This window comes from Myodes glareolus, chromosome 21, assembly GCF_982192425.1.
Source record: "Myodes glareolus chromosome 21, mMyoGla1.1, whole genome shotgun sequence".
Classification (NCBI taxonomy): domain Eukaryota; kingdom Metazoa; phylum Chordata; class Mammalia; order Rodentia; family Cricetidae; genus Myodes; species Myodes glareolus.
The window spans coordinates 9907288-10037159 of NC_142046.1; the positions used below are offsets into that span (position 1 = coordinate 9907288).

At 47.0% G+C, this 129872-nt stretch overlaps 1 protein-coding gene and 1 pseudogene across 12 annotated transcripts; one reads left to right on the forward strand and one right to left on the reverse strand.

The window, feature by feature from the left end:
* Positions 1–16902: 16902 nt before the first annotated feature.
* Positions 16903–18110, reverse strand: LOC125399012 (cytochrome c oxidase subunit FA4 pseudogene; annotated as a pseudogene).
* An 8892-nt stretch (positions 18111–27002) lies between these two features.
* On the forward strand, positions 27003–107734 carry Ggta1 (glycoprotein alpha-galactosyltransferase 1 (inactive)). 12 transcript variants are annotated; one of them, XM_048432247.3, is made up of 8 exons: positions 27008–27144; positions 74145–74240; positions 86087–86175; positions 92326–92361; positions 94589–94654; positions 95647–95748; positions 101092–101229; positions 105275–107734. In XM_048432247.3, exons 3-8 carry the CDS (start codon positions 86096–86098, stop codon positions 105966–105968), a joined length of 1116 nt encoding a protein of 371 aa, XP_048288204.1. In that variant the 5' UTR covers positions 27008–27144; positions 74145–74240; positions 86087–86095; the 3' UTR covers positions 105969–107734. The 12 variants fall into 12 exon arrangements, with proteins under 12 accessions (XP_048288207.1, XP_048288204.1, XP_085537441.1 ...); XM_048432248.3 differs by lacking the exon at positions 27008–27144 and adding an exon at positions 28122–28272; XM_048432246.3 differs by lacking the exon at positions 27008–27144 and adding an exon at positions 59619–59716.
* Positions 107735–129872: the final 22138 nt, after the last annotated feature.

Here is a 129872-nt window from a genome sequence, read left to right on the forward strand (position 1 = left end):
GTCTGTATCTAACTGAACACTACGTTTGCTTTACATACATGTTGAGCTCCCCCAGTTTGTTCCAATGACAGCACCCATGTGTATCAGTGCACAGGAGTTCCGGAATTCTCCCAGACCAGAATTTAGGCAAGTCCTCATAAGACAATGACTAAGTATGAGTAAGGCAAGATTTTTTTTCGATCATTGCAAAACCATTGACATATGTCTTAGTTGGTATTCTATTGTTATGAATAGACACCATGACCAAAGCAACTCATGAGAGAAAGTATTTCTTTGGGGGTCACTTATAGTTTCAGAAGTTTCCATTCTGAAACTTCTGAAACTAAGTACTAACATTAGCATGGTAGGGAGCATGGCAAGCATGGTGCTTGTGAAAGACTTGAGAGTTCTATATCTGGAACTTCAGGCAGCAGGAAAAAGACAGATTCTGGGCCTGTCATGGGCTTCTGAAACCTCAAAACCTACCCCCATTGACACACTTCCTCCAACAAGGCCACACTATCTAATCCTTTCAAATAGTGCTACTCCCTTGTGACCAAACATTCAAATCTTTCAGTCTATAGGGGTCGTTTCTATTCAAACTACTGCATTCTACGCCCTGGCCACAATAGGTTTATCACATCATAATGCAAAAATGCATCGAATCCAACTCCAAAATTCCCCGTAATCTATAACAGTCTCAACACTGTTTAAAAGTCCAACTTCAAAGTCTCTTCTGAAGGAGGAGGCCGCTTGTTGATTCCTGGCTGTCCAGACTCCCGAAATAATCACATAGAAACTGTATTATTTAAATCACCGCTTGGCCCATTTTTTAGCTTCTTATTGGCTAACTCTCACATATTAATTTAACCTATTTCTATTAATCTGTGTATTGCCATGTGGCTGTGGCTTACCGGCTAAAGTTCCAGCATCTGTCTCCAGCAGGACTACATGGCGTCTCTCTGATTCCATCCTTCTTTCTCCCAGCATTCAGCTTAGTTTTCTACACCTAGCAAAGTTTTGCCCTGCTATAGGTCTAAAGCAGTTTCTTTTATTCATTAATGGTAATCACAGCACACAGAAGAGAATCCCACATCACTCTTCTGAGAATCAAGGCAATGTCTTAGTTACAACTCTCCATAAAATCAAAATAAAAAAGCAATTCATGTGGAGTATTCACCAGAGAAGACTGTTTGGACATAGTTTAAACCAAGACAACCTTTACTGTCAATCTATAACGCAACTACACTGGGTGTTCAGGATCCCAGTGAAGCCCTAAGCCTTAATCAGGGTGTGCTTTAAGCACAAAAAAAAAAAAACAAAACATGTTCTGGGTTGACATACTTCCATGAACAAGAACAGTTAGCCAGGTGAGGAACTACGGAAGCCAAAAACCCAAGGCTAGTGCACTTAGAGACTTTCCCAGAACTAGGGGCTTTGATGGATTAGGTCTTTGGTTTCATTGTTGTTAAGTGGTGCTGTCTGTGTGCTGAGTTTTACAGCCTGAATGTCACTTCCATCATGGAGTCAGTTATGTGAAGGCTTGGGGATCTATGCTAAGGTCTGGGATCCTGTTACAGATCACATATTTCCAACATACAGCGGCACAGAAGTGAGGAAATACTGAACCAGAGCAAGAATGAAAACTCTCAGCTCTTTCTCCAGCACCGTCTACCTGCATGCTTCCATGCTTCCCTCGTATCAATGGACGACACCTCTAAAACTGTAGGCAGGGGAAACTCCAAATTCTGCATGTCATGTCTGATGTCAAAGTGCTCTTCAGAACTCTAGCTTCTTGCAGGTTTGTTGACTGCAACATGCTTCTCTCTCTTGGGCTGGTTCCATACCCTGTTATCAACTGTCCTTGGTAGATATCCTGCAACACTGGCATCTTCAACATCATGGGTGTCTCCAGTGCAATCCACGCTTCATTTTCACCACGTATACAATGGCCTCTCTTGACCTCCATGCAGGGACACCCTTGACACATGCCTTGCCTCAACAGCTTTTCTTAGCTGCACAACCCCTGTCTTGTATCCACAACCCCTGTCTTGTACCCTTGACTCTAAAACCAGACCATATGGCTGAACCTGTCAAGTTCTTCTACTTGCTGGGACTGGGACATGCCCCCTCTTCAATTACATCTACAGCAGTTTTCTGTTGTTTATGGTTTCCTTTACTGCTTAAACTTTTCTTTAATTCCTTTTCACAAGTTAGCTGGGTGGGGTCTTGCCCGGAAGTCACCCCTCCCTTTTATTCCATTTAGCGTCAGGCTTTTCTTTAAATATTTATCTCCTTGAGCTCTGGACTTAGTTCCATTACATTTCCTGGTGCTATCTTTTTTTCCCCTCAAACTGTATATTTTCTATTTTTCTTTGTCCACTTGTTCCTTTTCATTGTAGATCTACATAAGAGTGACCACTAGTAACTGAATCACTCGTCACTAGTAACTGCCAGTACTAAGCTGTCTTGAAATCTCCTCTGCCAAGACCATAATCTACAACTCTTTGATTTAACCTCAGGCAGATTTTTTGGATGGACAAGGGCAAAAAGCAGCTACATTCTTTGTCAAAATATCACAATAAGAGTCTCTAGGCCACTTAGGAATATTTTCCCTTCAGAAACTTCTTGATCTGGGTCCTCCCAGACCAAGTTGTCCTCGGTGCTGTCATCCAGACTCCTATAGTGTGGCACATTAAGCCCTGCTTAACGTGTTCAACTGCTTTCCTAATCCAAAATCTGTATTCCTCCAACAAGCAACATGATCAAGCTGTCACAGCAACACCCTACTTCTTGGTACCAACTTCTGTCTTAGTCAGTGCTCTACTGCTGTGAAGAGACACCGTGACCATGGCAATTCTTACAAAAGAAAACATTTAATTGGGGCTTACTTACAGTTTCAGGGGTTTAGTCCATTATCAACATGACAGGAAGCATGGAAGCATGCAGGCAGACATGGTGGTGGAGAAAGAGCTGAGAGTTCTACATCTGGATCCACATGTAGCAGGAAGAGAGAAACTTTGGGTTTAGCATGGGCTTCTGAAACCTCAAGCAAAGCCCACTCCCAGTGACACAGGTCCTCCAACACAGTCATACCTCCTAATCTTTTCAAATAATGCCACTCTCTGGTAACCAAGTATCCAAATCTATGAGCCTCTGGGGGCCATTCTTACTTAAACTACTATAGCATATCAGGTTTAAACACTCTGAGTTTATAACAGTCAAAGCACTGTGCCCCGAGGTATAATTCTAATGCTGTATCCCAATGTTTGGCTTAGGATGTAGTAGCCATTCACACTTTTCAATATTTCTGTCTTAGTTACTTTTCTATTGTAATGATCTGTCCTGTACCTTTAAGAGACAAGCCCCACCCACTCCCCCCATCTGCTGAGGCAGGCAGATCTTCCTTCCTGCTTGCAGCCCTAGTCTAAGGCTAAGAAAGCAAAGCAGAAGACAGCTCCCAGGATCTAGCACAGCAAGACCCAAAGGGAAGGAGCAGTCCTCCAGAGGGTGGAGAATGCTTTATTTTCTTTTTCCCAGCCATACCTTGGGGCCTCCTGCATCTCTATTCCCTGGCACTAACACAAGCCGACTAAAACCGGCATGTCCCAGAGCCTTGTTGAGGAATGTCTGGTGAGTCAACCCTGCCATGGGCACCAATGGAAAGGTGCAAGATTTTGTTCCTGGATACTAGAGTGACATCGCCACACTAGGCCCTAAGCCGTAGCTAAACAAGAAGCAGGGCCTTCAGAGCTCTCCAGTGGTCTCTGGCAGGGTTGGGACATACTGGGAAGGAAATCCCAGGACTGGTCTCTACTAGAAACAGGTACAGGCCTGAACACATTCATGCCCCAAAGAAAATTAAAAACACTGCTGAGAAATGGAACTATATGGATGATCAAAAGCGGGGCACCTCTGACACTTCATCCAGGGCTGCCATGCTGTCAGTGTTGATGGAGATGGGACCTGTCCAGGATGAAGGGTGGTGCCAGGCAGAGAGGCCTGAAAGATGTAGGTAGGGGTGCTGCAGGCCAGCTGTGGAGGCTGGTTCCTTCTGCCTCATGCTCCAGGGTGCCAGCCTGCTGTGCAAGCATCATCACTGCAGGAAAAGGGAGAGGCAGAGACAAAAGGGAAAGACAGTGAGACATAGATGGGCAATACAGGGGCAAAGGTAACAACAAGACAGAAATACACAGAAAGAGACCGAAAAGGCAGTAAGACAGACTACTGCTCCCCTGAGCACAACACACCTAGAATCAAGGTGACTTGACAACCCATCTAGAATGGGTCCAAAGCCTGTGTCTCCAAGGCTGTATAGCACCCACTACCCCTGGAACTGCAGAACCCCCAAACAGCTAATGGATATGTGGAATGGGTGGCTACTGATGCCACATTACAAGCCCAGGCTGCCAAGTGGGCTGCTTCGGGCCTCAGGTGTTGGCCCAACCCTTGGGGAAGAAATGAGGATGGGAAAAGACAGAAAAGGTGTCTTGGTTACTACTGCCTCGGAGTCTGAGGAGTGAAAATATCCCTCCCATGTGAGAACCAGGGTCATCTCAGACCGTCAGCACAAAGTTCCTTCCTACCACTTTCCCAGCCACCTACTCATTCCCTGTCCTTCAGACCTAGGCCACAGCAGGGGCAAGGTAGGCCGCAGCTTCAACCTTTCCCTAGGGTAGTCACTTGGGGAACTGCACCATCTCTGCCTGGGACTGGCTGCTCTTGGGACCCACTGCCCACTGCTGCCGCTTGGGTACCTCCAACGTTTCTGCCACTGTAGTCACTTGGGGATCCGCAGTATTTTACTTAATCCATTACATCTATGAAGAGACATCATGACCAAGGCAGCACCCTCTTCTGGCCTCCACAGGCACTGCATGCTCATGGTACACATGCATATATGCAGGCAAACATGTATACACACACATAAAATAAAATAAACCCAAAACTGAAAACTCGCAAATGTTATATGTTCACATACTGTTTTTTTATAACATGTCCATTATAGCTCTTTCATATTTCTTTCTTTTTTTTTTCTTTGTTTATTTTGAGACTAGGTATCACACAGTGGCTCAGGCTAGCCTTGAACTAATAAAAATTCTCCTGCTCTTACTCTTCAAGTTCTGGGATGATAGGGTACGAGCCACTATGCTTGGTGTGCTAACTAATTATTGTGTCAACTTTATATAAGTTAGAGTCATTTGGAAAGAGGGAACCTTAACTGAGAAAATGCCCCTAACCAAATTGACCTGTGGGTGATTTCTTGATTGATGGTTGATACGGAAGGGCTCAGCTCACTGTGGGTGGTGCCCCCCCCCAGGCAGGTGGTCCTGCCTGGGTTGTGTAAGAAAGCAGGTGACACAGTCCATAGAGGATGAGGCAGTAAGCTGCACTCCTCCATGGTCTCTATTTCAGTTCCTGCCTCCTGGCTCCTGCCCTGACTTTCCTCAGTGATGGACTGTGATATAGACTATGAACTGAAATAAACCCTCTCCTCTCCAAGTTGCTTTTGGTCATGGTGTTTATCACAACAATAGAAACCTTCATTAATGTCTAAGATGTTGCATCTCAATGTTCCTGCTTTGCTAAGGGTCTAGTTAACGTGCCCTGGCAGAGGTGCGTATCCATGCTGCAGCAGCTTGTCTGTCTCTATGTGGGGAGGCATTGGCCATGCTATCCGTGAGCACAGGTATATGGCCAGTGGATGGGACAGTGTTGGTGCCCCACAGGGTTAGTATATGAGAGCGTGGCAGAGGCTCCCTGACTGACAGCTCATGATGCTTTGTCTGAGACAGGCTAGCAACGCTCTGTGACAATGTCACAGTTGCAGAAGGGTCATAGGTGAACGGTTAGCTTTTCTGCTGGGTACAGGTTTTGACGTCACCAAGACTGCTACTGCTTCCACGTTCAAGACACTGGCAGAGTCCACATGGCAAACTCATTTATATTCCTAGTTACGGGGCAGAGACCGCTGGTTTTCTGTAGCTGTAATGTTTCTCTACGTCACTTTCTCAATAGGCATTTCTCGATTTCCTGTGGGAGACACTGCCTTTAGTTTAGTTTTGGTGTGTGCCTGAGGTTCTTTCCGTTTCTATATCACTTTCTTCTTTCTTTCTTTTTTGAGACAGGTGTCTGTTCTGGCTCTTCTGGAACTTGCTGTGCATATGGGGTGGGGGTGAGGATTCCCTGCATGTCTCACACCTGGTAGGGAAACAAACTGTGAAGATGGGAGAATGCAAATTCAACTTTAGCCTGACATAGCTGGTTTGGATCAAACTCCCAGAGAGGTGGGGCTCCACCTTCCTAATGCTGCAACCCCTAGTCCAGTTACACGGTTGTGGAGACCCCAACCATAGGTTATTTTTGTTGCTACTTAATGACAATAGTTTTCCTACTGTTATGAATTGTAGTAAATATCTATGTTTTCTGATGGTCTTAGGCAGCCCCCATGAAAGGATCACTCGACCCCCGACAGGGTCATGTCCCACAGGTTGAGAGCCACTGTTAGAGAGTCTGATGCCAGGCAGTTCATTGTAAGCATGTTTAAACACAGCGCAATCTGGAAGACAGATTCCAGGCAGCAATCATCCGGTTCCAGTGCACAGTAAACTTAAGGTGTGATTACAGAGAAACTCCTATACCAAACGTTAATCCCACCCATCGAGAATAAGAGCAATACCTAGTTTAAAACCACATTTGAAGCAAGCTTTATTAAATACTGGCCAGGTAGAAAGGCTCTGGCCAGATCCATCTCTAGGTTTCCAGACGATGGCCCCAAATCAGGGTTTACAGGAGCTTAAGTATTTCCCATCAGGTCCAACCAGGGGCAAGAATCCATCCTGGCATATTTCCTACCTGTGACCCTCCCACCCACATATGATGAACACGTTCAGTGCGAACAAACTTGTTTAGGGGAGTGAAAACATGTGACTTGTTATCCCCCATAAATAATAGCATCTAGCATTTTAGGAACTGTCTGTCCTTGGGCAAGGGGCTTGCAGATCAGAGGCATTTGTGTTTCATGGATCCCTAAGGCATAGTAGTCAAAACTTAAGATGTAACTTTGGCTCCCATGAAGGTACGTGTGGCCATGAGGGTGGGTTCTATAGCTTGAGGGCCTGGGACCTGGAGATGGTGCAGAGGTCAGCAGGCTGTGAACTACATGTGACATTTCCCCTAAGGATGGGTTCTATTGACTGGGAGTTTAAGGTAAAGGTTTAGTGAGGTTAAAGTCTAGGATAATGTTCTGGGATATTTGGGTGAGGTCCGTCTCTACAGATTGCAAAGGTCACTGGGTAATTAACAACATCTCCTCCCAGTCTTCTCGGTGGAAAACAGAAGTTTATTTCCTCCACTGAGGAGATACCCTTCATGATTATAATTCCTGGTTTCTTCAGTGTTTACCTGTGATCATGTGAACCTTGTGTTCCTATATGTAGACCAGGCTGGTCTTGAACTCACAAAAATGGGTTAATTTAAAATATAAGAGCTAGGTAGAAATAGCACTGAGTCATCAACCAAACAGTTTTGCAATTAATATAGTTTCTGTGTGATTATTCAGGATCCTGAATGGCAGAGGTTATGGCAGCTTGTCTCTAGAAGTGCCAAGAGTGCAGCCAGGACAGATGGAGAAGGTGGCTCCCTGAAGGAACCATCCATTTTCAGTTATCTTTGACTTTTGTGGGTTCACAGTAAGGATTTATTGTTCTCCAGTATTGTGTGTGTGTGTGTGTGTGTGTGAGAGAGAGAGAGAGAGAGAGAGAGAGAGAGAGAGAGAGAGAGAGAGAGAAGTGGATATGTGCACGCATGTGCTAAAGCATGTGTGTGGGGTGCACTGGCATGGGCATATGTAAGGAAGATAATGCAGGCTCATTCTCCACGTGTATACTGAGGCAAGGTCTCTTGATGAACCTAGGCCCCCAGTTGACTAGTTTAGCTAGTTTGCCCTAGGGATCACCAGTCTCGGCCTCCTACATATTGGGATGTGTAGTGTAGTCCTGGCTGTCCTGGAACTTGCTCTGTAGACCAGGCTGGCCTCGAACTCACAGAGATCTGCCTGCCTCTGCCCCCCGAGTGCTGGTATGCATCATCATCACCAAATCTAGCTGTTCTTCTTGCCTATTAAAATAATTTCTCAGCTCAGCAGAGTATAACTCTACAGAGTCCTTCCCTCTCTTTCATGTGGGTGTGTGTGTGCGTGTACAAAGTATTGCTATATAGCCCAAATCCATCTTAAAATCATTGTTTATCCCAGGCTAGCCTTCAGCCCACAGTTATCCTCCTGCCTCAGCTGCCTGCTCTAGTCCTGGTGATAGGCCACCTTACGTATGAAGCCCTAGGCCTGTGCTGAGGTTTGCTTCTCTTCCTGCTCCTTGGTCTACTTCCTTTGCCAACCAATTCCTTAAGAGCTGCAAACCTCCCCAGTGAGGGCAGGGTGCCTTCCCGCCTCTATCAGCACCCGAGTGAGACAAGTGTTACAATGAACGGTTGTTGGATTACACCACAGGGTGAGTCAGGCCTTAGGAAAGAGCTGCATGCTCCAAGTCGGATGATGTGACTTTGGTAGGGTTTCAGGTTTTGTCTTCATCACCAAATGGTTTATTTGACTTGAAAAAACAAAATAAATCTTCATGTATTGCCAATTATTTTTTTTTGCCAGTAGTGTGTTTACTCCCTGGCTTCCTTCTTCAATGGATGGAACCCCGCCAGCTGCATCAACTGCTGTGGGTGAACTGTCCAGAAGCTAGATGGATGTATTAATGTCTCCACAATGCCAAAGTTTATCAAAAACCATAAATTCACAAGCTAGGTCTATTCCATTGGCTTCAGTTGACCAAGTCCTAAGGATTTTACTTGGTATTCGCAGCCGCTGGCTATCACGTATTAACGCTCAGGTCACAGCTAACACTTGCACAAATGCTATGTTACAGAATGATCGAGAAAAGGTTTAGGAGGCTGAAGGGCTCAAGAGTATCTTATTAAAGACAAGATCGGAGAGCTGGTGAAGAAGCAGAGTCCCCACGGGTCACAATCTTGACATAACAATGTGGTCACAGACATGCTGCGGCACCAGATGCCAAAGGCCAGCACAGGTTCGACGAGGAGGCTGGTTCCAGGCTTCCTGGGTCCTGATGGACAATAGTAGGTCAAGTGGGTGACTACCGTGCCCAGGGGACGGAGTCACAGGTCCTCATCTGCCGCCCCGTGCGGTGTGAGCAGAGGGCCTGATGATGGTTGGCGAATGGTTGTCCCCAGGGTCCCTATCTGTGACGGCTAATCTTGTCAACCTGGTGTGTCTGCAGTCAACTAAAGCCGAAGCAGCCGGGCCCACCTGTGAGGAATCTTCTTCACTGCATCATTGGGAATGGGCCACACTGTCTGGTGGCAGCCCACATGAAAGGTCATGAAAGAGAAAAGCTGTTGCTTTTTGCCTGTTTGCCTTCGCTCTCGCTGGCAGGTTCATCTCTCCTGTTGCTGATGCGCTACTTTCCTGGGACAGAACCTGCTCCTTCAGGATTCCAGTGTGGACTGAAGACCAGCAGCCCTCTAGGACTCCCTGGGACTCCTGCGCCACACTGGGGCTTCTGAGACATCCAGTTCCGTACACTTAACAATTCCTTGCCTCTCTATTGGGAAATAGTTATTTGTGAGTATCTGGACCACAGCCACATCCTGTACATGACTGTAGTGAATCTCCTTTAATACACACACACGCACACACACACACCCCACACAGTTACACATACCAGATACACACAGACACATACACACACCCAAGCACATATCCACACAGGCACATGCACACACACAACAGATACAGGCACACCCACACACAGTTACACACACCCAAGCACACACCCAGACAGGCACATACACACACTCATGCACACACACACACACACACACACACACACACACACACACCATAGATACACACAGGTACAGACACACACTTCACACATTTATACACACCCACAAACACATACACACAACCAAGCATATACCCGCACAGGTACACACCACAGATACACACAGGTGCGTGCGCGTGCGCACGCGCGTGCACACACACACACACACACACACACACACACACACACTCACTCTAGTAATTCAGCTATGCTCCTTTGGAGATCCCGGACTAACACACCTTTCTTTATCTCTATCACTCATGTAAGGGGAATCACATTGCTCATTAATCTGTTGGTTTTAGGAAGTTTGTGGTGGGCCTGAGCTATCTGGTGTGGTTTTGCTATACCCATGTGTCCACGTGTTCCTGATTTAATTTGGCAAGTCATAGGAGGCAATATTTCACTTGTTTAGATAGGTAACTTACTCAGCACCTCACGATTTGCTCTGAACAGGTGTATATAGGGACAGCACACACATGTGGGGACAACACACATGCATTGGGGACAGCACATATGCATGTGGAGACAGCACACATACATGTAGGGATAGCACACACACATGTGGGGACAGCACATGGGCATGTAGGGACAGCACACACACATGTAGGGACAGCACACACACATGTAGGGACAGCACACACACACATGTAGGGATAGCACACACACATGTAGGGATAGCACACATACATGTAGGGACAGCACACACACACGTAGGGACAGCACACATGCATTGGGGACAGCACATGGGCATGTAGGGACAGCACACAGGCATGAGGGATTTGGAGAACTGGTGTAGGAGGTCCTTTTGTTTATGTATTGCTTTCATTAGTTAATCAATAAAGAAACTGCTTGGCCTGATAGGGCAGAACTTAGGTAGGCGGAGAAGACAGAACTGAATTCTGGGAAGAAGAAAGCAGGGTCAGAGAGAACTGCCACGGAGCTGCCAAAATTAGACATGCTAAATCTTTCCCGGTAAGCCACAACCTCGTGGTGATATACAGATTAACAGAAATGGGTTAAATCAAGATATGAGAGTTAGCCAATAAGAGGCTAGAGATAAAGGGCCAGGCAGTGTTTAAACGAATGCAGTTTCTGTGTGATAATTTTGGGTGTAAGCTAGCTGGGCGGCTGGGACGACAACCAGCCTGCCCACTCCTGTTACAGAGAACAATTGTCATAGCTTACTCCTTCCACTCTGGGGGGTCCAGAGATTGATCTCAGGTCCTTGGGTTTGGTGGCAAACACTTTTACCTGCCAAGCCATCCTGCAAGCCCAGAATTGGCACACAGTGCAGACTCATTCTGCCTCAGTGTTGGTGCCCTCCATGGAGCACACTGCTGTTTATAGACGGATCACTCAGGACAAGGCCCAGCCCGTAGGGGCACTGCTGTGTGACGTAACTTAGCCTCTGTGCAGCCGCACACATCCACATTCTCTTTCCTCTATTCCTTTGTCATTGCTCCTTCACGCCCTCCCTCCCTCCCTCCTTCCCTCTCTCCCCTCCCCCTTCATTTCCTCTGTCCTTTTGTCTTCCTCTTTCTGTCTCCTTCCCTTCCTTTCCCTTCCCAGCAATGGCTGGTGCCTGGGATGATGGTAACCCACTGAAGCAGAACCTCTGTTCCGTCATGCCATCTTCCCTGGTTGGGGATGCCTTACTAAGGATGAGCTAACACGCGAGTCTCTGGTCTTTTCTGTAAACATCACCAGGCCCCCTCAGCTGTGCTGTACCCCACTGTCTCCTACAGGGACCTAGGCCACCTCCATGGTACAATGGCTACGTATCTCTTACCTGGGTACCTTTCTAGTGCTTTACTCACCTACTTCTTCCTAGATATGCATCTCACATTTACCGTGCACATCTACAGATTAACAAATAATGGAGTATTTATTCTCTTGAGTCTTTACTAAAACACCTCCCAACTCATGCTGGACCTGGGAGTTTCCACATCTGTCCCTGGCTAAGGGGCCGGGAAATGCCCTGGGAACAGATTCTAGCTCTGAAAACCCCAAGCCTGTGGTTTCGATGCAGTTACTTCCCCACCTAGATCTCACTTCTGCATCTGACTACGAAGGCAGGGCTGACCATCTTTGGGGATCTAGAGCTTTCTGGCTCCACAGAAGAGTATTCTTCCTTAGGTATTTCTGTGTTTTGTTTTTGTCTCCTGCCTCAGTTCTGCTTGGGCTATGAACCTGCACCTCCTTGGGTTTCAGCTTTCTCATCATGGGACCCATGTCCCTGGAGCTCTCCCTCTCAACGCTGACTGCAGTGGTCCTGGCGTGATGCAATGGGTGCTTTGTGGTTTACCGCCTGCCTCTTATTGGGATGCCGCCTCCTCCCGGGCTGTGACTGTCTGCTTGGTCTCCTCCGTGTACGGTCCCTGTGATATCTGTGAGAGAATGAAGAGAGCACAAAGGGAAGACCTCTGCCCCACGTCGCGCGGAGGTCCACAGTGGAGATGGACGGCAGCCCTCTCACCTCTGCCTCTTCAATGCTGGGATGTAAATGTGTAACACTATGTCTGGCTCTCAGGAAATCCTCAAGCAGGGTGTAATGGTGCTCTCCTGTAATTCTAAGCACTTGGGAGGTAGAGGCAGGAGTTCAGGGGCAGCTGTAGTCACATAACAAGTTCAAAGCTAACTGGAGCTACACAAGATGCTGTCAAACAAACCAAAAGGCTTTGGTGAGGAGGATCTCAGAGAGGGGAAACCGCGATCAGAATATAGGGTATGAAAAACATTATTTTAATAAAAAACAAAGCAAAAGCAATAAAATCACATCCTGTGTAATGGACAGAACGATCCAAACATTATGGTCTCCAACGTGGTAATGAGAAGTGGAAAATAATGTACTTGGCAGCTCACATTCACTGGTTTAACGGAGGCTAAGGAGCTGCGGTGAACATGTTTGCAAGACTGACCTCCAGCAGAGGGCCCATTGGACCGGCTGACATCCTACTCAGGGTTACTGTTGCTATGAGACAATACCATGCCCCAGAGCAAGCTGGGAAGAAAATGGTTTATTTGGCTTACACTGAAGGAAGTCAGTACAGGAACTCAAACAGGGCAGGAACCTGGAGGCAGGAGCTGAGGCAGAGGCCATGGAGGGGTGTTGCTTTCTGCCTGCTCCTCATGACTTGCTCAGCCTGCTTTCTTATAGAACCCAGGACCATCAGCCCAGGGATGACCCCCACAAAGGGCTGGGCCTTCCTGTATCAATCACTAAACCTTACAGGTTTGCCCACAGCCTGATCTTATGGAGGCATTTTCTTAACTGAGGTTCCCTCCTCTCAGATGAGCCAGTACAACCGCCTATACTCCTCATTCCTGAGCTGACGTGTTAGGCCCATGACGCCATTCTCCCATTGCTTTACTCACTGGGGTTTCCCAAGTGTTGTAACTGCACTTGGTGAGTATGTAGGCTCTGTTCACACCTCAGGAATCCAAGCAACCCTTTGTTCCTTTTCCTTTAGCATGGAACACTCAGAAATGTGTGCCATATTCAGGACATCAAGTCACAGTTCCGCTGCAGGAAAGTATTAAGAAGTTTATTTCTTCATCTATGAAAATGATGTTCAAGGGCTGAAGAGATGACTCAGTGGTAAGGAGCACGTGATGCTCTTGCGGAAGGTAAGTGTTACAGTTCTGAGGGGACAAGTTACAGCGCTGCTCCAGGGTGGGGAGGTTCCCCAAAGTGTTAGAGCAGTCAGGAGCCAAGGAGTACCAGGTGGAGGGAAGGGGCAGCTGAGATTAAATATGCTGGGTGGCAGAAGCCAGTAGAAACAAATGATCAGTACACACCTCCCACTTTGGCTAGGTGGTCCCTTCCCAGCAAGGAGATGGGACAGGTTGGTATCACTCGGAAGGAGTGGGTGAGGAGAATACCTCTAAATATATTGCTAAGTGGTGGGGTTTGGTGAATTTGGTAAAGCTGTCCCTCTACTTCAACAATAGAGGAATGAGGAGAAGTGGGTGTTATTATTTATAAATATAAGGTGGGGGATCCAGTCCCACGAGGGGTGATGGTGGGCTATCTGAGGCCTCGGAGGGTTCCTTTGGCGGGTGGGAGACAGCGGCAGGTGAGAGGTGGACAGATAGATACGCCATGCAGAGAGAGTTAGGGTATAGAATTTATTTAGTGTGTTATGGAAGGGGAAGGGAAAGGGAGAAGGGAGGAGGGGGGAAAAGGGAAGAGGGGGGAGAAGGGAGAGAGAGAGGCAGAAGCTGCCTCTCCAAAAAAAGGATGGGGTGGTGGGCAGGGGGAGGTAGTAGCTACCTCTTCAGAAGAGGGATAGAAAGAGAGAGAGCAGGCTGGAGAGGAGGCAAGAGATCCAAGGGGGAGGTTGGGAGTGGGCGGGGCTTGCCTTTTAAAGGGACAGGGTACCCAGGTGGCAGACCAGGCCAGAAGATTACAACATTCCCATCTTTTTCTTATAATAAAAAGTCAGGAGTTAGGCAGAGCAGATTAAAGGAACTGGGACAGCGGATTATCAAGACTGCTTCCTGCTTATCTGTGGGTGTCGAAGTCTTTCTTGGGGGACCTGAGAAATCTGGGTGCTGGTCACATTCTGGGGTATCTGGTCGCTTTACTCCTCCTGTCCAGGGTTTGTGGTGTGGAACTGTCTGGTGTCTCTTGAACCTGGCAAGGTGCTGGCAGAGCAGAGGACAAAGTTAAGTTGAGGAAGAAAAAATTTTCAGAAGCAGGGAACTGAGAGGGGTGTATCTGACCCGTTTAAGGTGAATCCTGAAAGACCTCCAGAGCAGGGAGTCTCTCACTCAAGTCTCGGGATAACATGACCCCCCAGAAACTCACAAGAGACCTTGCTGCAATCACATGAAGTTTATTGACAGGAAAGGAACCAATGCACTGGGGCCGAAACTCATTTCCCATGCAGGGGTAGAGAGTTTGTCCCTGAGTAGCTGGGAGAAGGGGTATCTAAGGGAAGAAACCACAACCCAGTAATCCAAAGAGGGTAGGGAGGGTGTCATTGGAAAATTCCCAAAATACCAGTGACCATTTAAAAATTCCAAAAATACCAGTGATAATCACAGGGGATAACTCCCTGTTTCTCAAGATTATAATCTAACGTTATCTTCAGCTAGTTCTGAAACAGAGTCACTGAACCGGCTAACCTAGACTTTTGGCTCTTCTTTTCCTGCTAGATTTTTGCTCTATTTTTTCCTGCCAGAGGGGTCTGGATTTATCTGGGTCTTTCAATCCTTCGGTTTGGCTCCCTGGAATTGAGTTTGTGAAAACAGAAGTTTTAGACACATGCATTGTATAAACAGCAGCATATTTATGCCAGAATGACTGGGACAGATGTTTTTGCACAGTGAAAAGTATCTTTTAAGACTATGAAAGGCAGTGTGAGAGAGAAATCTGAAAACTTGTATTTATCCTCACACCTTTATAACTTGCAGGTATACACCTTAACAACTTGCATTTGTATATCTTAAAACACCTTTTATTTAGAAATTGTATTGAAATTTGTTTGGTGAGGTTATCCTTTTAAATTGACAAAATCTCTCAGCTGTCAAACTGCATCAGAGATCTTTAAAGATAAATGAGTTATTGATTAAAAAAACAACAGAGAAGTTACTTGGGTGTCTTCTAGAGCCTTTCCTCAGGGTCCTCCATGGTCACTGAGGATCGTATTTGCTTTTTGTTGTTTAGAGCAGGGCCTGTCAGGTTTTAGAAGATCCTGTGGGTTAGAAAATTCATAGGAAGACAAGCCTACCTTAACCTGAGCAGCTAGGCTGTCGATTCCAATAATTCTGTCTATGTCTGGAGATCTTCAGCTTAGATAAAAGGCAGTTTTTCCCAGTGGTTGGCGCTTGGCAATTGATGAAGCAAATTGAAGATGGACAGACATTGTTCTGTGCCCATCTGTTATCTTTGGAGGAAACAGCATGCTGCTGCTAGGAGCCAACCTGTCTCTCTGTTATGAAAAGTCTTTTAATAATTAAACATCTAAATGTCATATTATTCAAATCTCTGAGTGTAGGGGCCAAGAATTGTGGGCCCATTTTTACACTGTTTGACGGTTAGAGATTTTTGAACGACCTACAAGGCCAAGGTACAATTTGTACCTTTTACACAGGAGGTAGTTGCCTGGCTCTTTAATAGTAAAACAACCTGATGCCATCCTAACAAGTGGTCAGGATATGCTAATGTCATCGAGCTCCTTCTTTTGTAAATTAGGAGGTCGCCTGGGTAGAGGTGTTTTAGTCTACTTGACAAAACAGACCTAGGCATAACAAATAGATATAAACAAGACATGACCTAAGTCATTCACCACCACCACCACCCCTGCCTCTCTACCTAAGAAACAATGCTAATAAAGTTTGTTACCTTCCCCCTCAGTTCACCTTGATATAAAAGCTGTTTGGAAAATAAACATGGGTGATTTCAGGATTTAAATGATCACTAAAACTCCCTCCCAATTCTGTTGTGTAAATTGTGTCTTCATTTATTCCCACACCTCCACTCTGGTACAAGAATTAATTTGTGTTGGGGCTGGTCCCTGATATCTGAGCAATTGAGGGCTGCTTATCAGGTATAAATGAGTTATGATCACAGTATAGGATCTGCTTGGTTTCTAACTTAAAGGGTGAGATTTGTACTTGTGAAAGACAAAGAAGAAAGAACCGTTTGCAATAGAAGCTTGGCGGTAGAACTTACAATGGTGGAGAACCGCTTAATATATTGTAGAGCCGGTTTGGAGCACCTGTGCAGTAGTTTAAGTCTGAACGGCAGCCTCATGGTGGTGCCAAATCGCAGTCTTTAGCCGTAGAGAACAACCAGAGACGAATGTCCGTGAAAGCCGACTTGGAGAAGGGAACCTTACCACTTTCAGTGATGGAGCAGACACAGAATGTTGGAAAGTAGTCTTGAGTCCAAGGTCCCCACATGTCCTCAGGTGGGAGGGAACATGGGGAGAGCCTGGCCGAGTCACACAGCAGTGTTATTATATTTTTTTCAAGTTTCAAAGATTTATTCATCAGTGTAATAAATGCCAAAAATCAACATGATTTCATGCATTCGGAGGAGTATTTCCTGGTTAAGTGGAAAATAGTGTGGATGCTTCTGAAAGACCTTCATTATAAGCAGCTTTATGGTGAGCTTCATGGTTTAGAAGTCAGGGCCTTCTTTCTTCAGTTTGCTGTAGTCCACATTCACTGAGTAGAACTTATATTGTTCATTGGGACCCAGTGTGTTCCAAGGCTCTGGGTTATTTTTCCTGTCCCAGCTGACATCTGGATTGATCAATGCCAGGCGCATCACACACAGTGCTGCTCCAGTACCTCCTGTTCCAATAAATACGAAGAGAGGAATCAAGCTGGGAGGCTTCTTGGCTTGCCTGATGATCTGACGGAGCACGTTTGCGGCAGACGCCTACCTCCACGGACACAGGAGAATGAGAGCAGCACACACATCAAGCAGCTTCTGCAACCCGGCTGAGCGGACGGACGTCCAAAGTCATCTAGGACCTCCTACCTGAAGAACCCCTGGATCCGAGGGCAGCCTGCGGCAGGAAAGCCCAGATACGGCTGTCCTCCGCAGTGCCAAAATGGCTCAGCCTTTGCGCGGTCGTGCTGACCTAGCCCGACTTCTGCATTCCACTGTGAAGCTCAGGATCCTTCAGTGCTTCGCGATGCATCCTCTCTGGCGGGTATGTTTTGGCGTAGAAACCAGAACTTCTCGACTGATGAGACAGGCACGTTTTAGGACGACATGCGTGTGATCAGGGTCAGCGAGCGTGTGTAGCCTCCCCGCCAGGCCACATCTAACACCACCAGTGTTATTATTTAGACCAACAGCTCCGTTATTTCTAGCTGACCAAGCAGCTAGAACAGCAGCATTACAGAGCCCAAACCTACCTCAGTCACCTCGGGGTTCACACAGTACACATTCTCATAGACACCCCTGACACCCTGCAAATTCTGCCCTACCTACATCAGCTGTTTCATGCTAATAGCCAGGCTCTGGCTTACTTTGTCAAGGCTTACCTCCAACACACCCCAGAGGACTTACAGTTGGTAAGAACTATCATTTCTTCTTGGAAAATCAGTCAAAAGTCAGACCTCAAGTCTAAGCATCATAGCTTTCCTTTTCCCACCCACTAGGCCAGGGGCACCCTTCCAGGAACTGTCCGGCAGCTTGATTTCACTCATATGCCCACAGTCAAATGGGTTAAATATCTCCTGGTTTTTGGTGGACACCATGCCTGTGTGGACTAAAGCGTTCCCCACCACTAACAAGACATCCTTCTCCAGGAAATTATTCCCCAATTCGGAATTCCAACCTCTCTTCAGTCGGATAATCGCCCAGAGTTTACCTCCCAGACCTCTCAAACTTTATCTAAGGCTCTTTAGCATTCCCTGGTATTTTCATACTCCATACCACCCTCAGTCCTCAGGGAAGGTAGAACAAACTAACCATTCCTTAAAAAAATACTCCTGTTAAGATGTCACAGGAACTTCACTGTGACTGGGTAAAGCGTTTGCTTCTGACTCTTTTCAGGCTCTGGGTTCTCCCCGAAAAACCCCTTTCTATCTCGCCCTTTGAACTCATGTTTTGGTGGCTGGTTTTAACTCCAGGCCTCTCACCTAAAATCTCACTCCCCCCCCCCCCCCATTACCTGCTCACCCCATTGTTACATCACCTCTGCTCCCTCTTATGGGATTTTACTGACTACTCACTATCTCAACCATGCTCCAACCCCTGCCCATGTACAATTAAAATGGGGGACCAGGTCCTTCCCCACCCCCCAGATCAATGCCCCTCATCCCTTTCCCCTAAAATGCAGGGCCCCTTTAAGGTAATTCTTGTAACTCCCATAGCTGCCACACTCGAGGGCCTCCCTCACTGGATTCACCTGTCTCATCTCAAATCTTACTCTTGCAGCTCAGGACACCCTCTCCTCACACACAGTGCCTCAAACAGGGCCCTGCTCCCTTAGGTTCCAGAGGGCACCAAGATCAGCTACTTTGTCTCCAGTTCCAGAAGAATAAAGTCTCACCACTGCACTCAACTCCCCTGTGCAAGAAACTCCACATGCTCTCCTCTCCTATTCTCCCTTTTTTCCTCTTTCTCCCATCTGCTTTACCAGTTTCTCTGTATCTCCAATGTCATACTTAAATTTCCAGTTAATCATTCAGCTGTTGTTACAGGGGCCACCATCAAGACACAGAGTCGGAGGTGCAACGACTGTCAGATGCCCAGGTGGTAAGGAACAATAATAGTCTAGGGACAGTCACACTCCCAGACTCCAAAGGGAGACTCACAAAACAGATTTTAATATAACAGGTTTATCATTGGCTGCAGCAGTGTCTCCTGGACATTAAGGTAACACCACGGTGCTAAAAGAAACAAATGCCTTAAGGTTTGCTTCAGGTAAAACATTAAAAGTTCTAATAATTCCCTTTCTTCCCCTCCCTCCTCTCTCACTATACAACTATCCATAATCTTCTATTCCAACACTATACTACCATAGCCGCAAGCTTTTAATGTGCCTAAAACTTAGCTCTTTTTATAAATTTAAACATTCTCATAAGCTCCAGGGATCCAAATTGGACCCACCTAAACAGATCAGACTTGCCCAGAGTAAGTATCATTTAATTCTTTCCTGGTCGCCTAAGAAAACTATCATTTCTGGTCTCAGGACCCCTGGGAAATTCCATCTTCCATCTCAGGAACCCTGAAAACCCCCCTCCATCTTCCATCTTGGGATCCTCCTCCCTCAATCACCAGGTTCTAAAATTTTTCTAAACATAATCTTCTGCCTTGCCAGCATCTTGTCAGGTCCAAGCTGCCAGCAAGACAGTTCCACAGAGCCTGGGAAACATGGAAGTAACCGGCTACTCCGGGATGTGGCAAAGCACCTCTGCTGTGGGAGGTCCTTCTGTCTATGTGCTGCTTTTATTGGTTAATGAATAAAGAAACTGCTTTGGGCCTATAGCAGAGCTTTGGGGAACAGAGCTAGGTGGGGAAAACTAAACTGAATGCTGGGAGAAAGAAGGCAAAGTCAATGAGAAGCTATGTAGCCCCACAAGAGACAGACTCTGGAACTTTACCTGGTAAACCACAGCCTCATGGTGATACACAGTTTAATAGAGGTGGGTTAAATTAAGATGTAAGAGTTAGCTAAAAAGAAGCTACAGCTAATGGGCCAAGCAGTGATTTCATTAATACAATTTCTGTGAGGTTATTTTGGGAGTCTGAGCAGCCAGGAAACGAATAGTGGCCCTCTTCCAACATACCTCAACTCTGCGAAGCCTACAGCCAGCAGGAAGTAGCCTCAAGAGACCCAATGCTCATTTCCACCCATTGGCGACCCCCAACCCCCCAAATTTTTATAATAAACAAAAGGGTGGAATGTTATGATTTCCATCACCCGGGGCTTTGACTGGCACTTCCAGATTCCAGGGCCACGCATGTGCCATCAAGTGCTCAGGCAATTTACATAGCCACCCAGGGTCTTCAGACCCTAGGTGACATATGCGCAGCATGGCCACGTGACATATACATGACACAGCTATGTAAACCCTTGTGTACATGCATAAGCCCCTGTGTGCATGGGCTATGCAGCCTTTAAAAGCTGGAGACGCCCACTCCACCTTCTTTCCCTGCACACATGCCCTTTCCTCTCCTAATAAACTCTTAAAGTGTGTTTTGTAGTGTGTTTCGTGATCTGTTCTCATTCGTGCCTGGTAATTTCAGTGGGTACCCAAAGTTCAATCAGGATCCAAAAGTTGGCTCCAGTGTCCAGAAGGAAGGAACTGGATCACCTTGACACTGTGATGACGACCTGAGGCTGCTGTCAGAGATGGCGGTGGTAAGGTCATGGGAGCCTGGGCTCCTGCTGTTCACGGCCAGACTTAGGAGGTCTGCTGGAGGGCCATCCGGGCTTGATGTCCTCAGGCCACGAGGGACATGAGGACAGTCAGCAATCCAGGGTCCCTCTCGATGGCATTATGGACATGGCTGGATGGTTTGAGAGGGTTCAGACAGACCCTGGCCCAGTGACCCTCCTGACTGCATCTGAACAGGGACCCAGAGACTCTCAGGCTTTGGGAGGATAAGGAAGGAGCCTGGGCATCTGCTTTCTAGCTGATAGGCCTTAGCCAGCATCAGACATTCTTGTTTTCGGACTTTTTCATCTGTTTCATGGTACACCGTAAAGACAACAGCCAAGCCTTCTGCCTGTGCAGTCATGGGTCCCTTCTCTAGATATTTAAGCTTGTCCCTACTATCAGGAATACTCTGGGACAAAGAGGTCATAGGGAGTTGTTTTCCACCTGGGGTCTCGGGATCCAGACTGTTACATTGTAATAGGGGCTTTATAAGTGGTTTAGGAGTTAAGAAGGGTCTTTGTGTTTGGCCTGGATGTCCTCGGAGACCAGTCAGAAGACAAGCTATAAATTGGTCCTTAGGGTTCCAGTCAGGGATGGCCTCAGCCCTGATTGGATGGTGGACTTCACCTGCACGTGGTCTGGTCTGGTCCCACATTCGCCTGAGCCCCTTGGGGAGAAGACTGATGACAAGCATCACATAAGCAGAGTGGAAGGCGAGGTCGTAAGACTGGGTAACACACCGGAATTCTTTACTACAGACCCCAATCTCCTTTCTAGTTGACAGTGTTCCCTTAGTGAGAAGGGGCTGTATACCTTGACCAAGCCGGTAACCTCCCTCAAAGGAAGAACTGTGTTAGGTTGGGTAGGGGGAGGTAAAAGAGTCCCATGGCTGAGCAGGAGGGCTAAGGGCTGACAGTGGGTCCCCGAGAGGATTGATTTCTCTGCAGCCTGTGGCTAAGGAGGGAGAATGGGAGACCAAAGATGCCTGAGAGGGGAAGAAGGGACCGTGGGTTGAGGCCGGTCATGAGTGAAGATAGTGGAGGAGTCTTCTGGTTTGGGCTTTGTTTTAGGAGCAGTCGTTTTCTTCTTGGTTGGCTTATGCTGTGTGGACACTTTTAATCAACATGTGAAGTCATATGGTAAAATCTACCCTTTGCAAGCCTAGCAAAGATGGCTGTCGGCCACATGGCTGCCTCAGTTCCAGTGTGGGGGGGGGGGTGTCCAGCAGCTAAGATGGCAGCAAGCCACATATTTCCTTTAAGATTACCTGTGTATAAATTTTAATCGAGCCCAGTGTTATAAGTTTTAATTAACCTTTTGGCTAAAGATTTTACAGGGGTTTGATCAGACCCAACACACTTACAAATCATGAGGTAAGATTTATACCTTAGCAAAAGTTTTAGAGAGTTAGACCAAGCCCAAGAGCGGATGAGATGAGCAGCAGGCCCCACTGGGAAGAGTCTGCCCCTTTCTTTTGTTTTGCTCTCCTTCCTCTGTCACATATAGAGATTTTGGAGGAACCCTTTAAGCAAGCATGCTTGGATCTAGAGGAAGGGGAACCATACCCCAACTCCAGAGCCAGTTTTTAATTGAAACGAACCAGCATAAAACAACAGTCTAATGCCACTCATGCCTAAAAGACACCCAAATCTCTGTAAAACTGAATCCAGTCAACTGAGAACAAAGAAGGCTTGGAGTTGGGTTATCTCTGAGCAGTGGTTATAGGCAAAGGATGCTGTGGGAGGGAGGGAGCTGAGAGAAGCACCAGCCAGTGAAGTGTGTGTGTGCAGGGTGTGTGCAGGGTGTGTGCAGGGTGTGTGCACACTGCTGCTGGTCTACTCCTTTGCTTTCTCTCTCTCCTACTAGGTCCCACTTCCCACTCCCACTGTGTAACAAACTTACAGATCAATCAACCAAAACTTAAAAGACAGGACATTTATACAGTTTGTGTGTGGGTAGACCAAACAAAAACAAACAGGGCTTGGAATAGAAAAAAAAAGAAATAGAGAATGGAGACTCTCTTTCCATTTTTCCTAAAGGTCAAAGAATTTGTAAAGGTCTCAAACTGCTGTGGGACAATGGTTTTCTACCCTGTAAAGATTTGTCACTTGTATTGGTTTAATGAAATGCTGATTGGCCAGTAGCCAGGCAGGAAGTATAGGGTGGGGAGACCAGAATAGGAGAATTCTGGGAAGAGGAATCCCGGCAGCAGTCCAAGTGGGACAGAAATCTCTGTCAACAAATGGCACCAATGTGTACAACTACATCCACATAAAACCTGAGAGAGTTTGGGAAGTAATTCTAGACACAAAAGAACAGAGTTAAGCAGTTGGTAGCAACATTTCTCAGGTGGGCTCTGTTTGCTAGAAGCAAGAAAATCTCATTTAAGAGAGGCTTCCTGACTCAGCTTTAGCTGCAAAAACCTTGCAACTCTTTTAAGAGGCCCTGCCAACAAACACTTAAATGGTGTTTATGAATAGTCGACAGCATGCTTCCTGGTGGTGGTAGGGACCTTGAAACTCCATACAGTTGTGGCAATAAACATGGTCCCTGCCAGTACCTCCACCATGAAGCTAGACTCTCAGAAAGCTAAGAAAAGGGGTGGATGCAGTTGTCAAAGCCACAGCTTTAATCCTAGCCATATCGCTTAGCAAATTAAAGACTTGTGTAGTCAGAAAAAGAGAGATATACAGTAAAGATAGATTCAGATAGACAAAAAAAAAAATCTCTAAATGGTTTACAGTGCGTTTAAAAATATATGCAGACTTGGGAGAGAAAAGAAAACGGATAAAGTTTTCTGAAAAACTTTCTGAAAAAAAAAAAAAGAGAGAGAGTAGTTGGGTGTGGTGGCACACACCTTTAATCCCAACACTTGGGAGGCAGAGGCAGGCAGATCTCTGTGGGCTCAAGGGCAGCCTGGTCTACAGAGTGAGTTCCAGGACAGCCAAAGATACACAGAAATTCTGTCTCAAAAAACCAAAAATTAAAAATAAAAATAAAAGAAATAGAGTTTAAAATAAAGTCACACAAAGATGGAAAGTACACCGAGAACCTGGACACTGTATGTTGTTGTGTTGTCTTTGAATTGTTTGAGAGCTGAGGAAGAAGCAACAGCTGCTAAGAGACATTTGATTATAAATGCTGCTGGAATAATCCAACATATATTATTTTGAAAATTTCTTGACTTCAAAATTTAAGTCAAAAGATTATGTCACTTTGTAGAAGAGGTTTTGTTTTTGTTTCCACAGGAAATGAGACATTTTGGATTTATTCTGGGTTAAGAAAAATCAGATTTGATCAAGGAAAACCCCTTGAGAATCTCTGATAGGAATGGATGGCCCAGATGATCCAACATTTCAGAGGATCTCTGTTGGAGTTTTCTCTATGTTCTACATCCAGAACAGCCTCAAGAATGCTGGCTGAGATGATCAAGCCTCACAGAATACTCCAATCAGGACTTGACCAGAATCCTAAATTTTCTTTAGATCCCCATAAGATTATCAGAGCCCTCAATCAGCAGGAAGTAGCCTGGAAAACTATGCCCATATTCCCAAAAAAATGGATTATGAATGTTTTTCTTTATTTAGAGTGTTGGTTACAAGTGGTTACGGAAAATGATCAGGAAAAAAAAACTAAACAAAGGAGATTAGATTCAGAGTTTTTGTTTTTAAAAAAGAAAAAAAACGGGGAAAGTGCTATGGTACAATGGTCTTCTAACCTGTAAAGATTTGTCACTTGTATTGGTGTAATAAATCGCTGATTGGCCAGTAGTCAGGCAGGAAGTATAGGTGGGGTGACCAGAACAGTAGAATTCTGGGAAGGGAAAAGCCTCAGTCTGGAGTCACCACCCAGATGCAGAGAAAGCAAGATGAGAATGCCTCACTGATAAAAGGTACCCAGCCACGTGGCTAACACTGATAAGAATTAAGGGTTAAGATGTAAGAGTTAGTTAATAAGAAGCCTGAGCTAATAGACCAATCAGTTTATAATTAATGTAGGCCTCTTTGTGTTTTCTTTGGGACTGAATGGCAGCAGGACCAGGTGGGACAGAAACCTCTATCAACACCAAATAATATTGGGATCTAGGGTGCTGTAAGGCAGCCTTTGGATTGGTTATCTAGGGTGCATTGAAGCCAAATTCGATTGCAAAAGAGAATAAATTTAGGCCCCTTCAGGTTGGATGTTGGTAGGAGAGGTTGGAGGTTTTCTAAAAAGTATCCCAAGGCGGAGTGAGATTAGGAAGACACTGTTAGAGGAGGAACTGGAGGAAAAAAGTCACAGCACCTGTAGTCTCAGGCGTCCCCAGGACTCAGGAAGGATCAGAAAAAGACCCAAGCAGTGGGGGTTAGGGTATTAGCCTGAGGAGAAACTTGGCACCTGGCACTAGGACTGTTGTGGTCAGAAGGTAAAGACAGAACAAAAAATGGAGCCCTGGGGGGAGGTGTGTGTCTTACCCACAGGAAAGGGTTAGAAAGTGGAGTCACAAAAGTCAACAGGGCCTAAGGAAACTGCAGGTTGGGAATGGGGTCAGGTGAAGAGGGTCAGCTGTAGCCTTGAAGACTGTGGCTGGGTGTATTTCCACTTCCAAGAGTACCAGAAACTCAATGTTCACTTCCTCAGACTCAGGGAAAGGTTTACACTGACCAGAAAATTTACCTAACTGTTGCTTGTGGATGGGGTGCTGAGTGATGAGCCAGAAGGTGAGTCTGTTGCTGGTGGACCAGAGATGAGGGATGAGGTCGTAGTGCAGTTTAGACACCCCCTCCCCCACTACAACACCCCCATCCCCCACCCGTCAAGGGGGAGCAGAGGTACCAGGAGGGCCTATGGAGTCACAGCTGGAAGGTAAGTGGTACAGCTCTGAGGGGAAAGGCTTCCCCAATGGAAGTGTTACAGTGTTGCTCTGAGGTGGGAAGAAGGTTTCCCCATTGCTAGTGTTACAGCTCTGCTCCCACAGGGGAAGATTTCCCCAAAGTATTACAGTTCTGAAAGGAACAGTGTCCTGGCAGTGGGGACCAAGGAATATCACAAAGTTACACTGCACAAGCCTCACACGGGGGAACCATTGGGAGGATGGCTGCCTCTGCTAGGGCAAGAAGCCGTAGAGAACTAAGCAGAGGTTTAGATAGCGTTTCTTTTGTGTGGAGTTTTTCCAGTGGGGATTGGTGGGTTTTCAAGTACAGAGTTTTGGATTTTTAGTTTGTAGGGTGCAGCTGGTTCTGGCCCTTAGGGCATTTGGAGGGCACTGGGGGTTGGAGGTTCTGGGGGAGGAGCTTGGCCCTGTGCCTCTCTGGGCTTACACAGAGGACCGTGGTTCTGTTTTTAGCACCCACAAGTGGCTCAGACTGTCCTGAACTCTAGATCCACGGGATTCAAATAGCCTCTTCTGATCTCCTGGGGGACAGGCACACAGTGGTATATACACATCCACGTAGGCCAATTTTTTTTTTAAAAAAACCTCAACAAAAGTCTTTTTTTAAAAAAAAAAAAAAAGAAGAAAGAAAACTATGTTCAGTGGTGAATATTTTAGCAAAAGCAAAATTTTACTTTTCTTCAGGCTAAAATAGATTCACCGGAGCCTGATGGTGAAGCAAACCAGATGAGGGCAGATGTGCCTGTCGGGCATAGAGGCACAAAGTCTGCCACAATTGGTTTGGATTCCTTTCTAAATAACCACAGCAGATGATCTCTGTGCAACCCTGTCAGAGACCACCAGGGCTGGAAGATCACAAGCAAGTAAGCCATGTTTTAGGTGTCTCAAGGCCAGTCTGTCACCCCCAGAGCTTAGTGATGGGCGACCTCATCTCCGGGCAGCCATCCATTACAGTGGAGCCGGTGACTGTTTCCTTTTGGGAAACACACGGAGGGGAAGACCTAGGCTTCTAGGAGTCTGTGTCCCTGAGACCTTCCTTCGTTGTATAGAGTGACATCCTCCACCCCATCATCCAGCAATTCACCCCCCGACCCCACCCCGCTGTCCCTTCTCTGTGACCCCTATCACCACGTGCAGATCAGAGGAGACAGAGGCGGTCTTGACCGGGGGCTTTCTTTCTTTCTGTTTTTGCTGGTTTCAGGCTTTTTTCTGCTTGAGTGGAGATGAAACAAACATCGCCCCTCCCTCAGCCAGACACACGTGCACTCTCTCCCGGTGCTGCGTCAGGAGTCTGAGCGAGCTGGGTTCCCACACCCGGGACGGCGCACGCCGCTCGCCCGCGCCCCCGGCCCCGGCGCGCTGCCCCGAGGAGGCGTCCGCGGGGGACGGAGGCGCGCACCCCGCCCGGCACACCCGGGCACACCCTGGCGGAGCAGCGGCCGGGTCTCCAGCGCAGGGCGCCGCCAGGCGAGCGCGGTCCTGCTCCCAGCGCGACCGACCGCACCCGCCGGGCCTGGTTCTGCGGATCAGGTGGGTCCCGCGGGGCGCCGGACACTGAAGCCACGAGCTGCGCGTGGGGAAGCGATGTGAGCCAGCGAGGAGCGCTGCCGCTCCGGCCTACCCCTACTGTGGTTCTTGCTTTTTGTCCAGGCTCTGTTCCACCCTGTACCGCGTCGCTGCTTCTGTCCAACCTTCCAGATCAGGGCCTGCTGGGCTGCGGGCCGGGGGCTCCCCCTTCCCTCAGAATCCGAGAAACAGGGTCGGGCTGAGCTGCGCAGGGCAGAGAATCTCGAGACCACCAGTACTAACCTGTGAGTCTCGAAAGGAGGGTAGGACACTGCGGAATGGGAAAAGGTCGGGGTAAAGTGAGGGACACCCGAATGTGTGTGTGTGTGTGTGTGTGTGTGTGTGTGTGTGTGTGTGTGTGAGAGAGAGAGAGAGAGAGAGAGAGAGAGAGAGAGAGAGAGAGAGAGAGAGAGAGACTTTGAACAGCTGAGGAGGGATGAAGCCAAAACCAAGCCTGGTTAAAGTCAGAGGCACTAACTTTGCTGCATGGAGTGATGGGAGATAATCCCGTCCAACTTTTCAAACCGCCCCGTTCCCACAGCAAGGGACACCATCCAGCGTTTGAAGGTGGCAGGGAAACTGTTCAAACGAATAGAGGCACACACACACACACGTCTTATTATTTTTGTATTTATTTAAACGCGTACAAAGTAATGCGTTTCATTATGGCGTTTTCACAAACTCTTAAAAGCATCCAAGAAACAGCAAAGCGGGAACTGTGTCAGGGCGCGGGGCTGGGGAGCGGAGGAGGGAGACCAGAGCGGCTGGAGAGATTGCTGTCTCCCCTGCGGCGGGGCCTGGACCGAGGCGAGGAGGGTATTGAGTCAGCACCACTTGCTCCTCCCTCAGGAAGGACCCGCGACCCAGGGACTTTGTGTGTGTGTGTGTGGGGGGGGGGGTTACTTGTCTGGCGTTATCGATTCAGAACGAATCCGACTGCCTATTTGATTTGACTGAAGGTTGATAGGTGTGTCTCAGGAGGCAGATTCTGGGTGGAGCCCTGGTCTTGCCTTTCCTTAGCTGGGAGACACCTTCCCTGCAGACTCTTCTTGGAAGACGGATCCTGCTGGAGAACTCGCTCTCAGGCTCTGGGTAGGCAAAGGCGAGGGGGCTGGCCCACGGCTGGGGTGTGCAGGGGTTGGGGCTTCTGGACTATGGGAGCCTCTGCCTTTTGGTGGCACTAGGTACTTTTTAGCTTCTTTTATTTTCTACCACAGTTATTTGTGGGAGTAGTTGCTTCCATCCTGATGGGGTCGTGTGCAGGTCCGAGTTAAAGCTGATGCAATTAACAGGTGCCTGGTGACTAAATAAGGCAAGGCTGGAAGCGTCCGATCACCGGTTCTGGATGCCTTGAGGGTGTTTTGGCCCGGGCCCCAGTGGTTGAGGAGGGGTACCTGGAGGCCCTGGCTCCTGCTCCTCCTAGTTCACTAGATAGAACCAGTTCAGTTCACCCCTGCTTTGTCTCTGTTAGGAGCTCCCAGAGAATGTTTTGGGGGAGTTTTCCCGTCCCCATCCTCCGTGATAGAACCAGTTTTCGGTGGAATGCCTGAGATTAAAAGGTGTAAGGAGAAAATCAATTGATTACAGTCAGGTCCCCCAGTGGCTGAACTTTTACCAGGAAAGAGTGGTAATTCTGACCATACTGGCAGCCATTTCCCCAGCTCTGTGGCACTTCTGGGTCAGGGACTGACCATGAGTCTTATTCGCTGGGCACTTGTGGGTCTTTAGTGGGCTGCCTAGTGTAAATGGGTCTCAGGTTCTCTAGTCTAACAGGGTAGGCACCATTGGACCGGGTGATAGAGAAGGAAACCAGAGTTCAGAGAAGCCAAGTCACTCATTTATGGGCTCTCAGTGTGAATCAAAGCTGAGGTGTGAATGCCTTCTAGTCAGTCTCTGAGTCTTGTGGACTTTCTCCTCAGCATCACCCACCACGGCTAGAAAATGGCTAAAGGACAGTTGCCACGACTATGGGGGAGGGGCTGGGGGAGAGTGGAAGGGAGAGAGCAGAGCGTTGGGTGCAGTCAGGTATAAATATTTTGTTTGAAGTGAATATCCTTTCTGCTTTGTGCTTTCTGCTTATTTTAGATACTTAAATTTGATTTTCTAATTTTTAGTTATATTGCAATTTACACACGCTAAAATCCACAAGTCATAAGCATTTTTGGTCCACTGAGTTGGAAGGTTTTTGGAAGGACCGTCCTTTGTCATTTTTGGTGGAGTTGCTGAGGTCTTGTGTGACAAAACTTTTCCTGGGGAGACTAAGACATATGTTTACTCTATGGGATAGGGCGTCCAGGACCAATGAGAATAGGAACACCACCAAAGTCCAGTTTGGTGAACCTGTAAGTCTTTCTTATTGGGGTTATTTACAGGATTATGGGTGAGAGGTTATACAGGAGCAGAAATGATGCACAGACAGCTGCATCGCCAGTGCCCACCCCAGCACAGGTGACAGCTCACAAAGCTGGGAACCCGGAGCACACTGCAGTCTGCAGGCCCTCAACAGGTTGGAGAGTGTCCTTCCCAAGTGACTCTGGTCCGCACCTCTTCCAGACAGCTCAGCTGGTTTCTTCTAGGCGCAGCCTGACTTCCTTGTCTGAGATGGACCCTCAGCTTCTATTGCTGACTCTGGCTAGGAGAGTGCGAGTAGTGAATCTGGTCTGTTTTGAGTTGTTGCTCACTTCCCTGCTGAAGGAGCTTCCCTGCAGGGAGAAGTGTTTTAATCTAGGAGGAGATTGTTACACAAAAGTTTTGAGGTGTGTGTTGGGGGGGGAGGGCAGATGTGTTGATGAGGACATTTAAACCCAGGACCTTTACACACCCAATCTGGGTAATTGTTACCCATGAGCTAAATAAACCCTAAGCCCCTGCAGTTACTCTACCTCTGTGAAATACCCCCTAATACCCCCTAGCCCCCTTTGGTCTGCCGTTTGATTTGAAACAGGGTCTTGCTTTGCAGGCCAGGCAGCCCTTGGACTGTCTCCCCAGATCCCCCTGTCTCAGCTTCCTCGGTGTTGGGATCACAGGTGTGCCCTCCTGCATCTCACCTCGCACACTTAGGACTTGTTTTTGCATTTTAAGCCTAAGGACCGTTTTACTAGAATTAGAGGAAAATGGCAAGATAGGTGGGCATGAATCTGGGCGGAGACTCGGAGAGTGTTTGGAGTTGTGGTTCAAGGGCAGGCTCATGGAAGTTTGTAGGAAGTCTGTAAACTTTTTGGAGTGCGTGTGTGCGTGCGTGCGTGTGTGGGTATGTATGTGTGTGTGTTTGCATACCTGTTATCTTTAGAGAAATAGAATCCCAGAGATCAGGGCAGGCATGCTTAGAATTTCAGCTAGAGTCCAAAGAACAGACCAAAAGGGATGAAAGGAAGAGTTAGGCCTTTTGAGTGAGGACTCATAAAGTTAAGCAGGTTTAGCAGTGAAGGTGTATGTGTAAGTAACTTCATGAGGAGGAGTATTCTGGGGAGAATATTATCTCATTAAGGGGATAATTTATTCCTTCCTATTGCCTTAACATATATTCAATTGTATCAACTTAAATTTAGGTCGGCCAGGTGATTGACAGGCCCATCTGGATTAATTTTAAGGAGAGGGCAGTAGTGTGTGCCGTTGTAATCTTTGGGACTGATTAGAACGTAGCTAGGTGTGGTGCACACCTTTAATCCCAACAGAGGCAGGAGTACCTCTGTGAGTTCAAGGCTAGCCTGCTCTTCAGAGCTGTGTCTCCAAGGCCATAAATAAGATGTAGATTCCACTGAGTCTGAGGTGGGAGCTTTCCTTAGTGGGCCTCAGCAAAGTTCTGACACGGCCACATCTATGGGAGAGACCTTTGTCAATGGCTTCCATGCATGCATTAGACTGTCTAGCTACCCAGCATCTAGGAGACGACTGCCTACTGGATCTGGGCACTTCCATATGAAATGGAGACGCGGAAGGGCTCAGCTGACTTTCAGGCCCCGGAGGGTAATGCGCAGGGGACTAGATAGGGGGAAGCCCACCAGAGGGTTGCTGAACTGAAAACAACAGGAGGTACAGTGGTGTGGCTCCTGCGGTAAACAGATCACTACTGAGGATGTGGCAGACGTATCTCATTTCCGCTACGGAATCTGGACATCGTCTGCATGCCCTGAACCTAATTTTGTGGATTAAGCAGATGAACCATTTAATGGAATTGTCAGGATACAAGACAGCATTTTGTTCATGGCCAGGAAAAGTGTGCGAGCACTCCCTGGTGTGTCAGTAGCCTGGGAAGGCCGAAAGGCCCGGCTCCTCCTTGTATCTCCACTTACCTCTTCTATTTTGTATTTCACCAGTTATTTGACTTCTTTAGCCGTTCTTTCCTGCTGAATGCTTAAGACAGTGTAGGTGCCCAAAAGTTATTCAATTTTCTTTTTATCGCTAAGGCCTATTGATGCTCTTAGGGACTTATGAGAGCCCCTTAAGTCTCTGCTGGGCTATGTCCGGGGATTGTTGAGTGTGTTGTTTCCCTTGGCAGTCTGAGGACCTTTCTCTGTGTTGATCCTCCTCTCTGCCGTGTTCAATAGTTAGGTCTCCTCTGCGGGGCTCCTCTAATCCAGAGGACAGGTGACTTACAAGAGCACTTAGAACCTTTTTTGGAGAACTGTCCCATCATCCCTTGGGGCCTGATTGACCCAGGAGTAAGGTTTAAAATAGTGGCTGGTCTTTCAGCTCCTGTATCTTCATTGGCTGCTGTGGGAGCTCCTTATGCTCCTTCAGCCAATAACCTTTGAGATACCCACCCACTGGGGTGTGGTATCTTTTGCTTTAAAAAATCAGCGGCAGCCCTCCATTTGCTCTCTCTTGCTTTGGATTCCGCTTCTGGCTATCAGACACTTTTCCTGGTCATGCGGGAGGCTGTTGTCTAGGATGGTGATCTGTAAGTTTTTTCCCTTTAAATAAATAACCCTTTTATTAATCATAATTCCAAACTGGTGTGGGATTGTTTTATGACATACTCCTTTAATTGGCTCCAGGCGAAGTTTGATTGTTGACACCCCCCACCCAAGTCAGTTATGACAACCTTGAAGAAAAGCCACATCTTGTCACTTTTTGCCTTTTACAAGACAGATCTAGAAGGACGAGGATGGTGATATTTATAGTTATTATTGTTATTTATTTTGATCTTAAAGTTTAAATTACCAGCGATTGATCATTCTCTCTAACAGGCTGACTTAAACCCCAAGGGACATTGTACAGGGACAAGTTTGCTTCTTTTTTGGGGATCAAATTTGTCCTAATTCTAGGGACTACATTTAATGAGGACCAGTGTTCAAGAAAGAGTAAGGGCAGGGAGGATCATGCACCACTAATTCCAGAGCTGCTTTGGTTGATGAGCGTAAAGGCCCAAAGTTTCCTGAGAGCTGGAGTACGTGCTTCCCCCAGTCCTGAAATTACTTTAGTTATCAGAGTCTAAGTTCCCCAGCTGGTGATGGTCGGGATTTACAAGTTCCTTTGGCCAGTGCGGACTAAGCTTACACACACACACACACACACACACACATGCACACACATACACACTCACACATACTCTCACATACACAGACATACACAGACTCTCTCACACTCACAGATTCTCACGCACAGACACTGTCACACACAGATACACACTCATACACTCAACACACACATAGTCTCACACAGGACACTTACACACACTCAGCACACACAGAGACACACACACTCACACAGATACTCCCACAGACACACACACACTCTCACACACTGTCTGTCTCTCTGTCTGTCTGTCTGTCTCTCTCTCTCTTTCTCTCTCTCACACACACAGAGTAAAGATATAATTGCCTCTTACATATGCCTTTCCTTTCCTTCCTGGAAGAACACAGCAATCAGGAGGTGATCCTAAAAAGCACATTGGCATCTTATGACTCTAGGGCAGTCTCTGTTCCCTTTAGGACCCAGTTGGTACATTTAGGTAAAAAGACCTAAAAATCACCTCTTGGTGTAATGGAGGTTTTCAGGCCAACAAGGAAGGAAAGTCGGGAGCCATTTTATGGAAATTTGCGAGAACAGCAGCGGGACAGGCAAACCGTAAATCGTGTTAGCTGCCAGGAGGAAGGAGCCGCATAAGTGGGAGAGAGAGGGGGGGCCTTTTGAGCTGCAGTCCAAGGCAGGCTGCAGTGGAGATCTGCAAGCAGCTGTCCCAGGTGGGAGGGATCTGCAGAGAAACATGGATGCACAGAGGCTCAGAACGAGTGTGCATTCCAAAGAAGAGAAAGAACGAGACGGAAGGAGCAGCTAGACTTTTGTTTTAGCACTCCGAAGGGTGAGAAGGTGGTGAAATGTAAGCAGCTGTCTTTTGTGTGTTTATTTTAGTTTTTTGAGACAGGGTCTCCTTTAGCCCATGCATGCCTAAATTACATATAGCTACGGATCTTGGGTTTCTGACTTCTTGAGAGCCAGGACTGTAAGAGTGCGCTGCTATTCCAAGTTGGTGCAATCTCTGGGGCTGAACCCGGGACTTTGTACATGCCAAGCAAGGACTCTACCAGCTGAGCTCCATTGCCAATACAGTTGTCAGTACCCATGTAAGCAACTACCCAGAATGAGACAGAATATTCTCATCAGGCCCAGAGAGCTGGCTTTCTGCCCTTGCAGAGGACCCGAGTTTTATTGCCAGCACTCAAGTCAAGTGAGCGAGCTCATAAATGCCTGTGTCTCCAGCTCTGGGGATCTGATACCTTCCTCTGACCTCCAGGTGCTCTGTGTGCATATGTGACGCCCATACAGACCGACACACATACACTTTGTCAACAATAGTAAATCTTTAAAAAGTGTCGTCATCCTAGCAAATACTCAGTTTCTCTCCCCCCTCACAGACATTTCCTGAGTTTGCTGCTCACTGATTTTGTCTGTTCCTGGACTTCATGTAAACATTTAGAATCGAACATACCTGGTTTATTCCGCTCACAGTGTGTTGAGAGTCAGTTGTGGTGTGCTGATGAGTAATTTGATTTTTGCTGTTGTTCAGCCATATTCTGTCTCACAGCTACCATTTGCTTATCTCTCCTCTCATTGAAAACCGGGTGGTAGTCCCCTCCAGTGTGGGGCTAGCACGCAAGCGTTCTTGTTCAAACCTTTTGCGAGCGCTGGCGCTCAGTCAGGAGTGGAATGGGAAATTGCGGGGTCACTGTATGTTCGAGAACCGGAGTTGTTGAGGTGTGCGTGCACCTGTGTGCTTGTGCTGGTCCATTCATGCACACATGGAGTCCGTCCAGAGGGAGGTGTCAGATGTCCTTCTCCCGTCACTCTTCACCTACTTTTGGTGACAGGGTCTCACTGAATCTGGGGTGCCCACCTTAGCTAGACTGGCTGGCGAACAACCTCCCGGGATCCTCTCTCCTGTCCTCGCCTGTTCCCCAGCACTGGGGCTCTAGGCCTGCACCGCCATCCTGACTTTAAACTTAGCTGTTCTGGCACAGCAAGCGCCTCACCCACTGAGCCCTCTCTGGCCCAACCGGTGTTGACAGTATTCAGTGCCGGTGTGTTTTCTCTTATAGCCATCGGAATGACTAGTTGATAGTGTTACTGCCTTTGTTCTGTTTTGTTGTTTTGTTTTTAATGGTTGAATTTTGGGTTTTGAAGATGAGAACATGAGTAAGAACAAAATATAAAATAAACTGGCGATATGCAGGCCCATTGTGGGCTGTGGTTTGGAATGGAAGGGACCCAGTCAGTGGTGGTTGACTAGTTGTTATTGGTGGTCAGGGTCCGGGCTAGGTGTTTTCAGGTTCTTGACAACTCATCCAAAGAACTTAAAACTAGAGTTCACAATTAGATCTCTCTGAGTTTGAGGCCAGCCTGGTCCATATAATAAGTTCCAGGTTAGACAGGGCTACCTTGTCTCAAAAATACACAATAAATAAAATATAAGCAAAAAAAAAAAAAAAAAAAACAAACCCAAACCAGAAACCAAAACCAAACAAAACCAAAACAACAACAACAACAAAAAAAAACCCCACAAAAAACAAAAAACATAAAAACAAAAAACAAAAACGCCATCAAAACCCCTGCTTTTTGCTTGGCATGGTGGTGCATACGTTTAAGCCCAGCATTTGGGGGCAGGGAGAGAAGCTGATCACTGTGTGTTTCAGGCCAACCAGGGCTACACTGAGAGATCCTGTTAAAAACAAACAAAAGAACAGAGAGAAGAATTGACCTTTACAAAAGAATCAGGATGATTTTATTGAGGTAAGATTGGCATGGGGATGCGGTGGCGGGAGGCATCTGGAGAGATAGATGACTTACCTTTTAGGAGCACTTGCTCCTGCAGAGGACCAGAGTTCAATTCCCACACCCACCTTAGATGGCTCACAACTGCCTATAGTTCTAGTTTCAGGGCCCACTGCCCTCTTCTGGCGTCCTTGGGGACCCGCACTTAAGTGCACAACCCATCCCCCCCATGCACATGTCTACTTAATTAAAAACAAAAATAAAACATAATAAAGGTTGATACCGGGCCAGATGAGTGGGTGTCCAAAGGCCCTGTTTTTGTTCAGGGCTTCCTTTTATGGCATGCAAGTGAAGGAGTGCCAGGTTACCTATGGCATCTCTGTTTCGATTGACAAATTAGGTCATATTCATTTTTCTATTGCATGTATCTTTTCTTATAATATATCTGATTTTAGTCATATGTGCACCTAGGAAATTCTCCCCCGAAAGGTTACTAGAGGTCATAGTTTCACCTTATTCCCCATGCATCCAACACTGGTTCAAACTGGATCCATGGAGGTTCTATTCTTCTTGCCCTGGAGTAGAAGTTATCGAAAGCCAGTTGTTACCTGGGTGGAGAAACTCCTGTGACCTGATGCAGGTGGAGGCTTGAGGGATTCTGAGGCTGCCAGGTGCTTTGCAGAGGGCTGTGTGTATATAGTATGTGCAGGTGAAGGAGCCAGGCTGCCAAACACGTTGTTGGCTACTGAACTGCCTCCCATGCTTGCCTGCCTCACAGTGGCTTTCTGCAGATTCTCCTGGGCTCCAATGTGTTCTCTGTTATCAGCTAGGGTTTCCAGACGTGGTTCTTGAAGTCCATAATCTAGGCGAATTCAAGAATGTTTCTAAGTTTAAATGTGACATTTATCTTCGATATTGGTTCCTCTGTCCTGGCTTTTAACTGTTTGGACATTTCTTCTTAGATAAATTAGCCCGGCAAATGCTGACAAGTCCAGAATGGGATCCAGTTTCTTACGGTGTCCGTCTTTCATGTATCAGCGGATGAATGATGGTGCTGGTAGCCCAGAGGTCAGAGAGGAGGAGTGTCTGGGGCGGGGAAGGAGGGAATTGAGTGCAGAGCAGCGCTGGCAGGCGTGGAGGCAGGACAGCACAGTACCCAGAAGTTCCCCTGGGCAAAGAAATTGCCGGAATACAAAATAGGGAAGGGTGTAGGGGAGGGTAAGTGAGCCAGAGCCACGAAAGCTAAGCCCCTGTGAAGCACTGACATTTTTTTATTATAATTTATTTATCATGTGTGTAGGTACATGCATGCCATGGAGCATGTGTGGAAGTCAGTGGGCAGTTTGTAGACCTTGGTTCTTTCTTCCTACTTCGTGATTCCTGGAAATGGAATTCAGTTAGGCTTGGTGGCAAGTGCCTTAATCTCCTGGGCTAACGGGGCAGCCCAAGATTTTGTTTGTTTTGGGACAGTTTCTTTACATAGCTATGTCTGGCCTAGAAGTTGTCACATAGAACAGGCTGGCCTTAAACCCGTAGATACCTGTCTGCCTCCTGAGTGCTAGGATTAAGGCATGCAGCACCAAGCCCAGCCCAAGAAGTTTTTTGGAGTTCGGGTTTTCCTGTGTAATCTGTGTAGTCCTGGTTAGCCTCAGTCTCTCTGTGTAGTTTAGGATGACCTCAAATTCCCTTTACCTCCATTTCCCAAGCATATATCCCCTTACCTGCCTAACCAGGTGTTTTTATTATTTTAACTGGCGTTACACACTGTTGTGAGCCCCGATGGGGATGTTAGGAACTGAACCTGGGTCTTCTGAAAGAGCAGCTAGTGCTCTAACTGCTGAGCTGCCTCTCCAGCTCCTTATGATTAATTAGCACACAAAGTAGCGAGTTTTTTGAGGTATTTTCATCTGAAGCTTCGCTTGCCCCTCCTCCCTGTGTTCTCGCCTTTCCCACCAATAGAACCCCCTTTTCATTTCACCTGTGTTCTGCCACCCCTCTGTCTTGTGAAGAGACACCATGACCACAGCAATTCATGTAAAGGAAAACATTTAATTGGTGCGGCAGCTTATGGTTTCAGAGGTTTAGTTCTTTGTCATCATGGTGGGACATGGTGGTGTATAGGCAGACGTGGCGCTGGAGAAGGCACTGAGAGTTCTACATCTGGCTCCACAGGCAACAGGAAGTGACCTGTGAGCCACACTGAACATTACATATGAGACCTCAAAGCCCAGCCTCAGTAACAGACTTTCTCCAACAAGGCCACACTTCCTGATATCGCCACTCTCTATGAGCCTATGGGGGCCATTTTCTTTCAAACCACCACATTCCACTCCCTGGCCCCCAAAGACTAGGGGCCTTATCATAAAGCAAAACTATATTTGGTCCAACTTTAAAAGTCCCCATAGTCTATAACAGGCTCAAACTTGTTTAAAAGCCCAAATTCAAAGTCTCTTCTGAGACTCCTGCAATCTCTTGACTGTAATCCCATGTAAAATCAAAGTAAAAAGCAGATCCCATACTTCCAACATAAAATGGCACAGGATATACATCACTGTTCCAAAAGGAAGCATGGTGAGGAAATTCTGGTCCAAAGCAAGACTGAAAACTAGCTGGGCAAACTCCAAATTCTGCATCTCCATGTCTGATGCCAAAACACTCTTTAGATCTCCAACTCCTTTCAGCTTTGTTGACTTCAACACACTTCTCCCTCTTAGTCCAGTTCCTCTCCCTGTTAGCAGGCAGCTTTCTCCAGCAGGGGTCCCACAGCTCTGGTATCTCCAACATTTTGGGGCCTCCAAGGCAATCCAGTGGGCTTCACCTTCACAGTTTCACGCAATGGCCTCTCTTGGCCTCCACACAGGGACTTGCCTGCCACATGCCCGGCCTCAGCCGCTTCCCGTAGTCGTGGAAGAGATCCCATAACCCCTTTATTCTCCTCTTGACTCTACAACTAGAACCATGTAGTGAAGCTGCCAAGCTCTGCTGCTTGCTGTGGCTGGAACTTGGTCCCCTAGTCTAGTCACGTCTTCATCAGCTTTCTGTTTTCAATGGTTTCTTTCGCTGCCTAAGCTTGGCTGTTCTGGAACTCGCTCTGTAGACCAGGCTGGACTCAAATTCAGAGATCCATCAGCCTCTGCCTTCTGAGTACTGGGATTAAAGGTGTGCACCACCACACCTAGTCTCAAACTTTTCTTTGATTCCTTTTCACAGGTTGGAACCTTTGCCCAGAGGTCTTCCCAGCTCCTACTAGGATGGGCCCATTAAGCAGGGCTTAAAGCACGCCACTGCTTTCCTAACCCAAGCGTCTAAAGACTACATTCCTCAGTACAAAAGCGTAGTCAGGCCTATCACAGCAATACCCCAGTCCCTAGTACTAACTTCTTCTGCCTTATGGCTTCTGTTGCTATAAAGAGACACCATGACCAGGGCAACTCTTATAAAGGAGCATATTAGATCTCAACCCCAACCCCACAGTGACACAACAAAGCCACACCTCCTTGTCACGCCTAATAATAAAAATATACACACGTGAACCGCGTGTATAGGTTCACGCGGGCAGCGGTGAAATGAAGACTCAGAGACACATAAGGAAGAACTTAGCCTCTGTGGCTATGGGGGTTCAGCCTCCGTGAACGGAAGCACTTTCCCTTTGCCTCTTGGCATCTTATTTTTTCCTGTGTTTGCACTTTAGATAGTAGATTTCCATATCTCAGAACAACCCGAATGAAGTTTCCAAAAATACAATACCAGGTGCAAGTACCTGATTCATGAGGCACCAGGGCTTTCCAGGTTTCCTCTAAACCAAGTTTTGCATTGGCTTTGTATCCATGGGAAACTCTCAGACAAGATTTACATAGGGCAACAAAAGGTATCTGTAACACAAAGGGTGGATTAGGAACTGAGTGAAAACTCCAGAGCTAGGCCAGGTATAGCCCAGCGGGTTTCAGGTCTAGTGGAAGTTGCTTGCCATCCCTCTGTCGTGAGCGGGGGGGGGGGGGGGACATTATGCAACACTTCTAATAGTGCCACCCCATATGGGCCTGAGGGGTCCTTTATTTCTGTTTTTTCAATCCAGCGCATCTCATTCCCTTTCCTTAAATCCTTCTCCTTTCATGGTCCCCCTTTCTAGTCATAATATACACTCACACTCAAATAACTAATGTACAACATAACTACACATACACAGATATTAGGGGCTAGGGTCAGCAGATGAAAGAGAATGTGGGATGTTTATTTTTCTGAGCTTGGGTTGCCTCAATATAATATCCCCCAGTTTCATCTATTTTCCTGCAAATTTCATTTTTATTTGTAGCTTAATAAAATTCCCGTGTGAATTTATATATCCTGTATTTTTATATCTGCTCACCAGTGGCTGGACAGCTAGTCTGGTTCCGTTTCTTTGCTATTAGGACTAGATCAGCAGTCAACAAGGATCTCTGCGGTAGGCGGAGAGTCCCGGAGTGGTGGAGCTGGGCCACCTGGCAGTTCAGTTTGGTGAGAAGGCTGTGCACAGATTTGCATAGTGGCTCCACTGGTTTGTGTTCCCACCACAGTGAGCAAGGATCCCTCTGGCCTCACATCCTTGCCAGCGTTTGTTGTTTTCTTGAGGATGGCCGTTCTGATCGGGTGAGATGGAATCTCAAAGCCATCTTAATTTGCATTCCCCTGATGGCGGAGGATGTCAAACATGTTTGAAACAACAACAGCAACCCCCCAACAAACCAAAACCAGTTATTGACCAGTTGTGTTTCTTTTGAGAACTGTTCAGCTCGTTGGCCCCCTTGTTGGTTGGAGGGATTTTGGCTTTTTTTCTTCAGTTCTTTACTTCAAGACAGGGTTTCTCTGTGCAGCCCTGGCTGTCCTGGAACTAGCTCTGTAGACCAGGCTGGCCTCAAACTCAGAGGGACTTTTCAGTTCTTTATATCATCTAGATGATAACCTCTGACCAAGTATAGAGACAGCAAAGATCGCATGCTGCGGGCCTTGTTCATGGGTCTGTTTCCTGTGCTGTTGGCTTCCTTCCATCAGGAAGTTCTTATTTGTACCTACATTTTGAAGTGTTTCTCTTTAGAAGTGTAAGGTTTAGCCTTAAAATAAAGTCTTTGATTTCCTTTAAGTTGATTGTGTGTGTGCAAGGTGAGAGACACAGATCCAGTTTCATTCTTCTGTAATATTCTTTTTTTATTTCTTTGTTTTGGCCAGCATCTTTTGTTGAATAGGATTTTTTTCCAGTTATGTTATTGATACCATTATCAAAATGTAGTTATCACAATTGTGACCAAGATTTCTGTCCTACCTGGTTTTTTCTGTTGACAGAGGTTTCTGTCTTGCCCAGTCCCAAAGAAATCACACAGAGGTCTAGATTAATTATAAACTGATTGGCCTAGTAGCTCAGACTTCTTATTAACTCTTATAACTTATATTAGCACATTATTCTTGTCTATGTTAGCCACGTGGCTTGGTACCTTATTTGGTGAGGCAGTCACATCCTGCTTCTTCTGTGTCTGGGTCATGACTGCAGACTGAGCTTTCCTCTTCCCAGAATTCTCCTGTTCCCATTGCCCCGTCTCTACTTCCTGCCTGGGTACTGGCCAGTCAACGTTTTATTAAAATACAATTGACAGGGTACAAACCATTGTCCCAGAGCAATTTCTGATGGTTGTTTTACACATCAGTACTTGCGCCATTGCCACGCCGTCTCTGTCACTGGGCTCAGTAGGATAGCTTAAGTTCAGGTATTGTGCCTTCTCTAGCACTGTTCTTTCCGCTTAGCATTGAGTTGACTATCTGTGGTCTTTTGTGTTTCTGTCTGAATTTTCAGATCGTTCTTTCTAGTTCCATCAAGAATATCATTGAAGTTTTGATAGGGATTGCACTGAATTTGTAGATTATTTCTACACATCTAATAGTGGTGTAGATATTTCTCATTCTCAGTACTGCCAACCCACGAGCATGAAAAGTCTTTGCATTATCTATTTCTACTTTAATTTATTTTTTTCAATGTCTTAAAGTTTTCGCTGTAGAGGTTTTCACCTCTTTTGTTAGGGTTATTCCTAGGCTTATTGTTTCTTTATCTTGAGAATGGAATTGAGAATGGAATATTTTTCCTAATATTTTTCCTTAGTTGAGTTCATTTTTGGCACATATAAAACCTACAGGCTTTTTTTTTTTCCTCTTGCAACTTTACTAAAAATGTTTTTCAGATCTAAAAGTTTTCTGGTGGAGTCTCTAATGTCCTTTAGTGTAGGACCATGTCGTCCGCAGCTGGGAGCAGTTTGACTTCTTTTCCTGCTTTTATTCCGTTCACATCTTCTTATCTGAGAGTTCTGAGACTTTGAGCCCCGTGCTGATGGGTGGAGGAAGTGGATACCCATTTCTTTCCGGAATTCACAGGGAGTGCTCTGATCCTTACTGTAAGTTTGCTACATACAGCCTTTATTTATGCTGGCAATGTTCCATGGCTCCTAGTTCCTAGCATACTTTTTATCATAAAGCATATTAAACCTTCAGGTGTCTTTCTATACCAAGGTGAACATGTATATCTATGTGATTGGTCATATTTACTGGTTTGCATATGTGGAACCAACCTTGGATCTCTGGGATGAAACCAACTGGTTATGATGTTTTTGATTTTCTTGTTTGTTTTTATCTTAAGACTAAAAGCCTTATGTGTCCGAGTTGTTTGCCTGCATGTGTATATATGCATCGTGTGTGTGTGGCACCTCTGGAGGACAGAATTGGGTATCAGACCCTTTGGAACCAGAGTTAGACAGTTGTCAGCTGCCATGTGTGTGCTGGGAAGCAAATCTCTGTCCTCTGCAGGAAAATTCTCTTAATGATGGGGCCGTTTCTCCAGTTCTGCTAGTGTGTTCTTGGATTTTGTTAAAAGTTCTTGCATCTCTGTTCATCAGGGAAGCTGGGCTGTAGTTTTCTTTTTCGTTGTGTTTTTATCTGGCCTTGGTGTCAGTAATGCTGGCTTTATAAGAGTTTGGGAGTGTCTCTTCCTGTCCTATTTTGTGGACAGTTTTAGGGGTGCTACTAGGTCTTCCTTAAGAGTGGGAACTGAGGCTGAGAGATGGCTGCTCTCCCAGAGGACCAGAGTTCGATTCTTAGAACCGACAGGCAACTCACAGCCAGCTGGAACACCATGCCAGGGGATCACAGAGGATCTGATACCCTCTTCTGACTTCCATGGGCATTGCATGCGTGTGGTACACGTACATGCAGGCAGAAACATTCATATAAATAAAAGAAATTAAATTAGAATAATAAAATCATCTTTTAAAATGAAGTTTGGAACTCAGTGAATCTTTATGGTCCTGTTTATTTTTTGTTGTGAGGAGCACATGTCCCTCTGGTCACACCAGTGACCAAGCCCGTCCCTGAGTTATCTCTAACTGCCAGGTTCTACCTGCAAAATATTCTAATCTACCCTAACTGTTGAACCCTGCCCCCACCCTACAGAGTAAAAAGCCCAGTCTCTGGACGAAATCCTACCAGTCTCCACCCTGGAAGGTCCCACCCTTTCCCAAGAAGCTCTATATAAGCCTCGTATCCTGTTCAGTTTGCTGTGTTTTTGCACAAGCAGAGGCAGTCACCCTCCTGGGTTTTTCCCTCCCAATAAATCTCTTGTGCGAGGTTTGTTGTGTGCTGTGATTCTGTGGTATTCCTTGGCTCTCAGCTGACAGAATACCTTCCCATTTAAGCTGTAATGCTGACAAAGAGACTTAATTAATTCCTGCTTTAGGCTCATTGTTTTAGGTATGTTCAAGATGTTTCAGTCTTCTTAAGCCAGAAATGTTAAAGCTGTTTACTTGGGAAGTCCTGGGAAAGAGATCAAACAATCACAGAGCTACAGTGAGGTGAGGTGGGGGCAGGGCCTTTTAGAGCGGAAAGGATTAGTAAAGTCTGGGTTCATGCTGGGTTTGGTGGTATATACCAGCAACTCAGGAGGCAGAGGCAGGTGGATCTCTGTGAGTTCTAGGCCAGGGGTACATAGTGAGATTAAAAAAAAAAACCACCAAACAAACAAACAAACAAACAAAAACCTAGGTGTAGAAGATAATGGAGGTTTTTGTTGAGTCTCCCTTGCTCCCAACTCCTTATCATAGTACGTGTGCATCTTCGTAACCTGGACTTGCTATCTCATGTACACAGTGCACATCAGTTACCTCCTGCTGCAGTCATGCTGTGTTCCAACCTCTAGAGCGCTTCTTCTCAGTGACTATTGTTCACGGAGGATATCCGTACAAGGATGTTCCGGACCATGGTCTTATGGCTCTTCTCTAGTCGTCAGTAAACCAGGTTTATTCCAAGTGTCCACTTTCTGAGGGCCTGGGTTGAGGGAGCTGCTTCTGTCTGTGTGCGTCGTTTTCATCTTTAGAGACAGAACAAGAACAAGATGACCTGATGCCTCTTCAGATGTCCTCTCTGTAGATGTCTCAGCATCCTCTCTGTACATGTCTCAGCATCCTCTCTGTATGTGTCTCAGCATCCTCTCTGCACATGTCTCAGTATCCTCTCTGTAGATGTCTCAGCATCCTCTCTGTAGATGTCTCAGCATCCTCTCTGTAGATGTCTCAGCATCCTCTCTGTACATGTCTCAGCATCTTCTCTGTACATGTCTCAGCATCCTCTCTGTACATGTCTCAGCATCCTCTCTGTACATGTCTCAGCATCCTCTCTGTACATGTCTCAGCATCCTCTCTGTACATGTCTCAGCATCCTCTCTGTAGATGTCTCAGCATCCTCTCTGTATGTGTCTTGGCATCCTCTCTGTACATGTCTCAGCATCCTCTCTGTACATGTCTCAGCATCCTCTCTGTACATGTCTCAGCATCCTCTCTGTACATGTCTCAGCATCCTCTCTGTACATGTCTCAGCATCCTCTCTGTACGTGTCTCGGCATCCTCTCTGTACATGTCTCAGCATCCTCTCTGTACGTGTCTCAGCATCCTCTCTGTACGTGTCTCAGCATCCTCTCTGTACGTGTCTCAGCATCCTCTCTGTACGTGTCTCAGCATCTTCTCTGTACATGTCTCAGCATCCTCTCTGTACGTGTCTCAGCATCCTCTCTGTACGTGTCTCAGCATCCTCTCTGTATGTGTCTCAGCATCCTCTCTGTACGTGTCTCAGCATCCTCTCTGTACGTGTCTCAGCATCCTCTCTGTACGTGTCTCAGCATCCTCTCTGTACATGTCTCAGCATCCTCTCTGTACGTGTCTCAGCATCCTCTCTGTACGTGTCTCAGCATCCTCTCTGTACGTGTCTCAGCATCCTCTCTGTACGTGTCTCAGCATCCTCTCTGTACGTGTCTCAGCATCCTCTCTGTACGTGTCTCAGCATCCTCTCTGTACGTGTCTCAGCATCCTCTCTGTACGTGTCTCAGCATCCTCTCTGTACGTGTCTCAGCATCCTCTCTGTACGTGTCTCAGCATCCTCTCTGTACGTGTCTCAGCATCCTCTCTGTACGTGTCTCAGCATCCTCTCTGTACGTGTCTCAGCATCCTCTCTGTACATGTCTCAGCATCCTCTCTGTAGATGTCTCAGCATCCTCTCTGTACATGTCTCAGCATCCTCTCTGCAGATGTCTCAGCATCCTCTCTGTAGATGTCTCAGCATCCTCTCTGTACATGTCTCAGCATCCTCTCTGTACGTGTCTCAGCATCCTCTCTGTACGTGTCTCAGCATCCTCTCTGTACGTGTCTCAGCATCCTCTCTGTACGTGTCTCAGCATCCTCTCTGTACGTGTCTCGGCATCCTCTCTGTACGTGTCTCGGCATCCTCTCTGTACGTGTCTCGGCATCCTCTCTGTACGTGTCTCGGCATCCTCTCTGTACGTGTCTCAGCATCCTCTCTGTACGTGTCTCAGCATCCTCTCTGTACGTGTCTCAGCATCCTCTCTGTACGTGTCTCAGCATCCTCTCTGTACGTGTCTCAGCATCCTCTCTGCAGATGTCTCAGCATCCTCTCTGTAGATGTCTCAGCATCCTCTCTGTAGATGTCTCAGCATCCTCTCTGTAGATGTCTCAGCATCCTCTCTGTACATGTCTCAGCATCCTCTCTGCAGATGTCTCAGCATCCTCTCTGTAGATGTCTCAGCATCCTCTCTGTACATGTCTCAGCATCCTCTCTGCAGATGTCTCAGCATCCTCTCTGTACGTGTCTCAGCATCCTCTCTGTACATGTCTCAGCATCCTCTCTGTACGTGTCTCAGCATCCTCTCTGTGCGTGTCTCAGCATCCTCTCTGTACGTGTCTCAGCATCCTCTCTGTACGTGTCTCAGCATCCTCTCTGTACGTGTCTCAGCATCCTCTCTGTACGTGTCTCAGCATCCTCTCTGTACGTGTCTCAGCATCCTCTCTGTACATGTCTCAGCATCCTCTCTGTACATGTCTCAGCATCCTCTCTGTACATGTCTCAGCATCCTCTCTGTACATGTCTCAGCATCCTCTCTGTACGTGTCTCAGCATCCTCTCTGTACGTGTCTCAGCATCCTCTCTGTAGATGTCTCAGCATTCTCTCTGTAGATGTCTCAGCATCCTCTCTGTACATGTCTCAGCATCCTCTCTGTAGATGTCTCAGCATTCTCTCTGCAGATGTCTCAGCATCCTCTCTGTACATGTCTCAGCATTCTCTCTGTACATGTCTCAGCATCCTCTCTGTAGATGTCTCAGCATCCTCTCTGTAGATGTCTCAGCATCCTCTCTGTACGTGTCTCAGCATCCTCTCTGTATGTGTCTCAGCATCCTCTCTGTAGATGTCTCAGCATCCTCTCTGTAGATGTCTCAGCATCCTCTCTGTATGTGTCTCAGCATCCTCTCTGTAGATGTCTCAGCATCCTCTCTGCAGATGTCTCAGCATCCTCTCTGTACGTGTCTCAGCATCCTCTCTGTACATGTCTCAGTATCCTCTCTTTACATGTCTCAGCATCCTCTCTGTACATGTCTCAGCATCCTCTCTGTACGTGTCTCAGCATCCTCTCTGTAGATGTCTCAGCATCCTCTCTGTATGTGTCTCAGCATCTTCTCTGTACATGTCTCAGCATCCTCTTTATATGTGTCTCAGCATCCTCTCTGTACATGTCTCAGCATCCTCTCTGTACGTGTCTCAGCATCCTCTCTGTACATGTCTCAGCATCCTCTCTGTACATGTCTCAGCATCCTCGTCTCAGCATCCTCTCTGCACGAGACCATTATCACTTCCACCCAGTTTTCAGTAATCATAGCCAGTCACATGACCAAATAAAATATCAGCGGGGCATAGATCTATGCCTTGCTTATTTTCAGGGAATCAGTACTTTGAAATAATCATCTAATTGACCACCTATGTTTGTCGATCAAATAGTTTCCTCATTATTTATTGAGGGCACACTTCCAGACCCCAGTGGCTGCCTGAAATCTATAGAATTTTTTATATACTGTTTTTTTCTATGGCTACTTAGGAACCACGGGACTGTGTCACCTGTGATGTCACTGCAGTCAGAGCCCTCTCACCAGATAGAATGCTGATTGGGTGTTTTGATCTTTCTAAGCACACGTTCCTTGTGCTGCAAAGGTTGCACTTTGGCCTTGACCTTAACCTCCCCCCCCCATACAAATCTCTACTCCAGCCTCAGAAATTACTGCAGTTCCTGGGGCCCCCTTATCCCTGTTTAGAATGCCCCCTTACTCCCTCCGAAGTTTAGCCTCTATAGACTCCTATTCATCCTTCAAGACCCAGTTGAACCATTGCCCTTTCTCTGAAGTCAGTCTCTTTGTCGTGTCCTAGGTGGGTTAGACATTCCTTCCTTCTCTGCCAGCACCCTGGGTATCCCGCGGGGTGAACCTCAGCTGCATGCCTGCCAGGTGCCATTATTTCTTCCCTCCTGAGCTGTGAACTGATGGCTCTGAAGAGTTAGTTCACGGTTGGCTTTATAGACCCCAGAGTTCTCTGGATGGCACACCTTGGTGGTTGGTGTGGCCTGTGGTGAACACTGCCTTGGCCCTTTTTCCTTCCTTCCTTCCTTCCTTCCTTCCTTCCTTCCTTCCTTCCTTCCTTCCTTCCTTCCTTCCTTCCTTCTTTAGATTTTGAGTATAAGTGTTGTTCCTGCATGTGTGTATGTGTACTGTGTGTGTGCCTGGTGTCTGCAGAGGTCCGAAGAGGCCATTGAATCCATTGGAAAGGAGTTACAGATGACTGTGAGCCACATGTGAGTGTGGAGAATAAACCCAGTCCTTCCGAGGAACGAGTGCTCTTAGCCTCCAAACTATTCTCCAGTCCTGCTTCATTCCTTAATGGCTATCACACTTGAGTCCTGCTGTGTAGATGGGCTCCTGGGGACATGGCTTTCCCTCCTCAGAGGAGGCATTTGGGAAGTAAAATGAGTAGTTGAGACCTAGGCCAGACTGTAGGCAGAAGGGTCACCATGTAGCATGCTTACCCAGCATTATTTCTGAGACTCCTCCAGCGCTAAAAAGAGAACTTACAAATGGATTGTCTAGGTCTCTGGCCAGGGCTGGTTTTATCCTCGTGCCCAGTCTCCACATGAAGACTGTCGAGCTCTGGGACGTGAAATTGAGAGAAACGGTGGGAATTTCCTGTGGAAGCAAGGCCCACAGAGAGTGAGTAAGATGGAGGAGGGGTATGCAGACAGGGAGGTGGGAAGCTGAGAGAAGGGTGGGGCTGGGAGGGAGGCAGACCCTGGGAGAATTGCAGGACTCTGGCGGACAGCAGGGAGCAGTCACAGAGTTGATGTGGCCAGAATTGTCTGCGCAGTGGACAGTGGAGAAGTGAGATTGTGTGATCCTGGGAGGACAACAGAATAGGAATTATTTCTCCATTTTACCCATAGGCAAACTAAGGCTTATCCAGGAATGAAGAGCGAAATAGAGAATTGAGTCATACAAGCTAAATCTTGGATTCCAAGAGTGTGGCTGGGAGCCCCTGGGAGAAAGCATTCTGGAGGCAACGCTGGGTCATAGGGAATCAGAGAAGGCTCTTGTCTGAGGCAGAGAGACAGAGACGAGAGAGAGAGAGAGAAAGAGAGAGAGAGACAGCTGCTGGAAATGCTGGGGGTGGTAAGGCATTAGGACTTATTTTGTCTCCCCCCAAGGCCTTACCTGATTACAACCACCACACCCAGTTTTTGAGGTGCCGGGGACCAAACCCATGTCCCCCTGGATGTTGGACAAGCACTCTACCAACTCACTACAGCCCTGCCCCTTGGGCTTGCTGTTAACAAGACTGTCTCACTGGAGTCTGTGGGCCCCTTCTCAGGAGGGTGTCAAATGATCTTTTCACAGGAGTCGATTAAGACTGTTGGGAAACACAACTATTTACAATCATACCATAGCAAAATTACAGTTATGATTTTATGGTGGGGTCCCCAGCTTTAGGAAGGTTGAGAACCACTGATTTAGATGCTTTGGTCTGTGCTCTTCCTCAGGCTGGGTCACTGGGAAGGACTGTGGGATGAAAGTAAGGTGGTCATGTCCCAACTAGCTCTTGTGCTTCTAGCTCTGGTGGTGTGTGAGCCTCCGTTTCCCTGCCAGTCAAACAGCACAGGGCCCAGGCTGGTTGGATAACCTACTTGAGTATCCACAGCCAAGCAAAAGGAAGGATTCCGAACCCACAAAAGTTCTCAAAGCAAAACCTGAAGATAAGGAAGTGCCTGTCATTTCCCGAGGAATCCCAAGTGGTCAGTTCTCTTTACAGTTTGGACAGCCAGCAGTGGCTTGTAGATGCACCTGCCTGGAAACTCACAGTGGCTCTGCCAGCCGTGCAGCACCCACACAGCTGCCCTCGATCCGTTCTTGAGTTTGTTCATTCATTCAGGATTGATGGAGCACTTGCCAAGATGGAGCACCTGCCTGAGGAGAGGTGAAAATCTCGCTTGGGAGACAGTGATTTGACATTGGAGACAGCCTCAGTCCTGGCTGAGGTAGCTAGGGAACGCTTCCCCTTCCCTCACAGATGTGACCTTCGCTCTGAGAGTGAAGAGGAAGTTTCTGAGGCAGAGGAACCCTCGGTGGGAACCAACCGTCCCACCCTCCCTGCAGCTGCTCCAGAATGCTGAGAACACTCATGGCTGGAGGTAGAAAGGAAGCCAGAGGAGGGAGCTGTTTAGAGGGGTGAATTAGTGTTCGCCACATCCAGGGAGCAGCTGCCTGCCTTCCTCCCACTTCCAGAAGACCGAGAGTGCTTATGTGGCTGGCCAGCTGTCCCTAGGAGGAACTTGTCTGCCATCGGTCAGGGAGAAGCCACAGATGGTACGCACAAAATTAGCAACAAGGTTGAGGGAACTTGGCTCCCAAGGGTAAGAGCACAGTCCGGGGTTGCTGATGGATGTCTGTAGATTCTTAGGAACATCTGGCTTGTGTGTTAGCCAGTACCATGCAGAGGAAGGGTAGATATAGTATTTGTACATGCCAACTGGACTGAGCACTTGGGATGCCATCTTTACTATGTCCTGAATGAAAGCCACTGCAGAGGTGCACAGTGACTCTGAGTCCAAACACCAAATCCCCAGATGTGTCAATCAGAGATGGTGGGCGTAGAGCACAGAGGGAGACAACAGCACCCGGGCCAGACAAGGCATGCCCAAAAGGCTGTGTGCTGCCGCAGGGTCACGGGACCCACAGGTTGAGAACTGCTGACGTAGAGGATCTAGAGTTTGCGGTGGAGCCTTATGCAAAGAGTCTCTGTGAGGCCCCTTTCGATTGTAGCCTCTTTGATTCACTTTAACAATTAGGAACCCCTCCCACTTCAGTCCTGGCCTAGTGCTGGGGAGAGAACACAGGGCTTTATGCTTGTTGGGTAAACACTCTACCACTGAGCTGTGTACCCAGCCCCAAAAAGCCAAAGGGCCAGGCTGTGGTTCAGCTGGTCGAGTGCCTAGCATGCGTATAGACGTGTTTTGTTGCCAGCGCAGCACAAATGGGGCATGCATGGTGGTGCACTTGGGTGGTAGAGGCAGGAGGATTGGAAGGTAATCACTGGTTACATAGCTGTCCTGGGATACTGGAGACTTGGATACCCTTTGAGGTGAGATTTCACTGTGTAGCCCTGGCTGGACTCGAACTCGTTATGTAGTACAGGCTGGCCTTGAACTTAGAGATCTACATCTGCCTCCTGAGTGCTGAAACTAAAGGTGTTTAGTTTCACTTCCATCAAAAAGAACCATACTCTTTTAAACAAATAGATCTACCAAGCCACCCTAAATGCCCACACGTTAAGGGCTAACAACCACCTTCCCAGGGGTGGGGGGGCTAGGAACTCCTTCCTCATTCCCAAGAAAAACACAGCCTCTCACAGTGGCAGGTGGTGTTAGCAGATGTTTGGTGTCTAGTTCTTCCAAAGACAGCGCCTTGCTGTGTGGCGTTTGTCAGTTTTCACAGTGTAAATATTTCCATCCTGTCCACTTGCAGTTGTTGCCTGAGGAACGAAGGGAAGGCGCAGGGGAGCTTGCAGCGGTGTGCCATTTTCCGCTCTGCCTATGTTCAAGTTGATAAAAGTGAACCCAGAGGGTAGCTAACAACGATCAGAAAGGAGGGGCGGTTGCCACCTTCCCTCTTGGTATGACTCACTGTGACACTTGTCAATGTGTCTGACTGAACCTTATTTCTATGGCCTCCTGGTTGTCACACACTTACGTATACATTTCTGAAAACAATCTACTGAGCTCATTTAGCATATTGTTCGGGGCTGATTGCTCGGTGTGGGGTCACCTTCTGGGGCATCCGCTAACTGAAGCGACTGTTGAAAGAGTTCCCGGTCAGATCCTCCCCTGACCTGAGTTACTCTGTCAAGGTCTTCTGTTAGAGCCTGGAGTGGTAGCTGAGGTGTTGAACACACTTGTAATCCCAGCACTTGGGAGGTGGGAGAAAGGGTGATCGGGAGTCCAAAGCCATCCTCACCAACACTGAATTAGAGGTCAGCCTGGCTACACTCACAGGCACACACAAACACACACAAACACACAAACTCACACACACTCACAGGCTCACACACACTCACAGGCTCACACACACACTCACAGGCTCACACATACACACACATTACACTCACACCCCACACACCTGTACACACACACACACAAACACTCACAGGCTCACACACACACTCATACATACACTCATAGGCTCACACACACATACACATACACACATACTGCACTCACTCCCCACACACCTATACACACACACTCACACCCACACCTCTCTCCCTTTCATTTGCTCTCTAACCCTTCTGGACACCTGGGCTTCCTCTCTTTATTCCTTGTTTATAGTTTAGGTTGACTCCGAAGCAGCCCTCTAAGGAAGCGGTTCTTAATCTGTGGGTCTCAACTCCTTTCTTTCAAAGGCAGGGCTGAATGACCTTTCACAGGGTTCACCTAGACTGTCGGAAAACACAGATATTTACATTACGATTCACAACAATAGCAAAATTATAGTTACAAAGTAGGAATGGAAGTAATTTTATGGTTGGGGGTCAGCACAGCATGAGGAAGGCCGAGAACCACTGGCCTAAAGCCCACCCGTTAAAGGTGCCATTTCCACAGTGGTGCTATTTGGAGGGGAAGCTTTAAGAAGTGGGGTCTGGACAGAAGTCTCAGGTACAGGAAGGGGCACTTAAAGGGGCAGTGGATTCCTAGACCCCTTTTCTCTGTCCTCCTCTGTTTTAGATGAAAAGAAATTTAGTTATGTGTATGCATGCGTGTGTGTGAACACGTGTGTGCAGTGACCATGGAGGCCAGAAAGGGCATCGATCCCCTGGAGCAGGAGTTACAGGTGCTGGTGAGTACCTGGTGTGGGTGCTAGGAACACAATCTGGCAAGAGCAGCAAATCCTTTAAAGCCTCAAGCTCCCTAAAACCCCCCAAATATCCAAGGCTGGTATTACTCTCCTGTCCTCCGACTCCATTTCCTCCTTGGTAGGATCACACAAATTTGCCTTCTCTTCCTCCTTCCTCTTTTCTTCTCTTGCTTCCTGGCCATGAGGTAAGTGGCATTCCTTTCTGACATAAAGTACTGCCATGTCCCCAGGGGCCATCCACTCTGTATTGAAACCGCAAAACGCACGGACTAAAGCCTTCTCTTTATAAGCCGCCTATTGGCACAGTTAGAAAGCTAACACTTGCCAAGTGGGGTGTGAGTGCCCTGAGGACAGGCAGCTTGCCGGCTGGCTTAACGCAGCCCTGCCTGTACCTCACAGACACTCAAAATTATGGGTTGACTGATGGAGAGATGTGGGGCAAGGAGCCTCCTCGACTGCCCACCCTTCCCACCTTTGCTGTGAGCTGCATCTTTCCTTGAGCCTCAGTTTATCTATAAAAGAGACGGGTTCAAGGATTGACCTTAGGTGAAATGCCTCTGTGCCCAATTGTTGCCCGTCACCAGCTGAGGGTTCGCTAGGAGCAACTCTTGGATGCTGTGATTTCCGGCTTTTGTTTACTCCAGGGTTTGACAACTGAGTCACTATACTACTATGGGGTGACTGGGGCAAGAGATCATGACCACTGCCAACTGCATGCTGTGTGTTCAGAATAAGCCAGAATGGAGGTGCAGCATGGGTGAGCATCTCGGGCTCGCCACACGTTTGGTTTTCAGTTGGGTTTGGTCATTTCATGTTCATAACCCCTCCGCTGTTGCGGAGGTTGTGTGGCTCATCCAATCAGTAGCATGCCGATACACGGAGCCAAAACCACAGTTTAAGAAGCGTGTGCTAAACCACCATGGGACATGCTCTACATCTGGCCTACCAGGAAATGGTTGCAGGGTTATCTGAAGTTCATCAAGGCTTGTGCTTGCAAAAGGTCAGGTACAGGCTGCTTCAGGCATCCCTGGCTGAGGCTGTCCTTCCAGGAGCCGGTCCACTGCAGTCGTCACCGCAGAGGCCTCTCCAAGCGTCCCTGGGGTGCCGAAGATGACTGCTGCTGCCTGTTGAGTGGGATGGCAGCCATTTCGCTCACAGCAGCAAGAGTCTGAGCTGGTAATGAGGGAATCACAAGGTCTTTGCTTCTTTTTCGGAACTCCTGTAAACCCCTACAGTGTGGTGCAAAGCGCTTGGCAGCACTGTGACTCTTGTGAGCAGTGTGGAACACCTGTCCAGGGCTCCAGCAAGAAATGGGTCCTCTTACACTGCTGCACACAATGTGCAGAGATCCACAACTGAGTGACTTCAAGCAGGGATGTGCTGGGTCTCAGGATTGTCCGTTTTCCTCTGTCTTTACCAGCAGCGATTGCATACTGAGTTCGAAATGACTTCCCATGGTGCCCTAGCTTTCAGAGCTGCACTCAGGGAGCCAGCCCTCTGGACAGTGCCCCGTGCACCTTCCTCAGAGCCTGATGAAAGTCTATGGCTGTTCCTTTGTTGCTAGGTAGGATGTTGTTAGGGTCAGGGGAAAGGTCAACAACCTGGGTACCTGGCTGGGACACACAACCTTAACTTGAACGCAGAACCTGCAGAAACCCAGTGGGGTGTCACCAAGAGTGGGAACACACCCCTACTCATTTGCATACCCTACCTTATTCTTGGCATAGTTCTGCACACACGCACCCTGGGACTCAGGGGACTGGTATTTTGGTCATATACAGTAAAATGACTCACATTTCAGGGTCCCGTGGGCCATATGATGAGAGCCACTGTCCTGGGAGACTCCACAGCTGCCTTTTGCTTTCATTTCTCATCCGCTGGTGTAACAGGTAGAGCAATGCCTGGCTTACAGTGGGCTGTGCTGGGGGAATCCGTAGTGACTTGGAAGTATCACACATCAGAATTTCAGTGAGGACACCTAGCTGGAGGAACACCCTGGCTTAGTGGAGTTTGTGTAGGGTCTTGGATTTTTGCTTCGGGATTGGGGTCCAGTGTCATGGCAGGAGTATCTTACTGCATATTTTAAACCTGGAAATGGTCAAAATACAAAACGGGAAGTGTGGTTTCAACAGCACATAGATGGCATCTCTACCATCAGAAAGTTGAAAGTTTCCAGTCAGTCGTCGGGAGTCCAGAAGCTTCTGGAGACTCCGCAGTCCGCAGGGGAGAGGCAGAGGCTCAGCACAGCTGCAGACACTCCTGAAAAGCAGAGACACAGCATCCCTGTCCCTCACCTCCAGACAGAGGCATTCTCCCCTCCAAAGGAACTTGAGTGCCACAGGGTTGGGCCCGAGAGGTAATTCAGATGCTCCCTTTTCAGACAGCTGTGCCACAGAGACAGCCACAAGCTGCTTGCCTGCTACTTGGCTCACATTTTCTGTCTGCCTTTGGGATACAAATGAAACCTTGGGTGAAGTGCGAGGGGGTGGGCGGAGCCTCCTTACCAGTTGCAGGTGGAAGGAGCCTAAAATGAGCTCAGCTTTCCTTTTATAAATAGGGAAACTGAGATAAGCTGATGTCCAAAGCGTGTCTGAGAGCCTGTCCTGGCTCTCATAGTTTGCCAGAGTTGTGAATTAGTAGTATGACGTGGGAGTATAAAACCATCAGGGTAGCCGAGCTGAGGAGTTGAGGCTGGTAGTGTTGGTCTGGGAGGGGAGGAGGCTTTCACGATGAGTCACGAGAACAAACGATTTTCCAATCAACACAAACACAGAAGCCTCTTCTGCTGGCTGCTGACTGAGGAGCAGTTTATATCTACCCCTGGGGGTGGACATCAGTCAGACAACGTCCAAACAGCCTAGTCCGGGCCAGCTTTGGTACTCTCCAGGCTTCCCTCGCTTTGATTTAAGGCAAGAGGCAGGAGGCAAACACATAACCAAAGAGGAGCTGCCAGAAGGGCTGGGGTACTAAAAAATGCTGCTCCTTCCTCATGCCAAAGTAAGGTTAGGAAACCCTAAAGAGGTAGCTCATATATAGAACCCATGCAAGATGGTATCCTGTACTAGGAGCATGCGCACACGCACACGTACGCACACGCATATGCACGCACGCACGCAGTCGCACACACAGACACATGCGCGCACATGTTAGGCATCCCTAAGTCTGTCTGTTAACTGTGGCCTTGAACAAGTGCATTAATGTGCTTGAGCCCCCATGAATTGGCTGATTGGACAGAGGCCTCTGTGAAGGTTGCTGGCAAGTCAACACTTGAGCCAGATCCAGGACTGGATCTCTCTCCTTGAGCCAGGTCTCAAGGAGTGTGTATGTGAGTCTCATCTCTGTCCCTTGTTTTACTTTCTGTATCCCTACAACCTGTCACCCGCGCTGACTACATTCCACAGTTTTCCTTTCCCCTGGTCACCCGTGATGAGTGTGTCAAAGGAGTATCACTGAGTTTAACCCTTACATTAGCCCTGCAGAGTGGCACCTCTTTTCCATTGGAGCTCAAAGACATGCCACAATGTGGAGTGGGGAGATAAGTGTGGCCCCCTGCAGCACCCCAAATCCTTCCTCATTCTCCTGTCTGTCCTTGAGCCGCCCTAGAGCAGGCCATGGGAGAAGCAGGAGAGGAGGACCCCTGTAGTTGGGAACCAAGGCCACCCTGGCAAGCAGACACGCTGGCTGTCCTTCAAATCAATACTCTTTAAACATTTGCTCAGGGTTTATGTGGAGTGAAGCCAGCTGCAGGGGTAGAGGCCTGCTCTGCATCCTGGGGTCCCACCCCACACAAGGACCTTTGCAGACGCAGAAGGGGCAGAAAATGACTGACAACAACACTTTCTAAGCCATACTGAGTTAGGTCCTGAAGGGAAGGGGACAAACACTCCCCACCAGCAGGCATGCAGTCCCTTACTTCCTTCTTTTCTCGTGGCTTTGGGGTTGAACTTTCCAAGCCAGACGGCTTCTGGGGTGGCTTGTTAGAAGATTTATTTTGGTTCCATTTTTTTATTTGAAATTTATCTGAAATACAGCTGAGAACCAGAGTTCTTAGAAACGAGGACCATGTTGCCCGCCACTCGTTTCTGCTGCTGGAGCAGCTTGGATTGTGTTTCATGTGGCGTCCTTCAACTTGGCTCCTTTTGCAAATAAACGACAGAAAATATGGCTTACATTTATGCAAAGTCAACAGTGCTGTTATTTTTAATTTATTTTTATTTTTTGAGAGTTGGAGAACCACCTAATTTAATTAAATACATTCTTGTCTGGTGACAGAGTCGTATGTTCTCACTGTAGCATGCTCAAGTGCAGAGGAGAGTGGAAGCCGGCCATCCTTCCACAGGCCGAGACTCCCTCCTTCCGCTGTGGTCTCCTGTCTCCTCCCTTTACCTGCTTCTCTTCCGCTCCCTTTGTTTCCACGCCTCGCTGTCTGGTTACAGTGTTAGCATTTTAGGGGATGACATGAGGGGTTTGTCCAGTCTCTGCACCTCCTACAGGGCCGTACAGTAGGTATTTTATAGTTAATTATTGATTAGAACAGAATCTGATACATTTCCAGTATTTGGAGGACAGGATAGCCCAGATAGGCAGGTGTGGGAGGTCACATGGTCCCTCGGGTACCTGAGGATCTTGGCACTCAGCTGTCAGCACTGGCTGTCTAACAGTCTCTGGTGAGATTGGGGAACACTGTACTGGGATTATCTCATGGCAGCTGTCACCAGCCAGAGTCTTCCCAATATCCACGGGATGCTGTTGGCCTGAGATTCAGTATTTTGGTGTGGGCACCTGCAGTTTATATAAGTTAGCGAAAGTTCATGGCACAGTTAGCTTGCGAGTGCCACCAGAAGCAAGCCAGCTCACGGATGCTAAGGCCTAAGTCAGCCTCCCTGTCTGCAAGGACGCCTAGCTGAGACAGGCTCTGCCAGGGTTGTGTGGCGAGGTGGCTGCTGTAAGCCATCCCCTTGCCTCATCTTTGAATCAGCAACTGGTACTTTGCCAGTGAACACTGGATGCTGAAAGCTGAGGTTTTGGGTTTTGTTTTTGTTTTTTAATTGGGGAAACATGGAACGTGTTGATTCTGATGAGTGTTACAGATGTAATACATTGCTGAAGTTCTGAAGTTCAAGGTCAGCCCGTGTGTGGACGGGCTAGAGCAGGAGTTTCTGCTCTTTGTAAAATTGCTTTTGAGTCAGGTGTGGTGGCACATGCGTTTGATCTCAGTACTCGGAAGGCAGAGGTAGGCTGTGCCTTTGAGGTCAGCCTGGTCTATATAGCGAGTTCCAGGCCAGCCAGGGCTGCATAGTGAGACCTGTCTCAAAAAAAAAAAAAAAAAAAAAAAAAAGAAAGAAAAGAAAAGAAAAAGTTGAGTTTATTTACTTGTGTGTATATGAGTCTTTTTACTTGTAAAACCTAATTATAATTGTTATACGACCCCATCCTAGGGAAAACATTTTCTTACTCTGTGTGTGTGTGTGTGTGTGTGTGTGTGTGTGTGTGTGTGTGTGTGTTCGTGCGTGCATGCACATGGAGATCGGAGGACAACTTGTAGGGCTTGGTTCTGTCCTTCCACCATGTGGGTCCAGGTGTAGAACTCAGTTCGGCAGTGACAGCAAGTGCCTTTACCCACTAAAGCACCTCACTGGCCCCACGCTCTGCTCTTGTGTAGAAATGACCAAAGAATCATTTACACTGGAGCAGCCAGGGACTCCGGTTTCTATGGGATTGAAAGAGGACGGTCCTCCGTGTGCCTTGGGCTCCTTTGGCAGGCCTCCCGTGAGATTGCAGGCCGAGAGAGGAGCTGAGGCATATGAGAGAATCGATTCCAGCTCTTGAGGGTTGCCTGTCAGCTTGGTAGAACTGAGCTGGACCCCATCTGTGAGATGGAGTGATCTCCATACTTCACAGAAAATAAGTAGAGTGGAAGGAAGTGAGAACCATATGCTCAGGACCCTGCCTGGCAAAATTTGTGTCTTCAGTGAAGACCATTTGCAGTGACTGTTATACACGTGCTCCAGATCCTACTGCTAAGACATTCACAACCTGAACAGGACACACACACACACACACACACACACACACACACACACAGAGGCAGGACTGTCACTAGACAGATAGGCATGATAGTCACTGATAACAGACAACAGTTAACAGTAACTGATAACAGATGCTGAAGAGAAGTTCAGCCAAAGGCAGAGGAAGTTCCAAGAGAGGGAAGTTGCTTCTTAGCTGGAAGAAGACCGTGTAGGGGTGAAGCCTCCATGAGGCCAGGCTCTGATGGGTTCTGGTGTCGACCCTGAGTGTAGACAAATGAGCTCTGGACCTGTTTTCCTCTGAAGATGGGGCTGATAAAATAAGCTTCTCGGGCACTGGTGCCCAGTCCTTCCCTCATCAGCAGATTAAATCAGCAGGTCATTCTGGGCCAGCTGGGGACCGCACCATTCGAGGTGCCCGGTGAAAAGTTACCTTCATGAATCTGCTCTGTAGCACCAAGAAAGACAGCCCTGGAAGGAAGGCTTGTGAGAGCGTAAGTTCTTGGGCCCACTCGCATCTCATTGGTCGGGTTAGCCACATGGCCTTACCCAACCAGCTCCAAGGGGCTGAAATCTCACTGTGAAGGCGGAGAGATGGAAATCCCTGGTCAAACAACACTAAAAACTGTCTCAAGTTGGGTGTTCCCTTCCATGCCAGATTTGCTGAGCACAGCTCAGCAAGATGAAGTACTTACTGCCTTGGGTCCCCCACACAGCAGCCTGTGGGGTTTCTACTGTGAAGGCTGGGAAACCGCAACCAGAGAAGAAAACCCCAATACTGCCCAGCAGAGAAAGCAAAGGTATTCAAGGGCTGTCTGTTGGTTTTTCTGGGGGAACAGAAACCTGAAGCTGGAGGTAAAAGGAGGTGACCACGAAGAGGGCAATGATACCCATAAGAGCTTGAGATCCCTCAAGGGACCTGTGGGGAAGGCAGAAGCAAGGAGGCGGAGCTGAGTTTCAAGATGGTTCTGTAGATTCACTTGTTCTGTGGTTGGTGGATGGAGCGCCTCTTCAGCGTTTGTGCCTGTCTAAGCTGCGTTCTGCCTGCATGGACTGCCTGTTCTCTTAGTACAGTACCTCCTCTGCCTTGTCCGTGGTTCACTGAAAGGGAAGCTCACTTTTGCAGAGAGCCCAGAACCATTCTTTCCTAGGACACGAGGAAGCAGAGCGACGTGGCCATTTCTGGGGCGTTTTCAGACACAGTTGGGCTTGTTTAGGAAGATGGTTGAGGACAGTGCCCAGCCCCTTCCTTGATTTCTGTGGCTTCCTTCACTGTCTGGGGAAGTTTGGATGCCTGGACCGAAACTTCTTAACCTCATGCTGAGTTGCACTGGGCACATCACTTCCCTTCCCTGTTGCCCCAGTTCCCTCACCTAGAAAATAGTGTAGCTCAGAAGACCGGGGGCAAGCTTGGGAGGGAAGGAATCCACTGCAGAGGCCTTCAAAGGCGGCCCCCAAACCCTCTAGAAACCCATGGAGCGCAGAGTAAACTGACCTCAGGTGCTGGTAAGAGAACCTTGCTTGTCTATGACTCAGGACACTCATCTTAGTAGGGAGGTGGTTGACTTTAGGATTCACCTTCCCATTGAGCACTGAGATCCCCAGGACAGAGGCTGTGCCACTGTAGAGCCAATAACACCTGGTACCCGCCAGGTGCTGATCCTGGTGCCGAACAAATATTTGAGTGAAAGTGTGAACAGCTGGCTTCCTATGATTTGGACCAGTAGCTTACAGAATTTTTTTTAAATTACCATTTGCTAGACAAGCGCTCTATCACTAACTTCCTTATATTTATTATTTAGGCGTGGGTGTGGCATGTATGTGTGTATGTGTAGTTTGCAAGTGAGGGACCTGCGGGATTTGGCTTTCTTCTTCCACCATGTGGGTCCTGGGGCTTAAAATCAGGTCATCATGTACGGCAGCGAATGCCTTAACCCACTAGGCCATTTTACTGTCCCCGCTTGCACACGTTTTATGGGATATGAGGCAGCGAGGAAGAACTCTTGGTGTGTGAACCCAGCGTCCATTCCCACCAAGTCACTTGAGACGAGTCACCAGAGTCGATAGTGTTTCCTGCTTAGAGTACTGTGGCCCTGCCTCCAAGCCTGTGGTCAAGGCCTGTGTGGGAAAGGTGATTCAGAAGTGTTCTGGGAATTGCTCCGACCATGCCAAGGCAGGGCTAGCTGTGTTCAGGCCACGGGTACATGGTGGACTCTGGATACACAGAGCAAATGGTGCCAGAGCCCATGAGGAGAGTTCTGGAATAATCATCACCATGAACTGAGAAACTGTTGCTTCCTGGGGATTTGTTAACACGGGCACTCTGGCACACAATTCATGGGTGCCATCTCTCTGTGATGTCTGAGAGAGGGCTTTGCTGCTCTCGTGGTACAGGACAGAGAAACCAAGTCTTTAGAAGCCAGTTTGCCCAAGCTCATTCAGTCAACCCCTGAAACTCTCCTGCAGATGTAGGTTCTGTCTTCTGGCTGTGGAGGGCTGGGGACAGTTTGTTCCTTAGGCATGAGAGACCGTAACACAGTCTGCTGTTTCCTAAGTACATTCTAGGTTCCAGGAACTTCACAGATGGATTTGTTGATCTTCCTGATAATTCAAAGACTACTTATTTTTTTTTTAAATTGGATGTTGGATCTTACTTCATTGTCCAGGTGGCCTTGAATCTCTGGGCCCAATACATCATTTTCCTTAGCTGTAAATGGAGACTGCTTATTCGTTTCCTGGCCACCCAGATCTGAATAATCACACAGAAACTATATTAATTACAGCATTGTTTGGCTGATGACTCAGGCATATTTCTAGCTAGCTCTTACATCTTAAATTAACCCATTTTTATTAATTTATGCATCACCATGAGGTTGTGGCCTACCAGTGAGGTTATGACAGCATTCTCCTTCGGAGAACTCTCCTGACTCTGCCTATCCTCTCTCCATATCTCTGTTCGGATTTCCTGCTTGCCTGTACTCTGCTAAGCCATTGGTCGCAACAGCTTTATTCATCAACCAATAAAAGCAACACATAGACAGAAGGACATCCCACATCACTTAACTGTTGTGATTAGGGATGAGCCAGAGAGCCTGGCTAAGACACCCCTTCCTCTTTCTTTTCTGTCTCCCCTCATGCTGCTTCTGTAGTGTAGGGGTCTACCTCAGGACCTCACTTGTGCTAAGCAAATAAATATTTCACCACACTCTGTTACCGCTATTTATAGATGAGTACACGGGGCTCAGGGAGGTTGATGTTCAGGGTCATAGGGAAGGAAATGAGGGACTCTGTGGTGCTTGAACAAGAGTGTCTCATTCCAAAGACAGGCTGAAAAGCATTTCCCTATGGCCTGAATTAGAGTTACTTTGTTGGTTGGTTTGTTTGTGAGATTTTGTTGTTGTTTTTTTTTAACTTCCTGCTAGAACCTCTTCTATTAGACATAAATTCCTGAATGTGTTTTTATGCTCGAGTCAGTTTATTATAAGAAATTGAGCAAAATCTAACAGGAGGGGAAAATCCAATACAGAACAATCTCAGGATTTTCCAGTAAACTCTTAGATTTGAATACTCTTGGGCCATGCACAGCTTCCTTTGAGGTTTTTTGTCTCCCTTTTTGAAGCATCAAATTAGAGAAGTTACAGAAGTTACTAGAGAGGCAAGAACAGCCTGTGTAGTTGGCTGGTTGGGAGTCTGTGGGGTGGAAGCTGGTGAGAAGCACCAATCTTCAGCCGTGGGGAGCAAAGGGGGGAGGGTGCTTTGTGATGCTCCCCTTCTCCCCTTTGAGTCAAGAGTGTGCAGGATGGCCTCAAACTCAGTGATCTGCTGGCCTGTTCCTCTCAAATGCTGGGATTAAAGGTGTGTGCCCTCACTCTTGTCTAGTGATGGTTATTTGTGACTGTCAGCTTGATAGAATTTAAAATCACCATGGAAACATGCCTGTGATTATGTGTAGGAGGAAGATGTTTCCAGAAAGGTTCTAGTGGGCAAGGAAGAGCTACCCTAACTGTGGGCAGCACCATTTTGTGTGCTGGGGTCTTGGACTGAACAAAAAGGGGAAAGTAGGGGCTGGAGAGATGGGTCAGTGGTTAGGAGCTCATACTGCTCTTACAGAGGCCTGCGTTCAGTCAGTACCCACGTTGGGCAACCCGTAACTTCAACTCCATGGGGACCCGCCACCTCTGCCCTCTGAGGATATCTTCACTCACATACACATAATTAGAAACAATAAAATTAAACCTTTCTCTCTCTCTCTCTCTCTCTCTCTCTCTCTCTCTCTCTCTCTCGAAAAGAAGGAAGCCAACTGAGCATTGGCATTCATCTCTGCTTCCTGACAGCAGTTGTGACCAGCTGCCTCATTCTGCTGGTTGCCTTCCCTACTGTGAACTGAGTCATAGACTGTGATAGCCGTAGACTGTGAGCCATAGCTGTAGACAGCGAGAGTCATTGTAGCCACAGACTGTGGGCCGTAGACTGTGAGAGTCCTCACAGTGAGAGAGTAGACTGTGAGCTTAAGCATGCATGGGCAACCTGTGTATGGCAGTTCTCCAGTTGTTCCTATCCTGGGCAGTCCTAGATGCTTGCATTACTGTCACACCCAAGGTCCCACAGTCTTCCTTATGCTGTCTATCCAGAGTTTTCTGGGCCTTCCTCTTCACCCTTATGCTGTGCAGTCCTCCAAGCAGCACTATCTTCAGGTATCTGCCACCATTCATTCTCATAACATGGCCAAAGTATCTCAAGCGCCATTACCATATCCTATAGTTTACTTCCTTCTGTAGATGGAGAGTTTATTAATGTCATCATTGTGTAGCCTATGTGTTCATGTGACACCTAGAATCCTCCTGAGACATGTCATCTCAAACACATTCAACCACTGGTCTGAGGAGGCAGATAGGAATAGCGAGGGCTGCATTCCAGGCACTAGGAAAGGTTTGGTCAGCAAGAGACATAATGACAACAGAATTACAGGTATATGAGACACTTGTCTTGAGCTGCCTTCTTTACAACTCTGAAACCTGGACAGTGAAACACCCATCCCACAACTGTTTCTAAAGAATCACTCAGAGGCTTAATATTAGTTACAGAATGTTTGGCCTATAGTTTAGGCTTATTACTAACTAACTCTTACATTTAAATTAACCCATTTCTATTAATCTGTGTCTTGCCACGTGTCTCATGGCTTTCCCTGTGTTTTTAATACATCTTGTTCCTCTGGCGAATGGCTGGTATCTCTCAACTCCACCTTTCCATTATGAATTCTCAGTTTGATTTTGCCACCTAAACTTATCCTGCCTAACTATTGGTCAAACAACTATTATTATTAACCAATGAGAGGAATTCATATTCACAGCATACAGAAAAATAATCCCACAGCACAGAATGACCAGTTCAAGCATAGCCCCACCCACAATGGGCTGGGCCCTACCCCATGAATCATTAAATAGGAAAATGCCCTACAGCTGGGTCTTATGGAGACGATAACTCTAGCTTGTGTCAAGTGGACTAAGCAGTGTTGCAGGCATCGCTGACGGGCGTCCAGAAGGATCTGCTATATTCTGTGGGAGGGTGGCACTCACATGAGGGGTTCTTGGCTCTGGGGTCTAGCCAATGTTACTCAAGCCTGAGCTGCAGTTTCCCGGCCTGGGGAATAGGAAGGTTGCCCCCGGACTGCAGTGAGGATGAAGTCAGACCATTATTCGGATTATCTTGGGGCTGGAGATATGCTCAGAGGTTAAAAGCACTTGCTGCTCCTGCAGAGACCTGCACTTGATTCCCAGCTCCCACATGGCAGTTCACAACCGTCTGTAACTTCAGTTCCAGGGCATTTGGTGGCCTCTTCTGGACTTTGCAGGCAGTGAACACATGTATAGAACATACGGTAAAACACTCATGCATAAAGGACTTGAGACAAATTCTCACCCTGTTACCCTGGTTGGCCTGGAACTTTCTAGGTAGACCAAGGTGGCTTTGAACTCAGAGATCCACCTCCCTCTGCCTCCTGAGTTCTGGGTTTAAAGGCGTGTGCCTCCACAACCTCCATACCTGACTGACTTTTTCTTTTTTTTAAAGCATCTTGTGAGGATGCGCTTGATCTCACACTGAGATGTATGTTTTATAAATCAGACAGTTCAGAATTGAAACAGGTATGCAGCTGGCTGACAAGGTCCCTTTCCCTAGAAGACTGAAAGCAGGGATGGGGAGAGAGGGTTAGCAGAGACCCGGGAGGAGTAACAGGTGACCACTGGCACTAAAGCAGGGATGGGGAGAGAGGTTAGCAGAGACCCGGGAGGAGTAACAGGTGACCACTGGCACTAAAGCAGGGATGGGGAGAGAGGTTAGCAGAGACCCGGGAGGAGTAACAGGTGACCACTGGCACTAAAGCAGGGATGGGGAGAGAGGTTAGCAGAGACCCGGGAGGAGTAACAGGTGACCGCTGGCACTAAAACCTGAGACTTAAAGCAGGGAAGATGAACGTGGCTTCTTCCCTTTAGGTCACCGAGAAGCCCGTGCTGCTGAGTGCCCAGCACTCAGATGGCAAGGTTGAGGTATAGGGACTGGCCCTGGGAGACATGGAAGAGAAACAGACAAGCCGGTCTGGAAATCTTCGGCTGTCCCGGTGCCTCTGACTAGATAAACAGAGCACAGGAAAGCGTGCCTGCTGCTCTCCTTGCCCAGCCAGAGCATGGTCTCTGCTCCTGTGGGCTCCTGAGGGGATCAACGGTTCCAAAGCCAGAGCCTCACCAGGAGCACAGGTGCTGTTCCAGGTGCCAGGGTCCCCCAGGGCTGCGTCCCAGGTGTTCAGGGAGAAAAGCTGCCCCCTTTCCATCTGGAAGAGCTGAAGGCACACTACCCACAGGTTCTGATGGATCTGCTGGCCCTTCCCTGTGGAGCCCAGCATTCACAGCCTCTACCGTGTCAGCAGGACTGGCCTCTTCCTCATTTATAGTGCGAAGGATTAGATTCACCCTAGGTAACAGGGGGAGATCTGTCTTGAAGCTAGGCAGGACAGGCAGCATAAGATATATGACATCGCTTGGGAAGACTCGGCAGTGGGGGCCAGTGAAGTGTCTCAGTGGGTGTCAAGCCCAATGACCAGTTTGGTCCCTGGCTCTCACACAGTAGATAGATAGAATCTCAAAAGTTGTCCTTTAATCACATGTGCTGTGGCATGTGTACCCCTCAAATGTACACCCCAAAATTAACAGATAAATGTAATTTTCAAAAACTGAACAAAAGACAATAATTTCACTTTCCCAGAGGGCTTAGTGTCCTCTCTGGGAGAGAGACTTATGGGAGCAAATGCTCTTGACCACAGTTCTTTCTGAGGCCGCCACCGCTGCCATTTCAGAGATGTCGCTGTGACAAAAGCCATGACCAAAAGCGGTCTGGGGAGAGAAAGGTTTGTTTCATCTTACAGCTTGTAGTCCATCACGAAGGGAGGTCTGGCAGGAACCTGGAGGGAGGACCTGAAGTAGACACCCTGGCTTCCTGTCCCTGGCTTGCTCAGCTACCTGTCTTAACCAATCAGGCCCACATGCCAGTGGTGGTGCCGCCCACAATGGGCGGGGTCCTCCCACACTGATCAGCAATCAAGACATGCCTTCAGGAGACCAGGCTAGTGGAGGCAGTTTCTTAATGGAGGTCTCTTCTTCTGGGGTGACTTTAGTTTGTGTCAGCGACAGTTCTAACAGCCACGGGAGGAGCATCCTAGGAATCTCTTCCCAAGACAGACGGTCAGCTCGCGCATTGGGGTGGCATTCCCTGCGTGCTGCAGCGCCATCTCCATGGCGCTGAGACACAGCTGTGACCTTCAGAGACGCAGCGATGCAAGCAGGGAGGTGTGAACTCTGCCAGGATAGCATGGCCCGTGGGGCAGCGCCATGACTGAGTCCCCCTGAGACATGACCATCCCTGTCACACAAGGCAAGAAACCCACCAAATCACTTTATCCCCTTGCTCTGCGAACTCGTCTTCTGTGACCATCCCAAGCAGATTTGGGATTCTACAAATGACGGCCAGTCAGCCTTGTGTTAGCTGTGCTTCTGCCAAGAACACTTAATCCCCACATTCCCACAGAGGTGAGTGGGGTGGGAACCAATCTTCATGTTTCCTGCCCAGAAGTGAATTGGAACAAAGCCAGGGCTCCCCGCTCGGGGCAGCAGCTGCTGGCCCCTTGGGATGGACAGTGTGGACAGACCCAAAGACTAAGGGTGGTATGGCAAGAGTCCTTACCCCGTCCCTCTGAGGAGCACCTGTCTGCCACCCTGAGCACACCAGCTGACTTGGAGAGCATCCCCTGCAGGCCCCAGAGAGGAATTATCCCGACTGGGTACCCTGACCCTCAGAACTTCTCCCTTCATCTGTGAAAATGGTGGAGAACATCTTACAGCCCATGTGGAGGGCGGTAGCGAGGGCTCACCGAGGTAACGGAGGGGGCTGCTTACCACACTGTGGAGTGTGGGGCGTTGGCATCCTCAGGGAACTCCGCGAGGAGCTGGAGTGTGACTCAGTTGGTGAGGGGCATGCCCAGCACGCAGAAAGCCCTGATTCCATCCACAGTGCTGCAAACATTTAAAGAGGACCTGCTTAGTTCAGCACAGCCCTTTGCGTCTGCTCTGCTGCCTCTCCCTCTCTCCATGGCCTTGGTCCCTTAGCAGGACCGTAGCTGCATCCTCTTAAGGGGTTCACTCTGCATGAGGAATCTAGGAGAAGGAAGTGGAAGGGCCTACCCATGATTCTAGAGCCCCTCAGGGACAAGGCAGAGAGAGTGCCAAAAGAATGCACACAGCTTCCACTAGGGAGCTTTCTGGAATTTTCCATCCTGAACATACACATGGAAAAAGTCCATTAAGGAGGCCCACTTGTGTGTCCGCATCAAGTGGACAGGTCTGTGTAACCACTACCCAGACCAGAACTTGCCACCCCTAGGGAGTCCCACCCCTACTTCAAAAACCGGTTAATTTGCTTGCATAGACTTTTAAGTGGAAGCATACAGCTCACACCCTGGCTCATGCCCTGGCTCCCTCTTTTGAGACAAGGTTTCATGTAGCCCAGGCTGGCCTTGTAAGCTCCTTGAGCCAGTCAGTGACTGAGCCCCTCCCCCAGGACCTCCAACTGCCAGGTTCCACCCTCAGAATACTCTAACAATTCTAACTGCTGGACCCTGCCCCCACCCTACAGAATAAAAAGCCCAGTCTCTGGATGAAATCCTACCAGTCTCCACCCTGGAAAGCTCCACCCTGAAAAGTCTTATCCCCTTCCAAAGAAACTCTATATAAGGCCTGTATCCTGTTCAGTTTGCTGCCATGTTTTTGCCCAAACAGAAGCAGCCACTCTCCTGTTTTTTTTCTCTCCCAATAAATCTCTTGTGTGAGATTTGTTGTGTGGTATGACTTTGTGGTATTCCTTGGCTCCCAGCTGCCAGGATTCTGTTCCATCCAAGCTGCAATGCTTAAATTTGGTGCTGTGACTCAGATTGGCTTTCCTAGTGCCTTTCCCCTCATGGTCTAAAACTCACTGCGACCCCATCCCTCATCTCTGGTCCACCCACAACAAAAGACTCACCTTCTGGCTTACCAGTTGCTCAGCACCCCATCCACCAGCAACAATTAGGTAAGTTTCCCCTTTGGTCAGTGTAAACAGTTCTCTGAGTCTGAGGAAATGGCCATTGAGTGTCCAGAACCTTTGTGGTACTCTTGCAGGCCTAGATACCCCTACCAGTGGTCTTTAAGGCTAAGACTGGCCCTCTTCACCTGACCCCATCCTACCAGCCTTGGAGCGGCAACCCTGAAGTTTCCTTAAGCCCAACCAGGCTATTGCAACCCTTCCTGCCCTCTTCTCCGACCTTCCCCCTGGAGCTGCCTATAATCCCAGAGCTCCTCTAGGCCCCCATGGTTTTTGTGACCCCCATTCCCCAACCCTTTCCTGTGGATAAGACCCTCCTTCTAGAGCTTTGGGTTTTTTTTTTTCTCGCTGTCTCACCTCTAGGAAATCCCTGGTACCAGGAGCCAAGTTTCCTCTGGCTTAGACAGGCTAAACCCTGACCCCTGTTGAGTGTGGTGATGACCCACTGAATGACTTGGTCTTCGTTCGGTCCTCCCTGAGTCCTGGGGATGCCTACTACTGCAGGGTGCAGTGACATTTCTCTTTCTTTTGCCCATGGGAACATGTCTTCTATACCCTCTCATCTCCCCTTCTTGGGATGCCTCTTAGAAAACCTACAGCCTTTCCAACTGACACTCGACCTGAATTTATTCACTTTTGCAATCAAATTTGGTTTCAATACCCCTTAGATAATCAACCCAAAGGACCACCTAGTGACACCTTAGATCCTAATATTATTTGGGACCTTTACAAATAGTGCAGCAGGCACCATCGGCATCTCTGTGGCCCCAAGGAGCCATAGGCCGGTTCAGCTCGCACACACTGGGCTTCCTCTTCGCTGACTCTTCTCTCAGCCCCTGCTGCGGCATCCTCTGTCTTTAGCAGAACTCTAAGCCTCTCTTCTCAGCTTACTCGATGCAGTTTTACAGGGACTAGGGTGTCTTTTAGGTATGAGTGACATTCGATTGTTGTTTTATGCTGTCCCACTTGAATTAAAATCTGGCTCCAGAGTTAGAGTATGGCGCCCCCCCCCCCCTTCTCTAGACCCAAGCATGCTTTTTTAAGTTTCTTCTAGAATCTCTGTCCTATATTAGGTGAGCCATCTGCTGTGTGACAGAGAAAGGGGAGCAAAGCAAAATAAAGGGGTAGACTCTTCCCAACGGGAACTACTGCTACTCACCCCTTACTCTTTTGGCTTTGGTTTAACTCTCTAAAATCTTTGCTAAGGTATAAATCTTACCTCAAGATTTGTAAAGCTACAGTGTAGACTTCCTCTACTTCAAGAATTGTAAGCATATTATGTATGATTAAAACCCTGTAAAATCTATAACTGAAGAGTTAATTTAAAGCTCCTAACACCAGGGTTGATAGCTAAAAATCTCTATATAGGTAATTTTAAAGGAAACATGTGGCTCACTGCTACCTTAGCTGCTCTCCCTTCCCTGGGATGGAGGTAGCCATGTGACTGACAGTCACCTTTGCTAGGGTTGGAAAGGATGGACTTTGCCAGGTGACCTCACTGCCATCTTGGAATGTGACCATATGACAGAAACCATCTAAGGAAAAACAACTCCCAACTGTGAGGCCCCAAGTAGGTGATTCTTCCACTATTTCAGTTGCACTAGCAAGCCTCAACCCACAGTTCCTTCTCTTACTTACTCTCCAGCGTCTCTGGTTCCCTTTCTTCCTTCTCAGTCACAGGCTGCCTACCCAGTCAAGGCTGAGGTAGTCCCTGACCAGGACCCTGAATGAAATTACTATACCCCAGGGGGCATCCATGTTTGGGATTGGTTTGTAACTTGCATCCTGGCTGACCACCCTTAAAGAAGTAAGTTATGAAAAAAATCCAAGAGGTTATCCAGGACAAGCATGATAACCCACCTTAATTCCTGGACCGCTTCACAAAGACCCTCTTACAATATGCCAGTCTGGACCCTGAGACCCCCACATGGAAAACAACTCTTTATGACCTCCTTCTCCTAGAGTTTCCCTGATAGTAGGGACAAACTTAGAGAAAGGACCCCTGACTGCACAGGCTTTAAGGTGTGCCATGGGAGAGCTGAAAAATCCTTAAAAAGTACCTGGTGCTGGTAGAGGCCTTTTGACTGCCCATAGCAACTGCCCAGGCTCCCTAACCTCCCAAAGCCAGGCAACCTCTGAGTTCCTGTTCCAAATGAAGTCAGAAGGGTCACTGAACATGGGCCTGCCTGATCCTTCAAAAACCACCCAGACCACGTATGTACAAGGTGCCATCAAGAAGGGCATTGGGTGTTGACTATGTCCATGTTCCTTGCAGCTGGGCACATAAAGCCCAGGTGACCCTTAAGTTGACCTCCTAGATCTGTCCATGGACGACTGAGAGGTCCAGGCTCCCTTGACTTAACCACTGCCATCTCTCACTGGGAGCCTCAAGTAGACATCACAGTATCAGGGTGATCTGTCTCTCTCTGGGCACTCAGGCCACCTATTTAGTCCTGATGGGAGTTTTAGGGACCTGCATCTTCTTATTGCCCTGTTGTCAGGGTAGGGTCACAGTTTTATCAGCCTTATCAAATCCCTCCAAATATGTTTCTCAGGCTCAATGACTACTCTCTCCATAGCCTCAGGGGACTTAAGCTTCTTACCTCTGACCTTCTCGGAAAGAGTCTTCTACACTTGGGCTGCCCACTAGGTGTGCAGTTCTCTTTACTAAGACGCTTGCACGCTTGCATGCTTGCCCGTCTCCAGCTATTTTCTCCTCCACCTGCTCTAACCACCTGCTTCTCTCCTTCTACTGGGTAAGTGTCTCTATGGAGCTCCCTGCTTTGTTTCTTTTACTATGAAAGCCACACAAGTGCGCCAGGATGCCTTTCCCTTCACAGCTGTAGTATAGCCCGGCTTTCAACAGCCAGGACACCTTTCCCTCCTGAGCAATGGGTGTTCCTTGGCTTCTGAATGCCAGGATACCTTTCTATCAGAACTCTGACACTTACATTTTGGTGCCCAAACCCGGGACTGACTACTTCCCTAGCTGTTTACCATTGGTTTTCCTCTCAGTTCCTCCAGGATCTCCAATGGGTGGCTCAGACCATCCTTACCCTACAGGACCAGATAAACTCACTGGGCCACCATAACTGCTAACAAAAATTATCGAGAATTCACTAAGAGGAGAAAGAGGTGGCCTTTGTGTCTTCCTCAGGGAGGAATGTTGCTTCTGTGCCAGCCAGTCAGGTATGGTAAAGGATAAGATCTAGCAACTACAGATGGACCTCCAGAAATGTGAGAAACAGCGTGAAACCTCTGGCTAGTGACTCACTGTTCTTCGTAACCTCCTTTCTCCTGCTTTTCTTAATCCTAACAGTTACACCCTGCCTTATAAACTTCTTGTCTAGATTTCTTCAACAACAGATTCAAAAGATCTACAACCAGACTTTTAATCAGTTGCTATTATAGGATTACCAGCCCCTGTCTACACAGTCAGAGGCCAACGACTCATGATTATACCCTGATGGTGAAGATCAAATTCCCAAAGGACTCTAACGCCTTGATTCAGCCGGAAATAGATAGTGATAACATTGCCCTCTTTCCTATGACCTAATTGTTTATCAATAATAAACAAAAAGAGGGGAATGTACACCCTTGTAGCTACATGAGCAGCCAGCCTCCCCCAGGACCTCTAACTACTAGGTTTCATCCACAGAATGCTCTAACTACTGTTCCTGCCCCCATCCTACAGAGTCCAAAAAAAAAAAAGCTCAATCTCTGGATGTGAAATCTCACCAATCTCCACCCTGGAAAGTTCCACTCCCATGCCAAGAAACTCTATTTAAGCCCTGTGTAGTCGGAGATTGCTTATTCATTTTCCGGCAGCCCAGACCCTAATAGTCACACAAAAACTATATTAATTACAACACTGTTTGGCCTATTAGCTCAGGCTTCTTATGAAGTAACTCTTACATCTTAAATTAACCCATTTCTATTAATATATGGATTATCACAAGGCTATGGCCTACTATTAAGGTTTTGGCATCTGTCTCCTTTGGCAGCTACATGGTGTTTCTTTGACTCCTCTCTCTGTTTCTCTCTCTGTTTCTCTCTCCCTCTCTCTCTCCCTCTCTCTCTCTCTCTCTCTGGTCTGGCTTTACTCTGCTAAGTCATTGGCCGAAACAGCTTCTATATTAACCAATGGTAATAAAGCATTCATAGCATCCAGAAGGGAATCCCATATCTTCTCCCTGTTTATAAGACCTAAAAGCCCCGTATCCTGTTTGGTTTGCTGCTGTGTTTTTGCGCAAGCAGAGGCAGTCACCCTCCTGTTTTTTTCTCTCCCAATAAATCTCTTGTGTGAGGTTTGTTGTGTGGTGTGACTTTGTGGTATTGCTTGGCTCCTGACTGCCAGGATACCTTTCCATTTGAGCTGTAATGCTTACAGGCCACAAACTTATTATGTAGCCCAAACTGGCCTTGGAACCCTGCCCCTCCTGCTCTACCCTCCTGAGTGCTGGGATCATGGGTAGGTGTGCACTACCATGCCTGACCCAAGTGCTGGGATCATGGGTAGGCGTGCACTACTATGCCTGACCCAAGTGCTGGGATCATGGGTAGGCGTGCACCACCATGCCTGACCCAAGTGCTGGGATCATGGGTAGGCGTGCACCACCATGCCTGACCCAAGTGCTGGGATCATGGGTAGGCGTGCACCACCATGCCTGACCCAAGTGCTGGGATCATGGGTAGGCATGCACTACCATGCCTGACCCAAGTGCTGGGATCATGGGTAGGCGTGCACCACCATGCCTGACCCTAGATACATCCTTTTGGGTCAGTTCTTTTTGCCGTGTACGGAGTGTAGAAGTTTTTCTGTTGATGTGACGTGGCTGCAGCTTGCTTGTTCTCATTGTTACAGATAGGATGCCATTGTGGCACCTGGTGGCAACTTACCGTTTCTGATGGGCCTTGGGGTCCAGTGCAGGATGTGCTGTGTTCCGATGCTCATCTCTTGGGAGTAGGTTTGAGAGCAGAATGGCTGTCACAGGCCTGTGTTCCCGTGGGTCGAATGGATGTCATCAGACTCATTGAAGTTGGCTGTTAGGAAGAACTTCCGGTTCCTGAAGGTGGTGGTCTGCTGGCTCCTGCCCTCAGCGGAGGAAGCCGTGACACTTCCTTTTGAGAACAGGAGGAGGAGGCTGAGTGACCTGGGCCAGGCCTTGACTCCTTCCTGTCTGGCATTGGTCCCTTCCCATCCTCTAGGGTTCCCAGACTTCCCAGCAGTGTCCCAGCCACTTGGGGAGGGAGTGAGGCAGGGACCCTGCCTGAGCCAGTGTGTGCCATTTGCAGTGCTGCTGGGAACAATGGGCCTTTGGAAAAGCTCAGCTGATGATGGAGCTTACCCAGCATGCACGCTGTCCTGGGCCCCATCCCTTGTATCACTTAGCTGGATGTGGTGGTGCACCCTAGTACTATTGACAGGCAGGCAAGAGGTCAGAAGTTCCATCCTTGATACACAGTGAGTTCATGAGCTACTTGAGAAGAAGGAGAAAAGAAAGAAAAAGAAAAAAGCCCTAGACAGAAATCCTTCTTCTTAAATTGCCCCCAGTAGGGTGGGGAGGGAAAAGTCTTATCCCTTCAGGAGCAGGTGTGGCCTCTGGCCTTTCCAAGTTCGTACGGTAAAGGCTTTTGTGTGGAGATTCACATGGTTCTCCATCCTTTCTTTTTTCTTTTTCTTTTTTACTTTCTCTTACTTTTTATTTTTTTAAATAGGGTTTCTCTGAGTATCTTTGGCTGTCCCGTGTCCTGAAACTCACTCTGTAGACCAGGTTGGCCTCAAACTCACAGAGATCCGCCTGCCTCTTCCTCCTGAATGCTGGGATTAAAGGCATACGCCACCACACCTGGCTCACATTGTTTTTTAAAGCACAGTGTTCCACAGAACAGTGTGACTTCCAGAGCCAGGCTGTGGAGGCAAAGCTTTCTCAGCACCACACGTAGCAATCTCATCAAAGTCCTCGTTCACCTGCATCTGCCCTGGGCCGTCTCACATGCGTCTCCACTGGCCGTCCCTGGGAGGTATAACATGAGGTTGCTTGTGTCCCGCATGGCTCCCAGTTTTCCCCAGGAGTGGGTGATGTGGAGGGGTGGCCATCTGGTCTCCTGTGACTCCTGACCTGGTTTGGTCCTCTGGTTTTCCCCTTGATGAGGGAGTCCGAGGATGGCTCAGAGCACCGGTTCTGCCTTGGCATGCAGATCCGGTCAACAGCCCGTTTCCTGGGGTCGAGGAAACAAAGCCTGTGACCGCTGCTGAGGGCTCTGTCTGCCCCCCTCTTCCTGAAACAGCTGTTTATTGTTTTGACAGGAGCTGGAACACTGTACCTTCCCCTAGGGCCTCCGAGCCCTGCCTCCTGCTCAGTACTTTGCCGTTTGCTCTGGAGGGAACACGGCGGACGATGAGGTATGCGCTTGATTAAAAGGATTTGTGTCTGCTGGTCTTGGGTTACCAGAAACTACTGTTAGGCCGCAAAGAGGTCCCACCTGAGGGAAGATCCTTGCTCTCTCCCTAACCTTTCCCTGGTCTCTTGTAGCTTTGTTCTCCTTTCCCCAGTGCCTCTGGAAGCAGGGGCTGGCGGAATGCTGGCTCAGGGATTTTGGCTGTAAGTTCCATTTGATTCCGCTTCTCTTGGCAGGGCTCAGTGCTGTCAGGGTGCAGCCTGGAGTTCTCTGTGTAGGGTTCCAGTTGGCAGTGCAGGGGCAGGAACAGGGAGAACGCACTCCCAGTGCCAGTGGAGATGCGTCCTGGGGCGGGGCAGGACACTGGGAGAGCGCTGAGTCTTCTCGAGACTGCACAGAACACCCCAGCATATCTCTTGATGTAGAGAATGTTTTGATGAATGATTCCTGGGGCAGCCAGGAAAAATGGTAGCTGGATTCTCCATTTGGATTTCCTGAAGGAGACTGAAATGGAAGCAGTGAGATACCTCTTAGTAAGGGTGTATGGTATGGCCTGTGGTGTGCGCAGCCTGTGGTGTACACAGCCTGTGGTGTATGCTGCCTGCGGTGTGCATGGTCTGTGGTGTGTACGGCCTGTGGTGTGTACTGCCTGTGGTATGCACAGCCTGTGGTGTGCATGGTCTGTGGTGTGTACGGCCTGTGGTGTGTACTGCCTGTGGTGTGCACGGCCTGTGGTGTTCATGGTCTGTGGTGTGTACGGCTTGTGGTGTTCATGGTCTGTGGTGTGCACGGCCTGTGGTGTTCATGGTCTGTGGTGTGCACAGCCTGTGGTGTTCATGGTCTGTGGTGTGTACGGCTTGTGGTGTCTGGTGCCTGTAGTGTGTGCGCTGCCTATGGTGTGCACGGCCTGTGGTGTTCATGGTCTGTGGTGTGTACGGCTTGTGGTGTCTAGTGCCTGTAGTGTGTGCGCTGCCTATGGTGTGCACTGCCTGTGGTGTGCGCTGCTTGTGGTGTGCACATCCTGTGGTGTGTACTGCCTGTGTCGTGTGTGATGGTTGGGGTGACAGTTGACCATACACCTGGCCCTCATTTTCCTGAATCTGTGTTTATCCTGATCCTATTGTCATTAATGTTCTGTGTTTGTGTGTGCACGCGCTCAACATGTGTGCATGCATGTGCACTCACATGTGTGGGTACAGAAGCCAGAAGAAGGCTTCGGACCCCCTGGTTACAGGCAGTTGTGAGCTGTTGATGTGGGTGCTGGGAACTAAGCTGCAGGCCCTCTGTAAGAGCAGGAAGCCTCTTATCCACGGAGCCGGCTCTCCAGCCTGATTCCAGTCTTCTTAATGAAAAGCATAACTGGAAACTGGCTTCAATTTTTTTTCTCCATCAACTGTATCATGTTTCTCCCCACGGGGAATTTTATAATATAATGGTTCCCCTCACCCTGACACGGCCCCCTGCCAAGAACAAGACCTAGAGGCAGATACTCTGCCATTAAAATCCATTGCTCCTGATGTATTCAGCGATGTCATGCCAGCTGCCCCTTCGGTCTAGCTTGGTTTTAGCCGGAAAGCAGAGCCATGGTCACCACAGTGACCCAGTCAGACTCCCCGGCTGATCTGAGAAAAAGCTGACCCTAGATGGTGTTTGAGTTAGTCACTCCATGGTAGTCCTGAGCGGCATAGAGACTTGAGCCTGTCTGTGATGGTCGACAGGGTCTTGGAGGCACATTCCCTGGGTGGGACCCAGCCCCGGCACTGTGTGCTGAGCGTACAGGCAGTCGCTCAACCTTTCCGAGCCGTTTCCTTGTCTGCAGAATTGGATTAATAGTAGAGTTACATCACAGGGTTGTTGAGGCAGGCTTGAAAGACAGCTGGAGAAAGGTTTAGCCCAGTTTGGCTGGCTCAGGAAGAATGCAGGTATTTGTAGTCTGGAAGCTCACTGGATGTGGGGCAGGGCGCTTTAAGAAAAGAATTTAAAGTTGTAGATCACTATCAGGTAGAGAGGTGAGTGTGTAGACTATGAGAAGGGATAGCGTAGTAGGAAAAAAGGCCAAAGCCTCGGACACAACACTCAGAAAACAATAATAAAATGATTAAAACATTGGAAAAAGGATGAGTTGTGTGGAGCATCCTGATACACTTGCTGTATTTGACTGCAAATCAAAAAATATTTTTATTACTTTTAACTTACGTCCATGCATGTGTATGTGTCTGTGTGCACACGAGTCCAGGTGCCCTCAGAACCAGAGGTGTCGAATCTCTGGAGTTGCAGTGATTGTGGCCTGGTGGATCCTGGGAGCCAAACTGTCCTCTGGGAGAGCAGTGCACACTCTTTACTGCTGAACCTCTCTCCACCCCACCGCAGACTCCTCCATCTTGTCGGTGTCCTGACGCAGATATTCTAGGCCAGTGGTTCTCAACCGTCCTCATGCTATGGCTCTTTAATCCAGTTGCTCATGCTGTGGTGACCCCAACCATAAAATTATTTTCATTGCTACTTCATAACTAATTTTGCTACTGTTATGAATTGTAACGTAATTGTCTGTTTTCTGATGGCCTTAGGCGACCCCTGTGAAAGGGTCATTTGACCCCTAAAAGGGCCGTGACCCACAGGTTGAGAACTGCTGTTCTACTATCTTTTTCTTTTAAGTTATATTTATTTAGCGTGTTGGGGGTTGGGAGGGCACTCGTGTCATGCATTTGGTGGTCAGAGGACAACTTTCAGGTGTCATTTCTCTTTACCATATGAGACCCTGGGACCTGGGGATGGAACTCAATAGAGAAGTAAAAAAGAAAAAGAGAAATAAAACCAAAAGACAAATTAGTTCATTTGGTCTCCATCATAGTTCACGAGTGGTTGTTGTCCACTGCTTAGCACAGTGCAGAGTTGCTTTTGGCTCCTTAGTTTGTTGATAGCGGTGCCACATCTGGGATGGTCAGGTGGCTTCAGGCAGATCTCCTGAGAGTGTAACCCTTTATCCTTGGCACATAGGGAAGTAGGTTTGGATGCCACTTTGGGGAGGCACTAGAGGCCTGGCCTATTGTGAGCAGGAAGGGAGAAGGTGGGTCCTGGATGCTGTACAAGGTTCTGGGGCAGCTCCTTGCCACCTCCTACAGCCTCCAACAGCTGCCAGAGCTAGCCATGGATTCCTCCAGACTCTAGGGGATTGTTGCTACTCTAGAATCTTCTTGAGTTTTGTTCCTATCTGTGCTCCAATATGAGTAAAGCTCCGTCTTGTGAGAGTCCTGGAGGCCCGAGCTTCCTGTGTCCTGGTAAGTCAGCCTCTGTACTTCAGATACGTTGGTTGACCAAGGAGTCTGTCGTCCAATCATCCAGTCAGTCTAGGAAGAGCAAATGGACCGTGGCAGCAGGGTGAGCTCTTACGCCTAAGGGATGTGCCCTGGGACTGGTTTCTTGTCCAGGCCTGGGTGAGTGGGGAAAGCCTGGAGAAGATCAGTCCAAAGACTTCTTTATCCACTGTGAAACTCTGCCTCCCTCGGTCTTTGCAAAGGATGGGCCTTGGCCTCTTCTCCTGCCTGATCTTGGCAAATGCCTAATGCAGGCACCCATGAGAAGCAGTGGGGACGTTTGACTGCAGCCTTGCCCCAGATTGGGCAAAGTAGGGTTTCCCTCAGATTGCAATGGGGTCTTGGGCTCATTTCAGTTGTTCTGTGAGAGCTTTGTTATATGGGCCTGAGATTCCTGTCTCTGCATCCATGACTGGAACCTCTCTCCCTAAAGAACATTGTTATGGTTATGGCTGCCATACATGCTGATTGCCTGGCCCAATGAGGCTTGGTCCCACCTCTGTCCTTTGCAAAGCCCCAAGGAAGATGTTTGTGTCTCCATATTATACATGAGACAGAGCCTCGGGTTAAGCAACTTCCCCAGGGGATACATCTGGAACCTTGCTGGGCTCAGAGTCTCCACCTAATCTACTCCACTTAATCTACTTTTTACCTGTAGTGCTGAATTAACACTCTTGGTTAACTGAGGGCTTGGGGGAACCAGAGGATGCTATCTTAGGTTTAGGATTATACAGTGGTGAAATGTGAAGCTCCATCATGTGAGTGTGTGTGTGCATGTGTGTGCAGTCAATAGGCAATAATATTGTGTGTGTGTGTGTGTGTGCAGTCAATAGGCAATAATATTGTGTGTGTGTGTATGTGCATGTGTGTGCAGTCAATAGGCAATAATATTGTGTGTGTGTGTGTGTGCGCGCACACATGTGCACAGTCAATAGGCAATAATATTGTGTGTGTGTGTACGCGCACACATGTGCACAGTCAATAGGCAATAATATCCTATTTGTTATTCTATTGCTTTGTTTGCCTTTGTAACATCTGTCACTACCAGACACTCGGTAGCCCATTTAGCCTTTGCCTCCTCCTCTGGGTCTTGTTTATTGATGTGTCTCTGGTTACTAAGTACCTAGGACTAGTACCCACTAGCCTAGTCCATGGTGGTTGATGGGTCTGGGTGGCTCTCATTGATTTGTTCACCTCACAAACATATTGGTGCACCTACCGAGTACCTTGCAGGGCCCGTGCCGCCCTGGACTCATCATGCCTGGTCATTCTTTGGGGAAGAAGGGTGGATTCCAGGCCGCGGTGGCAGGCTTGTAGGCAGGAAGGCAAATGCTTCCTAGGAGGTTTGGTTTCTTTGGCAAGTGCTTTCTCCCCGCCTGTCCCCTGCTCTCCACAATAATGATAATGGCTTTTCCAGGGCCCTTCTGCATCCAACTTCCAGCTGAGGGTCACCTTTCACCCTGATATGAGATGGAGAAAACAGGCCTGCACAGCGTCCCCTCCAGAGAGGAATTGTTTGGAAGAAATATCACTTGGTTGGTGTGACTCTGTGAGGTTTTCTGAGGGGTGGTCACTGGACCATGAGGTGGAGCCAGGAAGGTGGAGGCTTCGCAGCATGGCTCTGTCCTGTGAAATGCTACCAGCGTCAGCGTATGTCCCAGAAGTTGGGGTACAGGTGCTCATATGAGAACCCACACAGGAGCCAAGTGCTGCAGGGGTGAATCTGGGAGTGGCCAGAGGGTGGAGTTAGAGACAGACAACAAGATCACAGAGACAGAGGGTCTCAGAGCTGGCAGCAGAGCCCCACACCATCACAAGCTGAACCACTGGGCCAGCTCAGATCCCCCAGGGTTCTCCTACATGATTCAAACTCATTTCTTTCTTCTTCTTTTTTTTAAAGCATAACTTTCATTTTTATTTTTCCAGATGGTTTTTCTTCTGCCTATCTGAAGCTATCTTTTTAAGTAGGCTTTGGTGGAGGTTGTGGGGCAGCACCAGCAGCTCTAAATCACTGTGGCAATGTTTAGTCCTTCGAGCCTAGCTTCATGAGCTCGATTCCTGACCACCTTGCTGTGAATGACACAGCTCACACAGTACAAAACTCAACATAGAGTATGGGAAGCCCATAAACATCAAAGACTCTTGCTTAAGAAATATCCCTGATGGCCCCAGCCTCTACAGAGTTACAAATGTTGAACTTCTTAATGGCCTGTCCTTGGCACACACCAGGCACAGTTTGTGTGGTGACCTGGCTGCACATGCCTGAGGCTCTTTCTGGTTCAATCTTCCTTCTGTCTTTCTTCTCTCCCTCCCTCCTCCTTCTCCTCCTCTACCTTCTTCTTCTCATCATCATCATCATCATCATCATCGTCATCATCATCATGACATTAGCATTACATTATTATTATCTTGGAGCCAAGACCCAAAAGAAGTCAACTCATTTCTTCCATGGCAGGGAGCACAGCCGTCCACCCCTCTTCCATGGCAGGGAGCACAGCCGTCCACCCCTCTTCCATGGCAGGGAGCACAGCCATCCACCCCTCTTCCATGGCAGGGAGCACAGCCGTCCACCCCTCTTCCATGGCAGGGAGCACAGCCGTCCACCCGTCTTCCATGGCAGGGAGCACAGCCGTCCACCCCTCTTCCATGGCAGGGAGCACAGCTGTTGTCCACCCCTCTTCAAAAGTGCAGTTTTCAAAGTTCCGAGGAACAAATGTCGAAGAACTTGTTGGCCACATTGTCTGCCAAATGGCTCATTTTGGTCCAGAGAGAAATACAAAATGGTTTTAAAAGACTAATTGACCATCCAGCCGACCCTCCCTTCCCTGGGGACTTGAGCTTCTAGGAAGATTCTGGGAAGCATGTTGTGCCCATTTCTAGCGCTTCACTCTGACAGCATTTCAGATGGCAAGGCTCTCAGCAGCAGGGTGGTTTCCGACCATCAGGGAAGCCTACAAAGAAATGTACTTCGAGAGTCACTTCTGATGTAAATTCCTGAACTCTAAAAAGGTCACCAGTTGGGTCACGAACCTCAGCAACTCCCCTAGGGTTCAGAATAGGACATCTGTGGCTAGCCAAGATCTGAGGGTAAAAAATTGAACTCAAGCACGTTACCTCTGCATGTTCTTTATTTTTCCAGCAAGGGGGAAAAAATGAAATGAAGGACGATCTCCTTGAGTTTTTTAGTTTTTACAGACATAGTTGGAGATTTCCATAGGCAAAGACAATGATATCACATGCATTTTAGGGTCACAAAAAGGGCAGGTAGAACCTGACAAAGCAGCATTCAGGAACAGGTGACACCACCCAGGAAAGAGCCAGCATTCAAGGGGAAACACCTGACATCCCAAATCTCTAAATAAGGTTACTAAACATCCCTGAATCCTGGATTTCCCCATTCTCCTCATCCAGTCTCTTCTGGGATAACCAGTTTTGGGGACACCCAGATTTGCTTGTTAGCAAAGGTGGGGCATGCTGCCTTCCTGCTCACGGCCTGTCTTCTTTAGACATTTCTATGGAGTCTGTGATCAGGTAATTTTGTGGGGTTGACTCTATGTAAATTTGACTGTTAGAACAAAGAGTGAATGTTATCGCTCTCAGGCCTCATGATGTGAGGAAATGGAAAGGTCACTCCACCGCCTGTGCAGCAGTCACACTGCTGAGGTGTTCTGGGAATGAATCCCATTTCAAAGAGAAGAATCATGGTTTCACAAGGTTTTTACAGATGTGACAGCGACTTTTCCAAAAGACAAGTGTTCCTGCAGCTGTGCAAAACGGGTTATTCCATGTGGACATATACACTTCCCGTGGATTAGTCCATTGGTCTGTCACCTGTACATTTACTGTATGGTCTGTGGGCTTCAGCAACACCCACACCTACTGGGGTGTTCATAGTGAGGATTGGGAGATGTGCTGCTCTGGACCGCCTCCGATGGCGTAGGCAATACTGTCTCTCTGTGTCATCCCTCTTCTACTTGGCAGAGGCTTTGCTTTGATCCTTGGTAAGTTGGCACAGCCGAACCTGGAAGTCAATGCTCACCCTTGTCTCTCAGCAAGCACAGGGTGTCCTAGAACCTGATTAGAGAAAATTAGAGTTAGTTTCCCTTTAGAGTAGCTCTTCTTCAGGTTGAGCTGGTATATGTAATGGTCTGTCCTGTCCCTTTAAGAGACAAGCCTCACCCACTCCCTCCCACATCCCACTGCCTCTTCTTTCCTGCCTGCAGCCCGAGTCTCTCCCTTTCCATCTCTCTCCCAATGAGGCAGCTTCTGTCTCTCTACCTTCTCCCCACTTCTTCCCTTCCCCCTCTGCCTCTCTACTGCTCTTCTCTCTTCTCCCCTTCCACTCTTTTTCCCTTTCCTTCCATAACCCACTAAATAAATACCCACTTTCTCTGCATGGCGTGCCTATCCGTCTTGGTCTCTCACCCACCATGCAGCTCCCTGCCTGGGATCCGGCTGCCTTCATGGCCCACCATGGACTCGGGACCGCTACCCACTGTTGCCACTCGGGGGTCTGCAGCATTTTGTTTTTACCATAGCGTTGGTGCTGTGACTCACCCCTCGGGGATCCGGCTGCATTTTATTTTTACCATTACAATATAGATGGTGAAACTTTGATTTGCATCCATTTGTATAAGCTGTTTTTATCCCAGAGTTCTCCTTCTTCCAAATATTTTGAGCACTTTCTGAGTATCAGCCCCCATTTTCAGCCCCCTCCCAGCAGCCTCTTTTATGAACATCAGTAATGAAGACTAACATTTTAAAAGAGCATGTATCCTATTTTATGATTCCCCCCTCTGTCACCCTCTCCTCCCTTTTTCTTTCCCTCCTTCTCCCTCCCCTCTCCTGAGACAGGGTCTCACTATGTAGCCCTGAAACTCACCTGCTTCACCTCCTTAGTTGTTCTGGAATTAAAGGTGTGTGTGTGTGTGTGTGTGTGTGTGTGTGTGTGTGTGTATGTGTGTGTGTGTGTGTGTGTGTGTGTGTGTGTGTGTGTGTGTTGCATCATATGCCAGAATGCACAGATGGTAGTCAGAGGAAACCATGTAGGAGCCTTTCACTCTCTCCATGGTACATTTTGGGTATGAGGCTCAGGTTTCAGGTTTCTCTGGTGGCTTACACACAGCTGTCATCTTTTTTGTTTGTTTTATTTTTCAAGACAGTGTTTCTCAGAAGCTGTAGAACCTGTCCTAGAACTCACTCTGTAGACCAGGTTGGCCTCGAACTCAGAGTCTACCTGCCTCTGCCTCCTGAGTTCTGGGATTAAAGGTGTGCACCACCACACCTGGCCCGTCACTATTCTTATCCCCATTGTCAAAACAAGGAAACCAGCTTAATTTGATCTAGTCAAGGTCCTTAGTCCCTAATCTGAAACTCTGGGCCCAGATAGGTTGAATTTAGACTTTGAGGCACATGGATTGCTTAGCCTCCATGCAGTTCCCATGCGGTTCCCATGCAGCTGAACCAAGCAATGGGACACATTAATGTTTATCCATAGAAATATTCAAATGGGATAGAGATTATAGAATAGAATGTCAGTTGGGGCTGGGTAACTGGAGGTTTCTCTCCCACCCGCCAGTTCCTTAATAAACACTTAATATCATTAATTTAATTAATTAATTAATTAATTAATATAATTAATTGAGGCTTAATATCAATTACAAACTGTTTGGACTATTAACTCAGGCTTATTATTGCCTAGTTCTTAAAATTTAAATTAACCCAGTTTAATTAGTCTATGTATTGCCACATGGTCATGGCATTACCACACATCTTGCTTCTTCAGAGGCTGCTAGTGTCTCTCTGACTCTGCTTTCTTTTTCCTTTCATCTTTGCTTGGATTTCCCATCTGGTTCTATTCTGCCTGGCTATTGGCCAAATCAGTTTCTTTATTAACCAATGATAATAAAACATATTCACAGCATACAGAAGGGCATCCCACATCGGGGCTGAGCCGCCCCTTGAGTTGCAAAAGGATGTTTGGCTTTCCAAGGTGTTCATAGCGATGTGGATGAAGACTGAAAAACTGTAATTTCCTGTGTAAAGTTAGGACTCAAATCCTGATCTACTGCCACAGCCTCAGATCTGTGTGACCTTCAACCTGGGACTTCTCTGGCTCTCGGTCTAGTGGGGCATCCTTCAGTGTGATGAGGTCTATTTCTTGGTGTAGGTGGGCTTGGCTCAGACTAAGGCTTGGGAAACCCAGCAGTCACCCAGGTCATCACCCTACACACAGAATAAGGAGCTAGTGAAGAACAAGCAAAGCTTCCCGGAAGTAGAAAGGCAGCCCTCTGAAAAGTGAGGAGGGACCGGAAGATGAGTGTCCTTGCCTGGTGTTTTTCTGCCCTGTCTGCTGGGCTAGAACCTGTAGTAAACTAGGGAGCCCATGGACAGGCTTCTCACTGGTTCAGAATGGGTGTGGGGCTCTCTGGTTGGGTGGGAGATAGGGTAGGGGAAGCAGGCTTAGGATGTGAGAGTGAGGATTGGGGATCAGCCAGCATCACAGTAAGGGTTGGGGACCAGCTGTGTACTGGTCACTCCATGGCCTCTGGGCTAAACTTACAGTGAATTAACTATGTCACCCAGAAGCTGGGCTCTCAGTGTGCAGGAGGAGGGCTTCCGAGCTCAGTTTGGCTAATGTACAGCGTTTGGATCTAGTCTCTGCACTCTCTTCTGGACTTAATCTGGAAGCCTTCTGCTGGTTTACAGATGTTTCTGCTGAGATGATCCCACAGTTTATGTCTGTGTTGCGCTCATTAAGAAACCAACTCTATGAAAGGCCCTATTCCTAGCTACCTACCTAAAAGGAAGAGGCCAGTGAGGTGGCTCAGCAGGTAAAGGTGCTTGCTGCCAGACCTGAGGACCTGGGTTCAGACCCTGGAACTCTGCCTTAGTTAGGGATTCTACTGCTGTGATAAGCACCATGGTCTAAAACAACAGGAAGGAAAGGGCTTATTTTGTCCTACAACTCTCAGGTCACACTCCGTCACTGAGGGAAGTCAGGGCAGGGGCTCAAGGCAGGAACCAGGAGGCAGGAACTGATGTAAAGACCACGGAGGAGTGCTGCTCTGGCTTGGTCTCCATGGTTTGCTCAGCCTGCCTTCTTACAGGTTTCTCAGCTAACCTTTCTTCTTGGGGTGTCTGGAGTACCACCCACCATAGTAATACTGAGAGCTGGAAGTTGGGATCTCCAGGAACGGCCAGGAGGGCAAAGCGAGCAGTTAAGATCTGCTCAATTCTTTTGGCGGGCTTGGTCTCTAGGTTTATGGCACTCTGGGTGATAAGGCCAGGTCCTATTGCCTTGTGAGGTGCATGAACCAGATGGAGGAGGCCTGGCTCCGGAATGACTGGCTCACTGTGGGTCAAAGGCTCATTCTGTCTGAGTTCTTGGAATCTCAGAGAGCCGGCAAGTCTCCAGGAACAATTTCTCCCTACACGGAAGAGTGTAGTAAGGTATCAATCAATGTGTTATATCAAAACTTCCCACTATAGGAACAGCAACATGCAGATCATGATCCAGTTGCCCATTCTCTATGGCCATTAGACGTGTCTGACTCTCCCCACTAATGTTGGGGTTCTGGTACCCTCTCCCCACCCCTCAGCACATGAACACAGATCCAGTTCTTCCTCCCAAACTCCCTGTGGACCTCTGAGAGCTCTGTGCACCCCTGCCCACTCTCCGTCCTAAGGCTCTCTCTGGCTAGCCCATTAGGCTGCTGTTCACAGGGGCACCTCTTATCTTTGTATCCAGCAGTCACCTTTCATGTGCCTTCTGCTTGCCTTTCCTGATCACCCCACACTGAAGGACTTCCCAGCCTTCCTGCCAAGCAACACTTTCCCTTTCTTTCACAATTTTCCTCCTGTAGTTCCAGTTGTTTGCTTGCTTGTGGGTGTGTGGTGGAGCGAACTGGGTAGGGGTGGAAAGTGGGCAAAGCCTAGGTTATAAAGGGGCATTAGCTGTGTCCTCAGTACTCCAGGAACTACAGAGTTGGGGAATGGGAACACCTCCCCCAGAGCCAGAGGTGCTCTGAATCTGAGCTAGCTGGAGTTCTGTGGAACTCTACCTCCTTACTTGCTGACATTGACGCTCCGGCTCCGGCTCCGGCTCCGGTTCCGGCTCTGGCATCCTTCCCAGAGCATGCAGTCTCATTAATGACATCGGCTTTATTTGTGCACTTGAGCAGGGACACACCTCTCATCTCTAGTGCATTGCACACAAATGTATCCTGTTAGAAATGATGTGGGCAGAGGCCTTTTGTTATTTTTATTATTTAAAATAATTTATGTATACGAGTGTTTTGCCTGTGTGTGTGTACACCACCCATGTGTCTGGTACCTATGGAGGCCAGAAGAGGGAGGGCATCAGATTCTCTGGAACCCGAATTACCAATGGCTGGGAGTGCATTTAGATGCTGGGAACGGAAACCAGCAAGTGTTCTTAACCGCTGAGCTGCTTCTCCAGCCCAAGAAGCCATCTCTCACTCCAGATTTAATTTATTTAATCTATTTTCCCTCTCTCTTTCCCCTCCCCCCACAGGAGAAAATAATGAATATCAAGGGAAAAGTAGTCCTGTCGATGCTGGTTGTCTCGACTGTGTTTGTCGTGTTTTGGGAGTATGTCAACAGGTAATTATGAAACCGGCTAGAGTTGTGGGGATGGAAAGGCTGCTTTTATTCGGTGTGACTGGTGCCAGCAGAGTGACCAGGCAGGGTGAAGGCGAGGAATGAGCTGTAAACAGGATTCCACCCTTCCTGTAGTCCCCAGCCCTGGCTGGCTGCTAAAACCACAGACTGTCCAGGTAACTTCTGCCAAAGTAGTCATCTCTTTTCTTACCGTGCTCCCTCATACCTTGCATTTCTGTAGGCTAACCCCAGAGAGAAGGCACATTAAGCCCAAAACAGCCTCAAGTAATTTGTATAAACTTATACAAATTTTAAGCCAGGTTGGGGTGTATGCATGGAATCCTTGTAATTGGGAGGCAGAGACAAGAGGACTGTATGAGTTTGAGACCAAGATTGTCTACATAGTGACTTCCAGGCTAGCCATAGCTTTACAGGGAGACCCTGACTTAAAAAAAAGAAAAATAAAGGGGCAGGAAAGGTGGTTCAGCAGTTAAGAGCACTGGCTGCTCTTTCAGAGGACCCGGGTTTAATTTCCAGCACCCATGTGGTGACTCACAAACACCTGTAACTTCAATTCCAGGGGATCCTGAATTGTTTTCTGGCCTCCATGGGTGCCAGACACACAAGTGGTGCACACCTGTAGACACAGGCAAAGCACTCACATACATAAAATTTAAAAATAATTAAAAATAAAGGAAAAATAAATAAAATTCAGATAGGAATTCCACAAAAAACTAGCCCTAAGTTCTGCAGCCCTAAAGTGTCTGTGAAGTTTAACGGAGCTGTCCAAGTGGTTGGCTTTGGTGCAAAAATCCATACTACATTTTACTGGTGATTCATTTGTGCCTGGGTGAAGCACTCTCTCCCTCCCTTCCTTCCCTTGGCTTTGGAAAGCAGGATGAAGCAAATGTCTCTCAGTCATCAAACTCATCTGTCAATTAAAACCTACTGTGCTGCCCCTGCTTCTGGAAGCTCCCGTGTCAGTGGCCTCAGGGAGACCCAGCTTCATAGCAAAGCCCCAGCAGGTGCCTAAGAAGGGGCTCAATGAGCTCTTTAATTGTACAGCTAACTGTAGGAGCTGTCTTGAGATGGCCTTCTTCACAGTGGGAATGTTTTAACTGTAGGAGCTGCCTTGAGATGGCCTTCTTCACAATGGGAATGTTTTAACTGTAGGAGCTGCCTTGAGATGGCCTTCTTCACAATGGGAATGTTTTAACTGTAGGAGCTGTCTTGAGATGGCCTTCATCTTCACAGTGGGAATGTTTTAGTGGCCTCAGAGTTCTGGTGCTTTTGGGTTAACATCAGAATTTTGGGTTTCTAAGTTGGATGAGCCAGCAGACCTCCCCTGGCTACAACAAGCAACTGTGTCCTTAGGTACAGGCCTAGGAGGGGTGGCCTCCAGTCAGAATGCAAGAGATACAGGTTCAAAGGGTTGACAGATTGGTAACCACTTCTAGGATGTTCTGCTGTTTCATTCTGAGTAGCTATGTTTGAGAAAAGGCGGGACAAGCCAGCCTGTGACCAACTTGGAAGGTCTGGAGAGTGGGTCCTTTGAATTGAGGAAGTTAGTTCAAGAAGGAGATGATTCACTTGTTGGGTGTGACCCTTGGGCTCTTGGGGGCTGAAGAGCATCCTGGCTAGATCATAAAACCAGACTGCCTGTTGTGTTCCAGACTTCCGTTTACTGCCTGTGTGTGTGACCTCGGGACAGCTACACAGCTATCCTGTTCTTCAGTAAAAACGGGGATAATGTCCCAGGGGGTTGGGTCATGCTTGCAGTCCCCACACCCGACTGGCCGAGGCAGGTGGATCACTGTGAGTTGGAACCAACCTGGGTTACATAGTAAGGTTGAGGTCTGCCTGCACTACAGAATAAGGCATTATGTTAAAAACAGGAACAAAACCACAGCTCAGTGGTAGGGCACTTGCCTAGACTGTGCGGTGGTTCGGTCCCTACGCCTTAGATGAGCAAACAAGAAACTCTCCTGCTCTGCCATTAACAACACTCATCACAACTTGGGCGGCTTCGACAACAGGAACTTACTTCTCAGTGTGCTCAAGGCCCGAGACTCAGTGCCCAAGTGAAGCTTTCTTGTTTTGCAAACAACTAGTGACCTTCTCCTTTGGCCCATACTTTACGGAGAACAAGCAATTTGTAATTTTTTTTTCTGATAAAAACGCTAAATCCATCATGAGGTCCCACCTTTATTTAAATGCCTATCTAAGCCTAGTTATTTCTCAGAGGCCCAGTGCCATCATTCTGGGGACAGGGCTTCAACAGACACAGTTAGGGTGGCCACAGGCATTCACTGCACAGTAGGAACATTTGTAGCAGTATTTGCACCAATGGGCAAAACATGGCATCAAGGTTGTGGCTGGTAGACGTGGTGACTCCAGCTGCTGAAGTTGTCCAAGAGAACAAGTGCCCCCCTGGGGCTGGAATGCTTGTTTGGATAACCGGCAAGCTCTGAAACTGAGTTTGATTAGATGGCTTTGGTGTTGTCTACTTGTAACTGTGCCTCTGTGTTATGAATGGCTCATAAAATGAAGACATGATGGCTAGAGAGAGGGCTCAGGGGTTAAGAGCACTGTTGTTTAGTTCTCAGCACCCGCATTGGGCAGCTCACAGTTCCAGGGGCTTCGGCATCCTCTTCTGGCTTTAACAGGTACTGCACACATGCATATCTCTCTCTCTCTGTCTGTCTGTCTCTGTCTCATACACACACACACACACGAAAAATGAAGGCTCAAGAGCGCGTATGGGCATGGCGTCTCAGGAGAGTTATGTTTTGCTGCCAGGAACCTGTTCTGAGCATCACAGTAGAGAAGGCTCTGGCTACTTTTCAGGGCTGTTGTTTGATATTGACATTGTAGATACTTTGTTTCTGACTCATGAACTCACTTGACTTTCTGCAAGAGTTCTGAGAGGAAGCAGGTGTCTGCCACTGTCCACACTGGCCTTGCAGTGCACTGTAGAGAGGCATGTGGCTCTGTGCTCCAAGGGATTTAAAGCAACCACACCCAGCAACTAGAAAATAAATCATTGAAAAATAATGTTGCCTACAGGGCCGGTCAGGACTCAAGTGAGATCCTATCTCAAAAAATAATACTAGGGGTTAGAGAGATGGTTCAGGGTTATTTAGATGGCCCAGGTTTGTTTCCCATTTCGGGGGATCTGACACCTTCAGATGGTTCATGGTTATTCGGACGACCCAGGTTTGATTCCCGTTTCAGGGGATCTGACACCCTCTGGCCTCCATGGGTATCAGGAACAGGAGTAATGCACAGATGTAAATGCAGACAAAACACCTAAAACATTTTTAACAGTGGAGAGAGAAAGAGAGAGAGAGAGAGAGAGAGAGACCGAGAGAGAGAGAAAGAGAGAGAGAGAGAGAGAGAGAGAGAGAGAGAGAGAGAGAGAGAGAGAATCACCCAGGGATGCATTTGAAAATACAGATGTTTGAAAGTACAGGTCTATATTTTTGAGCTGGAACAATGACAAACAATCTGATGAAGGTGGCTGGCAGTTACTGAGCATGTGCCGGGCGCCAGGCTGTGTACAACACCTGTCCTTAGGATAACTGTAAAGTGCGAGCGACTCTGGGTGACTCAAGTTTAATGGTCACATTTGGGGAAGACTCAGGTTCCCCCGTTACCTACCTGTGAGTCAGTCATTCTTCTACTTACTACACAACCCTTCCTTTAGTCAACCTCTCAGATTCAGGCGACCAAATGGAAACCAGCCTTGGGGCTGTATCTTTGTTCTAAGTAGAACTAGATCTGGTGCTCTTCTGTCCCAGACGGCATCTAGAGCTTCTGTCTGCCGACTGCACAAGGACATGGAAGCCAGATATGGCTCTTGCCCATAGGATGCCTGCTCTGAACTGGTGAGACCTGTGGATGAAAGACACTGAAGTAGAGAGGAGGTCATGAGATCAAGGAGGCAGAGACTGCCTGACCTGGAAGCAGATTCAATTTACGCATTCAATCAGACGCTTAGGAAGCGGGCCCTACGGACAGGCACCACACTGGGCTCGGAGGACAGGAGGCACAGAAGGGGTGGCTTTGAGCTGTGCCTGGCGGATGAGTGCTTGTTAAAGTGTCAGCTCAGTGTGGCTATCAGCGAAGGACTCTGGGAGAGGGCAGGAGTTAGAAGGGAGGCTGCCAAACAGGTGTGATACGACAAGCTGGGGACCTTTAACTACAAAACAGTGCCCCGAATGCCAAGCAGGGTTCTGAATGCTGGATCATCTCCCCTTCTCCTCCTTGTCTCCCCTTCTCCTCATTGTTTTCATATTTCCCCATTCTCCTTCCCCTTCTCTTCAGCCTTCTCTTCCCCTTCTCATGTCTCCTCCTACTCATGTCTCCCTCTTTCCCCTCATTGTCTCCCCTGCTGATTGTCTCCTCCCCCTGCTGATTGTCTCGTCCCCCTCCTTGCCTCCCTGTGGCAAGATGTGGAGTTAGTTACTCCCCAGGCTCAGATATGGGGGTTCTGTACTTCATTAGCAGAATAACCTTGAGAAGGCTCCTGACTGCCCCTGCTCTTCAGGGTGAGGGTCGGGACAGAGTGGCTGCAGTGGTGAGAGGATTCCCTAAGCCACTGGGTGTAAATTTCCTAGAACAGTGCCTGGTTGAGTTCACCGGGACCCCACATCCATCTGCTGACTTAGGAGCTGAGTTCACCGGGGCCCCACATCTATACGTTGGCTTAGGAGCCAGGAACTTTAAGGCTGGTCCTGGAGTGCAGGTCTCAGGGAGAAGCTGGAGGGGTTAGAGGGCAGGAAGGCAGGTGCAGGGGTGGGGGTGGGGGGTGGTAAGAGGGCAGGAAGGCAGGTGCTTGCTCACTGGAGCACAGGGAGGAAGAGGGGAGAAGAGATAAAGGCCAAAGAGATCCTGGTAGAATCTACCGAATGAGCAAGGTCAGGCGTAGAACTTGGGCACAGTGTCTCTGCCTGACACTGCACAGTGTCAACCTGAATAGTTGAGTATGGCACTCACTATGGCCTGTCACCTTTTTTTTTTTTTTTTTTTTTGCTTTTCTTGAGACAGGTTCAATATGTAATCTGGTCACAGCTGTGCAGACCAGGGAGGCTTCCAACTTGTGGCCCCTGCTGCCCAAGGCTGGAATTACAGGCCTCAAGCCGCCATACCCATCTGTTGTTTATGCCCCCAGAAGTCTCTCTGGTCAGTGCCATCATGCTCCACCTAGCTGCTCCACTCCACACACCACCTCCTACAGCTCTGCTCTGCAGCCACGCTTTCCACATTGGCTTTCTGACAGTTCTGCTCAGCGAACCCCCAGAAGGTCCCACAAGCTCTGGCTCCGTTTCCTTGCAGATGCATCCTTCCTCAGGGCCTCTGCATACTGTTTGTTCTTTCGGGAACACTCTTATCTCATGTCTTTTCACCTTGGTGAGCTTCTCCTCGTCCTTCAGAGTGTGCTGCCTTCTTCAGGAAGTTTGCCAGGTCCTCCTGAGAAGGGCTCCTGCTTATGCTTGCCCACACTTCTTGGTTAGTGACTCAAGTAGCCATGTGAGTGGCCTGCCTTTTCTGTTACATTGTATAGCACTCGTGGGCAAGGACCGGGTCTGCCCTGGCCGGCAGTGAGTCCCTTCACTCGTTGTGGAGGACATAACCAGCAAGTACTTAGAGAATGAGGGAAGGGAGGTAATCCCCTAAAGTCCCGGCCTAGCCTTTCAGGCATCAAGTTAGCTTCATTGCCTTGGCTAGTTAAAGCAACACCCTTGGGGTCTGCTCCGCAGAAGGGATCTGAACTAAATGTCCTGGTCTCTGCCTCCTGAGGGGGGCAGAGATAAATCCTCAGTGTGGGGTGGCTGGCAATGATGCTTCCATCTTCCCGGGCTTCCTCATTGCCCAGCATCGGAGAATGCGGTAGAAGAGGACCTTCCTGTCTGTAACAACTGACCAACCTCAAACGAGAGAAGGAGGGCCGGGAGGGGGGGGATCCCCAAAGCAAAAAACAGGAATTGAGATGGCCAGAAGTCCCTTCCCATTCTTTGTGGTGCTGTGGGAATCCCCAGTGCATTTGTCGCTGGTCTCAAGGGGAGGTGAAGCCTGGGAGGAGTTAGAAGGCCGTGAAGGCTCTCTGAGAAGTAAGTAAGGTGACTTGTTTTGTTTCTTGTTTGCCCTCAGCCCAGAAGGCTCCTTCTTGTGGATAAACCACACAAAGTAAGTGCTCTGAGCTCCGGACGCCTCCATCACTTGGTCTCCTACCCGCGCTCTTGTTCTCTACAGTATGATAGTCGCTGAGGTGCTCAGGCCACTGTGCAGGGGCAGTGAGGAGAGACGCAAGGAGCAAGCAGATGCCTAGGACCCAGGGCTCATGGTTGTACTCTGCCTGTCCCAGTCCCCAGACTGGTCTCTGTAGAATAATAACATGTTTTGTCCTCAGTTCTGACCAGGTGACTCTTTTCAAATGCTGTCATCTGGGAATCATTGTTGCCTGACCGATGGGGCAGCTGGGTATTGTAGCAGGCTCTGGTTGGGGTACTGAGGGAGGAGCTATATTAAGCTCTACTTTCTTATCTTTGGCATGGTTGCCAGGAAGCTCAGAACAAATTGTTCTTAACTGCTTGCCTCCATTTGAGTGTAATTTATTCCCAGGTATTACATCTGAAGTGTTTCCTTACCTGCTCAGGGACCTTGGCCACAGGCCCAAACCCACTAAACCCATACCTTAGCTGAAAAAATGAAAATAAATGCGAAACTTTTATTTGGGATGGCTATGGTCATATGAAAATCCATACTGGAGTCATCAAATCAGGGGGAGGGGTTGGTGTGTGTGATATGTGCACGCCTGTGCACATGTGTCTAGGTGTGCTCACCTATGTGTGCACCAGTGTGGGCCAGAAGACAACTTCAAGGATCTTTCCCCATTATCCTCTACCTGAGTCTCTCACTGAACCTAGAGATCGTAATTTTTGGCTACACTGGCTGGCCAGCCCGCCCCAGGAACCCCACTGAGAGCGGGATTCTAGATGTTCTCTGACTTCTGTGTGGTGCTGGGGATCAGAATGCAGGTCCCCGTGCTCTGAAACAAGTGCTCCGCCTTCAGAGCGATATTCCCAGCCACCAGTGCTTCGCTTTTAAAAAATTATGTGTCTGTGTTGTGTGTGTGTGTGTGTGTGTCTGTGCACGTGCTTGTGGGCATGCGTGTGTACATGTGATGATCAGAGGATATCTTGGTATGTTTCTTCTACCTTGTGGGTTCCAGGAATTGAACTCAGGTCATCAGACTTGGAGGCAAGCCCCTTTACTCACGGAGACATCTTGCTGGCCTTTCTATTTCCTGTGATTTTCAGTCTTGCGTTGTCTCCCACTTATAACCACACCGTTAGTCATTGATCATTGCAGACACCTCCAGATGAACTCTGTGGCAGGTTTCATAACCAGGAAGGATGCAGTGTGCCTGTCATCTCGGCAACGGCCAAGTGGGAGGGTTAGCCTCAGCTGTACAACAGGACCCCTCTCTCCATTAATACTGTGTCCCTGCTCAGGGTCACCTTGCCACATTATCCAACGTCCCCCATTTTTCTCATCCTAGAGACCCCAAATTAGAAACTTTTACAGTGAGAGAGAATATACAAACTATCTCAAGTTGGGGCTAAGATGGTTTTAACTGGTTCTCTAACTTCTCCTTTGGCAATCCTCGGACTTCCCAAAGCTGTCACTGATTGGGCAACTGGAATTTTTCTCAGACTGGCCTTTTGTAATACACACACACACACAGACACAGACACGCATGCATGCACACTTGCACTATTGTTCTTGGGAAAGTGCATGGTTTGTTGTTGTTGTTGTTTTTTTAACTAAGATTACCCCCAAAGGACTGGGCAGATGGCTCAGTGATTAAGAGCACTGGCTGCTCTTCCAGAGGACCCAGGTTCAATTCCCCGCACCCACATGGCAGCTCACAACTGTCTGTAGCTCCAGTTCCAGGCTATCCAACACCCTTATATAGACATACATGCAGGCAAAAACATCAATGCACATGAAATACAAATAGATTATTTAAAAAAAAAAAGATTACCCCTCACCTCACTACAGCCATGTTCGGTTTACCGAGCTCTCACATGTGAGCTCTCATTGATCACCACCACAGGTGCTCCGTTAGCAGCAGAGCTCTGCCCAGGCTGTGTCTGAGTGGTCCCTATCATATGTTCCTGCCCCTCATCCTTCAGGGGTCCCGGGGATGAACCGAGTGCTGGGGGCTTCCTGGAAGCGGGCAGCTGAGGCTCCCTGGGTCTGTCCCTCCCATGTAGTTCACAGTTTTGCTTCTCCCTGTTCACTGGTAATAGTCGTATTAGACACTTAAAAAAAATGTTGGAAACTCCCTCCATCCAGCTGGGGACCGCCTTGTTTTCTAAAAGTGTTTCTGTTCTTTTCCATTTCCTAGAACTCCAGAGCTTGGTGACAGCAGCAGGTCGAGGGACTGGTGGCTTCCAAACTGGTTTAACAATAGGTAAGGGGTCGGAATGGGTCCCTCCATCCCTAACACTCAGCCATGGCTTTCTCACTCACTCTTTCTGGCTTACTGAACTCATTCAAGGAGTCTTTTGTTGTTGCTTTTAATTTCTTTTGTTATTGTGTGTGTGCTCTGTATTATGTGTGTGTGTGTGCGATGTGTATATGTAGTGTGTGTATTTATGTGTGATATATGTGTATAGTGTTTATATATGTGTGATGTATGTATATGATTGTATGATGTGTGTATGTGTGTGATGAGTGTGTGTGTATGAGTGATGTGGATGTGTGTGTGGTATGTGTGTGTATGCATATGTGTAGTGTATGGGATGTGAGTATGTGTGTGGTGTGTGTGTGTGTGATCTGTGCATGAATGCAGATACATGCGTGCCACAGCACACATGAGGTCAGAAGACTACTTTTAGGAGACTACGATTCTGTCTTCCCACTGTGGGTTCTGGAGGTCAGACTATCAGGTTATCAGACTTTCCTGACAAGCAGTTTGACTGAAGGAGCCATCTAGTTCAGAGGAATCTACCTTGCAGGTGGGATTCTGAGTCCTCTTGCCTTCCTGCCTGTCTGTCTGTCTGTCTGTCTGTCTCTCTCCTTTTCTTCCCTCCCTCCCTCCCTCCCTCCCTCCCTCCCTCCCTCCCTCCCTCCCTCCCTCCAGTTCCCTTTTTCCAGTTAAGGGTGAAGTTAAGACTGAAGTTTAAATTTCAGAATAGACATTCCAATAGGACATTCATTCCTTGGAGTATGTCCTACTCCTGGAATAACCGAGGGTTGCAGGGTCATTGAAACCTAACTGCTGACCTGCACGGTGACAAGAGGGACAAATGTTGCACCTTTACCTGAAGTGTGAGAATCAGCACTCAGTGCCCCGAGTGATGCATTCTCCTGAGACAGGAGTCTCGAAAGAGTCCCCGCCGCCAGCCGCCTGGCCTCACCTGGCCTCACCTGGCCTTACCTGGCCTTTCTCTTTGTACGCAGGACCCGCAGTTATCCAGAAGAAGCCCTAGAAAGAGGAAGAGAAAAGGAACGAAATGAAGACAGCACTGAAGAGCTTCCGCTGTGGGACTGGTTTAGCCCAAAGTAAGGACAGGACAGAGACTGTGTGTGCACTGAAGTCGGGACTGGGGCACACGAAGTGTGGTCCCCTGGGAAAGGGGTGTCTTAGCATCGATTAGACCTTCATCCATGGACTTGGGCTAAGAAACTGAGGTCTGGGTACTTGGAACCAAACGGACTGATTAGTGTGGTAACTGCAATAAGAAATGGCGAGTGGTAGGGAGCGCACATAGGCCACATGGGACGGTGTGGACCTCTGCAGGATCTGGGGTGGGCCAAGAAGACGCTCTGTAGATTCACTTAACTAATCCGTGACATAGGAATCCTAGCTAAGGGATTCAGGGCCATGAGTTCACTCATCACACTAGCAAACAACAAATGTTCATCAGAAATTAGGATATGTTAGCTTGTATTTTCCATACTGTACTCATTACCTACTCATGTTTTCAGAAACTAGCCTAAATCGGCTTTTAAAACAAAACAGGAACTAGGGTCTTGGTGCCATGGATAAAGTGCTTGCCATATTGGTGTGAGGACTGGAGTTTAGATCCCTAAAAGCCATGCAAAGCCAGATGCAGTAGCATGCATATACATGCATACACATATCTACATACACATATCTACATACACATGCACAGATGCACACACACATCTACATATGCACACACACACATCTACATATACACACACAAATAAAGAGTATTGGTTTGAACCACCATCACATTGAAACCTTCTCAAGATTCCAAAATCTTTCTCGTAGATAAAGACCAGATGAAAGAAAGAATGAGTAAATGTGCATGTTTATGTCACATGAATGAGTGCCTTCCTGTGAACTCCCACAGAGCCAGTACAGCAGGGCTTGCGTATTTCCACATCACTGTGCCTGCTTTCCGTCTCCCTGCCCCGGAGTTTCTACGCATTTCCACACGGCAGATTCTCCCTGCTCTGTTTCCCATTATACCTCTCTCCATTTCCTGGCATCCGGTAGCCTGGAGACGCTGACTCTCCCAGCTGTGTCTGAGCCTTGACCTGTATCTGCCTGCCTGCCTGCCTGCCTGCCTGCCATCTCTGTTTGCTTCATGCGACCTACACGGATTTCTCAATTCCACCTCACCCTGTTTCTCACTTCTGGTCTCAGCAAACAGTTCAGTCTGAGCGTAGGAGAGCGGCTCCTTGTCCATCACGGCTTCCTTCTTTTATCGGTTCTTGTTCCCAATTCTCTCCGCAGCTTTCTCCACTCCGCAGCCACCACCCCTGCTCAGACTGCCATGCTCTTTGGTGCTTGGGTGATGCAGTCCTGCATCTTTTCCTCAGTCTGCTATGTGGTTTGCTAGAGTTTTAAATACATCCTTCCTTGTGAGCACGGAGAAGGCGGAGGACAGCTGGTGGGAGCTGGTTCTCTCCCTCCACTCTGTGGGTTCTGGGGAATCAATCTCTTCTTGTCAGGGTTCCGTAAGTGTCTTTGCTTGCTGAGCCATCTTGCTGGCCTAATTCACAGGATTTTAATACTTCCTCTGGCTACCATTAATGTACCTGTGCATAAATACACACAATTGAAAACCAACTCCCTAGACCCACTTTTACCCCCCAGGAGGTCTATGATTTTTCTGGACGCTTTTGCTGTGTATGGTGGAGCTGGGTGCAGAGGTCACACAGTGCTGAGTGCCCATTCAGAAGGAAGGTCCTTTTCCTCCCTCCTTTTAGAACTCTGTTTGATCTTGACTAAGGCAGTTGATAGTATCACTGGCTGTGGTTTCCTTGGGGGATGGGGCTGCGGGATTTGATGACTAAGTTGCCTCATGCACAGGTTGCTTCTGGAAGCCGGCCTCCCCCTCATCCTTCCACCACCCCCTCACCTGCATTTCCAGGCTGTCTGGCTTCTCAGTCAAGGGTGGCCATCATGCTGGGATTGTCAGTGGAACCGAACAATTAACTGCTGGGAAATGGAATGTTTCGATTTTTAATTTAGCATTAATTTTTAATAGTGTTGTTTTGTCTTCCTGCTCAAGTACCCGAAGTGATCACTGGGATTCTAGAAGGTGGAGCCTGAGAGGCCATGTGGCTGAGGGTGGCGGCAGGTTGGGCACTCGCTGGGACTCAAAGGGAAGGACTAGGTGTCACTTCTGTGGGCCAGTACTTAACTTCAGTTTGGCTCTCAGTCCCCTCCCCCTCCATGGCCTCACTTGACTTGTAAAGTGGGTGCTGGCAGTGGCTGGTGCCGAGATTAAATGCAGGAGTGAAAGGCTTGTTCTTAGCTCCTGGTGCACAGGAAGAAATGTTAAATGTGCGCCTGCCCCCTCTTTCCATTAAGAAGACTTACTGCCTGCTCATATACAATAGCAAATAATGTTGTGGCTCGTACACAGCATCAAGACTGACTGAGGATGCTGGCTTGGTTGGCTCCTGAGACGCCCTTCCTTGACAGGCCAAAACTGACACCTGCAAACAAGGCTGTGGTCTCTGAAGGAGGTGAAGTTCACAAATGCGGGGTTTGAGAAAGAGAATCTGTGTATGTTTATTTGTTTTGAAATCCTGTCATTCAGTAAAGCAAGAATACAACAGGACTAAATGTCGCCAGGGCAAAGTGCTAAAGAGAGCTCCAACAAAGCCAGGCCTGCGAGTGCCTGACATAGCCACACAAAGGCTCAGCACGGCAGTAACGAAAAGACACCACAGCAGCCATTGTGGACAAAGGCAAACGTGGGGTTGCTAGTGTCCATGTAAGGAGCAATAGAGACTGGGGCCCTTTGGGTTCGGGTCTCAGCTTTCCCCCTTGGTAGCTATGTGACTTCGGGCCAGTTACTTAACCTTCCTGTTCCAAGTCCTTCACTGATTAGCTAGGAACCAATTAGTTACTTGCACATGGCGTTGATATAATGTAACCCACTGTAGATTCTGGTTCAGACCACTGGCAGGTAATACTGCCTAATGAGTTGCTGGGTAGAGTTGACCAGATGTGACCCGTCTCAGAGAAACACTCGGTGCCAAGACTCACAGGACGTTCTCCATGTGCATCTATGTAATTGTCAATATCTGTGACCCATTACATGGTTTTCTCTGAGCTTTGCTTTTCATGCTGGATAATAGACACAGCATGTCACAGGCCCATGATAAGGATGAGCCCGGCTAGGGTTGGCACAGAGTCCACTGTGTCATCTCTCATGACAGAAGGGTCCCCACCCACCTGTGTGCACACTGCAGCAGGCACACCTGGTGTGTTGGAGAGCAGGTGGCCAGTGGTCTTTCCCTGCCCTGCCACTACACCAAGAAGAGGTACTTCCTGCTGTCTTGGGGAAGGAAGAGGCAACACAGGCTGGGGCAAGGTCATCTCAAGAGTCAGCGAGCAGAGCCTGGTGAGGGCGCCTTCCCCACTCTGCCTGTTGGGCTCACTGGCGCGCATAGCAGCTGTGATGATGGCGGGCACAAGCTAGTGCACACGCGCCCTCCAGCTGCTGTGGAAGGTGCAGGGGACAGTTGCCTTGGCTCCTTCCAGCAGCAGGGCACGTGCACACAGCCAGGGAGGATCAGTGCGGGTCCTGTCTCATTCTCCCTCCAGACCCACTTGCCGCCCCACTGGTGGCTTTTCCCTGTGAAACACAAGTAGGTCCAGGACCACACGGACGGGTGTCACACCGGGAGCTGGTTCTCTTTGGGTTTAAATACCAGGAAACACTGTGCAAAACCAAGCAAACTTGGTCAGGATGTATTCCACCCAGCCAGGGCCTGTCCTCTCTGAAGCTCCAGTCTGAGTCTACACTGCAATCCTGCCTAGATTCTTCCCTGCTCGGCTCTGCTGCCTCCTGTCCTTCCGCACTCAATCTTCGAGGCACTGTTGCTATCTGCCTGACTCCCTGTTGATGTTGCTGTCTCTTTTGAGCTTTCTGAGTATGAAAACAAGCCTCCTGCTCACTTTTGTGTTCCTAGTGAAGAGACTGTGGGCCGAGGAAAAGGTCTTTGCCAGAGTCCTGCTTTCCGGCCGTGCCGGAAGTCCGCTCCAGGAAGTCCCTCCCTTTGGGGCATTCTGTGTCCTTGTCTGTAAATGGAGTTGGTAACGTCAGTGATCCAGAGCAACCCTGACGATGCACCAAAGAGACAGGACTAGGACTGGAGAGAAGATGTGTGGACCAAGCTCTTGCTCTGCTCTAGGCAGAGTTCAGACCCCCAGCAGCCGTGTGAGATGCTGGCTGGGTGTGACAGCCGGCTGGGGAGTTCACTGCTCAGGGGAGACTGAATTCCCGGATCAGCTGAGTGGGGAGGCTAGTCCACACAGATGAGAGACACTGTCTTAGGGAACAAAGACTGCCAACATCAACCTTGAGCGTACACACACTGCACTTACAGACATACAGACATGCATGCATTCCACATGTGCAAAGTTTTTTAAAGTTCTTAAAGTGAGAGGATGGTGAAAATGAGGAGGGGGATCATGTGATGTGTCCATATTGGGAAGAGGAACACATCAGGATTCTAGTGACCCCTAGCTCTGTCTTTGGGGGCACTGACTGACATTTAAGTTTAAGTACTAGGCAAGAGTGTGCATAACTGACTGGTAGATGCACGGTCCTGCCCACCATTGAGCCATCCTTGTCCCCACAGCAGCCTGTCCTGCATGGTTTCACAAGTTGTTAGAACTTCCGAGACCTTGTCCTAGCAAGAGAAGCTCTCCCTCTGGCTGCTGCAGGCCTGGGCTTTTTTCTTCCCATAGCAGGAGACTGCTGGAGAAGTCTCCAGGTACATGTCTCAATAGCCTGCTAGCCTAAGGGAGGGGACCCACATCTCTAGAGTGTGTTACCCTGCAGGCTGATGACAGCAGCAGCCCCCGAGTATGGGACAAACAGGAAGAGGCTCTCAGCTCCCACTTCTTTCTCTCATCCCCCTGCATCACATCTTAGGGTCTTCTTAGACCCTGATGATATTCTCAAGGGCAAATAACAAACTAAACATGTCAGTTAGGGCTGGAGAGAAACGCAAAGGTGCCGTGGATGTGGATCAGCTGGTAGGGTGCCTACCAAGCGTTCATGGGACCTGAGTTCTATTCCCATCACATCCTAAAGGCAGTTTGGGGGTACACGCCTGTAACCCCAGCACTTGGAAGATGAAAGAGGAAAGTCAGAAGTTCAGGGTGATCCTTGGCTGGGGAGCTTGGGGTCAGTCATGGCTACATGAGTAGACAGTGTCTTATGATGAGAATCTGAGAAGGTGCCTGAGCACACGAACATCACACCTCCTCGTCAAGCATTCTGGGATGAAGCTTCAGTTAGGATCCAGCGCCAGTTGCCGAGGATCTTGCTAGCCTCCTCTTCCTTAACCAGTCTCTCACCTTAGCAGAGAGGTTCTGATACACAGTGTTGCCTGCTTTGTCACCAGGAACCGCCCGGAGGTTTTGACGCTGACCCCATGGAAGGCGCCAATTGTGTGGGAAGGCACTTACAACAGAGCTCGGCTGGAAAAGTATTACGCCAGACAGAAAATCACCGTGGGGCTGACGGTTTTTGCCGTGGGAAAGTAAGCAAATTGACAAACTTGTCCTTGATATTTTTGTTGTTATTTTTCTACCATCAAAGCCCACAGAGGCCACTTTCTCTAAGTTACTGGGCAGGAGACTGCTATCTCTTTTCCCATGAAGGTGACAAAATCAAGAGTAGGTAAGCCCACCCATTCTCACCTCGGAGGGGAGGGAAACTGTCCTCAATGCCACTGGGACCCAGAGCCAGCAGCATGCCCACCGCCCCACTCCCTGACCTCCAGGGCTTTCCTAGGGAGCGGCAAACACCAGCTGTTGACTGGCTGGAACGTAAGTGTTCCTCCTGTGCTCGTAGTGCCCAGGGTCATGGACAGGGGTTACAGAAGTTCTGGGAGTGGACTGTGTGCACCGTGACCTCCATAATAATGTGTGGCTGCTGCTCTTCCCTGGGTTCCTCTGGTCCTGTCTACCTGTTCTGGAGGTACCAGAATTCAGAGACAGTCTCCATGGATCTTGCTGGCCCCTTCCTTGGCCAGTCTCTCACCTTAGCTGGTGTTTCAATGGTTGGAACCTGTTGAGATTGAACTGGTTCTGGCTGCAGCAGCTTCCATCTCTGCATTCAGGACATTTGATGCAGAGAAGTCGTACTCATCCTTATGTGAAGCTTGGGCTATGCTATTGGTTTTAAAGTATAACCCATTTTGCTTTCCTAGTAAATTAAACATTTTCCCCTAAATAAAACATTAGGTTTAATTTTTAATTTCTTCTTCTTCTTCTTCTTCTTTTCTCCTCCTCCTTCTTCCTTCCTTCCTTCCTTCCTTCCTTTCTCTCTTTCTCTCTTTCTCTCTTTCTTTCTTTCTTTCTTTCTTTCTTTCTTTCTTTCTTTCTTTCTTTCTTTCTTTGAGGCAGAGTTGTGTTTTAAGGGTGTTTTAAGAAAGGCTGTGTGAGGATAATGAAAGAGCTACCAACAAAGTAAGGCATACTGGAGAGCGTGGGAGTGGGCTTCTGGGTTTTTTTTCTTCTTCAAGTTTTGTACCTAATATGCATGTGTAGATCAGAGGACAATTTTCTGGAGTTGGAATATAAGTTTTTTTAGGAGCTTTCTTCGTAATTGCTAAAACTTGGAAGCAAACAAGTGTTCCCTTTACAGGTGAATGTAAAAATGAGCTATGGTCAGTTCAGACAACCAGATATTATTCAGTGCTGAAAAGTGAGTTATGAAGCCACAGGAAGCAAGGAGAACTTTTTGTCACTTGTCACTAAGTGAAGAACTGAATCTAGAAAGGTTTTTGTCCTGGCAGTGGGATGTCACCTCTGGAGTCACCAGAGAGGAGCCTCACGTGACACAGCTTTCACGTGACACAGCTTTCACGTGACACAGCTTTCACGTGACACAGCTGGGGTCACCAGAGAGGAGCCTCAATTGAGAAAATGCCTCCAATAAGATCTGACTGTAGGATATTTTCTTAATTAGTGATTGATGAGGGAGGGCTCATCCCATTGTGGGTGGTGCCATCCTAAGCTGATGGTCTTGGGTTCTATAATAAGGCAGGCTGAGCAAGCCATGGGGGGCAAGGCAGTAAGCAGCACCCTCCATGACCTCTGCATCAGCTCTGCCTCCAGGTTCCTCCCTGCTTGAGTTTCTATCCTGATTTCTATGGGCTGCAGTGTGTGCGCTGGCTGACTCTTTCCTTCTGACATCTATGGGCTGCAGTGTGTGCACTGGCTGCTCTTTCTTTCTGACATCTATGGGCTGCAGTGTGAGTGTGTGTTGGCTCTTTCCTTCTGATGTCTATGGGCTGCAGTGTGTGCGCTGGTTGCTCTTTCCTTCTGACGTCTATGGGCTGCAGTGTGTGCACTGGCTGCTCTTTCCTTCTGCCCTTGCTCTTGCTGTTCCAGCAGAGCACCAGTTACCCAGGACAGGTCCACACTGTCCTGCGCCTGCTCCTGCTCCTGCTTCTGGAGGAGGCAAAGTTATGGTGCCAGGAGCAAGACTGGCAACTGAGGAGCTAAGGGAGAGAGAAGGGATAAAGACGGGATAAAGAAGGGCCCAGAAGATTCTTAAGGAGTGAAGCTGTTCTGAGTGATACCGCAGCGGTGGGTGTACCTGACTTTGTGCTTTTGCACATTTCCCAGCATGGACCTTAGTGTAAGCTATGAGTGCATCAGTGGAAGTGTGACAGTTGTCACAAACCTGCCACCTGGAGCATGGGTGGCCCTGTAGGGAAGGTTGTACATTTGTCTAGGCAGGAGATGTGTGGGTACTCTCAATACTTTCAGCTCAGTTTGCTCAGAATTAAAAATTGTTCTAAACAATGCTTTTTCTTTTTTTAAAAAAAAATAAGACATAAATGTTAAAATAGAACCAGACTGTAGCATGGCTGACTGCATGGTGTTCATGGAGCTCTAGGTTTGATCCCACCACGAAATCTGCAAACATTGTGGCATGTGTGTGTAATCTTACCAGGAGTATAAGAAGCTCAAGGCCATCCTTGCCTGCATAGTGAGTTTGAGGCTCGCCTCATATACATGATAACCTATCTTAAAAATAGTTAAAGAGGGTGAAATGAGACACTCTTTTAGTATTTGGATGGATTCATAGCATCATATTTATCTGGATGATACACTGGCATTTGGGGTAAACATGGGAGGTTTGTAGAATGACTTTACAATTTGGGAGTCGATCTCCATCCTCCACACATTCCCTGTATCACAGAGGAGGACAGGGTGGTGCTGATGGGAGTCGATCTCCATCCTCCACACATTCCCTGTATCACAGAGGAGGACAGGGTAGTGCTGATGGGAGTCGATCTCCATCCTCCACACATTCCCTGTATCACAGAGGAGGACAGGGTGGTGCTGATGGGAGTCGATCTCCATCCTCCACACATTCCCTGTATCACAGAGGAGGACAGGGTGGTGCTGATGGGAGTCGATCTCCATCCTCCACACATTCCCTGTATCACAGAGGAGGACAGGGTGGTGCTGATGGGAGTCGATCTCCATCCTCCACACATTCCCTGTATCACAGAGGAGGACAGGGTGGTGCTGATGGGAGTCGATCTCCATCCTCCGCACATTCCCTGTATCACAGAGGAGGACAGGGTGGTGCTGGTGGGAGTCGATCTCCATCCTCCACACCATTCCCTGTATCACAGAGGAGGACAGGGCGGTGCTGGTGGGAATAGATCTCCATCCTCCACACATTCCCTGTATCACAGAGGAGGATGGGTTGGTGCTGTGCTTAGACTTAACCCAACACAGAGAAGGTAAGGATGTTATGAATTCTTAGTGGACTTGGGCAATATACTTTCTTTGTTTGACCTGGCAGTAGCAACACTGGCCTTTTCAGGCTTTGGAAGTACACCTTTGACAGCAGGCTTCTAAATACAGGAGCGGAGGCTTAGCATGCAGCTTACTGAGAAGCACAGTAATTGGGAACCTCTCAGGCTGGCCAGCTTCCAAGAGCAAGAGGGCAGGACTGTGCATGCCCAGTTGTTCTTACTAAGTTGGCAATGGGAGAAGTTTCCACTTTCCCCAGGGACTGGGTGACCAGCTGGTGGAGAGGAGCCAGGATGCTGTGCTAACATGTTCCTCAACATGCAAACACATACCTGGTGTGTGGAGAAGTCATTCCTGTAGCACAAATAATAAAAACCCAGAGACAGATACTGGGGTTCAAGCTGAAGATCAGAAAAAGCAAAGCGGCCACCCACTAGAGAAACTTTTTACCTCTACTAAATCTTCACACCGAATCCTCAGACCCCACTCTCCAGTGAGTTCCTGTGTCTTCCCCTTTATTCCTCTCTGCCCAGCCATATCACTCTTGTTTCTGTCTCCCTAGTGCTGGGGTTAAAGGTGTGTGACTCCCAGACACTGGGGTTAGAGGTGTGTGACTCCCAGACACTGGGGTTAGAGGTGTGTGCCACCACTCCCTGGCCTCTAGTGGCTTAGCTTTGTACCCTGGTCCTCAAGCTCTATTATTAAAACACAAATAAAATGCACTACACAATCCCCTTCTAAACGTGACATACAGAGCACCTGAGTGTAGCGGCACGTGGTTAAGTGTGTTCCTCTGTGTTTCAGGTACATTGAGCATTACTTGGAAGACTTCCTGGACTCTGCTAACAGGTACTTCATGGTTGGCCACAGGGTCATCTTCTACGTCATGGTGGACGATGCCTCCAGAATGCCCTCCATCCACCTGAGTCCTCTGCACTCGTTGCAAGTGTTTGAGATCAAGTCTGAGAAGAGGTGGCAGGACATCAGCATGATGCGCATGAAGACCATCGGGGACCACATCCTGGCCCACATACAGCACGAGGTCGACTTCCTCTTCTGCATGGATGTGGATCAGGTCTTCCAAGACAGTTTTGGTGTGGAGACTCTGGGCCAGCTGGTAGCTCAGCTGCAGGCCTGGTGGTACAAGGCTGATCGTGACGAGTTCACCTATGAGAGGCGGGAACTGTCGGCGGCATACATCCCATTTGGACAGGGAGATTTTTATTACCACGCAGCCATTTTTGGAGGAACACCCATCCATATTCTCAACCTCACCCGGGAGTGCTTTGAGGGAATCCTCCAGGACAAGAAAAATGACATAGAAGCACAGTGGCATGACGAGAGCCACCTCAACAAGTATTTCCTGTCCAACAAACCCACGAAAGTCCTCTCCCCAGAGTACTGCTGGGACTATCAGATAGGCTTGCCTTCGGAAATTAGAAATGTTAAGATAGCATGGCAGACTAAAGAGTATAATTTGGTTAGAAGTAATGTCTGACTTCAAATTGTGCCAGTAGATTTCTAAATTTGACAGAGAATTATTCTGGCTAACTCCTCAAGAAAGTAATAATGGTTAATGTTAACTTAAAAACCAAAATCAAAACCCACCAACATGGCAAACACGCGCTATTTCTCCATGTAACTTTGAGCCTTGTAATATGTGAGATAGAGGCTCTGGTAAGTAATCAAGTGTAAATTCACAGTGATTTCTTATATATTCTGGGCGTGGGGAAGTGCTGAAATCAAAATTAATGTGCCATAGGTCAAGAAAAAGCCAGAATGTTCTACCCAGTATGTTAGGCTGCTTACTGGAAAATAGGGTGCTAAGAGAAATGCTGGATCAGAGTGGGGTGCACTGTGCCCTCGGTTCACTGTCTTCCTGGTTGTGGGGATGCTAGAGAGATGTCACAGCACAAGGCCGTAAGAGGACGCCAGCCAGCATGGTCCTCAAAGGCTCCACAGCTGGTGGCTTCAGGCCACCGGTGGTCCAGGCCCCACTAAGCTATTGTTTGGCTTCTGTGCACAAAGAAGGTCGAGAGCCCCGATGGGTACCATGGTGGCACGTGCTCAGAGTCCCAGTAATGTGGGGCTGACCACTCAGAGACTGTGCTACGCTGGAGGGACGTGACACGGCCTTGTGCCTGAACTAAGTTGCAGCTGCAGGCAGTGTTCGTAACAATGGCTACTAGCAGGAATTGAAAGGAAGGTGCGTTTTGTTTTGCCCAAGCCATATTCAGTGTTGAACACTGGTGAGGGGAGGGGGTGGCTTTAGGGAGAGAGAATGCTTTTCCACCGGTGGTTCTACCACCTGCTCTGAACCTCAAGGTTCTCCGCCTGGAGAATTGACAGGAAGAGAAAGCCCGGGGTCACGTGACCTCGTTTTCCCCTGCTCCGTCTACACTATGCAAGTGCAGCGGCCGTCTGTACTGACTTTATAACAGCCAGAGACCCAGTCACTGTAACTGAGCTCCTCCTCTGAGAGACGCTTAAGATCCATATCAGTGGCTCTCAAACTTCCGCTGTGACCCTTACAGTGGGCACACATCAGATGTCTTACATATCAGATATTTACATCATCATTCATAACAGTAGCAAAATTATAGTTATGAAGAAGCACCAAATCATTTCTTGGTTGGGGTCAGCGCAGCATGTTATGGCACTGGGGAGGCTGAGACCACCGCTGCATGTGGTGACTTAAGCCGGTCAGTGTGAAGGGCTGTCGGGCTGGATTTCCATATATGCATATATTTATATTTTGCTGTCTTCCAGTTGTCATCTGTTTCCATTTTCAAGCAGTTTATTTAAAAAGCCATTGCACTGGTTGACGTACAGTGTGAAGGGCTTCAATGAAAAAGCATCTTCCATTTTGTCTACTTTGCACCACCTCTTGTTCTTCAGTTGTTAAAGGAAAAAGTCACATGCTCAGCAGCAAGAAAACCCCACAAAATTCCCGACTTGGTGGGCATCGCGAAAGGAAGTGGTGAGCACACATCGGCCCCGGATTCCGCCTCCCTGTCGCTGAGGCTGTGCTGCGCCAGGCTCAAGTGGGAGAGTTGAATGTCTTAAGTCCTGAACCAAAGAAACGATCAATTCTGAAAGTGTGGGGAAAAGCTGAAGAAGTTTTGAGGGAATTTCTTGATTTTTAAAAGTTTATCTAAATTTAAATCCTTAATGAGTAAATTTAGAATGTTATTAAAGATAATGTTTAAACATTTTTTTAAACAAAAATTCTGATTTACAATTGAATAAATTATTTTCTCAGTATATTCTGGTCTGGTCATGGATTATGCATTTTCTCCTAAAGATGTTCAAAAGTATCAATTATGATTGTCTGTAATCATACAGGATTTTAGGACCTTAACTGTAGAAAAGCTGTCATGATCTCCTGGACCTGTCCTGGTACAGACACAGGGCTACAAAGAGCAGACTTGTCTGTCACTCCCAAATTGTAAAGCTCTCTCTCTCTCTGTCCCCCTCTCTCCCGCGTGTGTGTGTGTGTGTGTGTGTGTGTGTGTGTGTGTGAGTGAGTGTGAGTGTAGAGGCCAGGAGTTGACCTTCAATCTCTTCCTCAGTACTTCTCCACCTTATCTTTGGAGCCAGGATCTCATTGACCATGAATGGAGCTCACTGATTTGGTTAGACTAGCTGGCCAGCAAGCTTCAACAAGGTTCTGCCATTTCTACCTCTACAGCTGCCTGCCCTCATACTCAGGAATCCAGTTGATCAACTCAGCCATTTTCCCAGCCTGGGCATGCTCCCAATATAAACGACATTGTCTATAAGGTAGTGACTAGATTGGGTTAGCCGAAGTAACAAGACCACTCTAACTGGCTGGTACGGCCAATGTGAGGTCTAAGACTGACTAAAACGGAGAGACAAAGCAGCCCCAGCATTTCTCCTCTTCGTGACTATAGGTGCAGCGTGACTGAGCTGTCTCACGTCCCGATGCCACAACTTCCTCCTCCAGGGTCTGGCAAGCAGAACCCCTCTTCCTGTGGTTTGCAAGCTGAGAACTCAAGGGTTGTGGCTTGTGTTCAGACTCAGGCTGTAGCTGAAGCAGACAGAGTTTGGTGCCAGCTCGGGGGGGCAGTAGGCCTGGCATGTGTTTGCCCTCTCTGCAAAGCAGTGGCTCTCCGCTTGGGATTCACTCCCCTCTCTGCTCTTGCAGCCTTTTGGCAGTGGCAGCATCTGCATTTCTTGCTTCTCGCAACTGGTGTGTGAGTGTGGATGCTACTGGCATTTAGTGGGTAGATATAAGGAGCACCTCTAAATGATTCACAATGCACAGATGCACGGGGCACTAAACCCCACCCCAAAAAAATGTCCTTAGTGCCAGTCTCGGAGCCTACACTAGCAGAAAGCGTCTTGTTCTTGTGGGAAATGGTCTGATTGAGTGTCAGGAGTTCTTTTTTTTTTAATTTATTAGATTTTTTTTTAAAAAAAAAACAATCCAAAGTCCCACTCCCTTCCTTCCTCCCATTCCCTCCACACACCCTCCCACCCCACCCCCATCCAATCCTCAGAGAGGGTAAGGCACATTGCTTTGTGGAAGGTCCAAGGCCCTCCCTACTATATCTAAGCTGAGCAAGGTATCATCCAAAGAGAATAAGATCCCAAAAAGCCAGTACATGCAGTAGAGATAAATCCCAGTGCCACTGCCAGTGGCCCCTCAGTCTGCCCCAGCCATGCAACTGTCAACCACATTCAGAGGGACTAGTTTGGTCCTATGCTTGTTCCTTCCAAGTCCTGCTGGAGTTGGTGAGCTCCCATTAGCTCAGATAAGCTGTTTTAGTGTATGAACCCTTCATGGTCTTGACCTCTTTGCTCATATTCTCATTCCTTCTACTCTTTAGCTGAACCTTGGGAGCTCAGTCCAGTGCTTCATTGCAGGTCTCTGCCTCTGTTTCCATCAGTTGTTGGACTAAGGATCTATGGTGATATTTAAGATATTCATCAGTCTGACTACAGGGCAAGGCCAGTTTGGGCACCCTCTCCTCTATTGCTTAGGGTCTTAGCTGGGGTCATCCTTATGGATTCATGGGAATTTCTCTAGAGTCAGGTTTCTGCTAACCCTATGATGGCTCACTCAGTCAAGATGTCTCTTTGCTTGTTCTCATCTCTGTCCTTCCTCCATCTCAACTAAACCATTCCCTCAAGTTCTCCTCAACCCTCCCCTTTTGCCCTTCTCTTCCCCTTCTCCCCCAACCCCCATGCTCCCAATTTTGTCAGGCTATCTTGTCTGTTTCCAATTTACAGGTGGGTCTACATATGGGTTTTTTTTGGGGGGGTTCACCTTATTACTTAGCTTCTCTAGAATCATGAACTATAGGCTCAATGTCCTTTGTTTATAGCTAGTATCCACTTATGAGTGAGTACATACCATATTCATCTTTTGGGTCTGGGTTACCTCACTAAGGATAGTGTTTTCTAATTTCATCCATTTGCATGCAAAATTCAAGATGCCATTGTTTCTTGCCACTTTTGAGTAGTACTCTAATGTGTAAAGGCAGCCTATGAATGGGAAAAGATCTTCACCAACCCAACATCAGACAAAGGACTGATCTCCAAAATATATAAAGAACTCAAGAAATTAGACATTAAAATTCTAAATAACCCAAGTAAAAATGGGGTACTGAACTGAACAGAGTTCTCAACAGAAGAATCTCAAAAGGCCAAAAGATACTTAAGGAAATGTTCAACATCCTTAGCTATCAAGGAAATGCAAATCAAAACAACTCTGAGTTACCATCTTACACCTGTCAGAATAGCTAAAATAAAAAACACTAATGATAGCTTATGCTGGAGAGGATATGGAGTAAGGGGTACACTCATCCATTGCTGGTGGGAATGCAAACTTGTACAACCACTTTGGAAATCAGTATGGTGGTTTCTCAGAAAATTGAGATTCAATCTACCTCAGGATCCAGCAATACCACTTTTGGGCATATACGAAAAGATGCTCCATCATACTAGAAAAGCATTTGTTCATCTATGTTCATAGCAGCATTATTTGTAATAGCCAGAACCTGGAAACAACCTAGATACCCCTCAACTGAAGAATGGATAAAGAAAAAGTGTCAGGAGTTTTAGAGCTCACTTTCTTTCTAGACTCCAGAGCTCAGACAAAGGCGTATCCCCTAGTGGACACCAGAGGGCAGGAGTTCCAAAGATACACAGTTTCTGAAGTGACTAAAGATTACAGTGATTAAAAACCCTGTTGCTATTGAAGGTGGCATATTTGTAGAAACGGTGTTGATTCTGCATATAAATGAAAGTAGCCCTGCAAGCTTAAGGGTGCCACTGTGAAAGTTATGCAAAGTCAGAACATTTGCATGACTTGGCTGTGACTGTCCAGAGGGAAGGAGGTTCTGGTCTCGGCTATGAAGACCGGAAGCAGCCTTGGCGTGTTCAAGTCCCCAGGACTTACTGGCAGGCTGGTGCAGTGATCTACTGGTGACAAGGGAGAGGTGCTAACAAGCAGGCTTGGGAGAACCTGACATGGGTGACATCACTTGCCTTTGAAGCCCTCATGGAAATCTTTTTCCTCCCCCTCCTTTCTCTTTTGTGTCATTGCGTTTGTGACCCTGTGAACACTTTGCTATGGCATCTCTGTAACCCGGAAAGGACCTGGAGGCTCTCAAGGCTGAAAACAGTGCTGTCCTAAGAGAGCTGCTGTAAGTGGGACCTGTTGGTTGGTTCTTACTCTTTGATCTTAGGGGAGCCCTCCACCCAGCTCCCAAATAATCACATGGAGATTTTTTTTCTTGCTTATGAATGTCTGCCTTTATCTTGGCTTGTTTCTATCCAGCTTTTTGTAACTTAAATGATCCCATCTGCCTTTTGCCTCTGGGCTTTTATCTTTCTCTATTTCTGTATCCCTTTCTTTCCTCCTTCCTCCGTGGCTGGCTGTGTAGCTGGGGACTGGCCCTGACATCCTCCTCTCCTTCTGCTTTTTCTCACTTCTTCTCTTTCACTCCCCCAATCTCTTCTCTTCCCAGATTTTTCCTCCTATTTTTTTCTCTCTCCCCACCAACACTGCCTATCCTTTCTCCTGCCTTGCTATTGGTCATTCAGCTCTGTATTAGACCAATCGGGTGTTTTAGATAGGCAAAGTAATACAGCTTCACAGAGTTAAACAAATGCAGCATAAAAGAATGTAACACATTTTTGCATCATTAAACAAATGTTCCACAGCATAAACAAATGTAGCATGTCTTAAAATAATATTTATTCTACAACAGTGACCACCAACTCTATGGTGTAGCTGAACTGGGTGTCCACCCTCAAGAAGTAGCTGCCACTTCTGGCTGTGAATCCAGGTATCATTTCCACACATCTAAAATACATCCTACCATGATCCAAAGTTGTTCTGCAACCTTTCAGCACAAGCCCCCCTCTCAGGGGATACAGGGTAGTCTGCAGATGTAGCAAGGGATGGATTTCTTTGAGTATTTAACAATTGCTTCTCTGGGTCCTGTAGGAAGCTCATTTGACTATTGGAGTTTTTAGGGTCAGAGTCTGGGCCCTGGCAGCTCCAACTAGCTAAGCTTGGCCACACATTTGCACTGGGCCAATTAAAGAAATAGGTAGGTCATGGTGAAAATCACAGAAAGCAGATTTATTCAGTGCGGCCGCATTAGGAAGAGGACCACATAAAGAGGTCCAATGGCATCCGTCCTCGAGCCCTTCTTAGGAGTTCTGACAGGTTTGTGTTTAAATAGAAAGCAAGGAATATGCATAGCTAGGCGTCCCTGGCCAAGGTGGGGTTTTACCGTTGTCAGCGTCCCAGCTCCAGCCCACCATCCTGAAGGACGATCTGACATGCTGTGGAACTTGTGGAAGCTCTTTCCAGTCTTTCCACTTTCTCAACATGAGATTCTTGAAGAGGACATGCCAGTTCCTTAGGGTGCGCTGTCTCGGAAATCTGACCGGCAAAGGCAGGGTCGTGTGTGTCCTTCTTGGACAGCTACAGGTGTGTTCTTCAGTTTGTGAAGAGGACAGTAAGCTTAAATCACTCCTACAGTTAGTGCAGAGGTATGGAGGAGGCAATCATAGTAATTAGTGCGGGGTTAAAGGGGAGACGCATTGGTGATCTGCTCCAAGGATGCTACGGTTTGGATACCGTTCTACCCGTAAAGCTCACGTTGAAATCTGGGCCACTGGGGGCAGTGTTGAGTTGTGTGGGGCCACGAATGGGGATTAATACCTTTTGAGGAAGGAACCATTGCTCAGGAGATTGGTTTCTGTGAGCCAGGTTGTTAGCAAGCTCGCCAACTCCCTTCCATCTCTCAAACGTGTGCTTCTCTACACAAAGCATGTCTACTTTAGTGTGTGTTGGACTGCCACAAGGCTCTCACTGGGATCTTGGCAGGTTCTGGTGACACATTCTTGGACTTCTGGGACTAGAAGCCACAAACTTTCCTTTGTGCACCCAGACTCCAGTATTTTGTGAAGCAACAAAAGCCACACCGAGAAGCAAGCACTAACTAAAGAAGTGAGCCAGATTCAGTGACCCTTGTTCCAGGGGTTCTGACACAGCGAGCCTTCAACTACCTATCCACTCAGCATCCACCCGGGCAAGGTAGCTTGCCTATAGCCCAGATCAGTTGGAGACCTCCTCTAGGCTTTCACGGGAAGTTTATTGCTTTTTACATTTATTAGGTGGATGGGAGGTAGTTGGACAGTCACAGCTGTGGGTTACCACTTCCAAATCCCAAAATCAACCAAAAGGAGTTTTTGTCTTTCTTAAGTGGCAGGGGACACTCAACATTTGTTTACTAAATTGGCTGTACTTCGGAATTGCCTGAATTGAGAATATTCATACCTGGATCTCACCCTCTAAGATTGCTATTCAGCCTGCATGGGGTGGGACTTGAACATTGGGAGTTTAAGCTTTCCTGTGTGATTCTGCTGTGTATGCTAGACATCTTGGCAAGGACTGCATTATGGTGGAGCAATTTGCTTTCTGTGTGTGGTTTTGGGGTTTTTTTGTTTTTTGTTTTTTTTTTGGTTTAGATTTTGTATTTTTATTGTTTGGGATTTGTTAAAATTCTTGAACTTTTCAGCTAATAAACTTCTTATGAATCAAATTTAGGCTGCCTTTAAAAAGTATACAGTTAAAAACAAAGATGGCGGGGCCGCCAGCATAGCAGCAGAGCTCCCAGGAGGCTCCAAAGGGAGATACAGCGGCAGAAAAGGAGTCTGCAGGATCTACTGTAGCTCCAAAACAACTTTTAAAAAAAGGGGGGCCAGGGGGAAGTCTTATGGGACGATGCTTTTAAAAAGTGGATGCACAAAATTGAAAGGAAAAGTAGCAGAACAGAACAGCATGCGTGGAGGACAGAAAACTACACCCTTCTCTACTGGCCTTGGTCAGCAGGCTGTAAGCACAGAGGTCATGCTGGATGAGCTGCAGGACGGCCTGCAGCAGGCCCCCAGCACGGAACTGCCACAGGCTACTACTGCCTGAGATACTTGCCCTGCTGGGAGATTGAGAGTGCAGCCACGCGCTGCTAGCAGCCTACCAGCACAAAGGCCTTGAGCTGAGCCTTCACGAAGCTGATGTCAAAGATAGGGACGGGTGTGGTACCCCGGAGCTTGCAGGGAACCTGCCCTTCCCTAGCCCTGCCTAGCTGCAAGATTCCCCTGACTCTGGTCTGATTGTGGAAGAGACAAAATAATCCCACACTAGTTCAGAATTATGAATAATAAAGGGTTATTTATTTAGGGGAGACTCACAGATCACTGTCCTAGATCACAGTCCTTTGCATGAACAGGGAGCAGGAACAGAGTCTAGCAGCAGGAAGCAAGAGCTGGAAGCAAGAGAGCAAACACACACTTTATAGCTGCGTTTATACTATAAGAGATCATACTCAAGTGGGCTGGTATCTTAAAGGCTATTGGCTGAAGGACCTCTCACAGCACCTCCGCATTTTGTTTAAATAAGAGAGTTCTAAACCCAATACAAAACTATATACACTTGGAACAGATATCAAGTATAAGATTAGAATTACAGGCAGCATAAATGATATTAAGCAAGGAACATATCCTAATGTTTTAACAAACATTCTATCCTAAGGAGTCTCAATCTTGTATTGGAAATGGCTTGGCTAGATCATAAGAGGATGGTAACCAGTATTCTAGGACTGTCTAATCTTCAACCTCATTGAAGGCCTGAGAAGGTTCATAGTATTACTTGAGTAGGCAGGAAGTGCAATCAAGCAGCTCCAAAATATACAGTAAATGACAGAGACAACTGGCTGCCTGAGCAGTCACCCAAAGTCTCTTTTGCAGTGTTGGAGCAACCAACATTGGCTAAGGCCTAGAGTAACTGACAGACCATTTTCAGAGGCAGGAACGTTTTCAGAACCATCTTACCCTGACTTGGCAAGGTTTGGCAGTCTTTTTTTTTTTTATTGTATCCTGCTTGTCCAGTCTGGACATCATGTACTTTGTCAGTGATTGAGGCGTGGGCAGTTCCTTGCCCAAAGGCCAGTTGTGCCAAGAAGAAAACAAACACCAAGTGGAGTGTCTTTGGTGTTCAACACTCTCAGGAATAGATCAGTGCTGCCAGGAGCAATCATGTCTCACGTCAACAGAATCCTAAGTTATTTAAATGCCATGTTCTACAGATCTTTGAAGTGGTTGAAGATTATCTATCTATGTAGCATACAATCTCTATATAAAGAACCTAATTAGTCTGACTATAAGTATGACAAAATGAATGACTATTGACCTATAATACTTAATACCTATATAACAAAGATTAAGACTTCATATCAGAATATTAAACAATCTTTAAACAACTGTGCAGTAAAGGAAGACAATGACCTCAAAATATAAACAGTGTATAAATATCTTGATCAGAGGTAGAGATGCATAATGCAATATGATAAATATATTCTAAAATTGTATCAATATACAAAATGTCTTAAATAGAGGTAGAAACATGCATGCATAAAATATGACAAAATAACTTTGCATAGGTGTACAAATATTGTAAACAGAAATAGGCACATATTCAATATAACAAATATAATTTGAACTTGCCTCAATATACAAAAATCTGTACTTAATGTAAATTGTTCATAAATAATAGCTCACAAGTATTCACTTTATTACTATTATTATTATGAGTGTAAGTTCACACTAATCTACCTATTATTCCATTCTTTTGTTTTGAGCTCTCCACCCCAACCCCCAATCCTATATGAGTAATAATCACACCCTAAATGGTGTCCCTAACCATTAGGACAAACTTTATTGGGAGAGGGACATTGTCTTCTAAAATTGCTTCCAGCTGTCATGAGGGCGATATTTTTTCTGTGGGATCCTATAAAAGTAAAATGATGGTTAAGTTTCAAGTTTGCTGTTTTGTATAATTGCAAATAGTCTCTGAGTAGATGATAGAGTTTTGTTTGTTTGTTTGTTTTTCTGAAGTTCTTATTTGGAGTTCTGGCCCAAAAGTTGTAAGAAGGTACACCATTTCTGCAGCTGGTACCCCAAAACCAGTCTCATGGTAGCGCTATCAGCATCATGATGTCATATCAACCAGGTGGACCTGGTTGTAGGACCCATCTTCTTCTTGGAAGCTTCAAAAATTACTGCAGGAAAATCTACTGTTCATTGTAGAAAACTTAAACATTATTCACACAGAGATATATTCAATGAAAGATATATAGACAAAATAGGCATGGAAAAAAGTAAATTATTTCCTTAAAAATCTATCTTCTTTCTGTCTCATACTAGATGGATCCTGAAATGAGACAGAAACTCTGAATTTTTCTTTTAATAACATGCTTGAATTTAGAGAAGGATAGCCATTGTCCAACTCCAAAGCCAGCTCTTTTCTTTAAGTAGGGATGAATACATGTCCAGATAATCAAATTTTACCGTGCAGATAATGTAGCATCATAAACCAGATTTCTCTTTGTTTGTTGATTCTTTCTGGGTAGCTATCTTTTCATCTTTAGGCATCTAGATGTCCAAGGTCTCTCAACTCTTTGAAGATGAGTATTTTTCTGCAAAGACAAGAACAGAACCCTGCCCCAATTCTTATGAGGCTTTCTTACAACATGTATGGTTGTCACCTCTGTGAATGTCATTTCTCTGTCTCTAGAGGTTTCTCTTTTCAAACTGAATCTTCATTAATTTTTATGGTATCCATAGCTTTTCTTCTCCTATGGAAACAAGAGAGAAACCCCTTCCCCAAAAGAGCACATCTCCTGGTTTCCATTGTGAGGTCAGCACATCCTTGAACCATATAAGCTGATTTAATTCAGATTTTTTTTCTATCTCTCTGCTGCCATTATTGTTCCTTTCTCATTAATGTTCAGAAAATTCAAGGTTAATAAAACATTATGCAGTCTATCTGGGGGTATTTTTCATCACTTCCTGTTTGTTTAGCATATCCTTTATAGTTCAATTTTATTTTTCTATAACTGTCTGATCTGTAGGATTGTTTGGTATGCCTGTAATATGCTTTATATTATAATAAGCAAAAAACTGTTTCATTTTCTTAGACACATATGCTGGACTATTGTCTGTCTTTATTTGTGCAGGTATTTATTTGTGCAGGTATACCTATGATGGCCATGACTTCTAATAAATGTGTGATTACCGAATTGGCCTTTTCTAAGCTCAAGGCAGTTGCCAATTGAAAACCTGAGTCAATGATGTGGTGTATATATTTTAACTTTCCAAATTCTATAAAGTGGAATACATCAATCGGCCAGATTTTATTTCTTTGGGTACCCTTTGAGTTACTTCCTGCAGGTAATGGTGTTTGCTTCACATATCTCAGTCTGTATGTATCTACATAAACAAAATGTAACCTTTGCTTTGCTCTGATTGGAGGATTTCCAGGACTGCTGTCTTCTCCTGAACTTTGTTTTAAGTGTGTGTGTCCTTTGCTTGTATTTTGTATTAGAAAAAAGAAAGAAAGAAAGAAAGAAAGAAAGAAAGGGAAAGAATCCCTTATTGTTGAGCATGTTGGCATTGTCTGGTGTAGGAGGTTCTTCTGTCTATGTGTTGCTTTCATTGGTTGAATAAAGAGACTGCTTAGGCTTTTTGATAGGGCAGCACTTAGGTAGGCAGGGTGGACAGAACTGAATGCTGAAAAGAAGGACGACAGAGAGCCGCCATGGAGATGCCAGGTCAGACATGCTAAATCTTTCCCAGTAAGCCACGACCTCATGGTAACATACAAATGATTAGAAATGGGTTAAATCAAGATGTGAGAGTTAGCCAATAGGAGGCCAGAGCTAATGGCCAAGCAGTGTTTAAATTAATACAGTTTCTGTGTGATTATTTTGGGTGTATGCTAGCTGGGCAGCTGGAACCGAAAGCGGGCCCTCTCTCCTATCAACAATTGTCCCCTTTATTTTTCTCTCTTCTGGGGACATATGAAGCAAGTTATTTTCTGTATCTTTTTCTTTTATAAGCCTTTTGGTTTGGTTTGTTTTAAAATGGTGTTATAAAAGGGCTTTTGTACCCCCCCCAAAAAAGAAAGAAAAAGCAATTAGGACATCTCTTTATAATCTCCTTAGCTTGTTACCATGTAATAGAAAACTCTTTCTTTAAACCTTTGCAATGGATATGATGTTTCTTATGAAATCTGAGGCCTTTGGCACACTTCCAATCAATAATCAGTCCATTTCTGCATTACCTTGTGTGGACCTGGCAGACCCGAATGGAATCAGATGTGTGTTATGTATATGAGACAAAGCCTATTCCTGATCATATATTGAACCTATATGAATAAGGAAGTCAATTCTGTATCATCTGCTATAAATTCAGTGGTTTCAATATGCAAGAAAACTCTGCATATTGCAAATCAGAAACTATATTTAGAGGTTATTTAAAATCCCTTAGTACCATGAGAATAACATATTCTGCCTTTTGGACAGAATTAAAAGGGATTTGTTCCACCTTACTTAATTCTTCTGATTTGTAACCTGCCTTTCCTGATTTATTTGCATTAGTATAAAATGTACAGGCTCCAGTTAGAGGTGCATCATGTTCAATTTGGATAAGAATCTAAGTAGTTCTCTTTATAAGGTTAATTCTATCACTTTTGAGATAATTGCTATTAATTTCTCCCCCCAAAATAGCACAAGCTCTTTGCCATGGTTCATTGTCTTCCCATAGTTTCTTAATTTTATCAGCAGTAAAAGGATATATAATCTCTGCTGGGTTGATAAAGTCTCGATTTTTCTTCTATAATTAATTCAGAAACTTTTTCCACATAAGTTTTAAATTTTTTACTTGGTTTATGTGGTAAAAAAAAAAAAAAGATCCATTCTAAGATAATATCTTCCCTCTGCACTAAAATTCCTGTAGGGGAAATTCTGGAAGGCAATATGACTAGAATACAAGTAAGATTTGGATTCACTCTGTCTGCATGTGCCTCATGTAATTTCTCCTCAATGACAGTCAATTATTTTTATGCTTCACTTGTTAATTCCCTGGGACTATTTAAGTCTTAGTCACCATCTAAGGTTTTGTTTAAATGAACTGTTAGATCAGGTGTTATCCCAACAACCAGTCATAGACTGGAAATATCTCCTAATAATCTTTGAAAGTCATTAAGAATCCATAATCGGTCTCTCCTAATTTGTGCCTTTTGTGTTCTAATTTTCTGTAAACCTATTTTATAATCTAGGTAATTGACTGAATCTCCTCTTTGTATTTTTTTTAAGGAGCAATTTGTAATCCCCATTTAGGCAAAACTTTCTTTACCTTTTCAAACATTCTTTCTAAAGTGTCTGCATTTGAGTCAGATAATGAAATGTCATCAATGTAATGGTAGATTATAGACTTATATATTATTTCCAATGGTTGACTTACAAAGTATTGGCATAGGGTGAGAGTATTGAGCATTCCCTGTGAGAGGATGGTCCACTGGTATCTCCTAGTAGACTGAGAATTATTATAAGGAAGCACTGTGAAAGCAAATTTTTCTCTATTTTTTTTTTGTAAAAGTATAGTGAAGAAAAAAAATCCTTTAAATAAATAATTATAAGAGGTCAAACTTTTGGTAATAGAGAAGGCAGAGGAATTCCAGACTGTAGAGAGCCCATAGGTTGGATAACCTTGTTGACAGCTCTTAGATCAGTCACCATTCTCCATTTTCCAGATTTAAATTTAACAACAAATACAGGAGAATTCCAAGGGCTGGTTGATTCTTCAATATGGTGAGCATCTAGTTGCTCCTGTACCAGCTGTTCTAAAGCCTGCAGTTTCTCTTCCATAAAAGGCCATTGTTTAACCCATCTTTGTTTCTCAGTTAACCATTTTAAATACAAGGCCATTGTTAACTCTGAAGACTTGCTAGTTTCTTTGTGTTCTTGTATAGCCTGAATGACTTGTGTCCTTTGTTTATAATACCTTATAATATCCTTCCCAGAAACATGAGTTTTGGGGGCTACAGAATGTAGCCTAGGTATTCCATTGCTGCAATAAGTCATGACCCCATAAATTCACTGCAATATTACCTACATATGACTTCAGCTTTCCTTTCTGTCCTTCTAGTCTTATGCATTCAATCCACTTCATGCTTTGTTTCACCTGAGATAGGGTTCCAATTCCTAGAAATTGAATATCTGCCTCTTGAAAAGGCCCATCTGGATGCCAAGATTCTGGAATAATGATACTCACATATGCACCTGTGTCTAGTAATCCCTCAACTACAATGTGTGGGCCCATATTTCTTTATGGTGTAGCAGTCAGGTTTTGAAGCCACGGGCTGATCCTGAGCCTGCAGACAGGCTGTCTCTGCCTGACAAAGGTCAGGATGTTGGCTGCTCCCTTTCTTTGTAATTTAGAGGATGCCTTATAGAGATGCTAATTCAAGCCTATGTGACAGCTAGCATACTCAGCAGACAGGTAGATGCAGACATGACAAAAGGCCATTCACCTGGTTACCTAGGAGACAGAATGCTGATGTATTTTCCCACCCAGTTTATGTATTGGTATAAAAGATGTTTGGAGAATAAACGCGGGGAGATCTGAGGGAGAGATCTTCGGGAGATCTTCAGGAGAGATCTTCAGGAGGAAGAACCCTGGAGGTGCCCTTTTCCGTAAGAATGGTGTAAGCTGTGTCTGCTTATTCCTTGCGCCTCTGTACCAGTCCAGTTAGGGAAAATAGATATCTGTGTTGGGGCCACATGGGCTCCAACAACAATGTTATTTATACGCACTCTTAGCTTTGGTCTTTGATCATTTGTAGAAGTCTGCCAAAATATAAGTTTCCTAGTTCCTACTGGAGCTTTTGACTCATCCTCCAGGTCATTCTCCATCATCCATAACAGTATGGTTTTTTTACGGTAGGCACTGGATTGTTCAATATTCCTGGTGAGACATATTCTCCATAGTGACTGGGAATGACTGGACCTTGTTTGACATTGGGGTCGGTGAGAGGACCCCCCAAGGAGTTTCCCAGTAGTATCAGATTGCCTTGTCTGTCTCTTGTGGGCCTACATTTATTAGTTCAATGTTGGCCTTTGAACTAATACCTCCTACATATACCAGAAGGCTGGGTCCTCCTATTCTTGTCATTCCTAGAGGAGACAATATTCCTAGGCATTCCTTGTCTACAGTCTCTTTTTAGATGTCCTGTTCTTCCACAATTAAAACATTTGGCATTTGGGTGTCTCCTCATACCATTGGAAATTGCTTCTTCTACCCAAGCTTCAGTAATATAGTCAAATGTTTCAACATACACTGTATGCAATATCCAATTTGTTGCAAGGAGCCACTTGGCCACTTGCTCATTTCCCGGCCACCCAGACTCCTGAAATAATCATACAGGAACTGTAATAATTAAATCACTGCTTGACTCATTAGTTCTAGCTTCTTATTGGCAAACTCTTACATCTTAATTTAACCCATTTCTATTAATCTTTTTATCACTACGAGGTCATGGCCTACCAGCAAAGTTTCAGCATGTCTATCCTCGGTGGTGGATTCATGACATCTCTCTGACTCCAACCTTCTTTCTCCCAGCATTTAGTTCTCCTCACCTATCTAATTTCTGCCCTATCAACAGGCCGAGGCAGTTTCTATTCATTAATGATAATCACAGCACACAGAGGGGACTCCCACATCAACTCCCCTTCTCTGTTTAAATAAAAAGGAAGGTATAACTTTAACATAGTAAAATTACATAAAACAAAACAGGTATCAAGCAAGAATTACAGTTACAATATTTCTATTTACTTTATCTTTTATCATAAGTAAGGAAAACTATAACTATAAATTCTTTAACTCCATCAAAGACACCAGAAGGATATAATCTTACCTTAAAAAACAGGAAGTACATTGTAAGCAACTTCCAAAACTCTAGAATTGACAAAGACATCTCACTGCCTGGACAGTCACCCAAAGTTCTCCTGTACCATTAGGGCATCCATCTTCAGCCTACAGGTCCATAGTATCCAGCAGACTTTCCACAAAGCAGGAATTTTCAAAGACAGTTCCACCTATACTGTCAGTTTGTCCATTACATTTTTCTGTGTCCTGCAGAATGTCTAGTAGACTCTTTCATGAAGCAGGAACGTCAAAGGACCATCTCACCTTTAGGCAAGTTCAGCAGTCATTTCTCTGTGGGTCCTGTATGTCCAGTGAATCAGTCCAGGCAAGAGCAGTTTCTTGCCCAAATGGCTAAAACTCCATAAGGAGTCTCTTCAATGCCCATCATCCTTTTGAAGAAGCTAGTTCTGCCAGGATCAGATGTGTTTCACCATCATGAAAAGTCTTAAGTTCTTAAACATTTTAAATGCCATATTCTGAAGGTCTTTGAAAGATTTGAACAATACCTATCTAACTGAAATATATCTCTATACATCTAGAAAATCTAGCTAACATAACTATAAACTTGACTATAATAGATGATTATCTATTAACCCATATTTCTTAATTATACATTACATTTTTAAATAAACTATACAATCACAATACCTTAATCAAGAGTAGAAGATTGACCTTAAATTTGAATTAATAAACGAAGATCCATACCAATTCTCTATAGCATATCCCCCTTTAAATGTAAACAAACATTTATAGACAATATTTGGGAACATGGGTGTAGTTCTGTTCAAACTTCTTCCTGCTGTTTATTGGGTGAAGTATTTTCTTTGTGGGTGTGTTCACAGCAACCTTTCAGAGGGGGTCTTGCTCCATCAAACCATTTTGGTCTGGAAGCAATCCATACAGGTTCTCATCTTCCATGAAAACAAAAGAAGAATCCCTTTTCCAAAGCAGCATATTCTAAGACTCAAATTTTGAATTCAAAATACCTTTGAAGTATATATGTTGGCTTAGCTTAGCAGTCCCTTGAATCAAATGTCTCTCTGCAGTCAAAAAATTCAAAGAAACACAATAGTATACATAATCCAAACTCTCTCTGTATAGTCCATCTTTACATGGTTTGTTTTTCTGTATTCTTTTTAATTTATTACTGTCTATACTTTGTCTTTTTAAAGACTTTTTTAATGATTTACTTCTTTCTCAACTCTCTATCTCTTTTTCTTCTCTGTTCCAAGCCTATGTACATTTATCCAACATTATGACCTATTTGGAGTTCTTATATGTCTGAAACTGTTCTTATTGCATTATCTGTAATTGTTTACTGTCCAGGAGCACTTCTTAAAATGCTAACTGCTTCTTAAAAACTTAAGTTGCACCATTAGTAGGGTATATATGGTACTTCTACTTGCTTTGCACAGTCTTAAGATACGCTATTGCTATGGTATATACAGTGCTTCCTGCTCACTCTGCACAGTCCAGCATGGCAGAGCCACTGGACACCACCCCAGTTCCAGGCACAAAACTGGTCCATGTTGTCATCAAGCAAGTTGCAGCATGCTGCTCACAAACCCCACTCAAATGCTCTGTAACCACACCTCCTGCCTGAAAGAACCAGAGGTTGCAGTGGCAGCACAACCCAGAAAGCCAGCATTTCAAAATGGCACAACTTTTTTCCTGCAATGGCTGAATCAGGAAAACCTCTCTTAAAGGAGCTATGGCACACTACCAGCAAACAGCAAGAAGCTGTGTTAAACTCTGTATTTTTGTGTCCAGAATTCCTTTTCAAGCTTTTTTAGGTTTTGTGTGGATTTAGATAGCCAATTTGTTGCAAGGAGCCATTTGGCCACTTGTTCGTTTCCTGAGTACCCAAACCTCCGAAATAATCACTCAGAAAATGTAATAATTAAATCACTGCTTGGCCCATTAGCTCTAGCTTCTTATTGGCAAACTCTTAGATCTTAAATTAACCCATTTCTATTAATCTTTTTATCACCATGTGGTCGTGGCCTACCAGCAAAGTTTCAGCATGTCTATCTCCAATGGCAGATTCATGGCATCTATTTGACTCTGCTCTTCTTTCTCCCAGCATTCAGGCCTCCCTACCTACCTAAGTTCTGCCCTGTCAACAGGCCAAGGCAGTTTCTTTATTCATTAATGGTGATCACAGCACACAGAGGGGACTCCCACATCACATTTATCTATGGGTACTGATCTAACCTTTAAGGGCCCAAGGACTTTCTTACATTCTGAGTTGGCATTTTCAAAAGCCAAGGATTCAATTAGTACACGTCTAACTTCAGGGTCTGTCACTCCTAATTGTACAGCCTTAGTTACTCTTTGTAAGAAGTCACTAAAGGGTTTTCTCTGGCCCTGTTTAACACTAATAAATGACTTGATCCTCCTTTCTAGTTCCTGAATCCTGTCCCAAGCATTTAAAACTGCTGTGCTACATAGGGACAAGATGCATTCATCATAGTGAGCCTGTTCCCAAGGATCAGAGTAATGGCCCTCACCAAGAATTTGATCCTATGCACTCTCAAATCCTTTTGCTTTCCCCTGTTGCTCTAAAATTTTTGCCTCTTCTCTCCATTAACATTTCCAAAGCAGCTGAGGTCCATTTTCTAGGACTGCTGAGATTAATTGAAGCCACTTGTGTGGGGGTTAACCTTAGTGCTTAAAGCCCACATTTTCACTATTTCCCTGACAAATGGTGAATGTCACCCATAAGAAACTATTGCTTGTTTTATTTCTTTTAGATTGCTCATATGAATTGGTTCTCATGCATAGTCTTCATTTACCTTAGGGTACTTTTGCCAGATGGTCTTTCTGAGGAAACTACTAGATACACAGTTGAAACTCTGTGTAAGTCATCCCAGAGTCTGGCATGTACCGATGAGGCTACATCCTGTACTTGTACCTTCTGTCCCTGCTCATCAATTTCAATAAATTCCTCAATCTTTTCAATTCTTTTTACTATTACCTTTTTAAAAGTCCGAATCTCCTGTCCAGTCTCTGTTCTAATGTCCTCACTGAGGATTCCGAGGTAGAAACTTGTGTGGTATAAATAATGTCTCATCCTTGCGCATATCATACCTTTTCAACAGATTCTGATAATCAATTTAAACAGCACACATTCTTTCAGATAATTTTGTCAAACTGGTGCTATCCTTCTCCTTAGTATTGAACCATTTTTAATGAGATTATATTGAAAACAAAGCTGGTTCCTAGAATCAAATAAAGGGATCTAGAAGGAAAATCATCCAAGCCTTGCAACATGCCTTCCATAGTATAAGCAAAACGATTATTGAATTCCTGAATGTTATCAGTCATTTTTTTTTGTAGTTCTTCAGATCTTACCCGTTGTAAGGCAATTACAATAAATTGGAGTAAGGGTAATAATCGTTATCGGCCAGCAGGTGTTGTAGTCACATGGCCAGAGACACTAGCAGCAGTGAACAGCATGTGTTGCTTACTTAGGTACTGAGGAATATGCTTTCTTTAACAAATTAAGAGCAGTTATTAAGGGCATCAAATGATTCCAAGATTGGGGCCCAGGACAAAGAGAAAAGCCAAAGTGCACAAAAGACTGTGTGCACTGTGGGGATTGCAGGCAGCAGTGTGTGGGCTGGCATGTAATGCACAAAGGCAACCTATGGATCGCGTGCTGGGGAGTGCTGAGCAACAGCCACCTGCTGTGTCTGAAGGCTGACTAGAGCCACAAGAGGTTGTCAGTGCCTGATGTACCATGTGGTTGGCAGACTAATCCCAAAACGTGTGGACTGGTCCCCATGTTCATGTGCCAGATGATGGCAGAAGATACAAAATCATCCCACACTAGTTCATAATTACATATAATAAAGGGTTATTTATTTAGGGGAGACTCACAGATCACTGTTCTATATCACAGTCCTCTACACTAATGGGGAACAGGAACAGAGAGTCTAGCAGAGTCTAGAGCCAGAAGCAAGAAACAGAAGAAAGAGAACGGGCACACACTTTACAGCTGCATTTATAGTTTAAGAGACCACACCCAAGTGGGTTGGTATCTTAAAGGCTATTGGCTGAAGGAGCTTAAGGTGCTCCCACAGCACTGGTCAATGGCAGAATATTCAAGATAAGTATTGGCAGAGGTCGACTATTCATGGTGCTCCTGCCACCAGAAACCTTGAACCAGTTCAGTGACTCATTGTAGCAGTTTCCAATGCCATTACAGTGAACAAATATGCAGTGGAGAGGTAGGAAAGATAATGAATAGATAGGTACCTTCACAGTGGAGAGACAAGGATCTAGAGAAGCAACAATGCTGACAAGGGTGAGAGAAGGAAGGCTACAGTAGACCACTACAAGTAGGACCAACAGAGTGATGTGCAGCCTCCTGGAACTTGTGAAAACTCAGCCTCCAAACATACTGCCCAGCCACATGATTGCCCTACTTGTGAGCAATGACAGGATATCCAGAATGAAGAACATTCATTTTTTAGGTTGAACCCCCTTGAAAGACCCCCGGAGGCCATGTTGGTATCCATGGTCCATGCTACTGCCCCAGACCCAGTTGAAGCCTGAGATTCATGTTGACAACAGCTGCTGGAGGCCTTGTTTATCTCTGAGGCCTGAGCTACCTCCAGGCCTGAGCCCTGTTGATGTCCATGGACCATACTGCCTCCATGGACTGTGTTGGGGTCTGTGGTCCTCCTGAAGCAGGGGCTATGTTGATGTCCCTGGTCTTTGTTACCACCATGGTCTGTGCTGCTGCCTGAAGCTATGTTGATGTCTGTGAGCCATGTTGCTACCAGAGGCTATGTTGATGATGTCTGTGACCGGTGCTTCCACTAAAGATTATGATGGAATCTAGTCCATGTTGTAGCCAAGGTCAGTGTTAATATCCATGATCTGTGCTCTCACTAGAGGTTATATCAATGACAGTGGTTCATGTTATCACCAGAGGCCATGTGGATGTCCATGGCTTGTGCTGCCACCTGAAGCCATGTAGATGTCTGCGGGCTGTACTGCCTCCAGGGGCCATGTTGGTGTCTGTGGCCCATGTTGCTGTTAGAGGCCATGCTGATGCCCATGGCCTGTGCTTCTATAGGGCTATGAAGCTATATATGGTCCATGCTGTGGTCAAGGCCTATATTGATGTCTGTGGTCCGTGCTGCTGCTGGGAACCATGCTGAGGTCACAGTCAGTGCTGTCACCAGAGGGCAGACATGTGGATGTCTATTGTCTGTGTGGCCATCTGAAGCTATGTTGATGTCCATGAGCTGGACTGCTACTGAGGAGAATATTGGTGTCCATGGCCATGTTGACATTCATGACCAGAGCTGTTATCAAGGGCTGTGGTGTTATCACCAAAGACCATGGGGATGTCTGTGGTTGGTGCTGCCACCAGAAGTCATGTTGCTGTCCATCCATAACCCACGCCACAGCCAGAAACCATGTGGAAGTCTATGATCCTTGCTGTCGCTGACTATAAAGGGCAAGGAAGCTTCTTTTGCTGTGGTGTCAATGACTGTAGACTCACATGCAGTGGGAGATGCTGCAGAGCATGGCATCTGGCTTGAATTCCGGAGTGTTCACACCTAAGCTTTGAGCTGCCTTCTGTGATGCTATCTTTTGTGACTGTTACCTTATGTTTGAAGAGTTAGATTCTTATTTTAGCTCTTCCTGAATGGTTGGAAGCCTTTGTAAAATTGGTTATGAGAGGACTTGGAAACCCAAGAGTTCTCATGACTGAGAATTGCTGGGGCATTTGATTCTTTCACACAACTCCAGATAAGAGGTTTTGGTATGCTGAAATTGACTTGCCAAGAGGTGTAAATTGTATAACAATTAAAAAGGCCTTTTGAGAAGCAATAGCAGTCTGTTCACCAGAAGCGGCCTCCCGTGCTGCTGCTAAACCTGAAATTCATGCTTCAGTGATCATAATTCTTCCATGGAACCACAAAAACCAAAACACAGACACCCACCATTGAGAATGAAAAACAAAAGGCTTCTGTGACCGTCTCTCACTCCTACCCTAGGACCCCAAAAGAAACAGTCTAGACACAAAGCTATTGATGAGAACTCTTAAAAATTGTGGTAGGGATGCTGAAGTGTAGCTCTGCACAGTTGATGGATTCTGTGGGGTGGATGGGGAAGGACTCAGTTTTATTTAAGGGGTTGGCCACTGGGAGTTTGGCTGTGCTCCAGTGGGTATATGGGCAACACAAACTGAACTTGGTATTGTCTTCTTTTCTTTTGGGAAGGTCACAAGGGTAGGTAGGGGATAGACCTGAGAGGAATGGAAAGTGAATGTGATCAGGGTAAATTATGTAAAATTTCTAAATAATCAAGAAAAATATTATATTAATAAAAATATTATGTTAATAAAAGTGTAGTTAAAAAATAAACAAATAAAATTTGGAAAAAATGCTTAAATTTGATTTCTGCTCCATTTTCTCTTTTAAATTAACAGTTGTTTTATCATATTTATTATGTGTCTGTGTGGGTATCTATGATGTCAGAAGCACTCTGAGGAAATCAGCTCGCTCCTTCACCAGGTAAGTCCCAGGAACTGAACTCAGGTCCTCAGGCCTAGCAGCAAGCACCCATACTCACTGAGCCATCTCTGACTCATTCCATTTTCTCTGGGAAACCAGTTATGTATGTGTGCGTGTAAGCATATGTATGTATGTATGTATGTATTTATGCTACCCTTCTTAGTGATTATCTCTTAGGTAAGGAATTGTGTTTAGATATTTTCTCAATTATTTTCCTCCTTTTCACATAAGATGATTAGAATTTTATTTGATCTCTTATTCTTTGTGGCTTAGTCAGTTGATAATTTTATTCAGCAATACTTTTATTTCACATGGGTACTTTTTGGTTTGTTTGTTTTCTTTTTGAGATGGGGCCTTGCTATGTAGTTCACAACACCCATGCCTCTGTCCCATTATGCCTTGGTGTAGGAGTTCCTTCTGTTTGTGTATTGGGCAATGAATAAAGAAACTGCCTTGGCCTAGTTGATAGGACAGAACTTAGGTGGTAGGCAGAGTCGACAGAACTGAATGCTGGGAAGAAGGGCAGAGTGGCAGAAGCCATGGATCTCCTGCCTGAGACAGACACTGGTTAGAATCTTGCCAGTAAGCCACAGTCACATGGCGACACAGATTAATGGAGATGGGTTAAACTAGTATATAAGAGTTAGCCAATAAGAAGTAGAGCTAATGGACCAGGCAGTGTTTAAATGAGTACAGTTTCTTTGTGATTATTTTGGGTGTAAGCTAGCCAGGCAGCCAGGAGGCAACAAAGGGTCACCTTCCTCGTGCAACAATACCTGGTTCTCAAATGCATCTTTTTTGTTTGAGATTGGTGTTCTATGTGACCTAGGCTGGTCTTAAACTCACTCTGTAGTCCAGGATGGCCAAGAACCCATAGTAATCCTCTGCCTCAGTCACCCAAGTACTGGGATTATGACATGCACCACATGCCTAGTTCAAATACATGCTTTAAAGGTCTAGAATGTCAATTGCTTTTTATAATTTCTGTTGCTTGACTAAGAATTCCTACTTGTTCATTCATTTTGACAGTGTTTTCTAGTAAATCTTTTAAAGTCTTGTTTATCTCCTTTAAAATCTTATTTATAGGTTTTCTGAATGAAACAGCACATTGACTCAAAGGGGCACAAAGACAAGTCAGTGTGTTTGGTTTAAATAAGAGTGGCCCTGTAGGCTTGTGTATTTGGATGCTTAGTCATCAGGGAGTGGCACTGTTTGAGAAGGATTAGGAGGTGTGGCCTTGTTGGAGGAAGTGTGACAACTGAGGCCAGGCTTTGAAGTTTCAAAAGCCCAAGCCAGGCCCAGTATCACCCTTCCTGCTGCCTGTGAGTTAGAATGTAGCTCTCAGCTATTTCACCAGCACCATGTCTGCCTGAATGTTTCCATGTTCTCTGCCTCAATGATGATGGGCCAAACCTCTGAAACTGTAAGCCAGCCCCAATTAAATGCTTTCTTTTGTAAGAGTTGCTGTGGTTACATGATGTCTCTTCACAGCAATAGTGGAATGACTAGGATAGTCAGAGTTTCCTAGAGGAATGGAACCAATGGTATGAACACAA

Excerpts from the sequence above, each read along its gene's own strand:
- Ggta1 (XM_048432245.3), top strand. The coding sequence starts at position 47,917 with ATGAAGACTGTCGAGCTCTGGGACGTGAAATTGAGAGAAACGGTGGGA. Across the intron at positions 95,749-101,091 it reads TGGGACTGGTTTAGCCCAAA|GAACCGCCCGGAGGTTTTGA; the intron begins GTAAGGACAGGA and ends CTTTGTCACCAG. Across the intron at positions 101,230-105,274 it reads ACGGTTTTTGCCGTGGGAAA|GTACATTGAGCATTACTTGG; the intron begins GTAAGCAAATTG and ends TCTGTGTTTCAG.